We start from the raw sequence: 141,542 nt of genomic DNA on the forward strand, positions 1-141,542 counted from the left end.
TATCACCCCGCATACTTTATGTTAGTTATATTTAATATTGCAATTGACATCAGGCTCGCACTTGATTTTTGTACAATAAAATAAAAGTTAAAATTGAAATTAAAGGAAATAAAAAGGAACAAATAAAATAAAACCAACGCAGCCTGGTAAAAGGTAGCAAGCTTTAAGTCGTTACCCCGGGGCTGTACTGTTGCTTTAAGATGAGGTCATCTGAACCCGGAAATGAGTAAACTTTATTAGCAAAAACATCGAACACGCCTCCTCCTCGCACTGTCAGGCAAAATGTCATGTAGTCATGTTAAATTCACTGTTAAATTTAATCACAGCTCTTCACTCTGTTGTTGTTTTCTGACACCTTGAATCATTTCAACTTTAACCTGATCTATATCGCTGTTTTTTCTTTTTCCGGTAAGCTAACCGACGGCTAACCTTATCTGCTGCAAACACAGATCTGTAGATAACTGACAGACTACTACTGGATTTTACTCAGAAGTTAGAACCACGTTTGTGAGACAACTACTTTATTAGTGTGTATTATGTCACAGTTTGTTTGTTATGGATAGATAATAACCAGGCTGCTAGTGAGGATTTTGCCAGCTGCTGAAGTCAAGGTCAGTCCTGCTTGTTTTGGTCTTTATTTTTGTGTGTACTTTGTGTTAAAGATGTGTAAAATTAAATATGTGAAGTGAAAATCAACAGACAGTAATCACAGGTGGAAATAATATTATTACTGAGGGTTTTGTTAACTTTTTGTTAATATCCAGGTCTAGATCCAGGCTGGATTCTGTATTTTTTGCAGTGTTAAATTAGATAACACCATGATTTTCCTCCCTTTAGTTTTCTCCTTTTATTGCCTTTCTACTTTGAATCATGGCCAATCTAATTTCCTTTTTGTTTTGTTTTTTTCTGGCCAAGAATTTACAAAAACGTAAACTGATTGTTGTGTAAAGACACTAGTATCTGGAAAGTCCATTCCCTAGTGAATCACTACTTATGGCTGTAGATACACCAATAGTACCAAAATCAGCTTTTACGGCCAAGCACGTACACAACATACAAGGAATTTGGTTTCGGCTGTTGTTGTCACCCTAGGAATATGTAAGAGAATAATAAAATATAAAGAAAATATAGAAAGAGGAACAGGGAGGAAAAAAAAATAGTAGTAATAAAATTAAATATAACACAATATATACAGAAATTTACAGCTAGAAAGGAATATATAAACACAGTCGTATGTTGAAAAGCAATAACAGGAGAAAAACTTTTTATCAGTTCTGTATATATCTGGGATGCGATTAGCATGAATGCTGTCTCTAATAAAGCCACATGTACCTCAGCATCAGTCCAGTTAAATATTGACAAAATATTGCACAGAGGAACTTTTTTAATTTAAGGTTTTGTAAATGTTATACAATTTTATAAATTGACAAATGCACTGTATTTGCTCCTTATAAAAGCCCATCTGTAGCAGAGGCTTCCTTATTTCCGTCAGTGGCAACGTGAAGATCAAGCCAACCTATAATCAAACTAAGTTCTGCATCTGTTCAACTCTATTTTGTGTAAAAGTATGTGTAGAACAGCCACATTTTGCTAGGTTGTGGTTGAGCTTAGTGTCTGGGATAGTTAAAAAAAAGAATGCAGTCCAAAAGTTGCACAAAACCAAAAGAGATGAGCTGGTGACCTTCAGCAGAACAACATTTATCACATTGAGAGGCACTGATGGGGAAAATGAGGTCCAGTTGTGTTTTTGGAGTGAAACAACTTATGTATCACTTTGTACTAAATCAGTCTGTACCATATTGTAACAGCAGCAATGAACCCGAGACTCTGCTGATACCTTTGGATCATAAAAAAAGGCTGAAGGGACAAGAGTGCTAAAGCAGTTCACAAGTTTTATTACTAAGTGGAATCTGGAGCAAGCAAAAGATGAAGGCTGCTCGGTGGATCCAACATATCATTATTCAGCTTTTGAAGTTCACTAACTCCACTTTCCTGTGTTGCAGTTCACCTGTACGACTGTGGAAGATGCTTCTCCGGACGTTATTTTCCAGACTGGGAGTTCCACGGCCTGCAGAGACTAAACCAGTCTGCCTTTTAGCCTCAGCCAGTCTCTCCCAGTCTGTTCAGTCTCACAAGTATGAATCCAAACCTAGGACTCACTCTGCTTCATGGATCTTTTCAAGGACCTGCCATTCGAACTCTCTTCACCAACAGCACAAAAGACTGCCTGCTTCAGGTGGATTTAAAAGTCTAAGCAGCTCTTTCACTGAACCTGGGATTCTGACTGATTGTATAAGAGGACAGACTCGTTTTTATTCATCCAGCATTGTAAAAACGGTGTTAAAATCAAACTTAAAGCCAGCAACAGTGCCTGGAAAAAGAGCTCCTAAGGGACCAAGGACAAAACAACCGTCTCGAGCCAATCAGCCTTCACAGAGTGTGGACAAGGTGATTAACCTGTAGCGCTAGTTTATTTTTTATCCTTTAATACATGTCAGATTTCAGTTCAATGATTAACTTGGGCATGTTTGTTTTTATAGGACATGATGCAATGCATTGCCTTTGCAACAGCAGATCAGTATCATTTGCCAACACTGTGCCACGACTTGATAAATCAAGGCTTCCAGGAGATCGATTTACCAAGAGGTATCAGTTCAAACAGCACAAAAATTACAGCTTTACAGGGAATTTACTGATGCATGCTTTTATTACAGTCATGTTTTGATTTCAGATGCCTCAAATGTGCTGGTGATCAGCACAGACATGGCTGCAAAACCAGACGACGACGCTCAAATATTCTTCTTCAGGTAGACTCTGTTTTAGGCTTTATCTTGAGGTCTAATCTCAGTCTGTTATCAACAGATTTGAGTGTCAAAACTGAGTAATATCAGAAATATGTTGCTTAAAGTCAGCATTGATGGTGATTTGGCTTAAATGACTTGGTCTTCCTCAATAAATCTTATTTAATCAAATATTTCTGGATGTAAATCTGAGCTTTTCTACATTTAAAAGGTGTTGTATTCCTCCAGAGTGTTTGTTTGTCTACTTGATAGTTTGTTTTGCAACATAAATTGAAAGACTGGAAACATATGTGTGTATATTATCATGATAACCAGCCTTGGTTTTATTGTTTTCGTAATTCGTTAACTGACTTTCTCATTGTAAATTTCAGGGAAGGCTCTGTAGTTTTCTGGAATGTTGAGGAGAAAACGGTAAACTTCACTGTATATTCTAATATTCTTTCATTGAATTTGTAGTTTACTCCTCTATTGTGGCATTCTTCTTCAGTCTACCAGCGTTTTCTCTGTCTTTGCAGCTGAAAAGGGTTCTGAGAATATTGGAACATCATGAGATTCAGCCGTACGAAGTAGCTTTAGTCCACTGGGAAAACGAGGAGATCAACTACACCGTCGGAGAGTACGATGACGTCGACTCTTTATTTTGCTTATTTGTACTTCTGGACGCTGTGTACATTTTCTAAATCTTCTCTTCCTCAGGGGAAATACGAAGCTTGAACGTGGAAACTTTATGCTCAGTGACCAGATGGATCAGCACGAAGCTGTTCTGGAGAAATTTGCGTTTTCAAATGCTTTATGTTTGTCTGGTGAGAATCTGAATGGCAACTTTAAATCAAGAAAGATAAAGATTGTTTTGAGGTTAGCTTCTAACCTCTTGGTTTCTGCTCCAGTGAAGTTGGCGATCTGGGAGGTTGCATTAGACAACTTTGTGGACTCGATCCAGTCGATTCCAGAGGTACAGTGGACACTGAACAGAAAACAACAAGAATTATGAATAATTGAGTATGTGTAATGGTTATAATGGTGTGGCACATGGTGCAGAGTTATTATTCTAAAACTTTAATGCTCATGTCCTAATTTATTCTTTTTCCCAGACACTGAAGTCTGGCAAAAGAGTGAAGTTGTCCTCAGCCGAGGTTATGAAGAAGATAGGAGAGCTTTTCACGTTAAGGTAAATTCAATTTTCTTTAAATAGAAAGGAATTCAGGGGGAGCTGTTTCTGTTTCTGGTTCAAGATTTTACAGCACACCTAGATATTTTATGAGTGACAATGTCAGTTTCTTTGCCTGATTTACTACAGACGGGTGATGAATTAAAGGAAAAACCTGAACCCTTCACCTCTGCAGTGCTGGTGGCTCTGTTTTGCTGTGTTTGTTGTGCTTATATGCAGTTGAATGTGGGATGAACATAAGGTGACAAACATCCCATGTGGGTCTTTAACTGCACAAGCCATAAATGTAAAAAAAAACAAAAAAAGCATGTAATATACATCAGATCAAATAAAAGAAATGTTAAAATCATAAATTAATGCAAGTAAAATATATGTAACTGTTCAGATACACATTAAAAAAAATCAAAGTATATAAAACAGCTTTAACTGATAAAAAATGTTATAAAACAAAACAAAAAATCACACTGGACTGATTGGATTATAGACGCAAAAATATTAGAACCAACTTACAGCACCAGGACCAACATAAACAGCAAACTAATACACTAAAGCAGAGCTGGTTAAAAAATATACTGAAAGAAATACTGCTAGTAATTAAAAAATATTCAAGTTTTTTTTTTTAGGTATTTTAGGTAAGTCCAACAGGTTCACACTGAATGCTGACAATTGTTGATGGATAAAGTTCACTGTAAATCAGTACCAAGTTGTTCTGAGCGATTAACTTTATCCTCTGAGGAAACATTTCTATACCTTCTGGATACATTTTTCTTTTACTAGACAAATAAGTGTTGTCACCACCATCATTAAAGCACCAAAACAGGGATTATCTCTGGGAAGAATTGTGTTCATTTCTACTGTAGATTTCCAGAAGCATGGAGAATCGATGTCAAGGTGCATTAAAGCTGTTCTGGTGGCTCAGCACCATACTAGGACACTTAATGTTCAATTTTCCTTTAATCTGTCAGCCGTCTGTATGTTTAACAGCTCAGACTTGAAGTAATTCTGCATAGTATTTGTACTAGTATGTGAACTATATTGTAAATTCTCATGCTCTGGGATGACAGAGACTGTATTTTAATGTTTGTATTTGCTTCCCGCTCTAACAGACACTGTATAAACCTGCGGTCCGACCTGCTCCTCACACCTGATTTCTACTGGGACCGAGAAAACCTGGAAAAACTCTACGATAAGACGTGCCAGTTCCTCAGCATCAACCGCAGAGTCAATGTAAATAAAAGCCGTTCTAGTTTAGAGACTCGCTCCAGAAGAGGCACTTGCTTTGTTTCTGATTTCAGCTCCGAGTTTGTCTGATTTTTTTAGGTTGTGAACGAGAAGCTGGAACATTGTACACAGCTGACCGACCTGATGAGGAGCCACCTGAGTGAGAAGCACAGCTTGAGGCTGGAGTGGATGATCGTCATCCTCATTACGATCGAGGTAAACGAGCTCCATGGTGTCCATGATTGCAGCGTTTGCTTGCATTTATGTTAAATACATCTTGCTTTTCTTGCAGGTTTTGTTTGAACTCGCGAAAATGATCTTCTAAGCTGCTCCTACAAGATTGCACAAATCTAAAAATGGACGCTAGAAGCTCCAAGGGACAAATGCTGCAGCCTGCAAAGGTACTCAGTCGGTGAAATGTGATACTGAATCGTGAAGGGGACCGAAATAGTGTTGAATGTCTTATTCTTCAAGTTTTACAGTCTGTACATGCCAACAAATCACAAAACAAACTTTAAAATCAGTCATTTTCCTACATGTTGCTGTGGATCATTCAGGTCTTCCTGAATTTTGCTGTTTTAAAAAAGAATCAGTGGGACTTTGCCACTTTTGGGATCACATGCAAGTGATTGTTTTTCAACTTTTGATTGCTGGATTTATGTTAATTGCATTTTTACATCATGTGCAGTATGAAATATAACATTTTTTTAAAGGCCTCAACGTGTGACATTATTCTTGTGATGGATCTCAAGCAATATGATTTAAAAAAGTGGGATTATAGCAAAATTTGATTCTCAAACTCCAACTATAAGTGCTGTGTGACAGAAAATATAATAAAGTATTTATTCTAAATGTTTGCCAGTTATGTTTCAGTGTTTGCATGTAATTTATTGACCCATTGAGTGATTATTTGTTCAGTTCAAAGTGTGAATTAGAATTCTCACTATCAACACAAAAGGTATTTGAAATTTGCAGGTTTTATTTATTCAAATAAAATATTTCTTATTAATAAAACAGTGGTAAATATTATATAAATACAGGAAACTTGGCTTTGCATTTTGCATTAGTTGACATCACATGAATCAGATCAGCAGGAAGTTTCCATAAAATCAATGTATGTAGGAAAAAAAGTAGACAAACAGCTAAAATAACCACCTTATTTTCCACTCCTGCTACACAGTTCGATTACTGAACCTGTGGTGTCAAAGATACTTAAAAGTGCACAGCTGGGAGAAAAAACGAGTAAAGCTGTCGTGATTGTTTAAGGCTCTGCAGATTGTAAATATATTAATTATAAATATATTTTTGATTAAACTTCAACTCTAGTATATTGGATCAGTTTCCCAGACATGGTTAAGCTCAGTTCTGGACTAACAACTTTATTCAATGGAGATATTCATTGAATTTCTCTTTTGGCTTCATCCACATCTGGAAAACTGGCCAATAGTGTCAAATATAACATTTCTGTACCATGCTGTCTTCATGCACTTAGAGTAGAAATTCTCATAGGTTGAAAATGCACAGTTCAGCCTGTTTAAGCATTAAAACAGTTATTATGTACAAGATAAAATAGAACAACACTGCATATCCTCATTAGGTCCAGGTCTGCCTATTGCTTTTAGATGTCATGGAAACATGAAGTAAAATAATCAAACAAGTGAAACAATCTGTGAACATAAAGGATGCAAAGACATATATTATTATATACAAAATGTGCTGTACTTGGGTCGTATACATCATGAAGTAATGGTGCTTCTGAATAATGTTTTTTGATGCTTTTTAACCATAAACGATGAAAAAAGAACTGCTGAAAAAGATATGAGAGGCAGAGTATGATGTGAAATGTGATTGGAAAGACCTGGCATGATTAGTAATTAAAGCAAACAGCTCATTAAATTTACTTAAAGAGGCCACTCATTGTCACTGTCACACCTCAAACATGCTCCCTGAGAAGCAGTACTTCTCTCGCTACATCTCTCTCATACATATTTGTGATTTTAATAAAATAATCTAATAAATCTAGCTCATTTTTTGTTCAACAGAATGCGAAAGAAAAGGCTTTGATGGCTTTTTGAAACATTCTTCCTTTTCCTTTTTGATTGTCCAACCTACGGAAACAAAAAAGTAGCAGTATGTTAATTTATTTGAATATATCTGATCTTCATGAAACCAGAATAAAATAGGAATCTTACCAGTCGCTGAAACTTGAGTTGAATTAGTTCAAATCCATTGTCATGTCGCCTGTAGTTACAGTTTCCGGATGCTCGAGTGCAGCAACAAAATGTTCGCCTTCGCTCTCGATCTCACGTGTTCCTTCAGTTTCGTCCGTTTCTTGTTGGGCTTCTTGACCATGTTCTGCTTTTTCATCTTGCTCCCAAGGTTCCTTCACCTTCTCAGTTTGCTGTTGAGTGTAAACCTCTTCTTCGGCGTCCTGCCACACATCATCATTTTCCTCGACTGTTGGTTCCTTCGCTTTTGCTTCGTTGAGCGCCGGTTGACTCAGAAACACTTCTCTTGACTCTGTTTGCGTCTCTGGTTGGATTGTTTCTGCAGCCTGGATGCTCGGGGTTACTGTCTCCGTAGATGTGATTTCTTCTACTGGTGTTATGGTTTCCACTGCTAGGATACCAACGTCCAGTTGTGCTGCCTGACTTGTAGTCTTTGTCATTTTGTTTGAATCCAAGTTTACTGCCGGTTCTGTGATCTGTTTCTCGTCTCTTTCGGTTGCATTTATGGATGCTACTGTCTCCACTACCTGAACGCCAACTTCAGACACGTCCGTCTGCTTTACAGGTTTGCGTGTCTCTGTAGGAGATGTTGGAGATTCAGGTACTTTTGTTTTCTCAAACTGTATGTTAAATTTGACTTCAAAAGAAAAGCTAGTTGGGGACTCCATGTTACACATTGACGAGATGGTTCCAGTGTTTTGCTGAGCTACTTGTCCGGTATTACTGGTTGTAACGATCTGGGTTATCTGTTGTGCTTCTGTGGTCTTTTCGATGACTTTCTTCACAGCTAATTCTTCTGATGGGCGTATTTCATCTGCTTTAGTTTCCTCCAAATCCTCTTCTTGATCGTGCACCGAAACATCTAAATCTCCTGGAATAACAGATGTTTGCATGTGGGAATCATGGTGTCCAGTTGGGATTGCGCTACCATCACTGATGACAGCAGAACCTTCATCTTGTCCTTCTGAAAACTTCTCAGTGCCATCCTTTATCTCTTTTTGATTCTTCGCTTGACTCGATTCATTCTCGACCACTTCTGTCAAAGCATCTTTCAGAATTTCTTGTTCCAAACTGGCAACCAGAGATTCAGGTATCGTCTGTGGTAAGTTCTCCTTTACATTTGGAATATCTCCTTGAACAGCCGCCTTGGTTTCCTTGTTAAATACCTCATCTTCGATTCCTGAAGTTGCAGAGAGAACTTCTACTTTTTCAATAGTTTCATGACAAACATCTGTGACCTTTTTGTCTTCTGTAACCCCTACCTTTATTAGTGATTTAATATCCACATCTACTAACTGCACTTGGATTCTGTGATTGTCCTCAACTTCTACACTGTCTTCCACTAACGGTGCGGCACTCTCAACTCCCTCCTTGAGCTCGGTCTCACCTGCCATCGTGTTTATCAAGGGTTCATGAGTTTCTGATGTTGTCTCTACCAAAACACCGGGTATCTCATCTTTTAGATTACACGCGGTTACTTGCATCACAACAACATGTTGGACCTCAGCAGTCTTCATCTCAGCACTTGGAAGTCCATTTATTTTATCTCCTATTCCGTTGACTTGCACTTCATGTGTGGGTTCATCTGAAGCTTCAGCACTGTCTACACAAGGCTCTGGGGTTTCTTTAGAAAGGACAGTCTCCTCCAGGATCTGAACACAGCTTGCTTCTTCCATAACAGAGAGCACATTATCTGCTGCTGTTGTTTCTAAATCTTCTACAGCTTCAGTGGTGCTGACCTCAACCTCAACACCTTGGGCCAGACGCTCTGTTTTTTGATCGTTGTTTCTCTCCAAAGCCTGATCCACAACTTTGTTGTCAGTTTCCTCGGGAACTGAAGCAATGACATATTCCCCAGCTGGTTTTGTAACATCATCTAACAGTATTTGTTTTTCCTGGGCATTGCATTCCTCTACACGGAACGGAGCTGCACCAGTTTCTGTTTCAGTTACGACTTCTTTTACATCAGGTGCCAATACTTCTGGTTCCATTGGTGGTTTTTCTAGCTCAGTGCTGACTTCAGGTGCCTCTTTGGGTTCATCTGTAACTGTTTCCACATCCTCTGATATTTCTTTCTTTTCAAGTAATTGAGGGCCACCGGCTTCTGAATTTGATGTGGTTTCTTGCACAGTTTGTAGCACTTCTGGTTCTTTGGAGGCATCCACTGATTCAGCTTTAACCTTAGCTAGAGGTACTGTTTCCTTTTTAGGTTCATCTTTCACAGTTTCTTCTGGTGGAACATCCTTTGATATTACTTCTTTTTGAGGTAATTCAGGGCTTCCTGCTTCTGAATCTAATGTGGCAGCTTGTAACACTTCAGGTTCTTGAATGTGCTTGGTTTTGGAGGTATCTACTGGCTCAACATTAACTTCAGCAATAGGCACAGGTTTGTCTTTGACTTCTTCACTAACTGTTTCTTCTGGTGGAGCGTCCTCTGATATTACTTCCTTTTCAAGTAATTGTGAGCTGCCTGCTTCTGAATCTAATGTGGCAGTCTGTAACACTTCTGGTTCTTGCTTAATTTTGGAATCATCCACTGGCTCATCATTACCTTCTGCAATAGGCACTGTTTCCTGTTTGAGTTCATTTGTAACTGTTTCTTCTGGTGGAACATCCTCTGATATTACTGTTTTTTGAGGTAATTCAGGGCTACCTGCTTCTGAATCTAATGTGGCAGCCTGTAATGTTTCCAGCTCTTGGATATGTTCGGTTTTGGGAGCATCCACTGGCTCAACATTAACTTTAGCAATGGGCACTGTTTCCTGTTTGGGTTCATTTGTAACTGTTTCTTCTGGTGGAACATCGTCTGATATTACTTCTTTTTGAGGTAATTCAGGGCTGCCTGCTTCTGAATCTAATGTGGTTTCTTGCACAGTTTGTAGCACTTCTGGTTCTTTGGAAGCATCCACTGATTCAGCTTTAACCTTAGCTAGAGGTATTGTTTCCTTTTTAGGTTCATCTTTCACAGTTTCTTCTGGTGGAACATCCTCTGATATTACTTCTTTTTGAGGTAATTCAGGGCTGCCTGCTTCTGAATCTAATGTGGCAGCTTGTAATACTTCCGGTTCTTGCTCAATTTTGGAATCACCCACATGCTCATCATTACCTTCTGCCAGAAGTACTGCTTCCTCTTTGGATTCATCTTTGACCATTTCTTCTGGTGGAACATCCTCTGATATTACTTCTTTTTCAAGTGCTTCAGGACTGCCTGCTTCTGAATCTAATGTGGCAGCCTGTAATGTTTCCGGCTCTTGGATATGTTTGGTTTTGGAAGCATCCACTGGCTCAACATTAACTTCAGCAATAGGCACTGTTTCCTGTTTGGGTTCATTTGTAACTGTTTCTTCTGGTGGAACATCCTCTGATATTACTTCTTTTTGAGGTAATTCAGGGCTGCCTGCTTCTGAATCTAATGTGGCAGCCTGTAATGTTTCTCGCTCTTGAATATGTTCGGTTTTGGGAGCATCCACTGGCTCAACATTAATTTCAGCCAGAGGCACTGTTTCCTGTTTGGGTTCATTTGCAGCTGTTTCTTCTGGTGGAGCGTCCTCTGATATTACTTCCTTTTTAAGTAATTGTGAGCTGCCTGCTTCTGAATCTAATGTGGCAGTCTGTAACACTTCCGGTTCTTGCTTAATTTTGTAATCACTCACTGGCTCATCATTATCTTCTGTGAGAGGTACTGTTTCCTCTTTGGGTTCATCTTTGACCGTTTCTTCTGGTGGAACATCCGCTGATACTGCTTTTTTTTCAAGTGATTCAGGGCGTCCTGCTTCTGAATCTAATATGTCAGCCTGTAATGTTTCTGGCTCTTGGATATGTTTGGTTTTGGGAGCATCCACTGGCTCAACATTAACTTCAGCAATGGGCACAGGTTTGCCTTCGACTTCTTCGCTAACTGTTTCTTCTGGTGGAACATCCTCTGATATTACTTCTTTTTGAGGTAATTCAGGGCTGCCTGCTTCTGAATCTAATGTGATGGCCTGTAATGTTTCTGGCTCTTGAATATGTTCGGTTTTGGGAGCATCCATTGGCTCAACATTAACTTCAGCAAGAGTTACTGTGTCCTCTTTGGGTTCTTCTCCAACCATTTCTTCTGGTGGAACATCCTCTGATTTTACTTTCTTTTCAATTAATTGGGAGCCACCTGCTTCTGAATCTAATGTGGCTGCTTGTACGACTTGTAAAATTTCTGATTCCTTGCAGGAATCCTCTGCTTGTAACACTTCTGGTTCTTGAATATGTTCCATTTTGGAGACATCCACTGGCTCAACATTAACTCCAGCAAGAAGTACTGTGTCCTTTTTTGGTTCCTCTTTAACAGTTTCCTCTGATGGAACTTCCTCTGATATTACTTCTTTTTGAGGTAATTGAGGGCTGCTCACTTCTGAATCTAATGTGGCAGTCTGTAATGTTTCCGGCTCTTGAATATGTTCAGTTTTGGAAGCATCCACTGACTCAACATTACCTTCTGCAAGAGGTACTGGTTCCTCTTTAGTTTCATCTCTAGCCATTTCTTCTGGTGGAACATCCTCTGATATTACTTCTTTTTCAAGTACTTGTGCGCTGCATCCCTCTGAATCTAATGTGGCAGCTTGTACAGCTTGTGATGCTTCTGTTTTTTGAATATGTTTGGTTTTGGGAGTATCTACTAGAGCAACATTATCTTCAGCAAGAGGTGCTGTTTCCTCTTTGGGTTCATCTGTAACTGTTTCTTCTGGTGGAACATCCTCTGATATTACTTCTTTAGCAAGTGATTCAGGGCTGCTTACTTCTCGATCTAATACAACAGCTTGTAACACTTCTTGTTCTTGAATACGCTCAGTTTTGGAAGCTTTCACTAGCATAACACCAACTTCAGGAAAAGGCAGTGTTTCTTCTGGTGGAACATCTTCTGATGTTGCTTCTTTTTCAAGTGACTGAACACTACCATCTTCTGAATCCACTATGGCCTCTTGTACAACTACCATAACTTCATGTTGGTCAATTATCGGTTCATCAGATTGTGGTTCTTTGTTTTCTGGCTCATCGGTTACCCCAGTGAGATGTTCTGCTGTCTGTTTAAGTTCATCTGTAACTTTTTCTGCTGGTAAAATGTCCTCTGAGAACGGGATGTTCTTTTCAAGTGATTGAGCATTACTCTTCTCTGAAGCTAATTCGTTGGTTTCTACAGTTCCCAGTTCTTCCTGCTTGTCTGCCACTACAGCTGGTTGATCCTCAAATGGAACTTGGTCACGGACATTTTCCAGGATCTGATCTTCCTTTTCTACCAGAATTTGGATTTCCTGCTCCACAGCTCCATCCTTAGGTCCCTCTGCTACCGCAGCAACTGGTTCTGCGTCTTGGGAGTCCATTTTTGAGATTTCAGCTTCATCCGCCTCAACTACAGAATCTGGGACAACTTCTTCACCTTCAGGTAGTGTCTCAACAGACACTGCTTCATTTACCTCAGATACACATTCCACTTTATGTCGGTTTTCCTCAGAAACCTCTAATTCACTCATGGTGTCTTGTAACTGTGAAACATCTTCCTTATAAGCATCATCTGCGGTTATGTCAGCAGTGTCAAACTCCTCGGTAGGAACCTCCGATATGATATCCGTTGACGTAGGTTCATTGGTGTCAGATACACTCTCTGGTTGGGCTGTTGTTGCAAGGTCATGAGGTGCATCTGTTGCTTCAACATCTGGACGTTCTTTTTCAGAACTTGAATCCTCTGAACACACTGGAACTGCGTCTTGGCTCATTTGGATGTTTTCAACGACTTCCTGCAGTAACAACTCTGTATCCTTGACATCAAGTTCTGCTGGGACTGGAGTTGTGTTGCCAGATGTTTTTGAAGACTCTGATAACTGAGAAACTGCTGAGATCATCTCAGTTTCATCTGCCAGGGTAACGTCAACAGTCTCTGGAGCAGTTATGGCCTCAGATGTGATCTCTATCAGGTCCTCTGCTATAGTGTCATCTCTAGCTGCCTCTTCATTGGTTGACGCTGGAGTGGCCATTGTATCTGTAATTGCACCCTCCTCCGTGATATCACTGAGTTGTTGATGTTTACTGATCAGCTCCTCATCTGGTTCTTCATTTGTAACAGGGGCTGTAGATGCCTCATTCTTTAAAGCTTCCTCCTTCTTTCGGACTGTCGTTGCTTCAATTTGCTGATCATCACAAGGTAGGACTGGCTTAGTCATGTCATCTTGCTTGAGTTTATCCTCTAATACCTTTGGTGCATCACTTTCTATGTCTGCCTGTGTTTGTATTTGAATCCCTGTCTCAGCTGTATCAAACTCTGACAATGGAACCACAGCTGGTGTTTCAGAGTCTTCGTCACCTGAAGCTACTTCCTTCTCAGCCTCGTCTGAAGACACTTGGTCTTGTCTCTCACCGGACTTTCTCTTTTTTCGTCCTGGTAGGAGTTTCTTTATGGAAAAGGAGGAATCATCTTGAGTAATTTCGCTATCAGAGTGTATGTTGTCTTTGCCTTCATCTTCGTCCTTGGCTTTCCTTTTGGGGGTGACAAGTTTTTTAAATGATTGCCATGTCGATCCTCCATCACTCTCTGGAAGACTTCCAGCTTGTCTGGTTGATGAAGCTAGAGTCTCGTGGACCTCATTAGACCTCTCTAGTTGTGTTTCAGTACCCTGTTTGGCTCCACTGTCTTGTTTGTTATCAGCATTATCATTTTGAGGTGATTCATTCTCAGGGTCGGATGTTTTCCGGCTTCTTCTCCGTCCGGATCCGCACAAAACAGCTTCCCATGACACTGATGAATCTTTTCTCTTTCTTCCTTCTTCTGAGCTGTGATCTGATGTTTGTTCTCCCTGACTTGGTTTTGCTTCATGTACTGAAGCTGGGACTTGTGCCTCTTCGTGGCCTGAGGACGAGCCCTTCATTCGTTTTTTGGGAGTCATAAGTTTTTTGAAGGAAGCCCACGGACCCTCTTCCTCTCCTGTTGCCTCTGCAGAGGATTGAGGAGAACTGTCTTCTCTGGGATTATCAGCCGACTCTGTAGATGACATTAGATGATCAGAGCTGTGTTCTCCAGAGTCGGACAGCCTTCCATCACTTAATTTCCTGCCTCTCTGCTTTTTGGAGAGTTTCTTCAAACTAGAACCTGACAGCAGCCTTTTCATGGGACTGGCTTGAACTTTTTCTTGAGAGCTCAGAGTTTCACACTCAGTTACAATGATTGCTGATGGATCCGTGGAAGGTGATTTTGCTTCATCTGTTGTTTGAGCTGATGCTGCAGACACATCTTTAGGTTTAATTTCCTGAAGTTCCTTCCAAACTATATCGGCTTCATCCTCCACCTTGTCCTGTTGTTGGTCTTGTACAGTTTGTTCCGTTGCTTCCTCCTTTTTGCCCATATCTACCAGCTCTTTCCCAGCTGGTTCGTTTTTTTTCTTCCGTAGACCAGAAAAGAATCCAGTTTTGAATTGAAGTGACAAACGTTTGAATGGAGATATGACTACATCTTCAGGTGTGGCTTCCTGGTTTCCACCTTCACTTCCATGTGAACTTGTTGCTGCATCTGCTTTATTAGATTCAGCTTCCATTTTGGTTTCTGTGTCTAGCAAATCCTCTGATGTACCATCAGTCATTGTCGGACCTGTTGTTGAATCATTGTCGTAAGCCTCCTGTGCTGCGTTAAGTTCCTTGTTCTTCTCAGCATTCTCACTTTCCTTTGCTGTATCTTTGATGTCTTCTTGTTTGTTTGGTTCTTCCTCAGGCACTTGTATTTCACCCTTTTCGGTGGAGCCTTTCCTTACTGTCAACTTCAAACCAATGTTGTTAAAAAATCTCTTGAAATTCTCATTGATCTCATTCTGCTTCGCCTCCATTTCGATCATTTTCACGGGAACTTCCTCTTCTTCTTCATTGGGATTGTTTGCGTTAATTTCAACATTTGGAACATCTTTGTCTGGAGAAGGTATACCTAAACAAGTAGATTAATTATTAATACACTTTGATAGCATGAAGTGAAAAAGGCTCTTCAAACTCTTTCAGCTCAAATCCAACAAGTCATGCTTCTGTTGAAATTATGCCAATGCAGTCTGTCAATGAGCAGTAATATACAGAATATGAATACTTACCCTCTGCCGCATCCACAGTGTGACCACGAAATCCTGCTAATGTGCCGTCTGCTTTTCCATTGAGCTCTGAGATCGGCTCTTTATTTTCAAGAGGCTGAAACAAGACACAAAACTGAATGTACCTCTTCTCATGTGATAAACATTAGATTTTATCAAAGCTCAAGTAATAAGTTGCCAGCTGTAAACATTTCAAAGTGATAGCTGGTAATCATGCAAGCATTCGATGCAATTAAAAGAAAAATGCAGCAGCGGACAATAGTCTCATAGCAAGAGAACAATTAATTTCTATGAGGGGGAGCAAAGAATTTCCATCTGTGATTATCTGGGACTCCAAAGTCCTATTCAGTAAACAAATAATACAGTTCAGTTACTGTTGCTTTGATGTAATGGCAGCCTTACAGCTACCAAATCTAACTGTTCCAGTCTCAAATCCGTGAGGCGGATTAATCAGGAAAGTCTGAGTAGGTGTTAAGGAACAAGAAGCACGTCTGTCAGCTAATGTGTAGAATTCACAGAATAAAGAAGGAACAGAAATAGCACTTAGAACCATTTTTCACCCATAAACACTAAACATTTTTGCATGATTTGCACTTTAATTACACGCAAGGAGTGGTATTTAAAGCTAGACTTTCTATTTTTAAATGTGTAATAGTGTAGCAATCAACAACAGGCCTTCTCTAGAATATCTGTAAAGATAAAAACAACAACCTCTCTGAATTTAGACACGGTTGCAAGTGAAAAGTTCAAACGTCTTCATATGATTACAGGCTAAATGAATTCTCCAGTGAACTTGTTTTTGCATGCACACATGTGACCTGTGTTACAGGTTGTACACAGACATGTCTTTGTGATTTCTAGTTATCTGGAACCAAAATAGACCCGAGTGACACTGTACAGTTTATTTAAAAGAGAAAGTGGAACAGTTTGACTCAGTGAAAGTGAAGTTAACAAGGTGAAAACGGCAGCACTGGGATAAATATGGTTTCTTAAAGGTCAAATATATCATTAAAGCAACACACTACATCTGGAATAAAAGGCATTAACGGTTCTTCTGGCTCTTGTAGGACAATGCTGTCTAATTGACTTCCTGCTCAGTCTGGCCGGGTGATGATGTTGTACACAATTAATCAATGGAGCTTCTGCTGAGTGCAGCAGAGGGGAAATTCCATCCCTCCCCTGAGCTTTACTTGGGTTCCTCAAAGAGTGAAAGGTCATTATTATTCTCTCATACCGTTTTCTTTTTCATCTACAGTAAATGCAAACTATGGAAACATAAATGAAACGGTGAAATCAGGATCTTTAGAGGAGCAACACCCGCCTCACACTATTAAAGCAAAAGCCAGCAAACGCTTTTGGCTGCATCAGAAAAATGGCACAAATTTCCCACAACAGCCTTGTGTTGCTAGGAAGAAGTTGGTTTACTACATTGTAAAAATAAAAATTAAAAATACTAATTAAAACAAATCCAGAAAAAATACTGAAAATCTTGCAGCGAGTGCCAGAAAAAAAATACAGTGAGCATTAAAAAACTGTCAAAACAGTTAAAAAAAAAAAAAAAAAGTGAATAAATAAATGTAAATGTCAGTAAAGTAAAAAGATTTAAATCCAGTAAAACGAAAAAAATTGTCATTTTATAAGACACTGTCAGCACATTTACTCATATAGATTTTAGATGTGGACATTATCAACTTATTTCTAATGATTTTACTGAATATACATATTTTTCTTTTAAATTATGGTACATGTGTGATGTAATGATTTTTTAATCTTTAATATTCATCATTTTTCTTTCAAATAACAGCAAATATCTGTAAGATTCTTGATGTAGACATTATTTATAGGGGGTGAACATTAGAATAAATGCTTTTCTTTCAGTTACTTTAGTTATCATCTGTTATTTAACAAAACAGGGACACTCAGAAAAATACTAATAAAGCTATTTACCATCTCTGACTTCTTACATATGTCTCTTACAAATAAAGAAAGAAAGACACTTGAAATCAAGGGAAACAACTACATGTAACTGCAACAATAAATTAATGCACGAATATGACGCATGTACATAAGATGGGGTTTTTTTTTTGGTTTATTTTGTTCTCAACGGAATTACACACTGCATAGAAAGATCTTTCAGAAAAAGCTATAAAATCAATAAGCACTTTTTCCCTTTGAGTTTTGAGTAGAAAATAAAATAGGCCCAGAATTGCTAAAATAATTATATGTTTTGCTTCTTTTAATACAGCAAAAAATTATGCAATTTCATAGTTTTCACATAAAAGGAATATATATATGTATATATATATTTGAAGTGGACATTATTTGCAATTTTTGTATTTTTTTTAGGGCTTAATGCTTTTTCCAATGATTTTAGATATCTCTAATTTAATAAATCAGGAAACTGTCAAATAACAGATAAGAAAATATTTACCTTTTAATTTTCATACTTTTTCTTTCAGATAATGAAATAATAGCAAATACCTGTAAACTAATTATGTTTTTTGGCAGATTTTAATACTTTATTTACAGTTTTGGCCTGTTTCTCAGTCAAATAAAATAGGAATATTAACAGGTAAAAAATATTTACCTGTTAATATTCATACATTTCCTTTCAAATAATGAAATAATGGCAAATACCTGTAAAATAACTATATTTTTGCAGATTTCAATACTTTTATCAATAGTTTTGGCCTGTTTCTCAGTGTTAACATGTAAATTATTATTTTATTCAATTAGTTTTACTTAATATTTGCATCTGCCAAAGCAGGGGAAATTAGTAAATCAACAGTAAATTGGGGGGAAAAGTACAGTTAAAAAGTGACAGTGAATAAAGAAAAACGTGCGGTTTTTACAATGTTTCATTACATCCGGTTATAAGGAAGCTATAAAAGCAAGTATACATGCTTGTTTTCTGTTAAATAAATTTACACTGTCAATGCCACAGCATGGCTCTCTGTCCTTCAGAGACAAAGACTTGGACTTTATTCCTGCTTTAATGGATTTGTTGGCAGCATCTGCATGACAACAACAAAATCCAGCCTCAGCATTTTTACCCCAAACACCTCCTGCTTTTAGAAACCTGCACGTTTTTCACACAACCTGTCCCTGGAATCACACAGTGGTGCAAAGTTGAACTATGAGTGTCTGTCTGTCTGTCCGGTACCTTCTCCTCGGTGCTCTGCTCGGTTTGGACGTCCTCTCCGGGCTCCGCATCCTCCTGTGCGTCCCGCTGCGCAGACTGAGCGTCTCCCATGATCGGAGCTCCGGAGAGAAGCGCAAAACTGGTGCAAATATCCGCTCAGGGGGGAAAAGAAACCATAGATGTAGCTCCGAGGAGAGGAGAGAGAGCCGTCAGCTCCCAAATGCTGCAGCCTGGATGTTGGAGGACTCCTGTTTCCTCCCTGCAGGATCACACGAAGCTTTATTAACCGAGCCTGGTCCGGCCCAGCCCGGTCCGGCCCTCCTCTCCCTGCATCAACAAAAAAAAAAAAAAAAAAAAAAAACTGCAGAGAGAACACAGCACGTTCTCAGCTGACTGGAGAATATGTCTGAGCAACAAGCATGAACCCGCATTTAGATCCACATCTGAGGCTGAAAAGGAGGATTTTATTGGAAACTAATGCATCAGATGAGAGAAAATGGATTTCTGTAAAAATTCTGCAGCTGTGAAATGTTTTCAACATCTGTCATGTGGGTTTTATTACTACCTGAAATAAGAAGACTTTGTAGATGCTTAAACTATTAATACACATTAATATAAAATGGAAATGCATCCAGAACCAGAAGTTTGATATCATTTGTCCACCTAGAAGAATCACTGCACTGTATTTAAAATAGTAAGAATTTAAAAATCTGTCCTTTAACAGAATTTACAGAGAAATAAATTTTAAAAATGCATGAAAACATAGAAAAAAAGGTTACAAGTAAACTTGGCATGTTTATTGTAAAATAACAAAAAATCAGATGTATGAAGTTACATGTGAAAATTTATGCGATCTTGTAACATCTAAAATGAAAAGTTTAATTATTAGTTTTTTTTTTTAAAAAGATGCTGCATTAATTTAAAGCTAAATCTAACAAGTGGAAATCCTTCTTTTAAATGTTAAAGACTTGTCAGATATGCAAGATTTTCATCTTAAGCTACATGTAAAACTTACATTATACTTGATGTCATCTAAAATGAACAGTTTATTGAAGTATTTGTATTGGAACTGTATTTTTCACATCTTTCAAGGCTAAATCCATTCAGTTTATTGATTGGTCTACTTTTTTTAAGCCTTAAAAAACTATCAAATGTACAAGATTTTAATGCAAACTTACATGTAAAAGCTCACTGAACTTGATAAAATCTAAAATGAACCCCTTTTATTGTAAATGTAAATGTATTTGCTCATAAACTATATAGTTTTGGAATTTTTCAAAGATAAATCCATGAATTTTGCAGGTGCATATATATTTTTAACATTAACAATCTGTCAAATATACAAAATTTATGTGTACTCGCGTGTCATCTTACACTTGATATGCTGTAAAGTAAACAGTTTGTTTTGTAAATGTTGAAGTACTTTCTCAATAACTTGTTTTCAAAAGTAAATCCATCTATTTTGAAGCTGGACATAGTTGTTTAACATATAAAAAAACCTGTCAAATATACAAGAATTGTATCTAAAAACTAATATTATACTTGCTATGATCAAAAAGGAACAATTAATTATGCAAAAGCATAAATATTTGCTTAATAACTGTGCTTTTATATTTTTTCAGAGCTAAATCTGTTCATTTTATAAGCTGATTTACCTCTCTAATATTAATATTTTTTGTAAACGTATGTAAAAACTTTAAGTATATTTAATGTCATCTATAATTGATAGTTTATCATTTCAATGTGTAAGTATTTGCTTAATATCTGTGCTTTTTTTCAAAGATAAATCTATAAATTAATTATTGTATTTATTTATTCATTTTACATTTAAGATGTCAGATATCCAAAAATTTGGTTTGAATTTACATGCAAAAACATTTATATACTCTAAAACTGAGAGAAGATTCATGCAATTTGAATTACTTGTTTTACAACAGTATTGTGGAATTTCTTTAAGATTTTTTTATTTTTTAACTTAAAATTATACATCTAATAATGCCAAGTATTCCACCTGGTTGTTTGTATTATAGCATTGCTTGACTATTTTTTTTACATAATTCCATTTTAACACATAGAAACTGTACTTGAATTATAGAAAATAGCTGTATTTTTATGGTTCTGTGCCATTATTTTACAGTAATTTTCAGTGCCTTGGCTAATGCTATCTGTTGCTTAGCTAAATAGCTACACAGAAATAATGTTTGTTAGCATCAGCTAATCATAGTAGAACAGGAAGTCCAGGTCTGACCGTGTACTTCCTGTTCTGTTGTAGCCTATTGAAGATCTAAACTAGGATTAGCCAACAAGTTTTCGTTACACAAGATCTCATACTGAAGTATAAATGTTACTTTTACAGAGGTTAGTTTTTTTTGTTTGGTTTGTACTTAGTAAATGCCTCCTCCCCACAGTTAAACTACTGCTATCCCTTTTGTACCGCTCTTTTCAGGGAGAACTACATTTCTGTTGACGTTATCCAAGTGGCTCCTCTGTCTCAAACTTTTAATTTGTGATTTCAAACAAGCAGAAAGCATCTTGATCAAGAATTAAGTTAACCTCCTGCTCTCCTTGTCATTCATTTGTGTAATTATCTATATGTATAGATCTATATCATCATTTAGCTTGAATCCTCACATTTAATCTGTCAAATGAGCAACCAAATAAGTAAGTCGTTTCTTCTTGTACCGATGTGTTTGGAACTAAAAAAAAAAAAACAAAAAAACATACAGTCACCTTTGAACTATAATTTATTGACCTGTAGTCTGAATTGTTGTAGAAATAAAGGCACCTCTTCTCTATAATTAAATCTAATATAACATTTTTACTGGTCATGTGAACCTGTGATTCTGTTTAATGTTCCTGTAGTAACTCATGCTGAAATGACTGATGGCGCTGTCTATCACTCTGTCTAATTAGTCAATAAAACAGTGTAAAATCAGTCAAAAAATATTATGCAACAGCTTAAAAGTCTTGTAGACAGATTTTTTGGCCAAGCAAGAATTTTACTTGAAAATGAAAATCAACTGACTGGTCAAATTTAACTCTTGAGCAAAACAGATTTAATCGGATTTGGAGACTAAACTGAGACATGTGGGCAGAATATCATGATCGGGGCAGGCGAACACAAATCATGTTGGCAGTTTGTCTGGATTAAAAATGCTTCAATTTGAAGCAGGGGAGACTGTGGGAAAAGGTTGACCTTAAGACAAACGACAATCAGCCACAACGTTAAAGCTTCCATATGGTGAAAACTACCATTCATCAAGCTGAACCACATAGCCTCCCAGATTGACAAACCAGTGTAAATTTTATTCAATTTCCAGTTAGATCCTGAAGAACCAATAGTTGTAGAGCTAAAGCTTTCTGTAATCCTGCCCCCTCACTTTGTTTACTCTCTAAAGCTGCTTCTGAAACTCCAAAATGCTCAAGTTGTGAGCAAATATTCTGTTGTGGACTGCAAGAGTGAACACAGGAGTCTTCATGCAGTGCCAGCATCTATGACACTGCAGATCCAATGGATTTATGTTATTATTTTTAGAGCAGTTTTCCACCAACAACAGGAAAATCCTTAGTGTTAGCAAGCTATATGGCTAATGTTAGCATTAGCTTTGATCAAATGCCGCCAGGTCAGATGTCGATGGAAACTGTAACTCAGAGGAACATTCAGACATGATGGAAACTTTTAAGACCAATTTGAAACCGATAACTTAAAAACAATGGTTTTCCAGACAATTCGGCAACATTTTCATTTAAAATAATCACTGAGGGAAAGTTAGAAGAGACAGGAAGTCCTGGTTTCACACAATCAAGTCTCTATCTACTGCTATATGATCAGTCAGAGATGCAGAGAGAGTCTTCTTCCTGAAGGGGCCGTGGACTGCAGACACTGAAACAGCCAGTTAAGAACCACCTTTCCAATATTTTGAGATGCAGATTTGAATGACACCTTCAAGGGACATTTAAGACTTTAATTCAGACCCCAACAGTTCAAAACTATTTTGGCAGCACAAAGGGGCCTACTTAATATTTGGTAGGTGGTTTTAAAGTTCTGGTTTTACCTTTGGGAAGCCTCCAGAACAGCTTTAGTGCCTTTCAGTTGTCACCACCTGTACTATATGTCCTTGTACATTTCATTTCCCAAGTTAATTTATATGTTGTTAAGCTGCATTTTGTTAAAAGGCAGGTTGGTGACGTAAAAGTAAATATGCCTGCAACTCGTTCAAAATCCATTATTCCTGGCTAGAACTTTCTGTGTTATCCAGTGTACCTCCAGGAATGCAGCGTGAATTTGCTAATATTACTGCACCCATAGTAGCATCTTTTTAATCCTGTGTGAACCATTTTATCTAATCTACATCATGTGAGGTGAGTGATGGGTTTCTTTCGGTCTTTTATCATCTTCCAAGTGGTGACGTTAGTAGTAAGACCCAGAACTCTCCTCCTGTCACTGCTTTCATAAGTGATTGTAGCAGCCTGAATACCAGCTGATTCGTTTAGTATTATTCCATTATTCATGTGTTTATCGGTTTGATCAGACCAGATATTTTCAGTCTTAGAAGTAATGTCATTTTAGGCAGGAAATGCTTTGATTTTTATAGGTCAACAGCTCAATTGTACAGGGCGATAAAAAAGTATCGTGCCCCAATTGCAAGTTTCCTCCTTTTGTTGCTTTATAACATTGATTTGAGGTCAACTTGACTCTTGATCAAAATGACTCTCCTATGTTAAAGTGAAAACAGCCTTCACCCCCTTCAGGTCAGTATTTAGTAGGTGCACCTTCAATTACAGCATTAGGCCAATGTGGATAGGCCTCAATCAGCCTTATCCGTCCGGAAACTGCAATATTAACCGCTTTTTCTTTGCAAAACTCCTCAAACTCTGTCAGGTTACACGGGGATCATGAGTGAACAGCCCTTTACAAGTCCAGCCACAAATTCTCAATTGGACTGAGGTCTGGCCTCTGACTCGGCCACTCCAGGACATTCACCTTGTTGTCTTTAAACCACTTCTGTGCATCTTTGGCTGTTTGCTTCAGGTCATTGTATTGCTGGAAAACAAATCTTCCCCCAAATGGCAGTTCTCTTGCAGACTGCATCAGGCAATCCTCCAGACATGTTTCCAAGAAACATCCCCACACCATGATGATGCTGCCACCCCCATGCTCCACAATAGAAATGGTGTGATTGCGGTATGCAGCTGTGTTTAGTGTACATAGCATCTCGTCTGATGTTCCAAAAGCTCAGTTTTGGTCTCATCAGACCCTTCTAGTTGAGTTCAGAGTCTCCCACATGACCTCTGGTGAACTGTAGTCAAGATTTAATATAAGATTTTCCTCTTTTCCACTTTCCCATCAAGCTTTGACTCATGAAAAACAGGTAACAGCTGTTTTTTGAACAGTCTCTCCCCATCTCAGCGGCAGCAGTTTGTAACTCCTTCAGAAGAGTCATAGGTGTCTTGGTGGCCTCTTTCAGTTGTATCTCTATTGCACAGTCGCCCAGTATTTAAAGATGGCCTGCTCTCCTTCCGTTTCTTTGTGATGTATATAACTGTACCTCAAGACATATTCAATGACCTTTTCTTCTATCCATTTCCTGACTTTTTTTAATAGCCTTTTCACAGAGTTGCTTGTAGTGTTCTTTGTCCTCATTTATTTGTCCTTCACCAGTGACTGAACCTTCCAGATACAAATGTTTTTGTACTACAGTAACCTGAGACACATTTACTGCACTCAGATTATCTCCGTGTCACTAATTATGTGACTTCTAGCGCCGATTGGCTGCACTTGTTTTGATTTGGATAAGTCACTTTAAAATTTAAATGTTCATAAGGACTTTGTTTTGTAGACACTTGTTTTCATTTTGACATAAAAGAGACTTTTTTGTAGATTCTGCTCAAAAAGCCAAACTATTTTGATCATGATTCAATGCTGGAAAGCAATAAAGTGACTTTTTTAAGGCTTTGTATATATCTTGAATACATTTAGCTTAACTGATGTCTGTAAGAAAGCTTAATTTAACTAAACATCCGTCCAGTGAAGTACTGACAGAAGACTATACACTACACAGTTCTGTAAACCCCATACGAGTTTTGGAATCGGACATGCACTATACTTGCTATGTTTGAGGCCTGTCTGCAGCTGTGGGTCTCTTATTTACTTCAGGCTGAGGCCAAGAGCAGGTTAACCCAACACAAGACTGCTGTGTCACCTAAGCTGGACAAAGTGAGATGTTGGGAAATCTCAGAGCGGAGCAGCATCTCCAAACTCATGACCCATTCATGTTAATTCGATCAGATGCTCGGAGACACTGGCGCTGCTGTGTGAAGCCCTGTATGAAGTTAATAAGTTGAATTAATGAGAGTCACAACTTTGGGTAACTGGAAACAGCTGATGTTTTCTCCACTGATTACAGCAACCTAACTCCGGAGGCCTGGTCCGCTGTAATGTAATAAAACGCAGGGGGTCTCAGTGAGTCACTCTGCATGCGTGTCCTCATTTGTAACTGGACATGTCAAGGTTTTTAAATGAACAGAAGCAGAGTGGTCTCTAACCCACTTTCTGCAGTTTTTGAGAAAAATGGGTTCAAAGTGTTGTGTTTTGAAGAATGGTCTAACATTCATAGCATCACTGTAACGCTATATTTGGGTTGTGGGTTAGACCACTTCCTAGACCAGGGGTGTCAAACGTGCGGTCCGCGGGCCAAAACCAGCCCTCCAGAGGGTCTAATCCAAGCCTCAAAGTGTAAAAATTAAAGAGAAGACATTAACTGCCAATTGTAAATTTGTAAAACTCTAAATTTAAAATAATTTCATGACCATAAAGTTTTGATCATAAAGTAAAATACTAGATTGCTCATTGTTCTTCTGTCATTTTGTGTCTAATTTTTGTAATATTTTGTCATTTTTGTTGTTTGTTGTCAGAATTTTGCTGTTTGTCTTGTGTTTTTGTTGTTTTGTTGTTTCCTTTTAGTTTCGTTTGTTTTATTGGTCTTATTTTTGTTATTTTGTGTTTTGCTTTATCCATCGTTTTGTGTATCATGTTTGTCATTTTATTTCTCACTTTTGTCATTTTGTGTCTCATTTCTGTCATTTTGTGTCTCGGTTTTGTAATATTTTGCCTTATTTTTGTCTTATTTTTGTCTTTTTTAAAGTAAAATACTATATCATTCAGTTCCAGATACCTGTGACTAAATGGTTTATGCCTTTATAGACACTCTGTGATCTGTAAGTTGTAACGTGTAAAAGATAAACTGAGGCATAATGTTGCAAAAAAAAGAATGTATTTTTCTTAAGAAATTTCAGGTGGTTCATAATGTTTTGTAAAAAGATAATTTCTTAAATGTGAACATTTTCAGAATGTACTTTTTCGAACTAAAACAAAGGTAAAATTTGGAGTTGTGGTTATTTATAGGTTATTATGCTGTGATTTTACTGGTCCGGCCCACTTGAGATCACATTGGGCTGAATGAGGCCCCAGAACTAAAATGAGTTTGACCCCGCCCCCATCCTGGACCATAAAATATTACAGATATTATACAAAACCCAGCTTGGATTTTTTTTGTGGGTCTGACCACTCTGTGTCTAATCCACTCTAATATAAGTGTGTAGATGAAATTCAATCCCGATGACTGCGTCTTTTTTCATGCTAAACCAAAAAAATTCTTGTTTTGCACATGGGATTGGGTTAGAAACAGCAAAGGTCAGCAGAATCAGCAGACTGTCTTTCTTTCGTCTCTTCTCTCTTGTCTTTGCTGTTGTATTTTACAAGTCGGAGGTGAAAAACGGGAAATTTTATCAGTCGTACATCAACTATCCCTTTTTTACATCACACTGCTGGCTTTGTTGTAACTTGCTTCTGGAAAAAAAAAAACCACTAAAAGTTTAATAAATTAGATTAAACTGACCGTGTTAAAGAGGTAGGCATCTTAAAACTAGACATGACAGATTTGTCATCATTTTAAGTGAAGTAATTAAAGTGATTGGCTCTAAGAAACGACTTTTCGGTAACACTTGAAGACAGTAATATTTCCTGTGTTGTGCTGTTGTGTCCTATTTTTATGTGGCCATGATCTAATGTAATGAAATGCTTTGTAGATAAACAGGTAAATACGTTCATTAGAAATGGAAAAAAATGGCTTCTGTGTCAGCTGATGTCAAGGTTATTTATTCTGTAATATAAATAAAAGAAAACACGATTTTTTTTTTGAGCAACACTACATCTTCAGTGTGTGAAGAGAGCGCATGACCTCTTAAAATTGCAAATTTGGTCCAAATAATCTAAGTACACGGCAAAATTTCTTACACTCTTCGTCAGATTAGATAAGATAACATGCATGCACAGGTAAAGATGTAACACCAGATCAGCTGTGTTGGGACACTGCTTGCGTCAGAAATGCACTTGTAGTGAACTTTTTCTTTTTGCTTTCCATTTAAAATGATAAACTAAAGCAACGTGAGGGCTCCTGATAACGGTTCAGCTGGTTATTTATCACCACTGTTGAACAAAGGCGTCAAATGATGATTTTGCAGCATTAAAGTCCCTCTTCGGTGAGTTGTTAAACCCCTAAAAACTCACCTCTGTTTATCAAAGCGACATATTTTGAAGCCGTGAGAATAATCCGTCTCTGCCTGAAATCTTTACAAACACAATCTAAACCACATCACACACACCCACCACAACATTAAAACCTTTGACAGGAGAAGCGAATGGCATTAATTATCTTGTTATGGTGTGTTGCCGCTGGAAAACCTTCAGATCTGGCATTCATGAAAATGTTACTTTGACATTTAGTCAACCCACCGAAACATTGTTCCAGATTAAGCTCATCCTCCACAGCAACAGCACTTACCTGTGGGAGACCAAAGGTTGCCTCTGTTTTCATTCAGTTTATATTAAAGCGAAGCTTAATACACCATCACAAGTCAAAAGGACACCACTTTTTACTGTTCTGTCATGAGTTACAGTAAAATACTGCTTTTTATGCCTTCATTAAAATTCATATTTCATTTTAATTACCATAATTATGTCCATTAGTATTTAATGTGGCCATTTTTTAAAAAGTAGTTGCTCCAATGGTAGATAGACAGAGGAGGAAAATCCTAAACTTCTGGTGAAGAAAAATGTAGTTCTCGAGCCAATTTTATTAAGTTAGTTCAATTTGCATGCAGTTTGAAGTCAACTAATGCGGAAATTTTTGTTTGAATTACTGGCAATATTAAGTTAATTCATTTACTAACATTATTATGGCAACACAAGCCATCAAAATAATGTTTGCAACTTAAAAGGTTGATCTGAAGTGGTGGGAATATTCCTTTAAATTATTTTTAGAGTTCAGAGCAAACTTAATCCACGAGGGCCTCAACTAGCAACCTACTGGATAACACAATGGAAAGAAACCTGTTTAAAACACCTTTTTGAGGAAACTAAAAGCCAAAATAGATTAGAATGTAATCTGGCCACAAGAAGAGGTTAGAAATCAGAAAAATATCTCTCTGCTGTCAGTAACTGAGTGTTAGTGACCCCAAACTGGAAATCAAGAAAGAAAGACACACAAAAGATAATTCATTTTACAAAGTTTAGCTCTGTAATGCCAGATTTCAAAGAACTAAATGATCCCTCACTTAAAAATGTGACATGCAGCATCTGAGGGACATTAAATGACTTTGAAAAACACGGTGTGACCATGCAGGGGAAATACCGTACATATGTGATGTTTTCATGTTGTATTATTATTCAAATTGCTATTTTTGTGTACCTGCCAAATATTTGATGCTGTGACAACATCATTTCTGGAAACTTTGCTCTGAATTGAATTGAATCAAATAGAATCAAATTGAATTGATCTGCACATAAAACTGGATTGGTGGCACGGTGTTGGAGATGCCAAATGGAAAATGTCCTACTTTTCTGTGTCCATGTGTACAAAATGGACCGTTTGTCTTCAAGTTTTGCAGATTTACAGCCAGACATTCATAAAATAAATGTTTTGTAGAATCTCTTGGACTCAGCCCGGCGGTTCTGAACCCCTGCTGAACTTCTAGGAGGCTCGGTTAGTTCATATTTCTGTGAATCACATGTTGAGATCCTGACTGGTGAACAGAAGCGCCTGCATCTGAAGCTCATGCAGCAGAATTTATTAAATAAAAAAACTGAAAGGAGGAAGCTGCTCAAATGAGAACCAGCTGACAGAAAACTGATAATGTGATTCAAATTAAAACTTTAAACTTGTAATGTTTATTGAGCTTGAGTTTGGTGCTGGAAAATCAATAACAATGATGCTGTCCATCTATGAAAACATGGAATAACACTCACAAATGGACACTGTTACTGTTTGCTATGAAAAGTTGTTAAAGAAATCAAGTTTAATGTTGCTTTTCGTTGTTAAAAACTGTAGTTTTCTTGGTTTTACCATGCTGTACTTGGGCAAATATTGAGTCCTGTAACATTATTGTCTTTAAATTTCAAAATATAACAACAGGAATAATGGAAGCGAGTCATTTAGGCTAATATGTTTAAGCTTATAGCCCTTAATTGCTTCTAGTTTCTTTAATTAATAGGGTTTTTCTCCTCCTATCTAGCTGTTGTGCGTGTTAGTTTTATTAAAAAACAAGCAAATGAACCTTAAGATGCTGCTGTACCACTGACATCTGCTGGACAAAAGAAATACTCCACCAGAATGGACAAAACATGGAGAGGAGGAAAAAACTTGTAGCAATGCAGCTAATAAACAGTAAACATACTTTATCATACGTTCTGCATTCAAAATCTGGAAACTACTATTACTTCAAAGTACTCATTCTGCTGAAAATGGCACCTTTGCGTGTTTTATTTTTATAAATGACACTATCAGTCTCCTAATGTTGATAATATTAATATTGATTTCGCATTTTACAGCTGATTAGAGCCAGTTTAGATTATAAAACTTCCTAAACTGCATGTAGGTGTTGATTCAGGTCTGGTGGGTCAGAACCTTTAATATCTGATGTCGGGCCTGTTCGATAGATTTCCCTTTGTGAACACCACCTCTTATGTAAACTCATTTTAAATTGGATTTTACTACCATTTAAATATATAAACATATTCATTTTCATTCAGTTAAACTCTTAGTGTTTGGGTCAGTTAGTTTAGAACAATTTATTTGTCAATTCAGGTCGTATATTTCAACATTAGTCTATTACTTAACACAGCTTTTCAACTATTTCATCTGATATTTCATAGTTTTAGGTGGATATTTCAACCATTCATTCACTTTTTAAATTTTTTTTTAATCATGTATGCATTCTTTTTGTCTATTTCTACTGATTATCTATTACTTTTAGTAAACTTTTGTGCTCAAACCCAATCTGATCAATTAATTATTTAATTAAATTGTATTTTTTAATGATTTGAGCCCATTTTTCCATGGTTGGTTAATGCAAATGTAACCTTTGGGTCACTTGTACATGTTCGGGAATCAGTGGGTCATCAGATCTGTCTGATACTTCATTAGAAGGTTAACAGAAAAAGGTACAAAGGAATATATGAGAATTTTGCCATTTTATGGAGCTGCTGCTGCAGTTTTGCAAAGGAATAAAAGCAATAAAGGCTACTAAAGGTGATAACTTCCCTAAAGAGGTGAATGCTTTTTATACATCCATACACAAGCATCGCTCGTTTTTGACTTTTTATACACAGTATTTGTAGTTTTGTTTTTAAAGTAAAGTACCAGGCAGGCAAACTGTGAGAACTTGAAAACTGCTGCTTGCATTGTGGTTTAGTAGAAATCTTTAGCTGTAAATGGTTTCATTCATGCAGCGCTTCACCTCTTCAGAGTCAAGTTTCAGTTACACGGTGGAGGAGAGTGAAGCTACAGCAGAGTGACACATCATTTTTGCTAAAATAATTTTTTAAAAAAATCCCCTCTGAGCAACAATCCCAGTGTGAATCAGACTCAGGGAGGTCGGTGGAAATGACTAATTTATGCTGCCTGTGGAAATGACTCTATCACGGCCGCCTACACGTCGACTCAAGCATCAGTTTTCTCGTTCAAATATAGTTTGGCTTCTGTATTTTTGGCTGAATGACTGATGATCACGTGTCCATTGTGTGAGAAGGAGCCTTGATCAGATTTCTATAAGAAGACTTCTGCAAAACTTCATAATTCTTTATCACATATGAACATTTTAGTCACACCCCTCTGGAAGATAACATAACTGAAATACTTCCTCTTTGTTTTCAACACGCTGCTGTCAGTGACTTCTTTCCTTGATATTATCTTACAAACGTACTTTTTTGGTCACTAAACACAACCTTTTATCACCTTCTGTGTTAAAATACCAGAAAAATAACCTAGAAATCGACTTTTTTAATTTGAAAACTATATTTGGTGACAGCTACACCTGAGAATATAGAAAAATGGAAACATCTTTATGATGAATCCTCGATAAGTTCGGCTTCATTTTACTCTACGTCACCACGGTGCTTCCATGTGACCCTGAAGGAATGCAGAAAGTTTTGTTTTCTATGAACCTTTCCTCTTAAACAGGTGCATCAGGGAAGATGGTTAACACTTTTAAAACACCGTTCACCATTTCAGCAGCTGGTTATTGGATTGAACTCCCGTTTATTTGATTAACTACAGAAGAAAAATCTACAGAAAGTACAAGTAAGATATAAGAATTCTGTCTTTATAGATACAAATGTTTGATATTCTTGAAGTTTGGCAACAATCTGGGTTAGAATGATGCCTGTATTGACTTTTAAAGTGAGTAGAGGTGATAAAAACTCAAATCAGGCCCTTTTTCAGCTCAAAATTAAGAGGAAGCATCTCAAAAATAAAGAAAATGTGCATTATCTATTGTAAAAAGCAACTAGAACAAACCAGACTTCCTTGTGGTTCATGGCTTCTGTTCTTCGGGATGTTTAGGAACAGAGATTACACTTCTTTTCTAAGTATGACCACTTACTTTAAACCTAATTACTAGCTTGATTACTTATACACTACATGTTTCTGCTCAGGAAACTTGTCTGGTCGGTCTTTAGGGAGATTAAATGTCCCAGTGAATCAAGAGCTTTCATCTGAGATTACATGATACAGGAGATGGAGAAAATGTTCAGCATATTGATTACAAAAGCTTTGCATTTTCCAGTGTTTTTTCTTGTACACATCACGAAGCCTGTGGGCCTGTGTGACGCCTGCTTAGGAAACACTAAACATGTGAACAAGTAGAAGCCTGTTCCTTGCAGATATTGAGTCTTTGTCTTGTGGCGTCTGTTGTTTTTCTTCTCGTTTTGAATTTGATTTATCTGTTTCTATTTTTAACTGCACAGCTGAGTCCGACAGTCAGTCAGCTTCAGGATTTAATCTTTTTAAGCATCAGCAATGTGTGTCAGATGCAAGAGGTGCGTCATGTTGCTCCATCTGCTATTGTAGGTGTCTACATTGCGCCACTGTATGTGTCTCCAAGCTTTTTTCGCATTATGACATTATGATACTGTCAATAAAGCCTCAGTATGTTTGTTAGTTGTGAGGAATTCTACCATTTCTTGTTTTATTTTAATTGTTGCCACAGAAAAAGGAAAGATATCAAAATAAACTGCTTTTTGTACAACAGAATGTGTCATATGTATTCAGCCCTGTTAACCCTTCCCACCCTGCAACGCTTGATGAAACAGAACCTGTCTTCACTTTTGAAAAAGTTTGCAGATTGTGGCTCATTTAACAGAGTTCAGCTATTAGTCTTGTGTTTAAAATCAAAGTTTGCCTCATTTCTGCTGTGTGAAATTAGGTAGAGATGCATTTGAAGATTTCTAGAACAGGTTTAATCACATCAGTGTTTATTGATGTGGTATCTGCTGTTCAAGGTGGCCTTCTAAGTTAGGGGATGGGGATGTTAAAAGCCTCAGGACAAAGGTGAAAAGGTCTTAGGTCAGAAGTTTATAAATTCCTCAGTTAAGCATCAGATCTCTTAAAAATGAGTTTATTGTTTTATTTCTATTGCTTGTCCAGACAACGAGGCATCGGTAACCATACATTCCATCACCTGCTTGGTTTCATGTGAAGAACCCACCTATATAAGCCAGGAGAAACAGTTGTACTGCAGAGTGATTCTGTCGGGCCTTGAATCCTCTCACAGGCATGCCATGTGTCTGTGATGCTGTCTTTGTTTTAATAATTCTTTTATATACAAACAAGACGGTGTAGGGGGAGAATTTCTTCACCATCTTCACATCATTTCTACACAAGAAGATACAACACTGACTTTTACAATGAGACAGTTTTGATCAGTTCAAATGTCCAAATCTCACAAAAACTTATTGTGTTTTGAACTTGTCCTTAGTTGAGTTGTTAAGCTAATACTGACTGAATTTATGGATGCTTTTTTCAGGGATAAATAGAAAACATAACCTGGGGCTTAAGTGGTTAAAGCTGCACTTGATCAAACAACCGTGTGTGATGTGAAACATGTTGCCTGCAGTGATAAACTTACAGATATTTTACCATCAATGCTCGTATTCTCCTCATCTCTACAAGGCCTTGTGTGTTTGAGCTCAGCGTTTGAATGTTTTTATCGCCCTGCAGCTTTCATCTGTGTCACACATCATTCCCATCAGCTTCGTCTTCAGCCACAGCAGACATCAGTTTCGTAAAAAGACAAATATTCATTGTAAACGGCCCTTGTAAGAATGTATAGTAGAGATCATTTGTGACAACTTGGTGAAAATAGTGAAGCATTCAGCAGCTAAAGAGACACATATTTCCCTCGGCAGCTGGTGATTCATTAAGTTGCCTGAAACATGACTGCAAATGAAAGTTGTTCTTTGTGTCCTGGTTGTAGAAATATGTGACTATTTGACACCTTTTGCTGTTTTTGCATTTTCTTTTCTCATGATGGATGAATTCTTGCTCCCAGATGAGTAAATCTTTCCTTTTGTCGTTTCCTTTCAGGTATGAGGGACAGACTGAGGCACCTACATCAGGTTCAGACTGACTCTGAAGGTTTCAGTACAGTGGAGCTGGAGAACTTTGAGCAAGCAGCAGCAGCATCGGCATCAGATTCTGACCAGGACCTGGACGGCGTCCTGCAGGAGGCCCAGCAGATCCGTCTGGAGATCCAGCAGATCCAGAACGACATCAGCGAGTTAAAGGATGTGAACTACCAGGCTTTGAACAAGACCTCCTTCCCTGCTGCAACAAAACGGGACGCCAATGTGATCGGAGCGGACATAAAACACAGAGGAGAAGCTGTTCTGCATCGGCTGCACATGATGAATGATCTTCAGGGACGACTGGAGGCTCAGCGTGGAAGTTCTCATCCTACAGCAAGAGTCGCTCGGACGCAGTACCACTGCCTCAGCAACGCTCTGAGGGAGGTGATGTTCAGCTACAACGACACTGAGATGAACCACCGGGAGGCCTGTAAGCGGCAGATCCACAGGCAGATGGAGGTGGTGGGCAGGGAGGTGAGCGAGGAGGACCTGGAGGAGATGATGGAGGACGGAGAACTGACTGTGTTCAGCGTCCAGCTGCAGGGGAAAACCACCCACTCGGCCTTCCGGCAGATCGAGAGCCGCCACCAGGAGCTGCGGGAGCTGGAGAAGAGGATCGAGGGGATCCAGGAGCTGTTCCTGGACGTGGCCGTGCTGGTAGAGGAGCAGGGGGTGGCCGTGGAGAACATCCAGAAGAACGTCCAAAGTGCTGAAGTGAGCCTTCAGGAAGGCATCGGCAAACTGGAAAGAGCCGCTGCATCTGATAAAAACAACCCCTTCAAGAAGCTGTTCTGTGGCTGCTTTCCTTGTTATTACCAATAGATCTAATGATCCTATAATGATTGTAAAAATATTATAAGACTGTATTTAATGGCACTTTTTTTCACTGAATGAGGACAAACCCATAGATGTGCGACACCATGACCACATATCTGTTTATTGGAAGGTTTTATGTGAATAAAGAAAGAACAAACTTGCATGTCATGTGAGTTACTAACAAACAACAAAAATGAAGCTTAATGCAATAAATCATTTAAAATAACAGCACAGTAGCAAACTGTTGCATAGTTTTGTAGAAAATCAAGAACACCAGGCATGACATTGCATGTTGATTTCAGACTTCCAAAACAAACTGTGTCAACTGATTTTTCCAGCTTGAAAATTAATCTTTTGAATCTTTGAGTTGACATGTATGACAAATACTGAACATCCTGACCGTGACTCTGGTGGCATTACATAAAAAAAACATGATCGACTGCATTAACTAGCATTCAAAGAAATACAGACAATATTAAATCTTCCTAATGTTGCTTGTGGAGGTGCTGAAGGGTTTCAACACTCTGGAGTTTGAGTGAAGTCACTAGTAGGTGTGTTACAGTCTTTAAAACCAGTGAAAGGTGCTGCAGAGCTAGCATGAGCCTCACATGTTTAATGCTTCTTCAGTAAGCTTCCCACAGAACTGATGTCTAATTAAGCGAAGCATGTATGTTCTGCCTCCCCTTATTTCCACTGTCATTTACTAGACTTTGTTGCTGGGCTTGAAGAAGAGGCAGTTGTAGAAAAAAAAAACAGAGCAGCGAGCCTATTGGTGTTCCCCAAGTAAAAAGACACCACTCAAAGATATAAGTGGCCATCAACACCCATTCTGCATGTCAAGACTCTCCAAGCAAAGATGCAGAAAGTCTTCACATGGATGTACCACCCTTCCTCCCACTACCTTAGAAACTGTGAAAGTCTGAGAAGTTTAAGCACAGACGAAGTATCGTAAATGGTTAATGGAGCAGGACAGATCTTAGAAATGTGGCACAAAGCAGCAGAATGTACTTTAAGGAGACTTTTGTATGAAACAAACAGCATCCGGGATATTATATAGCTGGTTATACAGCAATCAGTCTGCTACTTAAAGTAGTGAATATGAAGCTTTGCAACAATGATAAGACATTTGATACGAGGATGCTTCATAAAGTTCTTGGCTTCTCCTGGAAACAAGGTGCGTAACTCCCATTTTGAGGCAGAACTATATATCTTATAGCCTTAAATTACTATCAATAAAAACTCAAATGTTTGTTGTGTATTTACAAGGAGAAGAAGCTGGAGTGCAGTTGTTTCAAGCCAATGCGACCATCTACACAGCATAGGTGACCTTCAGGTGGCCAAAGTAGATTTGTCTGCGTCTGCCACCTGAGCTGTGTGGACGGGAGTATTCAAAGTACTCAAAGCTTTCCTTGTTATTATTTTTTGCTTCAAACATTTGAGTTTTTGAAGCACAGTGATATAACTTTATGCCCCAAAATAGGTGTTCAGCCCTTTGTTTCTTGGGGAGGCCAAGAAAATTCTCAATTTACAACAAGCAAAAGCAACGCTATCTATATTTACATGGTGTCCCCACTGATCTCAACAAAGTACAACCCCAGATATTTATAAACCTGGACAATCCAACTCCTCATCACCCATATAGAAAGAGAAGCATATGTCCTAAAAGGAGCACCAGCTGCAATGAAGACGAGGGGATCATCTCTAAAGGGGAAATGTTTGCTTGAACAGTGACCTGAATAGTCATTCTTACCCAATTTGACTTTTGATAAATTTTGGCCAACTTCACCAGTCATCCTGTTAGACTCGCCCAGGAAGTGAAGTCACTCCACTTCCTTTAGGCCTCCAAAAGCTGAATTCCCTCCAAACAATTGCAGAGAGAACAAAGAAAGAAGTCCTGTGAGTTAAAGAATGAATTTTCTAACCTAAATCTGTTATTTTACTGGGTTAATAATTCACAGTTTCTCATTGTTGTTGTGGATGTGTTTTATTTGCATTGGAATCGATTTATGTGTTTAACACCTTGAAGGAAATGTAAATGACTTAAACAAGTTCAAGTACGATCAGTCGACTTCATGTTGTTCATTGAACAATTTACCAGGGAATCCTTGGATTTGTTCTGTTTTCCATGTGTATTTTTGTAGAGTCTTAACTTTAGTTTTAAATTATTCAGCTTAATATTCACATTTAATAATCCTTTTGAGTCTAAGCCCTAATATTCACCTTTAGTCTGGTAAATTTGCATTTTCTATATTTTGTAGGATTTTAACTGTATAATATGTAGATTGCTGAGGTGAATTCACATCATAAATAATATTGTAATCTTAATAGTGTTAGGTAAATTCTTAATGTCAAACTTATGCCTCTACTGAAAGGCACTTTGGTTTGTATAAATAATGGTGACTTGACTTTAATTATCTGAAGTAAAATGGAGAACCAGGCCAAACACAAAGTAACAGTCATGCACAATTACTCTCACACCTACAGCCAATTTAGAATCACCAGTTAACCGCTCATGCATGTGTTTGGACTGTGGGGGGAAGATGGAGTAAATGCATGTCGACACCCAATCAGCAGATTCGAATCCAGGATCACTATGTTGAAAAATATGCGTTTGAATTCATTTTAAACTGGATCTTTTTAAGCACTTTTGTAAGTAAAAGTGGATATTAAGATTTTTTTTTTTGAATCCAATTAAACTATCAATGTTTTGGTTTGTTATGGCTAAAGTATTCATGAGTTTGAACTATATATACTAACATTCAACCATTAATCCACAGTATTAGCAGCTATTTTAGAGGTTCACCCACTTTTAGCTGACAGTTCCGTACATCCATCCATTATTTCCAGCTTTCAGCTATTCAAACATGCATTTAAACAGAGTCCAGAAAGCCAATAGCAAAACTTCAAACATGCTTCATAAAATCATTGACTGGACTTGATGGTGACTAGTGCTGATTTGATCTTTTAGTGTATTTATTTAGCCTTTTTGTGCAGCAAAAATCATCCATTCATCCACCTAACCACCATCATCTGTAACAAATCAGCGGTTGGAGCAGCTTTCTGGATCCCGTGTTTAAATGTGTACATATCGTCATAGAAATAAGATGTTCTGTGACCAACCAGCATCACTTTTACTGCAATCTGTTCAGTATGAAACCATGGGTAGAAGTCTAAAACAGCTGGCTAAAACTGTGGAGTAATAGTCGGAAATGGACATCTGAAAACTGAAAGCAATGGATGGATGTTAAAGCATGCAGCTTAAACTAGGAAATAAACAGCCCAGACCTCAACACTGATGGTTTAACTGGGTGAACAAATAGCATAAATTTAAAAAAAGGAGAAGAAAAAAGATAAAAATGCAACCAACCTGAGGGGAAAAAAATGTTATGAATCAATGCAGCAAATGATTATAGTACTTCTTAATCCTGTATACCACATCTAAAGATTGTAAATTATACAACATAAAGATTGCTTTGAGAGATCATTGATTCATTTTGTTGCAAAATTTATATTTGAAATCAAAGGAATTATATTTCATTCTATTTTTAAAGGGATTAAAATGCTACACTTAGGAGTGTATAATGGTCATTTTTTTTGTTCTGAATGTTTTACTTTTGATACTGAAAGTCAAGTTTCTCTTATTTATAATGTATATTTAAAACAACAGCAGTTGAGCCAAAATTCTGCATTTAACATAGTTAAATATTAATTCAAGACCCTACAATATTATTTATTATGTAAATTTATCTGACTGACCTAAATATTACAATTAAAACTCTACTTTACTAAAGTTGCGTACATTTTTGATGATGCTACTTTTGGACTTTTACCTTCATGACACCATCATAATGGAGAAGTGTTTATATTTTACTATTTAAAGGGTCTCGGTACAGTTTTTCCACTATTTTCATAAGCTTGAAAGCTTCAGAAAAGCTACTAAATTGACTTTGAAGTGATTTTTTTGTTGGTTTATGTTTGCAAAGTTGATATTAAACTTGTATTTGTTGTAAATTCTAAAGTGTTTTGATGCTACATATCAGTTCAGAGGAAGGTTTTGTATGATGGCAGAGACCTTGCCTCGTGTGTTGTCTTGGCAAACCACTTGACGCCTCAGAAATGTTCAAAGAATTTACGACCCTTTTTGAGCGTTCGTGCGTAAAAGCCAAATGCGTAAAAGAGCCGCTGCGCTTTTACGCTCGAGTAAAGTGAAATAAAGCGACATGAGCTGGATGTTCTCCTTCCTGGACTCGAACCCGAGCAGCGGTGACTGTGAAGGCGTTGATCTTCCGCGTTAGAAGCTGCAGCTGCATCAGTGAGACACTCAGACGTCCTTCAAACGCTCAAGACTCTGGTTCATGTTGAAATTTAGTCTTATAACCGAGACTAAAAGAGGAAATGAGCCTTTTTCTGCTCGCCTCTTCTGCTTTATCGACTTTATTAGAGTAAAGCCGCCGGAGGATAACTCAGCAAGGTATGTGCTCACTGTCATGTGTTTGTGTTTCTTCGTAAATGTGCTCAAATGATCGATTAATTGATTTATGGAGTCAGGCAGGTGGGTTTCTGTAACGGTTTGATTTGTATTCTCGTGTCATGCCAAAGGAGCTCTGAGGTTTCCGGTGTGGGTTTTTTTTTTATTTTTTTTTTATCATTTTATAGAACGTTTTTAAACATCAGTAAATCTCCAACAGTTTCTTTCAATAGGAAATAACTGATGTTAAAGAGCTGTGGTGAATTTCTATTTTCGGACGATAAAGTTCACAGTTGGGGAAGTAACTCCTCTGTTTCACAGGTCTGACTATCTGTCTTCAGAGTTCAGATAAAACTGTGACGCGTCAGTTTCTAAAAATAAAAATCCAACCGTTTTATGAGAAAAAAAATCGCAATGACTTTATTCAGTTTTCAAGGTGATGTACAGATAAGTATCACAAAAAGAGCTCCACCCAGCCTATCCTTCCTTTCCAACAGAATATATCTACGAAATAAAACAATAAATGATAGAAATTACAAAATGGAAATAAAGAAATTCCTCCTGCATGTAAAAATAATGTGTAGGTTAGGGTTAGGGTTGGACACTAATTCTTTATTATTATTTTTTTGCCAGTGACTGTGGGGAAACAGGAGTGCCAATATGGAAATAGTTGAACCTTCTGTAAATACAGTCCTGCAGTTCAAAGTCAGGCTACAGATTAGAAAAATAATAAAGTTTAACAGTCTTTTACTTTCATTTTTAAAACTTTATTTCACAAATTTGTCTTGGTTTACTCAATTTAGATATATCTAAATATTAGATATTATCATATCTGGTAAAACCACAGAAAAAGTATTCAGAATTATTTAACATAAGTAATTAAATACAAAGTATTAATTTCCATATTGGCTGTTAAACTGTAAAAAATGTCCACAATATTATTGCAATATTTTTACTGTATTAAAATCAGGGGAAACAAATCATTATTTCATAGATATTTGCTGTTATTTGAATGAAAAAATATAGCCACTAAAATCATTAGAAAAAGTATTTATATACATGCTGACTGTGAAGCAAGCAGGCCAAAACTGTAAACAGTGTCCACATCAAAAATCAGTATTTTCATAAAGGATAATTCATTCCTTTATAATATTTAATTGTAAAATTACACATTTATTCTGTATTTAAAAGAAATACAAATAAAAAAATGTGATTATTTTTTAAGCTGTTTAACAGATTTTGCTTGTTTTATTAAATTACAAAAAAAAGTATTAATTTACATGTGACTGTTAAACAAACAGACCATAACCTCAAAAATCTGTATTTATATGAATATTAATTTGTTCCTTTCCATTTTTTGGCCATAACATTGCACTATTTTCTGTGTTCAAAAATACTGTTATATGGAAATTTACCATTATTTTAATATATATATGTATCATTGAAAAAAATGTCATTTTAAAAAAGCCATTACTTTACTTATTTTTCCTGTTTTGTTGCATTATAGAGAATATCTAGTAAAATAACAGGAAAAGAAACATGAATTTACATGTTGACTGTAAAACAAACAGGTTTAAACGTAATGTGACCATAAAATTATACTGTTTAAATGTATTTAAATCAGCAAAAAAATCATTATTTTAAAAATATTTGAATATTAATTCAAGACCCATCCATCCATCCATTATCTATACACCGCTTATTCCTCACTAGGGTCGCGGGGGGTGCTGGAGTCTATCCCAGCTGACTCGGGCGAAGGCAGGGGACACCCTGGACAGGTCGCCAGTCTGTCGCAGGGCTACATATATAGACAAACAATCACTCTCACATTCACACCTACGGGCAATTTAGAGTAATCAATTAACCTCAGCATATTTTTGGACTGTGGGAGGAAGCCGGAGTACCCGGAGAGAACCCACGCATGCACAGGGAGAACATGCAAACTCCATGCAGAAAGATCCCGGGAAAGCCGGGACGCGAACCAGGGATCTTCTCGCTGCAAGGCGAAAGTGCTAACCACTACGCCACTGTGCAGCCCTAATTCAAGACCCTACAATATTATTTATTATGTAAATTTATCTGACTGACCTAAATATTACAATTAAACCTCTACTTTACTAAAGTTGCGTACATTTTTGATGATGCTACTTTTGGACTTTTACCTTCATGACACCATCATAATGGAGAAGTGTTTATATTTTACTATTTAAAGGGTCTCAGTACAGTTTTTCCACTATTTTCATAAGCTTGAAAGCTTCAGAAAAGCTACTAAATTGACTTTGAAGTGATTTTTTGTTGGTTTATGTTTGCAAAGTTGATATTAAACTTGTATTTGTTGTAAATTCTAAAGTGTTTTGATGCTACATATCAGTTCAGAGGAAGGTTTTGTATGATGGCAGAGACCTTGCCTCGTGTGTTGTCTTGGCAAACCACTTGACGCCTCAGAAATGTTCAAAGAATTTACGACCCTTTTTGAGCGTTCGTGCGTAAAAGCCAAATGCGTAAAAGAGCCGCTGCGCTTTTACGCTCGAGTAAAGTGAAATAAAGCGACATGAGCTGGATGTTCTCCTTCCTGGACTCGAACCCGAGCAGCGGTGACTGTGAAGGCGTTGATCTTCCGCGTTAGAAGCTGCAGCTGCATCAGTGAGACACTCAGACGTCCTTCAAACTCTCAAGACTCTGGTTCATGTTGAAATTTAGTCTTATAACCGAGACTAAAAGAGGAAATGAGCCTTTTTCTGCTCGCCTCTTCTGCTTTATCGACTTTATTAGAGTAAAGCCGCCGGAGGATAACTCAGCAAGGTATGTGCTCACTGTCATGTGTTTGTGTTTCTTCGTAAATGTGCTCAAATGATCGATTAATTGATTTATGGAGTCAGGCAGGTGGGTTTCTGTAACGGTTTGATTTGTATTCTCGTGTCATGCCAAAGGAGCTCTGAGGTTTCCGGTGTGGGTTTTTTTTTTTTTTTTAATCATTTTATAGAACATTTTTAAACATCAGTAAATCTCCAACAGTTTCTTTCAGAGAGCTGTGGTGAATTTCTATTTTCGGACGATAAAGTTCACAGTTGGGGAAGTAACTCCTCTGTTTCACAGGTCTGACTATCTGTCTTCAGAGTTCAGATAAAACTGTGACGCGTCAGTTTCTAAAAATAAAAATCCAACCGTTTTATGAGAGAAAAAAATCGCAATGACTTTATTCAGTTTTCAAGGTGATGTACAGATAAGTATCACAAAAAGAGCTCCACCCAGCCCATCCTTCCTTTCCAACAGAATATATCTACGAAATAAAACAATAAATGATAGAAATTACAAAATGGAAATAAAGAAATTCCTCCTGCATGTAAAAATAATGTGTAGGTTAGGGTTGGACACTAATTCTTTATTATTATTTTTTTTGCCAGTGACTGTGGGGAAACAGGAGTGCCAATATGAAAATAGTTGAACCTTCTGTAAATACAGTCCTGCAGTTCAAAGTCAGGCTACAGATTAGAAAAATAATAAAGTTTAAAAGTCTTTTACTCTCATTTTTAAAACTTTATTTCACAAATTTGTCTTGGTTTACTCAATTTAGATATATCTAAATATTAGATATTATCATATCTGGTAAAACCACAGAAAAAGTATTCAGAATTATTTAACATAAGTAATTAAATACAAAGTATTAATTTCCATATTGGCTGTTAAACTGTAAAAAATGTCCACAATATTATTGCAATATTTTTACTGTATTAAAATCAGGGGAAACAAATCATTATTTCATAGATATTTGCTGTTATTTGTATGAAAAAATGTAGCCACTAGATCATTAGAAAAAGTATTTATATACATGCTGACTGTGAAGCAAGCAGGCCAAAACTGTAAACAGTGTCCACATCAAAAATCTGTATTTTCATAAAGGATAATTCATTCTTTTATAATATTTAATTGTAAAATTACACATTTATTCTGTATTTAAAAGAAATACAAATAAAAAAATGTGATTATTTTTTAAGCTGTTTAACAGATTTCGCTTGTTTTATTAAATTACAAAAAAAAAGTATCAATTTACATGTGACTGTTAAACAAACAGACCATAACCTCAAAAATCTGTATTTATATGAATATTAATTTGTTCCTTTCCATTTTTTGGCCATAACATTGCACTATTTTCTGTGTTCAAAAATACTGTTATATGGAAATTTACCATTATTTTAATATATATATGTATCATTGGAAAAAATGTAATTTTTAAAAAGCCATTACTTTACTTATTTTTCCTGTTTTGTTGCATTATAGAGAATATCTAGTAAAATAACAGGAAAAGAAACATGAATTTACATGTTGACTGTAAAACAAACAGGTTTAAACGTAATGTGACCATAAAATTATACTGTTTAAATGTATTTAAATCAGCAAAAAAAATCGTTATTTTAAAAATATTTGCCATTATTTTCATTGTTTACAGTTTTTTAATGTAGACCTTTTTTCTTTTACAATATTTATTCATTTATTTTACAGTGTATTGCAACAGGCCACAGGCTAGATTTGATGGCTAGTGAGATTTTTAATGGGATTAATTAAAGAGGAAAGAAGAAAAGTTTACATTTTTTGGGACTTTTTGGCAGTTTGATATTTTATTGGGGTTTACAACACACAACAGTTCTGTCAATCCAGTTCTCTGGCTCGCCACCAGAAAGGCAGTAAGTCTAATTCCCAATATGTGGAATTGTTTCTTTTAAGAGGGCGAAGGTTGGTTGATGGTTGGAGAACTGGTTGGAGCCCCAGTGATGCCAAACTGCCACTGAAAGTCCCCTTAACACTGTCTGCACTCTGACCACAACTTCCTAAAACACTTTGACATGTGAACAAAGAATTTCAGCATTTCTTCTCTTCCTGTTGCAGGCGAGATGAAGGACCGACTGCTCGAGCTGCAGGCCATCACTAGATCTTCAGAGGAGGAATCCAGGTCTGAGGGGGATCAGACCACTGAGCCTGGTGGACAGGAGGAGCAGCAGCAGGCCGTCGTTTTCGAGGGCGAAGACGTGACGGATGGCATCTACAGGGAGGCCAAAGAGATCAGGAGGGAGACGGAGCTGCTCAGGAGGGACGTGGAGCGTCTGAAAACGCAGAACACTCGTTTCCTCACGTCCATCAGGAGGATCAGCGCCATCAAACGGGACGCCAACGTGCTCGGACGGGACATTCAGGCCCGGGCGCAGGAAATTTACAGGAACCTGGAGCGTCTGGGGAGGCAGAGCAAGGACTTGGAGGAGAGGAAGGGCCCCACGTCAGCCGTGGCTCGCATCGCACGCTCGCAGTACTCCTCCCTGACCAGGGCCTTCCGCCAGGCCATGTCCGAGTACAACGAGGCCGAGCTGATGCAGAGGGAGTACTGCATGGGCCGCATCCAGAGGCAGGCCGAGATCATGGGCAAGGAGCTGAGCATGGGGCAGATAGACGAGATGATCGAGTCGGGCAGCTGCTCCGTCTTCACCGGCGTCGTGGCGGACACGAGGACTGCCAGGTCGGCCCTCAGCGAGATCGAGAACCGGCACAAGGAGCTGCTGGCGCTGGAGGGTCGCATCAAGGAGATCCAGGAGATCTTCCTCCAGATCGCCATGCTGGTCGAAGAACAGGGCTGCATGGTGGACAACATAGAGGCAACTGTAGCTGCGACGGTGGACATTATTCCTGAGGCCGAAACTCAGCTGAGGAGGGCCGTGAAATACCAGAGAAGCAATCCATGCAGGAAACTGTGCTGCTGCTGCTTCCCGTGCTGCAAATGAGACTTTATCACAACAATATGGAGTCAAATCGACTTTTTATGCAAAGATGCATTTAGGTGAAGCACTGATTTCATTTTTAAGTGACGTTTATTTATGTTTTTAAGACTCTAGTACAGGGGTGTCAAACACATTTTATTTCAGGGGCCACATTCAGCCCAATTTGATCTGAAGTGACCAGTAAAATCATAACATAGTAACTTATAAATAACCACAACTCAACAAATTTTTCCTTTGTTTTAGTGCAAAAAAGTACATTCTGAAAATGTTCACACTTAATGAAAAATCTTTTTACAAAACATTATGAACAAACTGAAACGAGAAACAAAATGACAAAAAATGAGAAAAACGACACGAAACAATAAAAGAAGAGAAAAATTTGACAAAAAAGTTACAAAACAGACAAATGCACACAAATGAGACAAAAAACGACAAAAGTGAGAAACAAAATGACAAAAATGATAACCAAAGCAATGAATAAAGCAAAACACAAAATGACAAAAATGAGACAAAAAACACAAGCTAGACAAAAAAGGAACACAAAATGACAAAAACATGAGACAAACGCTAAAAGTCAGACATGAGAAGACAAAAAACAATAAAAGCAAGACAAAATATTATAAAAAGTAGACACAAAATGACAAAAGCGAGAAACAAAATGACAAAAAAAGACACATGAAATAATAAAAAAAAGAGAAAAATCAGACTAAAAAGTTACAAAACGACCCAAAAAATTGGACACAAATGAGACAAAAAATGTCAAAAGTGAGAAACAAAACGATAAAAATGATAACCAAAACAATGAATAAAGCAAAACACAAAATGACAAAAATGAGACAAAAAACACAAGCTAGACAAAAAAAGGAACACAAGAAAAAAAACAAGACAAAATATTACAAAAATTAGACACAAAATGACAATAAAACAACGAGCAATGTAGTATTTTACTTCATGATCAAAACAACTTGTCATGGTCTAGAAATTATCTTAAATTAATAATTTTACAAATTGCAGTTTATGTCTTCATTTTACAAAGTTGTCCCACAGGCCGGATTGGACCCTCTGGAGGGCCGGTTTTGGCCCGCGGGCCGCATGTTGGACACCCCTGCACTAGCATCATTTTCTTCCACCGAAGAAGGACCTGAGTCATTTCAAATCACGCACACGTCTGCCAGAGATTAGCTTAGTTTAGCATAAAAGTGGAGAAAAATGGAAGCAGCTAGTCAGGCTACAAGCTAACAATGATTTTCACCGTTGATTTTCTTGAATTATCAAGAAATTAAGGTTCTTAATTGTTGCTGCCTCTGAATGACGTTTGATGCTACCTCTCAGCTTCAACTTTCAGCTTTGTAATGACAATTTAAGTCAGTAAAGTGTGTTTTTTTCTTCTTCTTCTCCTGAAGTACTGCCTCAGAGTGTGTCATTTGGAAAGCAGGCCTGGTGTTTACTGCAGTCGTTGCCTAACACGTCTTTAGAAACAGTGAACACGGCTATGCGTCTGATTGTGGTTAGCAGGGGAGGCCAGATAGATTTGTGTGAATTATGCAACCAGATGTTTGGCCGCCCCTGTGTCGACTTGTTGCTATCTTTGTTTAACTTCCATTGGTGTCAGCTTAACCCTTCTGTTGTCCTCATTTACGGGCACCAAAAAATATTGTTTCCTTGTCTGAAAAAAATCCCAAAATTCAGCAAAATGTCTGAAAATTTGCAAAACCTTCAGGAAGAAAATTTAAAAGTTTCCCTTAAAATTTTTATTTAAAAAAAATCCCCAAAATTTGGCAAGAAAATGCTTGTAAATATTTTCAAAAAATGAGTAAAAATCTTCCAAAAAAAATCCTAAAAATATCTACAGTGATCCCATATATATCAGTAAAACTTCTAATATTTTCTTTAAGAACATTCACATAAAAATCAACCAAAATCCACCGAAATTCGCTGGATTTTGGTTGATTTTTGTGTGAATGTTCTTAAAAAACAACATTTTTAACATTTATTTTTTTCCACCAAAAAATGTTCAAAGATTTCCCAAAAATGTTGAAAATGTGGACATCACAAGTTTCACCGAGAAAATAGAGTTTTTTTCCCCACATTTTCAAACTTTAAAACGGGTCAATTTTGACCCGCAGGACGACACGAGGGTTAAGGATGTGAAGCATTTAAACAACACTGAAAGTTTTCTTGCACAAAAATGCACCTGAATCAACGGGAAAACGGAGGATCTTCTCTTTACCTCGCTGTCTTGTGGGTGCAACGATGGTAAATTCAAAACGTGTGCATCCCCAGTCATCAGCTGCTAAAGTGAGCATTGGTGGGAGCTTCAGATTGCATGAGACACTAGTGGGTGTTTTCAGAATTCGTGTTGAAACCGCTGCAATGATTGCACTTCCTCAGCAGCTCTGTGTGGTTTGCTGGGGGCATTTACTCGAAGCGGGGGCTGGCTTTGTTTGAACTAAGGAGTCATGAGTTTGCTCAGGTAAATCTACCTGTACTCCTTGCGTGGCTGCACTAATCTTATCTCTTGTGTGCTGAGACTGATTGCATTCGCCAGGATGGCCGAGTGGTTAAGGCGTTGGACTTAAGATTCAATGGACAATAGTCCTCGTGGGTTCAAACCCCACTTCTGGTAGGAAGTTTTAACCTTAAAACATTAAATTTCTGGTTTAAAAATGAAATATGTTGGTGGTTTTGCGCATGAAAACAAAAGATTAATGTGTGTTAAATAGATTAAAAGCATGGACTTGTCACCACATTTCAGTCCACTCTTAACATTTAGGCTTATTTATGCTCCAAAAGATATAAAATAAGGACTAAATATAGCCTCTTTAAGTAAAATCACAACTGATTAACAAAATTATAGAGGTTCATAAATCACCAGTAGAAGCACCTCGACTCAGCTGATAAACTGTAACCAGGTTATGAGATTTTGTTGCTTTTCCAATAGAAATGTTTGGTTATATATGAACATTTTACTACATATTTCGGCATTAAAATCCTGATTTAAATACAGAATCTGGCCCAAATGTAGGAAATAATTTACTATTGAGTTGATTTATAAACACCACTACTATAATAAAGTGTGGTTGTTTCCTGATGCTGTAATTAACGTTTTTATATCAGGAATAGTATAACAAAAGATGATTACTGACCTGCAATGGCAGGTAAAAGAAAAGATGAGCTTTATTTTACACCCTGAACTGGAATAAGTACTCAGATCTTAAGTAAAAGCATCAACACAGCAGTGTAGAAGTACTGTTAGAAATGCATTTAAATTTATACTTAAGTACAAAAGTATTAGAATTTTAAAAAATACTTAAAGTAGCAAAAGTCCTCATGATTACTGATGCATTAATGTATTCACCACCTTATTGACTGAGCTGATAAAGATGGTTTTAACCACTTTATTTAGTTACTATGCTGCATAGCTTCTGATTTTTTTCCCCTTGGATCAGTAAAGTTTTTGTCTTAATCTCTAATTTTAAACCATCGTGTATTTGTTGGCTATATTTTGTGTTGTTTAAGTAGTTAAAGTTAACATTGTGGAGTAAAAACTACAGTATTTGCCTCTGAATTGTAGTACAGTGAAAGTATAAATATATACCCAAGTAAAATAGAAGTAATACAAAGTTGTGCTTACAACACTGTAGTTGCTTTTCACCAGTTTATTCCATCCTTCTATTCCATGTGAAGTTATCTGTAATTTAGATTATTTTAAATGATTATGGTGTTTTTTATCCTGTTTATTCTGCATTATATATATGTATTGATACAAAACTAAATCACATAATGACTCATCACAATAGAAGAATTGCAGTTAGTGTATTTTCTGTCCATTTTTCACTAGTAAATTGGATTTGTGTTAACTTACTGCCATCTAGCTGTAGGAAATCTGAATTTCTAAAACTTTTCCTCAAAGCTTTCCTTTCACATCTGCTTACAGCAACTGGACAAATAAAACCTATTGCTAATATTGGTCAGATTTAATATTACACATAAAAATAAGAAAGCACACACATTGACTTTACTGGCCTGAAACAAGACATTTTTGCATCTATTTTAATCTTTTATCTTGAGGGGTGTGTTGTGAGTGTTGCTGTCTTGGCAATTACATCAATATGACATAATTTTCTGCCTATATGTATCTTATTTTGTGTCATAATTAACAGATTTGTTGTATTTGTTTTTTTTCAGTCCACGATAGTTTTTAGAATAGAAATAGATTCCAATTTGCCTTAATTTACTCTGTTATTGCCTAAATGCAAGCTGCAGAATATGAGCCAATACTAACTGATGCTAAGACAAAGCTGTTGTTCAGGAACATAATGTAAAAATCCAGGCCTAAAAGTGCATCGTCAGGAATTGCTGCATTAAAAAGAAAACTCAAACATTTAAAAACCGAGAACCTCTTTATTAAAATGCTTCAAAAGTCAAACAAATGAAGCTGGCATATTGTGGTGAAAAAAAAACAACAAACACACTTCAGCAGGAGTGAAAATACAATACTGATGAAAATGTTGATACACTCCAGGTGCAAAGACTGAACAAAAGAGGCGATCTGCTGACGAAAACCTCATATTCGTCTTGCTCGATGTACGAACCCCGATGGAGCAAAAGACTGATTTAATGCTCAGTTTCATACATTTGACAGGATTAAACCTGAACAGTGAGCGTGTGATCAGGTCTATGTGACGTTCATTGTGGTACAAGATTAGAAAACCATGAAAGTTACATAAAAATGTACTAAATCGATGCACAGTGCCTGAGAATAAACTGTATAAATTAGCCTGCAACTGGACTTACCGATACATTTTCCAAAGACGTCAAACTCAGAACATGCAGAACACGAGGAAGCAAAAACAAGCCCTCAGCTTTAGGATTTAAATTTTACAGTACATGCCTTCATGTGCAAATCAATAATTCAAATCTAGACCTTAAAGAGGCAGATTTCTTTCCAAATACAAGTACCAGTACAAAAAATAAGAAAAAAAACATGGAGGGGGACTTGTTTAGACAAAAAGACAGCTTGGTTTCAACACAGTTTGGGCTTTACATCAAACTCAAAAATATTAAAAAAAAAGAAATTCATTTTTTTCTCAAAGGAATATCCACATTTTCATGACTGCTGTTACTTTTCTGACATTTTTTACCCAGTTTTTCATTCTTCATTTAAAAGAATTTGAAGCTTTTCACACATAAGGGAATAAAACCAATCAGGTTTACACCTAAAAAAACAACAAAAAAACGCATCACTCAGTGCTTAAAAAGAATGTTTGAAAAGCACTTTTGGCCAACAGCCTGTTTTAGTTCGAAACACATCGCTGATGGATGACAAACATGAAAACATTTGTTATTCCAGCACTGCAACACACACACGCCGTTATGTTATTTTAATACTGAGTCAGTTCTAAGACCCACAACCATCGAGTGGCGCATTGTCAATTTTCTCGACTACACACAACCTACTGCAAGACAAAGCTTCATGCTACAACCCTGAGACACCAACAACACTTGAATACAGTGGACATGTAGTGCCGAAAACATAGAAGCATGATAAATAATGACGATGAACGTAATTAGTGATGCTCACTAATGGAGGGAAGTGTGTGCCCGTCATGTTTCCTAAAACCTGGCCTGCAGGGTTTTATGAGGTCTGACACTGAGGGGAAGGAAACCAAGCTTCCTGCTTGCTAACCACTGATGTGTTCACCGAGTACATTCATTATTTCGCTTGCTACATTTAGATTTTTTTTGGGAGAAAAGAACCTACGAACAGTTGCTGGTTACTCGTCAGAGTAGCTGGTAGAAAAGCCCACAAGCCAACCACGGTTATAAAAAGTACTGCCATTTGGCTGGTGAATAGTGTTGCTTCGTGTCTCACCCTGACCAACACGCCAGCACATTAGTCAGTGAGAGAAGAAAAGAGGAGGATGGACCACCTTTGTTAACGCTATAACATGCCAAACCCGCTAAATTTCAACACCAGGCAGAATGATGTCAACATGCTTTTGCTGGTGAACAGAAATCAACATCCACGGTGATAAAGCTCATCACAGGATCCTGTAAAATGGCAAACATCATAACAAGCACAGGTGTTTGGTCAGTCTTAAAATGTAGTATTAAAGCCATGAAATCTGTCAGTTCTAAGCAGTACACAAATGGTCACTCTAGGTATCAGGAGAACATGTAAAACCGTGCAAGATACCAGTAAACTGTTCCAGCTAGAAGCAGTAGAGAAATCTCACTGAGATGTTCTGAACAACCTCACGGCTAGAAAATCAAGTGTATCTTCAGTTAAGGCTCTACTCTTACCACCAATGTGGCACAGTACTGACGTCTTGATATAAAAAATAAAAAAATCTACATCAAAACATCTGATTATTTACACAATGTCAGAGTAGATAAGGGTACAGCTTCAGTACACTGGTATTAGAAATCCATCAGAGTGGAGGATACAAGGCTAGAACTTCAATTTGCCTGTTTACAGTTCTCATCTGTGATTGCTGCATGTCAGCCTCAGCTGAAATAGAATTGGCTCACTACTGGCTTTGTCTTTTTTATGTGACTGACGGATTCTTTTCCACTGTGAAGCAAAAAACAACCAACAGTTTATAAATGTTCAATGTGGAGTTTTCTTTTTGAGGCCTGAAGAGAATATCGTCTGTAAACACTGGAGGAAAACACAAGTATTTGAGTTCTGATGGTCTCAGAAATGTCCAAAAGGTGGTGATGTTGTTTATGCTACTGGTTTGAGGACTGAACGTAGACACCTCCCCTCCTTCGTGAGCTCTCTGGTGAAACACATGCACGGCAGAGGGATCGCCTCCTCCCGGCGAGCGATTGTGTTGAACTTGCATTTCTTGAGGTGGTCGGCCATGCTGGCGATGTTTGCGAACTTCCACTCGTTCACTGTACCAAAGGCTGTGCTGAACCGCCACACCTGAGCAAAAACAGAAGGATGACAGATGTGATGTCACTGATCTCACGTGGCGAGAACAGCACAGAAGACAAGTGAGATTTGTGACCAGCTGGAGGACTAACCTTGTCTGTGATCTGCCATGAAGGAGACCCGTCATCACGCCGCTTCTTCTCCCACAGCAGGACGACCATTCCTCGCATCTGCAGCAGGCTGGCACAAACGTCCCTCATGGTGCGCGACACTCTGGACAGCTGGCACAAGCTAAAGCTGTCCAGGAAACTTGCTACGTGTTGCAACACCTCAAATGGAAGGTTGCTGAACTGATCGCACTGAGAGCCGTAGTAGCGGGTCTTTCTAGGAAGGTTGTCCCCAGTTTTCAAAGGCAAACCAGGCTGCACCCCGAAAGAACCAAGGTGCCTGTCATGGATGATTCTGAAGCCCTGTACAGACGGGCAGAATCGTCTTTGGGAATAGGTACAGCCGTAGTAGGCCAAGGGGCAGCGCTGCTCCATCCAGCCGTTCAGGCCAGCGTGGATGTCCCCGTGAACGTTTTTGAAATGAGACGAGAACTCGTCCCGTCGGAATAACTGCCCGCACACGAACGTGAACATGGAGCGCTGTTTGGTTTGGTATCGGGCCACACATTCGAGCACTAGATCCAGTCTGAGAGTATGGAAGGGGCTGGGGTTGGAAAGCTGTGGACTGGCGTGATCGCAGGCCGAGGCTGAAGCGATATCCCCCACCATGGTGTTGGTTGCGAGAATGGCGGAAGGGAAGGAGAATGTCTGCGTACCAAAGTCAATGTGGTAGCCGTCGACAAACCTGCTGTCTGAGATGCCTCTGCCTCCTGGAGAATCGCCAAGGCAAAAGAGCAAAGCAGCAGTGATGAGGTCGATGCCGTGGAGGCCCATGGGGTCGTCTGCTACCTCCAGGTCAGACGTGTCCACTGCCTTATCCTCCATCTTTGCTCGAAACAAGTACGGGTCTGACAGCAGGGCCCGACGGCCGTTAAATGTAAACATACTGATTCCTCTGAGCACCTCTACATTCTGTAGTTTGCGCTCCAAACACCTGTACCTGAGTTCAGTGGGTAAGTGTTGCAAGAAATTATTTCTCATGTGATCAGACAGCAGGAATGGCATTGGAGGTGCAAGTGGCGCTTGTTGAGGCACAGGGGGCTCCAGTGCTACAACAGGCATGTAATCCTGAGGCATCTCTGGCCAGACAAGGTTGGAATCATTTATTGGTTCTTCAATGATGTCTTCCTTCTCTTCAAAGAACAGCTCGACAAAATTACTGTCGTCTGCCCAGTTTATACCATCTTCATCTCCATCTGTTCCCACAGCGCAATCCACTCCACCGACTGCTCCGAGCTCACAATCTGAATCAGAGTCACTCTCTTGCATGTCTACATTCTTCTCCTCCTCAGCGACATAGACGCTATGACTATCCCCATTTTCTCCATTGTGGAGTGCACCATTCTTATCAGTCTTTTCACCATTTAAATTTCCAACAATTACATCTATATCCTTGGAATTAGTAAGAATGTCCAAGGCAGCAGCTAAACTTCTGCTTGTCTCCACTGAAGCCCTATACAGCTCATTATAGGGCTCCTCCTCCATTTCCACAGTTCCATTCCCTAACACTGTCTCTGGTAAACTTGACGCCGTGGCCATTTTGTCACTTTCATCTACTTCTTTGTCTCCGTTCTTCGACACAGTCGTCGTGACCTTCAGGGACTCCAACAACATCCTCTGATCCTGCAGGGCCAACGCCATGTCTAGCTGCTCCACCTCATCAAAGTCTTTGCTCAAGTTTTCATAGGACTTGCGATCAGCGTAGCTCACGGGCCAGCGGTTCCACTCCATAGTACAACACACTATACTTGCAGGGCACGTCTCAAGGTGTTGTGCCATCTTGATCCTTGCGATAGTGAAGGGACAGCCGAACCCGCTGTTTAGGCAAGGCAGCCGTTCATATGGGCACAGCAGACGATGTTCTTCAAGTTTGCACGAGTGAAAAACTGCCCCACAGACGAGAGGACAGCCGATGAGGTCGCAGGAAACACCCGTCTCTGGTCTTACCATGCATCTTCTGTTGATGCATTTAAGGCAGTGGGGGTGAAGGTTCTCCATTTTTACTGGATTGCTTCTTGGCCAATTGGCTGCAGCAGGAGAAAGGGGTGAAGAGTTCAACCCTGGAAAAAGAATAATCAGAAACATATTTATTGGGTTAAGAAACAACTCCGACATTGGTCTGAATGAAAATACAACAGCGATATGTCCCAGTGACAAACACTTCATTAACAGTAATAAAGAAATGTTTGAACAACCCCAACTCTCTGCTTTATAACAGCTTTGTTAATGGAGCCTACTACTCTCTGTTGTTCTACCTGTTCTTATTCATGCAGGTATCACAAGCTGAGTCACCTTGGCCTAGTGGTTACCGTAGCGAGACGGGCTTAATGGTCCATAAACACCCAAATCCTATTTCTCCCACCAACTCCCCCTAAGCAACTGAGGTGTGCATGGAGGTCACAGAGTTTCTTGCACTGAGCCTTAACCTATATTGCTGCAAGTACACCCTGGTTGTCCTTTGCGCACCTCTAGGCTTTACTTGCTTTCTTTATTTAATGTGTATCACGGTAAGATCATTCCTTTATTCGCATTTATGCATGTAAATATGTTTACTTGTGTGTGTTTTTCTGTATTAAAATTGATACCAATGTATCTTGATAACTAGGCTAAAGTGGTTCAATTCAGATTAAGTCTCTCTGCAGTTCTAGATTTCTCCTGATCTTTATTAAAAATAGGCCTCTCAAATGAAAACAAAAACTGTTATTGTGATCATTTTTTCCAGGCATTTTGCCCAGCTGGAGTAAAGCACATGGAGCATTCAGCTGTGATGGAGCATGCAGGCGTTTATGTTTTCCCATGGACATTGATGCAACCCTTCAACATAACACACGTGAGTTGCCATGCTTTTTAAGTATTCTGTAACTCAATCTCACCATTCATGTTCTCTGTCCATGCATGTTTACTAATTCTTTAGTTGTTCAGGCACATTTCACAACACTCTTTATAGGTTTCATGGTCACACAGGTTCTTCCAGGACTTTGAATACAAGCCTGAACATTCCCATTTACTTTGTAAGCCGTGTAACAAGCCTTTATTCATAGAGCTTCGCAACAGAAACAGCCTCAGCCTTTTATTCAACGTGTTTGCCCGCTGGGAACAACACAGCCACGGGGTAAATACTTCTGAATCATTAGGCTTGTTTGGCAGTGCTGCTTGTGTGGAGGGATTTGCAGAGTAATGCTAAGAGGACACCAAATAATAATTAAAGACCCGCAACAATGCTGCAAGTCCAAAACCGCAGTGCTAAACAGGAGAGCTATTGTTCAAGTTTCAAATGCTGCCTTAGCCAGCAACAGCTAGCTAAATTACGCAAGCATAGCTGGCAGGTTAGCAAACAGCTAAAAACACAAACAATAGCCGGTTATAACACATTTAACCAATAACAACCTGCACGCAAATGGAGTTTATGGAGTCTGTTTAGCTAATTTAAACTGTTTTCTTGGCTGCAGCGCAACAGAAGAGTGTGAACTGAGAAGTCACAAAACTTTTAAAGTTTAAACAAAAGAACATCAACAACATGGCCAGCCTGTTAGCATTAGCAGCTACACTTCGTTAGCATACTAAGTTAGCTCGTTAGTAGCTTCTAGAAACAGCTTACCCGAGTTTTGGGGCTCTCCGGTGGGGTTTTCTTTGTGTTTTCTCGCTTATTTCAGCTCCGTGGACATCAGTAGCGGGGGAGCTGCAACTCCACAAGCACCTGCTGGTATTAAATATGTGTAAATCTTCTTATGATATCAACTGGCTGCGGCTGGTTCCTCTGAGTCCTTCGCTGTTCTGATGGTCGCTGCTCTGTTGATCCTGGTTTGGGACGTCGCTCTGCTACGTCATCACGCACAGCGGCCGGTCATATTTAGGTCTGTGGACGCAGAGCTGAACTGAAATAGACAGACTGGGAATTACCCCGAGGGCTACTGCGCTTCTAACCACGCTTAAAACCTCTCTGCTGCTGTTTTTGGATTTTAATGGACTGTGACTATCTCCCAGGATTTCAAATTACACTCTCCAAAAAGTATTAAAAACTCTGTTGCACTGGACGACACGTGCCTTCTCTACAATGTGCTCAGTCATAGTCTCAGATCCCAGTTTTTATAAATATATATTTTATTATAACCAAGTTTTTTTTTTTGTTAGATAACGATCAAATCTCATAAAGTGCTCAATACAGAATTATTAAAAGTGTTTTTATATTACTATCTCCTGAAATAATATTAATAATAAATACAAATTTAATTCGGAGAAGTGAATTATTTGTTAGTACCAAAGTGGAAATGGAAGACAAGCAAGTTTATTTATGTACCACCTTATCACACAGAGAGGTTAATTAAAGTTCAGCAATGGTAAGAAAAAATAAATAAATAAATGATAAAACGAACAAAAATAAAACAACACATGTAAAACATAAGAACCAACATACAATAGGATACAATTTAATTTATCAAGTTAAAGAAATCAAAAACAATGCAGCCAAGTGGAATAAAGTTCATTTTGTAGTACCTTACCACACACACAGATGTTAATCAAAGTGTGACAAAAGTAAAACAAACAAATAAAAAAATATTATAATAATAATAATAATAATAATAATAATAATAATAATAATAATAATAATAATAATAATAATTAAACAAAGTACAGTCGAATAAAATGTAATTAAAGTAAACAAATTAAAAACAATACAGTCCTGTTGAATAAAGTACGCACACATTTTATAGGTAAAAATTAAAACTGACTAGACCAGAACAGCAGAAAAAGACAACAAGAAAGATAAAAACATGTACTTTACGAAATAAAAGTGATTAAGCGAATTCTTTTTATAAATAGCTGCACTTTGGGCAAAGTTCCAGGAGGAGCTGGTTCCAGCAGTGGGCAGCAGAATGAACATTTCATCATGTCTGATCTGAACTCGGGGCTTCACTGACTGACCACTGACTCCAGACATGAGAGACCTGGCAGGCTTCAGCAAACACATCTCTGGTTATGCTATGGATGGTGAAAAGGGGCTTAAATTCAATTTCATATTCAACTGGAAGCCAGTGTAAGGATTAAAGAATCGTGTTGTTTTTCTCCTATTTTTAAGGAGTTGTCTAATGGTGTCGATATGGAGGCCAGTAAGGAGTTCACTACAGATGTCTACAAGTAATAAAAGCATTCATGAGCTTTTTTTTTTTTTAAATAAATCTTGCTTGGGCGCAAAGTTTCTCATGTTTTTAAGATGCTAGATGAGGGTTCAGTTACAGCCTTGATGTGGCTGCTCATTAATGATTACACTGAGATTCTTGACCTGGGTGTTATTTTTAGTGGCCTGGTCTCAAGGTAAGCTTTGAGCACCAGTCTTTACCTATTTATTGCCAAAGAGAATCATTTCAGTCTTGTATTCAAGTGTGATTTTAGTGAAAATAAGCGATAAAATTAAAACCAGACGTGAAAAGGAGAGTAGTTAACACCAGAAAGAAAACTACAACAACGCCTGCACATAAAAGGAAGCTTTGAGACGAGACTTAAAGCTTCAGGGAAGTCATTTTGTGGAAAGAAATTTTGTCTTTCAGCAGCTTTGCTCCGATTATTACTAGTTCTGTGTTTGTAGCATGGTGTTGTGTGAACTTTTCCCCCTCACTATTGCCCAGGAGAAGGTTTTTCCTAGACTATTTAAAGTGTTGGTTTCTGACACTGCTATAAAAATGAAATCATCATTAAAAATTAAAATGAACATTAATAACCCATCACATAGACCAGGCCCACTCCAGCTGGTAGCTCTGGTCTAGCTCAGTGGTTCTCATGATTATAGCTGTAAATCTTTGCTTAAAACACTGTTTAACACTTAAACGTTTTTCCCAGCCCAAATTCTTTTAATTACTATAAAATATAACAAGAGTCTGATCCTCATATTAAGAAGAGGGAATTAGTTTCTTTTAATTGGAATTGATTTTGATTAAAACATGGCAGATCCATTTTTGTTCTATCCAACCAAAAAATCAACTTTTCTTGGAGAAACAGATGATTTATTTGACTATATTAAACCCTACATTGTGCGAGAACAGTGTTTTTTGTCCAAAGTAATGGCAGTCAATGTTATTTTGCAGGGTTTTTTTAAACATTTGTGAAGCTCCTCCCACTGTCCAGAAGACCTACCTACCTGAGACTGTGATTGGATGCCATGGGAGTGTCATCACCTCATGCAGCTCACCTGGCCTTCCAGGTGAAGCTAGTATAGTCACTCTCTTTCACTGACAGCATGCAGGAGAGTTTTTGAAACTTAGAAACCACTTTCATACGGACCTGTCTCATGATATAGTTGTGTGAGGAGTTCCTTTGTCTTAAATGTGGCTCATTCTTGGATTAATATTTTGATTAGGCCTCATTTTTGGAGGGTCAGAGGGTGAATCTCATCTTATCACTGCATTTCTGCATTAAAAATGGAGCTCCAAGTCGAGGTGGGTACTAATTTACACTTCTGGTTACTAAGAAGCTAAGAAATAAGTTTAGAAACCACGTCTTGCCCCAAACACCAGTTCTGTCTTTGCTATGTGAGCATACCTGCTAATTCATCTCCTATTTGTTTACTATTTTTTCGCCCCTAACTGCAAAACTTCTTGTTTTTTGTGTTTAGTTTTAAATAAATCTCCTGTGTGCACACTCTACTTTTCACTTTCTTTGAGTTAGTTTGTGACAAATGGAAGCTTGTCTGGGATATTTAAAGCCGTTTGGTGAAGTTAAAGGTTGTAACCTACAGCTAAATGTGGCTTTTATGTTTAGTATTCTAGTTTTTAGTACCGCTGTGTGTATTATTTTGGTGGATGTAGGACAAGAGCAGCATTATGACCCGTTTTGTTTGCAAACCCATTTGTTTTAGATACAATAAGCATGTCGTTTTGGTGACTGATCTTCAACCATCACCAAGTAAGTGTTGTTTTATCTGGTTAGAGGACAAAATGGTTGCAACTACAGCTACCCTATTTCTGATAAGATGTGCTACATTTTATTAAAAATCAAACTCTATATCTATGGTGCACATTTAAATATTAATATCTTATATGAGGATGGATGAGCTTGGGGCAAAACTGGTACAAATATGGTAAAATATAGGCTTGTTTTATGCTAGTACTATAAAAAAGAGACCTATTAAGGGTACATCTTGCCAAAAACGTAACTTAAATACAAAGATATTGGCAGCAAAATGTAGCTGAAGTATTCAGGGATCTGTCAAAGTGGGAAAATTATATTACTGGATTATTGTTACGTGCATATTGTTCAGTAGGTGGTTTTTCAATGCTGTTGCTTGTCTAGGTGGAGCTAATTTCATTTATTTTATATTGGTGGATCTAAAACAAATCCCTATATTCCATAAATGGATCACATTCTGTGCAGATTAATGGTAGAAAAGAAAATATTTCACTCTGAAATGTTGTGAAGCAGTAAAATAAATGGCAACAGTTGGGTAAAGTCCAAGTATTTCAAACACACCTTGTCATTATTCACCACTGGGAAGAATCAGAAAAACACAAGACAGAGAGCCAGAGAGACCTTTATTATGTTCTTACAAATCATGGAATTAATTTTATATCAAGGAACAATACACAAAACCTTCATTTTTATTATTATAAATCACACATGTGCTTTTCTTTTCTATGTCCATTTATCAGTTCTATGAGGATTCACGAGGCCACCTCTGAGATGTGGTGGATGTTGGACAGGGTGAGCTGAGCCTCCCGAGCCGGATAGAAATGTCTGGAGCGAAGCCACAACCTCCCAAAGACCCCCGTGATCAGCAGCAGGACCACCAGCAGCCCCCCGAGGACGAAGGTCTCCACGGCCGGGACTCCACCTGCATCTGACACAGGTAGAACCACATGTAGTTCAATATGTGGAGGACGTCTGTGGAGACTCTCAGTTATCCAGGTCATGGTAAACCTAGGAGCTTCAGCAGAAAGCAACTGGACTTTTCTTTTAGATTGTTGGAGGCATTTCACCTCTCAAAGGGTGAAATTTGAGAGCAAGAAATTCATTTTAACTGCATTTTTAAAGGCTTTTTCATTTATCAGAACTAAAGAAGCCTCTTGGATGAGAGTTTAAAGGTTTTCGAGAACCTCAAAGAGAAGTCCGGTTGCTTTCTGTGGAGTATTTAAGCTGTGAGGATGCAAACTCCAAGATTTATTAAGCCCCAGAGGTGATATAAATACATACTCAGATTGGGTTTTTCACTGTCGTTTAGCAGCCGCCTGATTGGTCCGTAAGACACAGTGTGGGATAGTGGGATGTCTCTCCTCGTCCTCACCAGTCCATCTTCACTGGAACAGTTCTGTTTGGCAAACGCATGAGTGAAACTATTAGCCTCAATTATGAGCAATGTATGTTTGGAATAACAGCAGCTCATGTGGCTGAAAAACAATTCTAGTCTATATTAAGGACATAAGCTCCCGCATACAGCAGGCTGCTTGTCTGAACTGGCCCTCCGACTGTGAATTTGAGTAATGGGAGTTGCTTGAGTTCACTCACAGGCTGGCACAATCCCGAGCCGCCGTGGCAGATCTGGACGTTGCAGTGCAGGAAGACGTTCGTGTAGGAACTGCCGACAAATTTGAACATTTGTATCCTGAACAAGGCCTCGGCGCCCTGGCCGTTCTTCAGCACACTCAGGGTTTGTTCGTTGGTCAACACCGGACAGCTGAGGAGACAATTAAAAAAAAGTCAGGGAGAATGAAATACTACACTTTAAAAGCAAGAAAAAGGAATAGTTTTCATTATTGGAGGCGATTCAGAGACAGATTGGTGTTTTCCTTCTGGCTGCCATTGTGAAATCACTTCATCGCCCCGCTGTTGCTAACAGAACCAAATACTGCCTGGTTGTCAAGGGCATGCACAGCTGTTGAACTGGCCTCTCAGACTGGAGTCACATGACCCCGGCTCTGAGAGTTGTTGTCTGGCCACCTCTCGAAGCAACAAATACTCTTATTTCACATTTCAACAGCTAAGAGCTCCAGTAAGAGGACTGAGAGCTGCTGGCAATCAGGGTGAAGTAATAAGCCTCACTTATTGCACTGCATTTGCTTGGATTACACAATAAAACGTAGTCTAGAGGCTGACCTGTCTCTGATGAAGGTGTACTGGATGTTGCTGTAGGGGTCGCTGGTCGGTGTGGCCCAGCATCGCTCCATACGCAGCATCAGGTGAGCCGGTATCTGCAGGACAGCCGAGTCATTATTTACACTTTTCTTTTTTTATCGCTGATTCATGCTAAGACATAAACAACAGGTGTGCCAAGAGGTTATAACAACATGAGAAAGAGAGCCGCACTAGATCTGGTCACGGGTGGAGTGTTAGATTTCCTTTTGGAACATCCGTCCACACAACATGTTGCTTAACACCGAGTAACGGCAGCAGGCTTAAACTAACCCAGAAATAGCTGTCAGTAGTAGGAATACTTAACATGCTTGCATCTGTTTTTCCTGTAAAAGTCAAAGCTCAACGTGCACGGTGTCCGTAAAGGTCCTTGCATGTCAGCCAAGTTACAAAATATTGCTTCACATACTGCAATGATGTGCAGCTAAATCTTAGGTAGTAAACATGTACCATAAAAACTTTAACAAAGATGTTATCGTCAAGGGTCAGAGACGGCACCGTCGTCCACCTGTCCTCAAAGGCTTTGTCTTTGTACAGCAGCATCGACACCGAGAAGTTTCCGTCCTCCGTGTTCAGAGTGATGGTTCTGTAGAGTTCATACAACCACGTCTTAACAACAGAATATTTTACTTAAAGTCAGAAAGAAGAAGAGAAAACTGACCTGACATCCACTCTGATCATGTTTCCACCATTGGGTTGTTGCACCATGTAGTTTATGGGGTAGCGGCACACGAATGTGATGTTGATGTAGTTTCTTGTGATGATGTCAGACAAGTTATTGTGGATGGTGTTGATGAACATGATGTATGTGTCGTCTGAGGCCTGAGGACAGGTCAGGAAAGAAAATGTACAGGTTAGTGAAGGATCGTTTAGTTTGTTTTTGTCAGTGCACAGCATCAGAAATTAGATTTTTGAGGTCAGAACCGCTGTAGTAGTCTGGTATGTTGCTCACCCAAAGTACTAATTGTTGGGTTTCTCTGTTTAATTTAATACCATAAGGTCTTCAGTTTCCTATGTGAGGTGTCCCTGTGAAATGGTACTACATGAATGAAACTAAATTTAATTGACTAGTTAAAGAGAGACTGAAAAAGTCTAGTTTCATTAGATTTTATGTATGGAAATATGTATGGAAATTTAAGGTGGTGCGAAAAGTTTGCTGTTCCTAATCTATGTTCACCTACTTTCACTTAAATTAAATCTAGATCACCTTATTACACACACACTATTGGCTTCCCATAATCTTAATTCTCATAATGGTATTGGCTCTACTAAATGAAAATAACTTCAGTTCAATTCAGTTTAATTTTTCCAGCCGTAATTCACATCATAAGTAATTTGAGGACACATTACTCATTTCACAACGTAAGTAATTTCTGGGCACTTTACAGGGTAAAGACAGGCCCTTAAGAGATATATATTATAGAAAGAAACCCATAAAATCCCTTTGAGCAGCACTTTGAAAAAGCTGGGAAGAAAAAAACTCCCTTTTAATAGGTAAAAAAACTTCAGCAGAACCAGGCACAGGTAAGGCAGCCATCTGCCTCACCCAGTTAGGGTGAGGCTGAAAGGGAGTTAGAAAGGTTAACTTGTTCAGTTGAGCAGGAAATTAATTTCCTTGCGTTTCAGGGCTGCAAACTTAATTATTTGATCTACAAAATGTCCAAAAATGATTTTTAAAAAAATGTCTCAGTACGCTGGAATCTTGAAATTCCATATTTTATCCAGTTATCAGTCCAAAAATCTGAAATGATTTATTTACTTTTACATAAGACAAAAAGCATTTCTAAAAAGCTGTCTGGAACTATGTAACATTTGGGAATTTTGATTGAAAAATGGCCAGAATAGTCAAATTAAATGCATTTCTGTAGCTATTTTAAAATGCCCTCAGTTGACCAAAGTGATGTTAATGTCATCAGACAAACATCAAGACAGGATCAAACTGTAAATCAAAATAAAATACAATGAAATATTATTACAGGATAGCAACTTGAAGATAAATTTTAAAAAAAATGTAAATGTGAAATACATATGAACTATTAAGACCACTAAGAGCAGCCAAAAGCCATTGAAAACATGTATGTCTTGAGGTTGATGTGTCACATTAGTGTAAATAATGATTAACCAGTTCAGTGAATCAGCATTTACAAAATAGAACGTCCCCCTGGTGGTTTGCAGCTATCATTGTGCTTTTCACACGATGACTAAATATGTGGTGTAAAAGTGGCTATTGTGAAGCTTTTACTACAAATCAAACTATACATTGTGGCCCAAAAAGCAGGATTGGACCTTGCACGATAAAAGCTATGTGTTCAGATGTGCAGGAAATGGATTTTGCCTGCATTTTGAGGGTGAAACATGAGATTCTTTTCATTCTAAATTCACCTGCAGATTATTTTCTTGTTAAAAAAATCTGGTAAAATTAATTTTATCTGCATTTCAGGGCTGTATATGTAATTGTTTAGTCTACAAAATTTAGATTCTTGATTTTATCTGCATTTTGAGGCTGAAAAATGAGATTTTTTTCATTATTAATAGGTAAAGCAGTTATCTGGTTACAGTGCTATTTGTGGCTTAAAAAGCGGCAGTAGATTGTGGTAACTTGAATAACCTGCTAAGTGTTGCAGGAAACACATTTTTCCTGTATTTTGAAGGTGAAACGGGTTTTTTTTTCATTCTAAATTAATCTGCAGAATATTTTCTTGTTAAAAAGTCTAGTTAAATTAATTTTGAGGGTGAAATGTGCATTTTGAGGGTGTAATGTGAGATTCTTGTCATTCTAAATCAATCTGCAAAATATTTTCTTGTCAACGAAATACATATTACCTGCATTTCAGGGTTGCAGATGTAATTTTTCGGTCTACAAAATAATTGATTGTAGATTTTATCTGCAGTTTGAGGCTGAAACATGAGATTTTTTTTCATTATAAATTAAGGTAATTAATTGTTTGGTCTATAAAATATCAGAAAATTGTTAAAATATACCTTATAATCTCCTGAAGTCTTGAAATTACTTATTTTGTCCAACCAGCAGTCCAAATAATTTTATTTTCTACTACATAAGACAAGTAGCCTCACATATGAGAATATGGAAATAGGATTATTTAGGAATTTTGAATAAAAAATGAGAGTTAAATGTTTTCTTTTCATCCAACTAACAAATAAAACTCCCTTGTCTTTCAAAGACCTGAGAAATGGCAAATTATTTTAATTAAACTGCTTCATGTTACAACTCTGACCCTACAATGTTTAAGGTCAGTCAGGATGAAAATGATTTAAAATATCCATCACAATATACTGGAGTCTTGAAATTTCTTATTTTTTCCAGCCAACAGTCCAAAATCCTTCATTTTCTATTACATAAGACAAGAATCCAATCCTCACTTACAGCATTTGAGAATATGATAATAGGTAGATTATTGCAGATCATTTATTTCTTCTGTCCAACTGATAAATTAACTTCTACTGTTTTTGAGAGGCTGATAAAACAGCTGATTTAATTAACTATATTAGGTGCAACATCAAGGCGCAGCATCAGTGATACTGCTATTTTATCTCATGTTTTGTATATTTTTATGTTTTGCAAAGCACTTTTAAAAGGTGTTATAGAAATAAAATGTATGATTATTACTAAAATAAATCAAAGAAAGTGGGAGACAGTCAGTGTGCAATATTGTAGGTTAAAAACAAGATTTTCCACCTATGAACGAGGCAGTAAATTTATGTGTGTCAGTGTAGTTAAAGGGCAGTGAGACTGGTCTCCTATAGGTACATGCTCAGGTTCAGGTTCATGCATATGTCACTGAGGTTAAGACGCCTCCTTTGCCTTTCTGTAAATGTTACCGATGCAGATTAATATTCTTCTCCAGTGACGCAGATGAAACCATAAAAAGTAAACCAGTGAAAAGCTGGTGTCCTGGTTCTCTGGGCCCCTGCTGGGCTCAGACGGATGAAGGCCTCTGTGGTCTCAGCTCAGGATGAATTGCACCGAGCTGTTACAGTCGAACCATCTTTTACTGCTTCTCGGTAAACACACGACTCCCTCCCCTCCACAACTACGCCGTCAGATCTCACAGCAGAAGCTCCGAGTCCATCACTGAAACATGAGCGCTGTCAGGTCTGAATGAACGTCTCTGACCTTTAAACCCGGCAACTCAGTCACGTCTGCTCCCCGACGGATGGGTTTTAAAAGGCTCTGCGGTCAAGGTGAAAGTGAGATTGACAGATATGGCATTCTTCTCCTTTAGCAACCTTAATCCAGAGCTGGCTACTACCTTCCCCAGCTGCTTTGCACAAAGCTTGTAAAATGCTGAGGTGGAGAACTGGGAGATTTTCTTAACCTTTTGCTCGCTTTACAAGAAAAAACCTTTCCAAGCGAGCGATTCAAGGACACTTATGTGCGGAAGCAGGGAATTAAAACTCATCCGAGGCTGAATCCATGAGAGGCCGATGATTTGTGGCCTTCCCATTCAGTGAACCTCAACAAATAATCATCATTTCCATGTAAATCCTGATAATTTAGAACTGCTCAGCCTCTCGGGGTCCCCTTCCCCTGCTTTGAATAATACTCTGGGCTGGTATAGGCTAAAAGGAACAACGCTGCCCTTCTTTCTTGACATAAATGCCACTTTCCCCCCTTCCTTTCTCTTCACTCCGTTCGGTCTGGGCTCAGAGTGTTCGCCTTTCTCTGTGCGTCTTATTATACTTGCTATGAGCTGATTCCATAGAGGACAGAGCCTCTCATTTACGTCACTGCAGGGAAAACTGAAAGGTTATTTCTACTCTCAAGTAGGTGCTTCTAGGAGCTGAAGAGATCCAGATTGGATGAGAAAAGTTCTCACAACAACCGCAGAAGTAGTAAAATAGATAATTTATTATTATGGGGATTTTATGTTGTCAATAAAAGCAGATACAAGAGTAGTTTGTCTTCATGTTGGTCCCCTCCTTTGTGCAGAGCTGTTAAAAATGTCCCAGCTCACGTGCAACATTTGATTAGTTGGACTCCCGCAGTTCTGATTGTAATTTTTAAAGACGTCAATGCAAATAATCAGGAAGAAGATCGAAGCTCGTACCATTATAGTGCCACAATCTGAGAGGTTCGTCTTTATGCTGAAAACATAGTCGTCCCCGACCTCAACACCGCGGCATTCAGGATCATTTAAATGCAAATCCCAAACCTAAACACAATAAGTAAAGACAAATATTAAACAGAATTAACACCACAACTATTTTATGGATGCTTTGCTTTGGGAATAGTGATGGTCAAGTTAGTTTAAGGGGAAAACAGTGTTGATCTTTGCTGACTTACATAAACTGGAGGCACTTTGTTGAGGAAAAAAGTGCTGGGAATGACGACCTCCATATGGTCGTTGGTGCAAATGACGGTTTCATTGAGTTCTGATGGAAACAAAATGGAAAATAGAGTAAAACTTAAGACAAAAATATTCTTTTCTAATAATGGGCTGGAGATTATTATTCAAAAAATCATTATCGATCTCACTGTAAGTCTCAATCATGACGTCTCTCTCAATATGAGTGGCAGAAATTAAATAATATTAGCTTTTTTGTATCTCACAATGCTAAAAATATATTTCTTTAAATCATTATCAATCTACACTTAAATATACATGTATTTTACCATTTTACTTTGTGTGTTATCAGACATTTAAGTCTTAAAAACCAACTAAATATGCAAAATCTAGCCACCAATAACTAAAGATTAGAGGTGGAATATAACTACACAACATCATTTGAACATTTTCTTTAAGTTTAAGCTTCTACTGCACCACATTTCAAAGGGAAATGCTGTAATTTATACTCTAAAATAGTTATTTTTATTGCATAAGTTAGTATTTTCTTTTCAAATCAAGATTTTGCATAGAAAATATAGTGATTAGAGAAAAAAAGTGAAAAATAATAGGATTTAACTGCTGATTGGATTTTTTATGCATCAATATTACTAGTTTTTTTACACTTGCACATAAACTTTTAGGATTTTCAGTGTGTAGAAAAAGAATGTGAATATAGCATCCACCACTGGTGAATGTTTAATGCTATATTACACTCCAACGACATTTGCATCACTAAAAATGAGTTATTTTATCCAATTTTTTTTAGAATTAAAGTGTCCTTTTTGGCAATAAAATGTCAAAGCAGTTGCAGCCAGAAAACACTCATATGCATGATATCAGTTTGACCCTTGACGTGATCCTGTGGAGGTTTGCTGGGATGTCAGGTTTGTGCTCACCCTCCTCCTGCGGCTGCAGATACACTGTTGAGCTGACCATCCTCACGGCGAACAGTAACCAGACGAAAACCAAACCGGCAAGTGTCATCTTCCAAAAAACGTCCAGAGAGGGATTCTCTCCGCTCAGCCACTCCGCTGCCTATTGGCCTTTTCCCTGCAACCCTGCGAATCTTCTGTTCAGCTCAGACTCGCTGTCAGCAGAAGACGAAGGGGCGATCTCTTACTCCAGCCCTCGAAACACAACCTCTGATGAACTGGGAGCCTCCCTCCGGCCTTAAAACACCAGCTTGAATGATGTCCCCACCGACAATGAGATTCCACACATGAATAGGGAGAACTGAGGGGAGTCCAAGGTAACACGTATGTCACCGCCTACTGCAGCCATGTCCTCTTAGTAAACATCTTACAACTGCTGCTTGCTACAGGGAGTCTGGTAACCATGTAAAGAGGAGCAGCAGCAGCAGCAACACGGGGCTGGACCTCTTTGTTGTCTACGGCTTTTGTGTGGACATTTTAAAATCTTTACTGGTGCGGGAATCCCAGTCAGTCAGGTGAAAAGAAACTCATTACGAGTCAAGGGCAATTCAGTGACAATGCCAAGGGCTGGGGAGTGCATGTGTGTGGTGGAGCAGGCCGTAAAACGGAGGAAAGATTATTTTCATTCCATTTTTTAAAAAGAAAGGGTTGAAATGAGGAACATCTAAAAACATGGCAACAGATAATTTGTGGGTGCTAATGAAAAGAAAAAAGATGTGACTGCTCCTGCAACGAGACAGAAAACTTCTCCACATTTCCCAACTTTTATGAGTTTCATTTACAAGATTTGAGTTTCCAAGACAGAGAATCTCCTGCTTATTTTTTTTTGTCTTGCAAATAAGAGGAGGATCGTTGTTCCACCCAACTGTCTGGCATTGATTTGACAGTAAAACAGTCTAAAAAGAAGATTGTCTGCTCGAAGAAAATCCTTGTACAATTTCTCTTCTTCACGTGTAAAGGAGTGAGTTCAGGTCAATGGCTTCCTTCCTGCTTCCATTTTTACTGCACAGAAATGAAGCACAATAAAAGCTCTGGACAAAAACGGGTGCCATCATTGACAGACTTTCATTTCCTGAATGTTTTGAGAATTACCTCAGCGTGATTCTTAGCATCAAAACTTCCTTTTCATGTCTATCCGTACAGAGAAACTGTATATAAATGCACATAATTACAACCGATTAACACAACAATACTGTACAGTCTAGTCAAATGTTACAAACACCTGAATTTGTTAAGATACGACAATGAAAACGAGAAACCCAAATACAACGGCTCCAAAAAGAGTTAAAATTCGAAGAAACGTTTCAGTGATTTGCTAAAGTCTGTTTCTTTTTTATTTTTGGGAATTAAATTCAGAGCTTATATAAAAAGGGGAATGTGCAAAATCAGAGTATTTTCATCGACCGCTGTGTGAAGAGTGAGCTCTCCTCGCATGTTTTATCTAGAGTTGCAGCCCAACATTCAGATTCACTCCAGATGTTCGGCGTCTTCGGTAAACAGATCAGCCAGGTCAGCTACCGTCAGGACGGCGGCCTCTGAGTGCTTCATGGTGGTGCTGGTGTGACTAGAATGAAGAGATTTCAGATTACAATCACCTACGACACTCTGAATTATCTTTAAATACAAAAATGTGGACAGTTAAGAGTTCACTCCACACCTTTTCTCTGCTGTCTTCAGCATTGCCTGCATTCGCTCTTCAATAGTGGATTTGATGAGGAATCTGTGGACAAACGTCGGCCTGGTGGGCAGAGAAAATGAAAGATGGTGAATCTGCAACTGATCACTAATTGTTTTAACTGTGGAGTAAAAATTCTGACATTTTTACCTCATAAATTATTCCTTTTTGTTGTTTACTTAGCAGGATATTTCAAATTTTGTTCAGGGATGAGAAATTCTCAACATTTTTTTCTGCTTTCTTGGGCACTACTGCTATTACATCAAATCAAACTGATTCATATAGAACCTTTAAAAACAACTAAAATTATGTAAATGTTCACAAACAGGCAGCAGAAAAAATTATATGCAAACAGAACCCAGAAAAATATAATGAACACTATAAAATATAAATGTGTAAACAATATAAAATGAGTAAAATCAGTTAGCAAAACAAACCAAAAAATGTATAAAATACTAAAACAGCCAGAAGAAGACCATCTCTGATTGGCTTGAAACTGATTAATCATAAACTCTGGATATTTAAAATGGTGTGAAATAAATTTTAGATTGATAAATCAGATACTTTATAAGATAGTTGTTTTTATTTTTTTTAAATTGCATCTTCACCCAAATTTTAGCACGTTTTTTCCTACTTTTACATCTGAGGCTATTTTTGGATGACAAAATGTCAGTAATTGTTCTAAATTAAGTTAAAGTTAAAAAACTGAATTCAAATTTTAACCACATGAAGTCGAGCCAAAGTCGTCCAAAAATGTGCAGCACTGAATGAAGTCTATGTTAAGTATCTTTTGCTCAAGCACTTCTTTTGCCAGAGTCCAAAAGTGAACTTCAAATTGCTTGTTTGGTTCAATCAAAAAGACATTAAATCTATCATACTGTATGCAATAAAGTAGGAATTTATGATAGAAAAATTACAAAGCTAATCTACTGCTTATAAAATACTGCAAATAATTGTCTTTTGATGGACAAATCTACCAAATTATTGAAGCTCAAATTACAACTTTTAAGATATTGTTAAGAATATGTCATCAAAAAAAAACAAGATCAATCATTTAGCTACTTGTTGTTGTAGTAAAAAAGACAAATGAAACTTAAAAAAACATGCAAAGAGTGTGTAAATACATAAAAAAAGAAGAAATTGCAGCTTAAAATTACCAACTCGCATGCTGAACAAAATCTAAAATGCAAAGCTTCTTCTTATTCTCCATTAAAGTTACACATCTAAACTGCTGTGAATGTTCTGCTGAAAAATGAGGAGTTTTACCGGCAGACTTTATTCTGAGCTTCTTACTTGGTTTGGCCGATCCGGTGCACTCTGCCGATCGCCTGCAGCTCATGAGCCGGATTGAGGATCGGCTCGACCAGCAACACGTGAGTCGCTTCGATGATGTTCAGCCCGTTAGAGCCGGTGTGGAGAGGAAGGAGGAGGATGTTGATCTTCTCCTCGTATTTGAAGGAACACAGATTCTCCTGGAGAATTGGTCAATAGTGCACAAATTACAGTCTAGAAAAACAGATTTGATGCATTTGTTTAAGTACAATACAAGTAAAGTTTCAGTTTCAACGAGGCAATATAGATTATGGTTCAGTTTTTGTATTTTACTTTCAAGTCAATACTGGATTTGCTGATTTTTACTCCAGTATTTAACATGCTAACATATTTTTTCATGCAAAAATGTTAAAAAAAAAAAAAAAAAAAAAAAGATTCACTGTTTTGTGTTTCATGGTGCCCAACTGTAACTCTGGACAAATTATTTATGATTTAACAGATTTTTTATCAATCAGTGGTCAGAGTGGAGCTTCCATTAGGAGGTCTCTCTTAGTACGAGTAGCAGAAATTAAATGTTATCAGCTTTAAGAGGGATATTTAACCATTGTTCTTCCGTTTGTCTGTTAGGACGGTGTCATTTTGTTAAAAACGGATTTCTGTGAATTTTTTAGAGAAGACTGATGACAAATGAAGACGATTTGATCCCACAGATGTGTTATCAGGCCGAAAATACATTTAATTTAGTAATAAAGTGATAGGAATGAGGTGTAGCTGCAGGTTGGACAACTGCTGTACTCTTGGAGAATTTATATATCGTTGTCAACTTAGTATGCAAGTAATTAAGAGTCTTTAGATCGGTTTTAAATAACAATGTGCTGGGAACTACTGAATCTTACATACTGTAGCAGTAAAAAACAAGCATCTGTGTAATTAAATGTTACAGTGAAGTCTAATATAGAAACAGTAAGATGCCAAATTCAAACCTGGAATTTGTGAATCCCGTTGATCTGAGAAAACTCCATGTTGTTGTCGAACAAGGCCTTAGCGATGATGTCCAGGACGCTCTGCCACTGTGCAGCGCAGACAAAAGAAGCAAACTAGGTCAGATCCAAACTGGATATCACCAAAATAAATCGCCTCCATAGCAGCGGTAGTTTACGGTTACCGTGGAGAAGACGAGACACTTGGCCCCGGGGTCGGTCACTTGGATCTTTTTCAGCGTTCTCACCACCGCCTCCACTTTGGTCGAGTGGCTTCCCTGATAAACGCAGGAGGAGGAAAGTTATCGAGGCTGTTCTAAATCCCTAATACAATCCTACAGTCCGGATCTGTATTCTGGTGCTGTTGCTGACCTTGACCGGTATGTCTTGGTCCTGGCTGGATGACTGGGTGGTGAACACGTAGGAGATTTCTGTGTGAGACGTAGTTTGTCTGCAAATGGCACATTTGATGGCCCGCCGCCTGGAGCCCACGCTGTACTGCTCCACTATTATAGCTATGCACTCGTTACAGAAGCAGTGGCCACAAGTCAGCACTGCCCACTGGAAAAGAGAGGATGAGAAATTATAGTTTCTATATTATTTCAAAGGAGAAAACTGCTGGGGATCCCTGTTAGGGAAAAGGCTTCTTTTGTCATCATTCTTTTATGCACTTTTGCAGGTTTGACAGACAGTGTTAGGCACTATGACGTACAATTCAGTTTTTAACAATCATCTATGATGAGAAAAACACACACAAATATAAAGACAAACCATAAAAAACGAAGGGGAAAAAGCAAATAAACAGTCGAAGTAAGAAAAAACGACAAAACTAAGTTGCGGAGTCACATATATAGTGTGGGACATAGAAGATCATAAAAATCAGTTAAAATCCAATTTAAAATGAGTTTTATTTGCTAACTTAATAAAAAGCACACAAGTAGTGGTGCTGATTGTCAACACTAATTCATTCCACGGTTTCACCCTCTGAACCTATGGCAGTTTCCAGGTGTTTTTACTCACTGTTGGCTCATTTTTCACTGCAATGTAAAGTCCTGAACAACTGTGGAAACAGCACAACCATGACTAGAAGTAGCAAGAACTCAAAAACGTCTTAGGTGCAGTATAGTATAGTTATAATAAATCCTAAATAATGAAATTAACTAGTGAACTTAACCATTTCACAAAAAATGAAGGAAAAAGAAATCAATATGCACAATTCTCCAAGTGTGCACAGGTGTTGTCAATACTAGAAAAAAATGGTGGCTCTGAATACAAAGGATATTTTACTAATTATGTTTTCTTTCACAGTACTCTGTACATCAACAATGATAGTCAGTGCTGATGAAGGAGAGGCTGAGGTGTTTTATTTTCTTCTACTCCGACACACTTTCAGGGTATCTCACAGGAATATACTCAAATTTTAATTCTAAAACTCACCCGGTGTTTCAAAGTAATAAAGTCAGATATGAGCAGAGATGTTCTGACACAAATACAACGAGTGAGATGTTTGAAATCCACCATAACTCACCTCCTGTCCCAGAGGTCGGGCACAGATGGGACATGGTTCTGGGTTCAGCCCTCCAGTAGACTTGTCCTGGGACTTCAACAAGAAATTAAAGTTATTTGGACAAAGATCATGCCACATAATTTGACATAATGTCTGTGAATAAGCTGGAGAAAGGTTGTGTAGGTTTAGTTTAGTTACTATCAAGTATGACCTTACTTTCTCCAGGTTTGTGAGATACAGAAACTGGCCGAGCTTCTTCTGGAGTTGAGACTTTGCCACGGCCTGGTCGTTCAGAAGCTTCACTCTGTTCTGTTCCACCTGGAGGCAAAACAACGGAGGGCAGAGGTCAGGAATGCAGTAAAAATAGTTAGAGCAGAAGATTACATCCTGGGAAACTTTCAGTAACACAAAACAATAGCAAAAATACAGGTTGAGAGGCTACATTAAGGCTTTTAATTCCATTCAGATCAGTGGTGCAGTCTGTGGAACACACTCAGCTGATTGTCAATCAAGACCAAACCAGTCATTTTCCACATGGTGGAAACCGTCTTTCAGTGGATAGCTTATTGACTGCTGAGTGTTAAAATGGTCTTTAAAGTAAAGCTGGCCTGCAAAAAAAGATTTATTAGTGGAAATTAAATAAGTGAAACAAATATTACTGATGATTGAATAGACATAACAGACTATTCCAGTTTTCAAGGCTTGTGTGAAGCATTCTTTATAAAACTGACATAACCAAGCTTTAATAACAAGTCCGTGTCTTGAACTCGCCTCATGCGGCTCTATGATGTGCAGCAGCTTGGGCTTCGGCTCATCAGGCAGACGAACTCGTAGCCTCTCGGTGGCCATTCCCAGCTCATCGATGGCCGACACATGGTTACGCAGCACCATCCAATACTCATGCAGCACCTGAGAAAAGAGAAACGCAGCTTTAACCTCAATCTATCTGAGCAACATGAAACATATTTAGCAAAAGACACTAAAAGTGGAAGCAATATGGTGATATTTTTATTGATTTTGAAGACGAAAACAGAGACAAATTCCTAAATATCAATAAAAAGTAAATAAAAGATTTTAAAAATAGTTAATAATATTCAAATTTGGCATATTGTCCCGCAATCCAAAGTTGAGAGATGCACAACTTTTTAAATCATAGAAGAATCTTCATCATGCCTCATCTGTGCATGTGAAAGGTACACGGTCTTATTATGTTTTTATTTTTAGCCTTATTGTACGTCTGAATTTCTTGTCCTTCTTCTTCCATGCTTCATTTGCATCTAGCTGCAGCAACACGTAAATTTCCTCGGTATTTTTTTTAATAGAATCTGGTGCAAATTTTTCAACGAGGTATGTGGAATAAAGTAGTTTTGCTGAATTAGCTTAATTTGAATTTAGGATTTGGTCTGTTTTCCCAATTTTTTTCCGATTTTACACTTTTTTGCTCTGATAAATGGTGTAATTTTGGCATTTAAAAGATTTTTTTAAAGATAAAATGCCTTTCAAGGCATTTTATCTTTGTGAGTTCTGGGGTTCCGAGCGTCAAGCACCATTATAGCAAATTCAGGCTAGGAGATACAAAACCAGCTGTTTCTGCTGACCAAAGTTGATCTAATCTCAATTTTCTAATAACTTTGGCTTTTCAAATGCTTTGTGGTTGCCTGAAAACTATCAATATGTCACAAGCCTACATACAAACCTTGTATTCTTTCTTCCAGTTCTCAAACAGCTCCATAAAAGTGTTTCCCTCCTCCACCAGCTCCGGGTCCATGCGTTTCGCTTTGGCAAAAGACAAAATAGCCTTGAGAGTGCGTTCGGTCTCGCTGGCTGCCCACAAACCTCGACTGGTGGTGGGGAGACGGTCGTCCACGAGCCCCTCTTCATCCTCGATCATTTCCTCAAAGATGGCCGTCTGACCTTTCACCCTGTTCAGACATTTCACAGATGAATCAATACTCTGTAGCTGTGGGATTTGTTCTAAAAATCTCAAAATGCTGCTGCTCGACTTACGTGTGAGCAAACAGCTTTGACTCGTAATCCGTGAAAAGTTCATCTGCTTTGCAAAAAACACAACTAAAATATGACAAGAGAGGAGAGATAGTTAAATACAAACAACAATTGCTGCAGGACAATAGAAGACTTCGAATTCCTGAAATGCAGCCACAAATTGCGGTTGGCTTACTTGTTTAGTGGCAGTCTCATGGGCCTGAGGTGACAAACTGTGGCCTCATCGATGACTTTTTTCGAAGCCGGACCCTCCAGACTCTTCACTGCGTCTTGCACAGTCTTCTGAGATTTCATCAGATCTTCCATGTGCGTGGTGAGAATAAACTGGAGTCCACAGGCATCTCTGAACCTGCAGGACAGGAGATTCGACTTGTTTTGTTCCATGTTTGTTTCAGGAGAACCAGTAAATATGCTCTTTCTCTGAAAAACCATTTTACTTGTCAGCCATGGAGAATTTGTAGGCTTGTTGTTTGTAGCTGCAAGTCAATTCGTTCGTCACCCGAGACACCAGATCGTCGTCGGTGGCGCAACGGATCGACCTCTGAATGACATCCAGCCACCAGGGAGAGTTGAGCTTCACCTGGAGAACAAAAGTTAAGCAAGTTTTTCTATTTAATCATTCAAATGTATGTATGAAGAAACATTTGCACTGAACTGAAGCATCAGAGAAGTTTTCTGTCTTGTTTATTAATCCAAACACAGATTATTGGACTTGGGTGAAGTTGTAATGACAATTCTTTAGTCTTTTCTAGCCTTTAATTTATTTAAAAATTAACTAAATAATTAATCAACATAATTTCAAAATAATTACCCATGAAAATAAAAAGTTTTTTGCAACTGTTGGCTTGCAGTGAGATAACTAGGAATATTTAATATAAACTGTAAAGAGAATCACGAAACACACATTTTCTCACTTGCTGAAGTATTAATGACAACACAGTACACATTAGGCTAATTTCTAAGCACAGGACAGTGCAGGAAAAGAAGCCTGTAAACAACTATCAAATTCATATTTAAATGTGATTCATTCCTAAAAATTTTGCATTTTCATATCAAATAATGAATACATCTATATAAATTCTATGTAAATTGGACTGTCTTATTTTAAATAGCTTAAAACTGTACTCTAAGGAAAATAATTTTAATTGCTTTTATATTGTTAGATATGATCAAATAATTAATTTAAATATGCTTTTTTTTAAGTAGTAAGGAAGTGTTCAACAGCGCTGATTCCTTGCTCCTATTTTATGTTATATTGTTTATTGTGGTCACCTTTTGTTTATTTTTTCCCCATTTTTACTCCGCCAAGGAGGTGGAGCTTTGGCAGAGCTATGTGACGACCAGCGTTTGTCCGTCTATGAGCAACGTTACTCAAAAACGGACTAACAGATTTGGATGAAAGTTTCAGGGAAGGTCAGAAATGACACAAGAACCAACTGATTAGATTTTGGCAGTGATGTGGCTTATAGTCTGGATCCATGGATTTGTTAAAGATTTCTGTCACTGGGAGACAGTAGCATGGCGTCACTGTAACCATGACAACAAGTGAATGCTACGTCTGCTGCCTGCTGATGATCACATGATTGTGATCCTACTAAAAATCCCCCGCTGCGGACTTATCAGGACTTATCCGTCCGAAATCATCCAAGGAACAACTGATTAAATTGTGGGGGTGTTTTGAAGTCCAATCAATTCCTGCCGCCTGCTACATATTTAGGTCACACGATTCAGTATCCATACATAACGTACACATGTATAACACACGCCTGTGCTCAGTGCAAGGTCATTTTGTTTGTGGGTACATCTATGCTAAATGGCTGCATTCTATGGTGCCATGATTTCTGCCACAAATTTTTTAAAGATTTCATCCGTCGGAAATGATACGTCTGAGCAACCTTGGTGGACTACTGCACTCTGAGTGCTTATCTTGTTTTTTAAATTGAATTATTTACAGACCTAAAACCAATCATAATTTCAATATATTTCTAATTCATTAATTATATGAACTGCAAAGGAAACCAAAATAACTCACTTATGTCAGCTTTAACTGCAGGTTTATGGCTGACTGTTAAAAGGTAATTATCACCAAGAGTTGGTCCATAAACACCAAGTTTTCACAACATATTTGATATGCTGTCGATGTCTTTGGGAGGTTATGTGTCACTAAAAATAGCACATTTTCCCAGAAGTTGAAGCCATTCTCACTTTTCGCTTCAGCTCTTTGATGTTCTGCAGCACCGGCTGCAAGGCCTGATGGGCGTCGGCAACCTCGGAGTTGTATTTGGTCATGTAGTGCTGTCGCAGCTGCTCGGCCTGCAGAGACAAGGATGAAAGCAAAGCTGCAGATGCAAAGCTTAAAAAATATAACCCAGGGGTTTTACTCCCAAAATAGAATATTGGAATAAATGTCTTAGGAAATATTTGCAAATTACTTCTTCAGTGAGTCGGTCATCTCTCAGGGTCGGGGGAATCCCAGGATGCTTGGCGCTCAGCAGCTCCATTAAGTTGTGGGTAGCATGAAGTCTCTGTTTTACCACAGTGGTAAGAAAAATAGAATTAATCAGAAAATGTTCAATGCCTACATGCAGGAACACAAAAAACAGATCCTGTCCTATGAAGCTTCTTCGTCTCATTTGTGCCTTTGTCGAGGTACAAACCCTTCATATGTTAATTGCGGCTGAATTAAAAGAGGACACATGAATAGGATGAGGCCATATACCTGTAATGAGTCTGTTTTCAATCGTCCTTTGTGCTCCTCTGATGAACGAAGCACTTCTCTATACATCTCCGCCGCTTCTACAAACTCATCTGCAGATGGCAAAACAAAAGGTCAGCGACACTCAGCATGTCCGTCGCATGCAGAGTTAATGAGGAAATCTATACAAACCGCCTCAGTATGGCGACAATATACGTATCGCCTTACAGAGAGAGGCTTTAACAAAACACCTCAAAGTGTTGGGAAACACAAAGACGAGACGGCGGCTTGTGTTTTGCCTCAATCGATTCCCATGGGAAACTGGGAGCAAAAGGAGCACAAGAGCAGAAGTAGTTTATTATACCTCTGATGATGTGGATTCCAGCCAGACCGTTGAGGGCGCAAACCAATTGTCTGTGGGCTTCTTCGCACTCCACTCGACATTTCTTCTGCAGGGACTTGAGGAGCTCCTCCATCGTCATGGTGCTGTGGACAGACGGAGCCACTTAGCAGATCCTCCAAATGACACAGAATGGGTCAGCTTTAAACAAACACGACTGTATAGCTGACAAAAAGGTTGCTGAGGTTTATCTCCATTAATAACGCTGTGATACTCTATTTAGTCCGGCTAGATGGTTAATTAGCTGCTGCAGCCGCTCGTCTCACACATGCTAGTCATGAGAAAAGTGTCATCTACCTTTTCTGAAGAGGCAGGAACTCTCCCCTGACGGCCTGAGGGTGGCAGCAGGCCTGGCGAAGCCTCAGCAGCGGACACAGGATGGTGTTGACGGTGCGACGGTCGAGGCTGCCGAGTTTCAGGCTCCAGTCGGAGATCTTCCTGAGTTTGACCAGAGCGTCCTGGGAGCAGACCTCGTGCTGCCGGTGGTAGAAGTGACCCTCGACGGGGGAGAAGTGCAGCCAGTGCACCTCCTCCATCTGAGGAGGGATCTGGATCTGGAAAAATAGAAGAAGACCATCAAACACTGTGGCTAAAATCTCTAATCTATGTTGTTATTAACTCTCTGAATCCCAAAACCCACTGGACAGTTTAAAAGGCATGTTGTTTTCAAAACTCCAAAATCACTGCATTTGTCAGTCATTTGTCCAATTCTGACCCTTGCTGATGATCCTTGAACTCATCATCTCTAACGAGCCCTTCGGTTAGGAAACTAAACTAAATTTAAGCTCATAAATTGTGATCAAAATCCCTTTTTTTTCTACCAGTTTCATTTAAAAATGCACCCCAAAAAAATCATTTGTTTTGGCCATATTCTGTAAAAAAAAATTAATAAATCTGTGCTCCGAACTAGAAGCCACGAGTGATTCAGCTGCGAGCAACAACCACATGACAAATATTTAGGGATTCAGGTGTATTTCAACGGAGCAAATAGGAGGCAATTAATTAAGTAGTATGTACGTAATATGCTGAGTCACCTTTTCCTCCAGTACTCAGAACACTTCTGGGCACATAGAGAGTCCAGGTTTTTTCAGTTTTTGTAAAATTGGTATTAAATAAAATTAAATATTTGTTTTTTCTTTATGGTTTATGGCATTTTAGCTTTGCTGTGCTACAAAAAACACATTTGTGAATGTTCTTCTAGCCATGGCTATGCTGTTTTCATAGTGCATCCAGTGAAAAATGAGCCCAAAGTGAGTAGAAATGTGACAGGAGCAAAAACTGGAGCCCAGAAATTGCTTAGGGTTCAGAGGGCTAAGAAACTCACAGAAATGGACTTAATTATTAGGTATACTTTCATTAAATGCAATTGTGGTAAAAGAGAAAGGAAAATTGAAGCAGAAACTTAAACAAATAAAACATATCATAGAATGCTTTTCACAACATAAACAAGAATAAATGGTCAAAAAAAATAAAATATTCTTGAGGCACTCTTATGCAGAGCCAGAAGAAATGCTAATTAACATTTTTTTAGGGCTTCTTCAGGGCAGAAATTGTACAAAAAAGAAAGGGGGGAAAAAAAGAGAAAAATCCTACCTGATCAATGACATCTTTTTTAGCCGATCGCCATAGTAACTGAGCGACGACGTTGTACAGAGGTTCTGTGTTTCCACGGCGATATGGGCGATAAAGCAGCTGGTCCCACCAGTGTTTGACCCAGTAAGGGTCAACTCCCAGGAAAAGTACGAGGCCATACAGATCTGTACAGTCAACAAAATCAGCTCAGGGTGGAAGTGTTTTAATATTATCAGAACTGTAGAGAACCAAAGCACCATTTTCACTTTTGTTCCGTACAAATATTTACTTGAGGTTACCTTCTAAGCCTCTCTGGACTGGAGTTCCGCTGACACACCAGCGGTTGACTGATGCAAGACGCAGAGCCATTTCTGCAGCCTGGTTGGGAAAAAACACCAGGCAAAAGCATGAGCAAACTTTAAATTAACAAAATTATGTACGACACTGCAAAAAAGGCACGTCAGATTCCCTCTACTCACCTTCGCAGTGGGACATTCAACCATCTGAGCCTCGTCCAGACAGATGCGCCACCACTCCACGGCCACCAGAGGACTCGGAACGGCCATGTAGCGCTTCTGGTTGCGGAAGCGGCGCCCGTCTTTGCTGTTGCTATGAGGAATGTCGACGTAGTTGAGCTCAGATCGCAGCACGTCGTAGGTGGTGATGACAACATCCTGCTCAGCGAGCACATGCGGCTGGATGAATCCATGCTTCTTCACACCCTGATAAACCTGAGAGGAAACCAGACAAAGCGTTAAGTGCAACAAACCGAGGGGAAACCAGATGTGTGGAGATAAATGTGTACATACAGTACACACTAACAAATAATAAGAGGGCAGGAATGACAAGAAAGGGGAACACATTTAAGCAGCACATTTAAACTGCAAAATAACATCTGATTTAACTTAAATATAAAGAATTTTATGTGTGTGAATGGGCAGCAAGAAAATTGAACATAAATATCACACCTGCAACATCTGATAACAGCTCAAACTTATCTGTCTTAATTATGTAACAACTGAGATAAGTGGGTAGTGTTATCTCATAATGTGGTTATTGTGGTTAGCAACGTAAGCACATTAGTCATGACTGTTGCTGGGCTAACTTAGTGCATTTAAAATTTCTTCAGATGCTTTACATCAGTTATTTGCACCAGTTGACCCACCGCACACTGCAGAGATGTGCAATGTTATAAAACAGCAGGAATTTTTAAAGAGCCCATAATGTGCATATTTACAGATTAATTTTTATTTTGGGTCTACTAGAACATGTTCATTGTTGGTTTGTTTGTCTCATCCTGTACATTGCTATAGCATCTTATGTCACCATCTGTCTTTTAGATCCAGTCGATTTCAGGGCTGTAGTGAGGAAATAATGGCGAACTGTGAGGAAGCTGCTAATTCTTTGATTGAGGGCATCCCAAACTATGCTACGTGGTGGTGTGGATAAGAAACAAAAGAAAAGTCTGGACTTTAAATGAGGTGTCTCTGGCAGATAAGGAGCTGTGTTTACATTTTATGAGCATCTTAAATGATCACATTAGAAAAGGGTAATGGAAATAGCAAAAAAAAGACAGATAAAATTCACCAATTTTGCCAAAAAGCTTTATTTTTCAAATGAGCTAGTTTGCTTCATTTGAGATTAAAACTTGTGACGTAACGAACATTTAACTGACTGATCACCTGTTTCTTTTTTTTTTTTATCTCGCCTTCAACAGCATGAAACCAGTCTAACACCAGCTGACATGAAAGAATAAATACAGCTTGCCTGACAAAACTTTTCCTGAAACTTCTCTGCTTTTTTTCTCCCATAAAAGGACAAGAATCTATTTGTTTCTTCTTTCTCAAGTTTTTTTTAATCAACTGGCAAACAACTGATTTTGTTTCCAGATTTTTCTACTGTTTATTATAGCCACATCTAATGTTGCTTACATCGCCACCTTCTAATGATAGGAAACAAACTACCTTACAGAAACAAGGTTAATTTGCATCTCCTTTGTTTGTGATTTTTAGCTAAATTTCAGAAGTTCACTTAAAATTTGCTTCACACGGCTAATAACTCAATTTGTAGTCTGCACTTAGGCTTTTTAAGTTTTCAGGCCATTTATATGTACAAAAAAGCTTTAACACAATAAAGGAAAGGATAAACTCTAAAATGCTAAATATGGGCTCTTTAAAAACTTCTTTAACTTAAAATTTGGTAGATAGGCAGAATTGTTACATGGCATAACTGGGTCCAAACATCCCAAAATTTTGCAAAAGTGCATGTGTGTTTGGGGTATTTAGATTTCTGAGATCTTAATATGTCACACTCCTAAACTGTTTGTCTATAATAGTTTAAAAATGAGCATTTGTATAACTTTTTATTCCTTCTCTGATGCTCTGCTATTGGTCTCTTTAAGGTGGTGCTGTATTTTTTTTTTTTTATTGCTTTATCAAATGCATCATTTATTTTATTGTTTTAAAAAACACTTTGTAATTCCAGTTTTGGAATGTGCTGTAGAAATCAAGTTTATTATTATCGTTATTATATGTATGAAGTCTCTCACCAGGACTCGTAGGGACGAGGACCTGATGTGCCGGTTGATCTCCTCCACCCACTGGTGGCAGATGGAGCTCGGGGAGATGATGAGGGTGGCTCCGGTGGAGACGGGTTTCATGGCTACCAGACAGTGAGGGCAGTAGAAAGGTGTCGTTTCAAGACTCTCCTCTTTATAGTTCACACAGTCCGCATGCTGCCACAGCTGACAGTTCATACACTGGACGCGGGCCTTGTAGTCAACGATGCCCAGTTCACCGCAGATGCACTCGAAGCGATAGTCGGGGGTGTTGAAGGGGACGACTGACGCTCTGGTCGGGGTTTCGGTCTCCTCCAGCTGTGAGGCATCTCTTTTTTCTTCAGGTAGGTCGTCCACTCGGCCTGTTTCCTGTGAAACCGACTCACTTTTATCCTGTAAGGACGCCGTGGAAGTATCCAGCGTGTCGTCTTTCTCGCTCAGACTTTCATCCCATTCCTTCTTTGTTTCCTCGGTTACAGGACAGTCGGATGTCGGCGAGTTCTGATCTCTCTGATCTTCAGAAAGGGAGTTTTGCAGAGCTGCTTCCGCCTTCTCCTTTGCTCGTCTCTGAAACATTTTCCTGGGCGTGCTCTCTGTGTTTTTGGAGTTCTGACAAAGAGAAAAACAGACCAAACTTAGATAAGACAACAAAGTGGCACTTGTTGCATTAAACATTCATATTAGAAGCTCTTTCTTCTTACAGACTTGGAAGCTGCTGCTAACATCTTCTTTGTCTCTTTGTAGTTCTTTCCCAGCTTGAAGGAGCCGGCCAGGCCGCGACCTTTGACCCGGTCCACCGTGCCCTCATCTATGAGCTTCATCAACGTCTTCTTGATGTGGTTTCGGTTCTTTAGGAGGTCGTAGCCGTAAGTGGCTCGGATGTAGGTGAAGACGGCGTTGACTGAGGCTCCTTTGCCGGATCTCATCTCCTTTATTGCAGTGAGTAGCATGATGCGGACGGCTGCAGAGAAACAAATACGATATTAAAATATAAATTAAGCTTTAATAAATAATGAGGATTGTCTAAGAGGCTTGTGAGCGACATACTTGGGTGGGATATTTTCATTTTAGGCTGAGCTTCAGACTTGCAGCGGATAACCTTCTTCCTTTCTAGCGGAGGAGGAGGAACAAAGTAGTTCACAGATTTTCCCTGCAAGAGATTAACCATGTTAGAATTCACAATTTAGCTGAACCATAGTGTACAGAGCGCTTTAAAATACAATAATCATCCCTGATACTAAGAGAGGAATGTTAAGGAGAGAGAACAAGAAGCAAAGGAAAACACTGATCCTCACCACAGGCAGTGTGAGAGCCTCCTGCTCGAGGTTCTGCCGGGTATGAAACAGGATCAGAGCCAGAACTTCTACCGTTTTTCCGAGCCCCATCTCATCAGCCAGGATCCCACCAGGCCACTCCACGCCAGCCAGTGGAAATTCACGAATTAAGCTGCAAAAAAACCCAAACAATGTTCTATACGTGATATCTGCAGAAAAAATATTCAATATACATCTAATAAATGATGTGGTTGATGGGTTCAGTTATCCAAATTCCAATATCTCACTAATGGTATCTACAGTTCTGGTTTTGTGGTTGTCAGATAGATTTCTGCCACAACCCAAAACAATGATGAACATCTTGGAATATCCCAAATGCAGAGAACTGCTTTTAATAAAACTGCTGAAGTAGCAGTTACCACAAAAACTGCTGACAGTGAGGGCTGTGGACGATTCTGAGTAAAAGGAACATTATTTCTGTAAAGATACATTCCTCGATGAGTTTTTCAAAATGTTTTGAATGTTATGAGTAGCACTAAATTCCATTCACCTTTCTGAATGCTGCTGGGGTGGCAGCAAAAGTCTCTGAATAAACTGAGTTAATTTGATTTTAAGCCCTTTTAAAGACCGTTTATGAATTCAATTTGAGAGCTATTTCACATCCAAACTGGCAAAAAAAAAACCCCAGCCTTACTGTTTGGTATCTAACAATCTAAAATTCAGAGCATCTCTGTTTTTAATGTTTGTGTTATTCCAAATGCTGTTCTAAGGTTACTTGCTGCAGCTACAGGAGTAAATGTTGTTCATGTAGAGTGGGTTGATGCTCCCAATGTGAAGAAAGAAGAACAATATTGGGTGAGGGCAGGTGTTTGCTGGTTGTTTTTCAATGTGAATTAATCATTTTGCTGACTTCTCATGCAACTATAAAACCTTCATACCCAAAGATCCTAATTTTCTTGCACAATTTCTCATTTTTAACAGGCTAACCCATGAAAGACAGTTTGTTCTTACCAGCCAGTAAAAGGGTTGTAAAACAACTTCTTGCCACACAAAGTGACCAACTCCCTCCAGAGGAAATGCAGCGATTGTTCTGCAAATAAACAGAAAATATTGAATTATTATTACAATATCAACCTTTATTTATTATTAATAAAGTCTCAATGTATGTATAGTATAAGTCCTGTGGAAAACTTGATGCATTTAAAAGTATTCTTTCGTAATGGAAAATGTAGTGTTAGTCAGCCAAAAGAGGCAAAACCACAAACCTTTCCAACCTCAAAAGATGATAATTACAACCATTGGTAGAAATTCTCATTAAAGGAGGGTTTACGTGAGCAGAAGAGGAATGAACACATCCTGAACATGATGAATCTACCTTTAGGTGAGGTGTTCCTGTATTTCTCTCTCCTCAGCATCCAGTTGACCGCCTGGCTCTGATAGCGTCTGAGAACTGGAATCAGAGCTTTGTGCTGAACGTTGTACGTCGCCTCCTGACTCTCCTCCTGGTGCAGATGTCTCACAAAATCATAAAGCTCCTCCACGTTCTGTCTCTCCAGGTCGGTGTCACACTCCTCCTCCTCGTTCTCTACAACCTCTGCATGGAAAATTCAGCAGTTAGTGTTAGAGCTGTACTTGATTTAAGCCACTTACTAAAATAACCATGGAGTTGTTTTGTTGTTTAGAGAACCCGGATTCGACATTAAAACCAGACGTTTACCTGGAATAATAAAGTCGTAATAATGCTCCATTAGCTTCTGCATCAGTTGATTTGCTTTCTTGAGCCGAGCATTTCCTTCGCTGAGGAACTCCGGCTTCCCGAGACCAGTTTCTAGCAAGTAAATCCCCACCTGTCAAACAGAGCCAAACAACAGCTTAAATAATAGTTTACACTGCGAGCCACAGAGCCAAAAACCATGACAGTTGACTTTAACACAGGATTAACTCTGGGAATCAATGGATCTGGTGGGTTTTCCTGTTTATTTTTGTAGAGTCAAAACTTTATCTCTAAATTAGTCAGATTAATGTTGATATTTAATAATGCTGTAGGGTCTGAGCTGTAATATTTATATTAGGTTAATTTATTATACTACACGGTCTTAGTTATACTATTACATTGCTCAGGTTATTCTCTATAATTAATAACACTGTAGGGTCTCAGTCTTAATATGTGCTGCAGATGGATAAAGTCGTATTTTATGTAGCTTTAGAACAATTTTAACCTCTAATATGTAAATTTATTCACAAAAATTTGTCATAAATACCACTATAGTGTCTTAACTCCAATATTTAAACTTTTACATTACTTTCGTTGCACCAATTCTAATATTTTTCACTGGAAAGCACTGTGACGCAACAGCTACTCTCTTAAATATAAACAATGTTCAAATGATTTAATTATTTAAATTGGTGGTACTGCATGTTTGGGATCACATTTATTGGTTTTAATTTGTTTCCATTGTTCATCTAATTTGCTGATTGTTTTATTGAAAAGCACTTTGTAACTTTGTTTTTTTGAAAGGTAGATGTAAAGTGTTTACTAGATAATTCAGATGTTGCTTTATTTAAATGTTTGGTCTTAAAGAAAGCATGCAGGGTTTTGGGGAGCCCTGTCCATGTATTTAAAATTAAATCAAATCTGGCTGCCTTTTATCCATCATCTTTGTCCACTCTGTGTCTGTTAGTTAATTCTTTACTGTAAACTCTGCATAACATGCCCAAAAAAATGCTTTAGCTTGATGTCTGAGCAGAAGAAAGTTGTATGGACCTTGTTTTTATTGTCTCCTACTGAGTAATCTTGCAGGAAAACATGCTCGGTGTTAACTGAGTTATATACAGGGTGTCCCAAAAAATCTGACATCATTTTGCAGGCCAATAATTTTGGCAATTCCTTTTGAAATAACCACAAATTTTCATAGAATGTACAGAAACAGAGCAAGATTTTATATTTAATGTTTTATTTTTGTTCTGTTTTCAGGTTGAGTATGCCGTTCACTCCCAAAGAGAAGTCATATTGTGTCTTGGAATATGCTCACACACAGTGTGTCTCAGGCAGTGCACATATCGAACACTTACAAAGTCAGTCCCATGATGAACTTATGATGTTCAACACCTAAACTGTTCAATTTCATTGAGCTAGACTTAGTAGTTTTCAAGATAATTGCTTTTAAAATTATGTCAAATTTTTTGGGACACCCTGTATATTCATTTTACAACTTCATCCCACCAGAAACACTTTCACACCTTGACTGACTCCTCTTTCTCCTGGTGGCAGAGCTGCACCACCCTCCTCTTCTGCAGCCAGTCCAGGTCCTCCAGTGGGATCCTCCTGAGGCTACACTCCGCCGTACAAGTGTCCTCATCAGGCCTCCACTGCTGCCCCGAGTTCTCATCACAGCTGCTGTAGCTGAGGCAGAGCTGGTCACCCATCCTGTGCAGAGTGAACGCTCTCTGCTCACAGTCAGCTGGGAGCCAAGCCGGACGGACGCTGAACTCCCCGATCAGAGCCTTCCAGATGTGGCCCAGCTTCAAAACCGGCAACACGGTGAGTGCCAAAGACGTGGAGGCGAAGATGCTCTCCGACGACGTGCCGGGAAGTTCCTCCGAAAACCGGACAGAGCGAGTGCTGGCGGCCTCCGTGATGTCCTCTGTGGCGGTACGAAAGGTGCTGCTGGGAGTGGAGTCGACTGAAAACACGGAGCAGGTCGGCATCTGGTCGTCCTCCTGAGTCGCTTCATTCTGACGATCCTCTAACATGTTCCAGTTCAACCTCTTCTTGGCCTCTTCGTCCACCCTCACAGGAGGGGCCCTCTTTCGTCGGCTACTCATGGTGAAATCTGCACAGAGAACAAATTATGAGAAATGTTCCAAAAAATTCCTCTACTTTATATGTATTTATTACTACATCAGTAACAGACATAAAATATTTATTATATATTTATTAGAGTTCAAATGTCCTTTCTGGTGTTCATGCTGCTAATAATCATGACAAATGATTTCAATAATAATGTTTTAACATCAACAACATCATTTCTTTCATGCAGATGGACAAAATTAGACAGTTAATACTAATCTTCCACCTTTTGTACTCAATATATACTAGGCTTCCTTTTGTTGGTTTGCAGCTTTTAACATTTTTTATATGCTCTTAAAGACACAGACATGAAGTATATGCAGTTCAGCCCACAAATTTTCCATCCATTCTCTATACACCGCTTAATCCTCATTAGGGTCGTGGGGGGGCTGGAGTCTATCCCAGCTGACTTAGGGTGAAGGAAGGGGACACCCTGGACACGTCACCAGTCTATTGCAGGGCTACATAGAGACAAACAAGCACTTTCACATTCACACCTACAGGCAATTTAGAATGACCATTTAACGTTTACATGTTTTTGGACTGTGGGAGGAAGCTGGAGTACCCAGAAAAAAACCATGGATGCACAGTGAGAATATGCAAACTCCTCACAGAAAGATCCAGGTCGGGATGCGAACCAGGTATCTTCTAGCTGTGAGGCGACAGTGCCAGGCACTGAGCCACTGTGCAGCCCCAAACAAACTATGCTTCTCCAATTACATGATGTGATTTTTTGGAAGAAGAAAAAGTATTCAGTAAATCTAAAAAAAACAAGGAATCATTAGGACAGAAATGTTCCATCACCTTTATACTATATAAAGGTGATCACTCAGAATATTTTTGTATTGCTTGGCAGTACAGTTTCTCTCTAATGGGGCAAACAGACCCAAACAATGGCAGCTAAATGTCCCTCACAGCATAACAGAGCCACCAGATCCCCTCACTGTGGGGGTCAAAGGACCAGGAGTTTCCTTTAATTTGTTAGTTACTAGTTAATATCACTGCTGGGTAAATTTAACCATCAGAACTAAACATTTAAATTGCAGCAGCACATTAGCAGCTAACTTCTGTCACAGTTAATAGTTTACATACATTCATGTGTATACAGACTACATTTATCACAGTTAACAAGGCTAATTATTAAATTATCTGCTAGCTAGCCACATACAGTACTCATCTACGTTTTGGTTTCAGAAGTAATGTTTTAAAACTCGCTCCCTTGTTTCGGGGAAAGTTTTAGTTGCACAGAAACAGGCAGCAGAGCTGCTCTGTATGAACAGTGTTACACAATGGAAGCACTTCCATACAGCGCTGCGCATTTCACGGTCCGACTGTAAACAAACGCGTTAAAAAACGAATATTTACTGCGTGAGCCTCCCGCTGACAGCTCCGGATGTTACTGCTGCACCTCAGGAGGTTTCATGTAGCTACACCTCCTGAAGACGAGGCTGAAATGCACCAAAACACGTTTCATTTACCGACACCAGTGTTGACGTCCGCCATTTTTAAATACAGGACGTGACGCAGCAGAGGAACGGTTTACAAAATAAAAGACAGACTTTAACTGCTGACACTGTTAATGCTTTTATTAAATATTCATATGGAATAATAATCATGTTAATAGTAACTAATTGTAGTAATAAATTTACTTAGGTAAATGTGCATAATGAACAATAGTCTAGGGTTTCATTATAATATTTAATTTAAGTAAGGAAAGTTGTATTTTTAAAAACATTGTTGGGTCTTAACCATAACATTTATTTTAGTCGGGTTAATATTGAAATTGTTTACGTAATTTTGTGTTTTGTGTCATACTGTATGGGTCTCAAAATGAACTTTGACAGTGGTCTTGTAAATTTGCATTATTAATACCATTAAATTGCCAATATGGTCTGATTTCATTTGGAAGGCAAATTTGTATTTTATATAATGTTGTAGGATCTTATCCTTAATAATTAACTTATTTAGGTAAATGTGCATCATTAATAACATTGTAAGATAATCGTAATATTTAAATGAGTCAGGCACATTTACATAGTAAATTATATTTTGGCGTCTTAACCTTAATATTTCAGTTTGTTTGCACTTCGTATAATATCGTAGTCTTGTTTTTTTGAACTTTGTAATGTAAATAAACATAAAATAAAAACATCACGGGATCTTAACCATCACATTTCAGCTAGTCCGGTTAATTTGCATAATTATTAAGAATATTGTAACCTATTAATATTAACGTAGTTATCTGAGCTTTTATTTTTGTACATTAATGTAGGTTCCGATGTGTAATTTTTACATTATAAAGGTGCATTATTACACATAATAGATACTGCTGTAGGGTCTTAATCTTAAAATTTTAACTTGATGAGTAACCAGCGTTCTTTATTTATGTATTTTTCTGGATGTATTTTATTTAGTTATTGGAGTTTTGTTGTCTCCACAGAGTTTATCAGTAGATCTAAGAAGTTTCATTTACGGTGCAGCTGCAGTAGCAGATTTTATCCGCACGGTGGCAGCAGAGTCTGATCTCCGTTCAACGGCTGCAGCAGTGAATTGCAAAGTGCATCACATCTGTCAGTGCCATACACGACGCAGGAGGGATCATTCAGGTGAAGTTTGACGGGTCCATTCACACTTTTCACTGTGGACACCAGCAGCCTCCCACTTTGCATTAATCTCCTGCAGTCGTCTTGCTTTCCAAGTTGCCATATCCCTTTAATTATTTACATTTCCCCCACATATTCACCTCAGTGTTTCCCTCCCAGAATGTCATTAACTGGCTGCATCATTTCAGTCTTCTGACGTGTGTGAACTGTGGCTCCAAATCAGGGACACTGCAGTGAGTGTGACCCGCTTTCAAAATGCAGTGAGGAGGAGAAGGAGAAAAAGAAGAAGAAGGGGGCATCTCATGATCAGTGCAGAGAGAGAGAGAGAGAGGTTCAGAATGACTGATCTGGAGAAAGAGAGAGAGTCAGTCCCTCCGTGTTGTCTCGGCAGAAGAGTCCAGTCTGGCTGCTTCTCAGAACCACTATGTCCTGCTGCAGGTACGTAAAGTCACGTCTGTCACACTCTTAGATCAGATGCTTTGCGGACACAAACACACTTTGCTGCTTTAATATGCGACCGTTTGCCGAATACGGCTCGAATATTCAGTCAATTAAACCTCAGCCTGTAATTAGGATGCATGTGCATGCGAGTGACGCTGATTTGTCCTGTAAATGACACCGGTTTAGAGCTGCCACGGAGGATTAGGACTCAGCAGTGAAAGGATGATTCAGGAGGAGGCTGTTTTTTAAAAAAAAAATTTATTTAGTCTTCTATGTGACGATTTTCTGTGGAGGTTAAAAGTTGAAAAGGCATTCGCAGGTTGAAATGAAGAACCAACCAGAGCCGAGGCAGCTGTCCGTGGTGCTGAATGCTGAAACTTGAAGGAGGAATAACTTCATATCATTCAGATCAGCATATTTCTAGATTAAAAGCATCATTATATGTGCTTTTAGCTCCAACCTGTAGACATTTAGTACATTTATAGCTCTTTTTTTCATTTTTGCATGTTTTTGAACATGAAAATCTGCAAAAACAATCTTTTTCTTTTTAATGATCTGTCATCCTACCTGTCTCAAACTGCTGCTTAACGTGATTTTAAAAAATGGGAGAAAAACTCTATATTTTAGAGTTATGATGTGACTGAGTCACTAAAACAACAGATAACTGAGTGTTACATGCAGGACTGCAGATAAGCAGCATTTTTATTATTAGAGCTGAGGATGACCTATCCTGATGACTAATTTTGTCCACATCAGACATAAACTGGACATCAATATAAATACAGCATGCAAATTGTGTTATTTTCTGACTTGGAGAGAAAGCTAAAAATCTAACTTTGTTGTAAAAATGGGTTCAATGTAAATAATTGTGCAGAATAATTTTAACAGGTGAAAGTTCTTGACTACCGAGTTAATCCAAACCCTAATCAGGCACTACTTTGACCCAGACACCTTGAGATGCAGCTCTATTCAAATGACAAGAGAAAGATGAGAATGAGATGTTAGAAAGGACTGGCATGTCAGTCAAGACTGTAGCTAAGGAAAAGAGGGACTCAGTCTATTTTTTACATGCAGGACTGCAGTTAAACATCATTTTTCACTATGAGAACTGAAGATGGCATATCCAGAGCTTTTATTTTGTCAAAGCAAGAACATAAACTGGGCAAAAGTATAAATGCAGCATGCAAATTGCTTTATTTTCTGACTTAGAAAAAAGTTAAATTAAATTAATAAAATCGGATTTTGGTGGCAAAAAGGGTTAAATGTTGCCAATTGTGCAAAAATGTTTTTGAGTTGTTCAATTGGTGATGAATTCTTAGCCCTAATCAGACATTCCTTCAACTGGTGGTTGTAAAAGGACACCTTAAAATGTAGCTTTATTAAAATGACAAGAGAAACATGAGAATGAGATGTTGAAATGGACTCTGGTATCTCAGTCAGGGTCATAGAAAGGCACAAATCTGCCATTTGTCACCTAAGAAATTGATTCAGGCAGCTTCCAATGTTTGACAAAGTGATCCTGACCCCTAAAAATGTGTCAACTTCACCATGTCCTAAAAATGTCTGTTAGCTTTACGTAGTCCTAAAAATGTCTTTCAACTTGGCTGCATCCTAAAAATGTCTGTCAACTTCACCAAGTCCTAGAAATATCTGTCAACCTCGCTGACTCCTAAAAATGCCTATCTACTTCACCAAGTCCTAAAAATATCTGTCTACTTGACTGAGTCCTAAAAATATCTGCCAATTTTGCAAAGTCCTAAAAATGCCTGTCAACTTCACTGACTCCTAAAAATGTCTGTCAGTTTCAAAGTCCTAAAAATGTCTGTCAACTTTGGCAAGTCCTAAAATGTTTATTTACTTCGCTGACTCCTAAAAATGCCTCTCAACTTTAGACTCCTAAAAATGTCTGTCAACTTTATGGAGTCCTAAAAATGTCTGTCAACTTTGCCGAGTCCTCAAAATGTCTGTCAACTTCTCCGAGTCTCAAAATTTTTTTATCAACTTCGCTGATTCCTAAAAATGTCTATCAACTTCCCTGAGTCCTAAAAATGTCATATCATTTCCAATATAGTTTCATGTCGTCCATTCTGTCGAGATATTGGGTCCTGCAACAACAACAACATATTTGGATAGAAATGAATAAATTATACATGCTGCATTTATGTTTTTATTCAGTATATTAAACAGGACAAAGGAAGGTGAGGTGTTTGAGGTGTTTATCCTCTGCTTGGAATTAATGCTCCATGTCTGTCATGCAGGCTGACACCACTGAAGAAGCAGCAGCTGAGTTAATTACCCGTTTCACCCTCAGAGGATTGATGGACCTCCATTATGACCAACTGGACATGATTCTGCACTCAACACTTGTGGCACAATGTCGAATATGATTCTCCTGACTGCGATAAGCATTTTGTATTTGCCCGTGTTGTTGTTCGAGGCATTTGTTTTGTCCAAAGGGAAGTATGAGAGGTCTGCGGTGCCGACCTCCGCCACCCGTCTGGTGGCCAGGATGGATGGGGATATTATAATCGGTGCCCTCTTCTCCGTCCACCACCAACCGTCTGCCGAGAAGGTGGCGGACAGGAAATGTGGGGAGGTCCGAGAGCAGTATGGCATCCAGAGAGTGGAGGCCATGTTCCACGCCTTGGATCGGATTAACTCGGACCCCAACCTGCTGCCCAACATCACCCTGGGCTGCGAGATCAGGGACTCCTGCTGGCACTCGTCGGTGGCTCTGGAGCAGAGCATTGAGTTCATCCGAGACTCCCTCATCTCCATCCGGGACGACAGGGAAGGGTCCAGGTGGTGCATCGAGGGGGTTCCTTCCAGCCAGCCGCCGCCCACCAAGAAGCCCATCGCAGGGGTCATCGGGCCCGGATCCAGCTCAGTGGCGATTCAAGTCCAGAACCTCCTGCAGCTGTTCAACATCCCGCAGATCGCCTACTCTGCAACCAGCATCGACCTCAGCGACAAGACGCTGTTCAAGTACTTCCTCAGGGTTGTTCCCTCAGACACTCTGCAAGCCAGAGCCCTGCTGGACATCGTCAAACGTTACAACTGGACCTACGTGTCTGCAGTTCACACGGAGGGTAAGAAACCTTTTAAATTAAAAATATTACTCTTGAGAGGCTCTCAAAAGACTTAAAAGAATCCTGACTTTTACATTCGCCATAATGCAGCTCAGCTTTTATGAGGCCCTTCATGCTTCCTTAAATCTGAAGATCCACAGACTTTCTGGTATGAATTTTTTAGCTTCAAACATACACTGAGGTAACCTAGATGACATTACTATGACATCATTGGGGCTGTTTTTGCAAACTTTGGCTCTATACTCATAAATAACAGCAACTTTGCACCTTTTTTGCAGATAAAGGTATTTTTGGCACCTTTTATCTGTTTCTTTGTTCGTCAAGCACAATTTGCGCATTAATTGCACATTCTTTTACACATTGCTTTCCTTAAATATCTTGAAATATCCAGTAGCTCACACACGTCACACATGTGTGAGCTACTGGATACCTTGAATTTCTGCATCTATTTATTTAACTCAGACCTGAATGTCTAAAACTGCTGCAATCCCCGTTAAATGACTGAACAGCTCTGTGTTTGTAGAGTTTTTTTCTTTCTCGAGGAAGTGAAGTCAAACAGACAAAAGGAACAGATCCACCTTACAGATAGGAGTTGTCAAACACAACAAGCGGAGCAGCCATTTAATCAGTGTTGTTTTGTGTCGCAGTTGTTGTTTTATACGACAGATGCACACTGCTGCTCAAACAGCAGGTGGCTGCAGACAGAAGTGGAGGCTCTTTTGTGAAACTCATCCATGCGATATTAGGTGAAGTAGTGGGCAATTTCACAATAGAAAAGATTAAATGGAGCTCTCCTTTGTGAGGTCTCTTTTTTCTGGAAAATATACCATAAGGCTTCTTTTTATGCTTCAAGTAGCAGAAAGAGGAGCTGCACATATCAAAGACACAAAATGACTTTCCTGCAGAAATGTTTCTCTTTTCTTTTCTTTTCTTTTCTTTTCAGTATTTGCAGGCAGTAGCTTTTATCATCTGCCTCTGCTATTGCTGAAAACCAGTTCATGAATCGATTAGCCAAGCAAAAGAATATTAAATAGACAAAAATGCAAAACATGGTAAGTTTTTGTCCATGTTAATGTGAGGGCTTGCTGTTTTCCTTTATTGTTTTTGTCAAGAATCTTTGAATTCCAACCAAAATCAAAAGCAATTCTGAGCTGTTGCGTTTTGGGAACATCTTTGTAGACATTTTTGGCTATTTTATGACATTCTGTGGACAATACATTAAAGAATGACAGCAATTTATGTAAATCAGCAATGAAAATATGTATTAGTTACAACTGAAATTTAATCTGCATTAAAAAGATGCAATTTTTTTGGTACTTTTTCAATTAACAGTTCAGGTTGTGCAGCATCAGCATGTAAAAACAAAGTGTTTGCATGACTTTCCCACATGAAATAACAGATAATATAACTGTAAACTGTATTACACGAGCATGTGAGACCATAGAGAGATGACAATAATTAAAATTCCTCCCACGGTGTTGAGTCGGAGGTGATACCTGAAACACCCATGAAGCATCTGCTGCTAATCTCTTTATTTTACTGATGGAATATGAAGACAAGTTTAAGATGAGCTGATAAAAATCCAATCAAAGAACTGGCAGGTTGTCTTTGTTTACAGTGATGCAGATTTGTTTATCGTGTTTGCTATAAAAAAAAAAACAAAAAAACCCACAGGTATCACAGGAGCAGCTGGATTCCAGCCAAGCCAGTTTGTCGCATTTGTGAGTGCAGCTGTAGGTGAGACTGGTTGTTAAACATCTGGACAGGTGACCTAAAAGTGACAAAACTTGCTGCTGCTGAGGTCACCGTCACCCCGTGTGCTCTAGTTTTGCTGCTCTTGATTCCACATAAAGAAGTCTGGGGACAGAATGAGCCACTTTAATGCTAAAAGAAGCTAAGAGACATTTAAGCAAAATGAATTTCTGCTTGGTGGAGTGAACTTGTGAATGAGAACCAATTAAAGTTCACCTGACAGCTGCTCTTGTCTCTAACAGGTAACTATGGCGAGAGCGGGATGGAGGTGTTCAAAGAGCTCGCCTCGCAGGACGGCCTCTGCATCGCCCATTCTGACAAGATCTACAGCAACGCCGGCGAGAAGCACTTCGACAGGCTGCTGAGGAAGCTGCGGGAGCGTCTGCCCAAAGCCAGAGTTGTTGTCTGCTTCTGCGAAGGCATGACGGTCCGAGGGCTGCTCATGGCCATGAGGCGGCTCGGAGTAGCCGGAGAGTTCCTCCTAATTGGCAGGTTTGTTCCAGAATGTTTTTCCCATGAGGCCTTTGGCTTTGTCAGCCCTGCTGTGGTTTTTATGGGGGGGAAAGTTTTCAAACAAGCCTGATTAAAAGTGTTTCTTTCGGTCTGTCGTGCGGCTGCTGGTTTCCAGTAGGAACACAGATGATTTAATGGGCATAGAAGTCAGTCTGCACAGTAAAAATAGGCAAAGTGAAAGTTCAAATAAAAAGAACAGAATAGAAAAGTCATCAGCTTGTGGCAAATGTGCCTTTGCAGTGACTGTAGTTGACCACCACGATGTCAGTGTCAGCAGGTAGACTGATTTAGTCCAGTTCTTAAGCTGCTATAGATGCTTCTGTCAATGCATTGCAACAAATGATCTGTCTGTTGCCTCGACTCACTTTGTCCTGTAGAAGGTAGCAGGTTTGCTGGAGCTGAACTAAGCTGATACTGGGTGAGAGTGTGCACCAATCAACACAAAAAGACAGACAGCTCACATCTGTTGCCAATTTAGAATAACAAACGAATCTGCGATGCATGTTTTTGGGTTGTGGGAGGAGGCATGCAGAGAAAACCCAGGCAGGAAAACCTGCAAAGTTTGAATCCAGAAGCTTCTTGCTGCGTTGCCACAAATAAAATTTCATCCATGTTAAGCACTAAAATGATTTTTGACCTGCTGCTCCAGAGGGTTATTTTTTTTCATTTTTGTATATTCAATTCCGTTTTAATAATGCAGCGCCGGTTTACAACATAAGTCATCTCAGGGCACTGAACAAGATAAGGTGAAGACCTTACAATGCTATGTTATAGAAAGGAAACCCAATAAATCCCATTGTTAAAATCTGAGCAGAACTTTGGTGACAATTGGAAGAGAAAGTCCCCCTTTAAGAAGAAGAAACCTCCAGCAGAACCAGACTCAGGGAAGGTGGCCATCTGACTCGCCCTGTTAGGGTGAGGCTAAAGATGGGGAGGAAAAACACTGATGCATAAGAGAATGAAAACACTGGCAAGGTTGCTGTAGCTCTGGAGCCAGACTTTAATAATTGTATCACTCAAAACTGTCCCATTTTTCTTATAATTTCAGCCATTTGTGGCAGTAATGACTATGAAGGTAGCAGGCCACATAATCTCACTGCAAGCTCCATTTCCTGGCTCTTTGGTAGCTTTTAGTCATGTTACGTATTCGTCTGTAGATTAATTTATACCCTTTCAAGCACTTTACGAACTGTTCATCCAAAATGGCTTCAAATCTTTGACTGGAAGTAAATTTTTGATCTTTTTGAAGACGAAGAAATCTCCAGCAGAACCAGGCTCAGGGAAGGTGGCCGTCTGCCTCGCCCTGTTAGGGTGAGGTTAAAACTGAGAAATAAACATGCAGACATATGAAAGAACAATAAGTGCTGGTGAGGTTTCTGCATATCAGGAACATGCAGCTCTGGAGCCAGACTTTAATAACTGCATACCTCAAAATTGTCCCATTTTTCTCATAACTTTTGTCATTTATGCCACATTTATTAACGGCACGGTGGCAGTAATGACTATGAAGTTAGCAGATCAAATAATCTCACTTCAAGCTCCGTTTAGTGGCTTTTGGATAGCTTTCAATCATGTTACGACACCTTTTGGAGCATGTTAAGGATTGTGCATCTGTAATGGCTTCAAAGCTTTGACTGAAAGCTATTTTTTGATCTTGAAAACCAAAGTTAGCTGCAGAGAAATTCCACCATATAATTTTGACATTCAGTTCCTCATTATAACATTCAGTCACACTCAAGAAGGATTGTATGCAAAAAAAAAAAAAAAAGTTTGTGTGGAACCGAAATATTCTTCTTTTCCTAACGGGAGCTGAGTTGCTCCTCTGAAAGCAGAAGATGCTTTGAGTCAGGCTCAGTAATGAATAATGCATCCACGCAGCGAGCTCTCCCGCTCCCTGTCAGATCACAGGCAGGATGGGTTAATATGGGACAGCACCTCCAGCATAAGCTGGGGAATGTGGAGTAGCCAACATCAAAGCTCATATCAGCACATACAGCAGACACACTCCCTCTTTGTGGAGTCTCGCTTCACCTCCAGTCCTGTTAGGAGCCATTTCAGCACCTTAAAAAAAAAAAAAACAATAAAAAGCCGGCCATGGTTAATTCACTGCTTCATTAATGTGAGGCTCTTTTATTCACAAAGGCTGATGAGAAGCAGCAGAGCCAACCTTCATGGAGCCCGAATGATGAAATATATATCTAAGAATGGGGCGTTTTAAAGCCTAAACTCGCTCTCACCCCTTCCACTTGAATTTGCACTGCTGCTCAAGTCTCCACGGAAGATAAGGAGGGTGTAGAGCAGCATGCGAGTGTGTTTTCTGGGTCAAGGAGACGACTGAAAAAGGAAAATGTTTTTTAGAGCAATGCAGTAAAGTGAACACATGCAGGCCTGTGCAGCGGGCCAATCGGAACGCCCGAGGTGCTGGTCGCCGGCCATCCGTCTTCTTCTGCTGTGTGGAGGATGAAAGCGATGGCTGTTCTCACACCGCTGATCCCACACAGCTCCGACAACAAACAACTCATTTGATCAACTCTCAAGTGAGGCTTTGGAGGTGATGAAAGAAACTTCACGCTCCTCCGTCACTTGCAATCAACTCCTAGTTGTTTTTTTTGTAAAGATAATTCAGCTTCAGTGATGCTCTCCTGCCCTAAATTAAAACCAGTGCTATAAATCCGTGCAGTACATACGCGAGTTGACGTCAGAGCTGTAGGTTTTTGGCAGTAGCCGTGTTGGACTGGGTGGAGTGTGATGCTGAGAAGCAGATGGTCAGGTACTGTTGATTCTGTCACGCCGGACAGCCATTGTCGGTTCATTGTTGAAGTGCCAGCCAAACCAAACGTGCTGCTGGCTTCGGCTTCTAAAGCGAACCAAATGTGGGGTTTTGAAGTCTGGTATTTTTATCCTGTGGACGCACAACAGTTTGTGCCATATTCAGCATCTTTAAATTCTGTTTTGAGTGTGGAAAATGGAATGTTTTGCCCCAGATTTATTTGTCTGTTCACGGGATGAAGCAGCATTTCAACACCGAAGCCCTAAACCTACTGTTTTAGTGATATTTTAGGTAGTGATAGACATGTATGTAGGTCTTTAAGCACCACGTGCTTCATTTTGTGCAGCCTAATGTATTTTTTGCGCCCATTTTGTATCATTTCTGCATCAGTTTATGGTAGAAATGTCTTTATTTATGTAAAGGAAATCACAGAATTCTAAATATAATGGAAAATATATTGATTTAACTACATTTTCACAATGGATTTAGCACTTGAATGAGCTCATAATTTATATTTTCATATTTTTTGCAGTAAAAAGACCATCATTGGAGAATGCATGTGTAAATATTAAGGATAGAACAGGATAGACCAATTCACTGGTTGGCTGATTATTTTGCTCGATTAATGCCATTTTGAGATGTAACCCAGCTTGTTAGAAGAAGATAACAACATGAAACCAGATATTTTTGGTAGGAAAAAGTTCTATATTAGCAAAAGAGCTCAAGTGTATGAGAATAGAAAATGAATGAGGCAAACTACAAGGGAAAATGGCATGAGAGTGCTGTTAAATTAGAGGAATTAATATCAAGGTCAAAGCGAACCTTATCCTCAATATCTCTACATGTGCAGTAAATACAGAAGAATGTAAATACAGTTTCTATGCAAAATATAAACACATTGCATAATAGCACAAATATATCCAACCTTTAAGAGTTTCAGCACCATTTCAACAGAAAAAATTCAAATTAAACCCTGCTTGACCTTATTCAAAACCCAAATCCCAGTCAAACAGAACCCCTGCTGCAACCGATGCCACTAAATGAATAAATTACCATTAAAATAAGCACTAAAAGAATCCTGAGTGTTTATATCGATCAGTTTTAGCATCTAAATGTGGTCCAGTCCCCCGGTATTTAAACAAGCACCTCATTCCTCATGCACAAAGTTATTACAGGAAAAGCAGGTACAACCTAACACACTCTGGTTTTGGCTAAATATTTTATGAAATATTTGAGTTAGAAGAATCTTGTGCTCATAAAAGCAACAACAACTCAGGTACAAATGAACACTCAAAGTTTGAGGATCCTACTGTTGTGAAAGCGGTGGAAAAGAAATGTCATAACTTGGGTGAGGTCAACAAATGGTTTGTTGTAAGAAAAGTCCATTTGAACTCAGTTAATTCAACACAATTCTACCTATATACTATACATAGATACTGTATGTGATGGACAGATATATATACACAAGTGGAAATCCCAATTCATAGATCTATAGCTATGGATATTAGCCGTCTACCTTTTCCATCCATGATACACTGTTAAAAAAAACATTTTTAACAGTTTTAATTCATTTAATTCTATTATTTTAACAATTAAACCTTATTTTACAGATTTTCACTGTTTTTTTAAAGTTACACATTAAAATCAGACACAGAAACAGACTAGAGCAGTAAACAATGTCCACATCGAAAATTTGTATTGTTGCAAACGGTAATGTTTTTCTTTATAACGCGTGACTGTAAAATTACACTGTTTAACTGTATTTAAATCAGTCAAAATTGTAATAATTTTTACAGATATTTGCCACAATTTTAGCTATTTTTACAGTTTTTGAATGCTACTTTATTCTATCTTTTCTAGCATTTTTTCTGGCACCTTTGCTACCAGATTTTTACAGTTTTCTACAGCTTTTTTTTCTACAGTGTAGATGATGGATTGTTAGCTAGATTTATTTATCTATGATCTGCTGGTCAATCATCAGTAAATACATAGTTAATGAAGCTGCTTTTGGAATGTTGTTCCACGCTTCTTGAAGGACTCGGTGAAGTTGATGGACATTTTTGAGGGAACAGAATCACATAATGGCACGTCCATCCCGAGCATCACATTCAAGTGCCTTATTACAGCTTTAATCAATGTGTAGCAACCATCATGTTGACAACAACCCATTATTATTATGGTCTGGTTGTGTTATCTGATCATTGTCTTTTAAATCCAGTAAAATGTAGATTCATTCAACGGGTGAGAATTTGTCAACAGTGGAACAGCACAGTTGACTAAATCCCACCGTTTTCATACCAAAACCATATAGATTACATTTTCTCCAAAACAGAAAAGAATACTGTTTGCCTGCTGCATTTCTATGTTTATTCAGTGTTACTCACCACAGCCATTCAGCAGAAAATAATATGCAGATATTTCTTACATTCTGTCATTCATGCGCACTGCTTCAAGCGAACATGCTCACAATAACGATGCTAACATGCTAATGAGGTAATTTCCCAGTGCAAATGAACATTTATTACAGTTTGTTCAAAGATCATTCATAGCTTAATTTATCGAACATTATATTCTTAAAAAAACATGGCAAAAATTGATTGATTTATTTGCTTTTTGTGGCTGTTGACGTATTTTATGGATTATGGAGAAATAAAAAGAGACATCTAGAATAGAATAGAATAGAAATCTTTTATTTCCCCTTGGGAGTCAATGAAAGTCCCTCATTATAAACCTTTGACTGTAATAAATCAACAAAATGATGCAAGAATTTTGAACCTGACTTTAGTAAATGTTCAGATTTATGACAATATGCACAAATCTGCATTTTCATTGATAGGTTTCCCTCATTTGCATAATTAGAAATAAAAATAATTGAAAATGAACTTTCAGTACAAAAATCAGTGGTTCTAATAAAACAAATGAGCTGGGGACGTTTCACAGATAAATCTCTCAGTTGAAAAATTTACCCTATTTACCCTAGAATATTGGAATTCAGCACTTTAAAATTGGAATTTTATGACCATAAAGTAGACTGTCTTGAGTTTTATTTCATTCATTGTGTCATTGCATTGTAAGGGGCTGTTACTATGCTAAATTATTATTGGAATTGGTCATTTAAGGCACCTCATATCCACTATTTTCCTCTTTCATTTCATGCACATGCAGTATTACTTTGTATAAATCACGCAGCAGATTCCAGACATTGTTTTCTTGTCTCGCGATCTGTTGCTGCAGGATCAAATGCAGGACAGAATCACAAATAGCGGAAGCTGTAAACTATAAATACGAATTCTGACTAGCGCAGACACAAAAATCCCACTTCAGAGTCTGTGTGTGGGGTGAGAGCAGCTTGCACCACCACAGTACTAATCTGTGAATTCTCACCGGAGTTGCGATTGTGTCTGAGGACTTTTTTTTTTTCTTCCTCCTCTTTCGGCAAGTACAGTGAGCTCTGCCCGCCCCTCAGCAGGGAGGCTGAAAGGGAAACAAAGTCAAGGAAACAAAAGGCTCCAGTGTGTTTTGCGTGGCTGTATGCAGATTCAAACATGACACTGAGCGCTGACTTTTGGAGCTCAGCAGGATAAAACAGCGGGTTATTTTCCTTCCGTCAGATGCTGATTGATGTTTCGTCCCTGCTTATAAAAGGAGGAAAATGTGTTTGACTTCAGTTGGCTGTTAGACTTTTACAGGTTAGTATATATTGACATTGCATTCAAGTCAAATAAGCATCATTTTGGTCAAAAATCAACACCTTGCAATAGTTAAAAGGCTTGTTTAACAGCACCTACTGCTGCTCTGAAGGTTTTTCTAGCATCCTCAGAGACTTTTCCAACCATCTGGATGATAAAATTATTGTGCTGGTTACACTAGAAGATTTTTAATACAATTTGCTACATTTGTTTTGTGTCCATGCAGCCAGAAATGATGCATACTTGGTTGTTTTATACACCGCAAGACAGGGAGAAAGCAATGCATATATCATTTCTGGCCATTTTTGTCTAGATTTGGAGTTATATTTTTCTTTCTGTGCAGCAAAAATCATGTTTTTTTTCATCTAAATGGCCAAAAAAGTCATATAGGACTGTGGGAAAACCTTAAGAAAATGGGTACATGTTTCTTTTTGATGTTTTAGGAGTATTTTAGTGCTTTTGTATTGCTTTTCTTTTGTGTTTTGTTTTGCAAATTAATGTAATTTTCATATAGTCTTTATATATAGTAGGTTTGTCATTTTAATTGCAGTTTTGTGTTCAGGTTTCAACTGTGCACATGCATGTTTTATATCAGCTGGATGCCAGATGTTGGGTTAAGAGGGGAAAATGGAACTTTTGTAAGATGTTTACTTGCACATCTGCACCTTAAACTCCAGAAATGAATGCATTTCAAGTAGAAAATGCAATTTAAGTACAAAAAAACTGTTGCTTAGACTTATTATGATGTAAACAAATGTGTAGGGCAAGTGGTATCTAGCTGGTTTGTCATTTAAGTTGAGGTTTTGTGTTCACGTTTAAATTGTACACATGCATATTTTATGTCAGCTGGATGACAGATGTTGGGTTAACAAGAAAAATGTCACTTTTGCAGAATGGTTTATTGCACTTTTTCACCTTTATAATCCAGAAATTAACACATTTGAATTAGAAAAGTGCAATTTTAGTACAAAATTCAGTTGCTTTAATGCAATCAGGCTTTAATGTAACGTCTTGGTTTGTCATTTAAGTAGAGGTTTTGTGTTGAACCTCTACACATTTATACTCCAGAAATAAATGCATTTGAATTAGGAAAGTGCAATTTTAGTACAAAATTCAGTTGCTTTAATGCAATCAGGCTTTAATGTAACGTCTTGGTTTGTCATTTAAGTAGAGGTTTTGTGTTGAACCTCTGCACATTTATACTCCAGAAATAAATGCATTTGAATTAGGAAAGTGCAATTCAAGTGCAAACAGCTGCTTAGACCTATTATGATGCCAGCAAATGTGTAGGACAAGTAATTTATAGTCTGTTTGTCGTTGAATTTGAGGTTTTGTGCTCAGGTTTAAATTGTACACATGCATATTTTGTCAGCTGGATGCCAGATTTTGGATAATGCATTTTTGCACTGCTGCACTCCAGAAATTAATACATTTGAATTAGAAAAGTGCAATTTTGGTACAAAAATCAGTTGCTTTAATATAATGTCTTGGTTTGTCATTTAAATTGAGGTTTTGTGTTACGCCTCTGCACATTTATACTCCAGAAATTAATAAATTTCAATTAGAAAGGTGTTTTTTTTTAATTATGATGTAAACAAATGTGTAGGACAAGTAGTATCTAGCTGGTTTGTCATTTAAGTTGATGTTTTGTGTTCAGGTTTAAATTGTACACATGCATATTTTATGCTAACTGGATGCCAGATGTTGGATAAACAAGGAAAATGTCACTTTTGTAAAATGTTCCTTTGCATAGCCTCACTTTCATAGTTAGAAAAGTGTATTTTTAGTACAAAAACAGTAGCTTAGGCTGCAATATGATATTATTACATATAGTATATACATGGAGTGTATAGTAGTCTTGATTTGCCATTCAGCTGGGTGCCAGATGTTGAGTCTGTCAGTGTTTCTTTGCACTTCTGCGCCTTTATACTCCATAAATTCTGCATTTGAATTAGAAAGATGCAACTTAAGTACACAAAACTGTTGCTCGGGCTTTCATATAATGCTGTTAATGTGCAGCACCAACTGTGGTTCTGGTTCTGGTGCTCCTTCCTGCAGTGACGGCTGGGCCGACCGGGTGGAGGTGGTGGAGGGATACGAGCAGGAGGCGGTGGGCGGCCTCACCGTGAAGCTGCAGTCCGAAGAGGTCTCCTCCTTCGACGACTACTTCCTGAAGCTCAGGCTCAGCAGCAACACCCGCAACCCCTGGTTCCCCGAGTTCTGGCAGTACCGCTTCCAGTGCCGCCTTCCCGGCCACCCGCAAGAGAACCTGAATTATGCACGAAACTGCTCAGGTATGAACAGCTCGTCAAGCAATTACGATGTTGTTGTGTTTTTTTTTTTTGTTCCTGGTTGACATTTTCTCTTACGCCAGCGCGCACATCCGCTTGTCTTTTTGAACTGTTCTGATGTGTTCAATGCCCAGAGGACGATGCCAAAAGGCCCCTCGTAAACTGGAACACACGCTTTTAATTATGAATTAGACTGCCAGAGGGTAGAATTCTCTCCAAGTCAATCCAGTAACGCATATTTTTTTCATATTGTTCATTTCCGTGAAACTTGGCTTTACAGAGGATGATGAACTAGGTAAATTAAATCCTTCTTTTTATTAGCAAAGGAGCAAAGTTAATGCATTTAGCTTAAGTTCTTGTTGGTTTTTCCTCGAAACAATGCTCAACAAGCATGTTTCCAAAAATTTTTTTTTAAATTGCTCATACATTTTTTCTTTTCAAAATAAAAGCCTGTATATTTACGTTTACAATCTTAATTTATGTGGATTCTCAAGCAAATTTATTTTTAAATCAATCATTTTCAAACATATTGATAAACGTAAATATAAAACGATGCATGCAGCTCAACAAACAAACCCATTCTTTTACTCTTTTAGCAATCAAGATACTTCTGTACATTTGTTTTTGCCATTGCATCTTTTTTTCTACTTAATTTCCTTTGCAGTGTTTGCACAGAATCTCTTTTTTCTAGCTTTTATTCATTTCTAAGGAGCATCATATTCAGATATTAGCTATTAGAGTGGAGATAGAGTTGTTCTTTGCTGTCCTTTTTACTGTTTTTATTCGTTTATTTTGGCGTAGAACTCCAAGACGGTGAGTGAATCCCTCAAAATGAAACCCATAATGCTCCTCACTTTGGAAATATACATAGAGGTTGACTGATATTAAGGGTTTTATGACATGTTGGGATGATTTAAATCTTTTTTCTGCTTACATTTCCAATTAATCTCAGTTGACCTCTAATATATGAAGCTATTGGGATGTTTTTTTGTTGTTTTTTCTTGCCACACTGCAGTGAGAGCCCAATAATTGGACTCTTTTACCCTTTCTAGCCTCGTATAAAACAGCCCAATAACATTTGAGTGAGATGGCTGATCCGGCTTAAGTTGCATGCAGCCACAAGAAAGTGACACATGTTCGGATCCATTCTTAAAAAAAATTCCTTTTGGAGAAGGTTGAGTTGTCTTGCAGCCGACTAATCCCGACGTGCAGCAGTAGGTCCTTCTGCTTGCATGCTGACTTCATGGCATCATTGCATCATGACTGAAGCTCTCGCAGCTCAGCCAGCAAGAAAGGAGTCTGTTAAAGTAGGTCATCACCAGCAGCTCCCATCGGATGCTCACCCAGCTGCTACCCAACTCAATTTACTGTTTATGTGTTTGTTTGCAGCAGGCAGCCAGTTTCCCAGCAGTTTTTTTTTTTATTCTTTTCACCGATCATTACTTGGTTTGACACAAGTGGCAACAAACACAGCTTCAGAGGATGGATGCTATAAAGCCACCGTGCCGTTCGACGCTGCAGGGAGCAGCAGGAGAAGAATCGTATTTAAAGAGAGTGTAGAACAAAAGGAGTGACGATGTCGCTGAGAAATGATGCAGCAAGGAAACATTTAGAGAGCAAACCTCTGCCAAGACTGCATCACATAAAACACTGTGACAGGAAACCACTGCAACAGAGCTGCGCTGACGGTATGAGGCGTATTTTATTGCTTGAAAATATAGCACAAAATGACAAAATATTCAAGGAAAATGCCCCAAAATTAGCAACATCAATGTGAAAAAATCAATAAATCATGAGAAAATACAAATTAGATTTAAAAAAAATAAAAACTTGCCTCTCTACCTTAAATCCATTACATTCTGTAAGCAAATCCAGCCGTTGACAATAGATTATTTCATACAAATTCAAAAATACAATTCATACTGCACTGACAATAATAATTCTATTACTTGACACAAAATGCCAAATTATTTAAGGAAAATATTGCAACGTCAGTGTGAAAAATCAATAAATTGTGAAAAAAGAATAAAAAATATTGTAAAATTTTGCCTTTCTACCTGAAATTTCTTACATTCTGTAAACAAACCCACCAATTGAGAATTTATTGTTTTATATTATTTCAAAAATGCATTTAGTCCTGCGCTGATAGTATGAATTATATTTTATTACTTGAAAATGAAATGAAACACAAAATGACAAATGAGTTAAGAAAAAAGCCAAAAATTTGCATCATCGGTGTGAAAAATATCAAATAATTGTTAGGAAATAATAAAAATGTTGTAATATTATGTTGAATTTTTCAAAAAAAACTAACTTTCCTCTACCTATAAACAAACCAAACAATTGACAAGTGATTGTTTCACATTATTTTTTAAAAATACAGTTTATGCTGCGCTGACGGTAAGAAATTTATTTTATCACTTGAAAATGAAACCCAAAATGTCAATTTTTTTTTTGGGAAATACCAAAAATTAGCAACAAAAATGGGATTTTACTCAATTCACAAGAAAGAAGAATAAATAAATCATGAGAAACTAATACAAATCTTCTAAAATTAGCTGGATTTCACATAATATTGCAGCTTATTGGATTAGATATTATTCAAACAACCAAACCTAACAACCTGAAAGTTGGTTATTTTATGTAATTTCAAATTACTGTTCTCTGTTATCTTGTAGAAGTATTGACTAAGAGTAATTTTATCTAATTTGAGTAGCTGAATACCACAGACAGATGTCTTACTAACTTTTAACTAATATTTGTAATGGATAGCAGCTATAAATAACATAGAATTACACTGTATCAATAATTGTTCTTAATATTGAAATAAATTGCATTATCAAAAAAAAAAAAACACATTAAAGTGTAGTCAAAATGGACAACTGATGCTAAATATATTCTCCTCTGGGGAAAAATTCAGTCATATTTTAACACTGTCATTTTAAATTCAGTTGCTCCATCTTACTGCACTTCCTTAGCATCAAATATTAAACGAGAGGTTTTGGAAGAGATTAAGGTAACGGAGTGAAGGGAAGAACTGCAGTGCATCACATAACTTTTACTTTGTCGAATACAGTCTAAGAAATTACTAGAATAAGATGCAAATATAAAATGCGGCTTTAGTAGTTAAAGCTTTTGTAAAAATGAATGAAAATTGATGATTATAATAGACAACCAGCATTTTGAGACAATTATTTATTAGAAAAAATGCTTTTCTTTGATTAAAAAACATAGATATTATATATAGTATCAGCTCAGACTGAATGCATGATGTAGATCTCTGTAATTAAACACAATGCAACTAAAACCTGCTTCCTCTGCTTCTAGCTTGCATTACACTGAACTGATAGGGTGTGTTAGAACATCACACATTCATCAGTTTTGTCTCATCCTGTTTGTCTGAGGAACAAAACCTATAAGAAGACGGCAGATCTGAAAAACAGGAGACTAGCTGTTTTATTCTTCTGCTCGAGGAGGCAGAATTTCAGTGGCTTTGTAGAGCTTTCCACTAATTGAATCCTGAATCTTGAATGCGTTGACGGGGAAGTCTTACCATGAGGTTTCTTTGAAGCTATTTTCTGAGGTTTCCAGTCCCTTTAAAGCCCACATAGGCAAAGATGCATGTAGCTTGCTGCCTGAATTCGGAGAATACATTACAAGAATGCATCCTGCGAGCACCCTATCACTCCTTTGTAATAAGTTACATCCTGCTGAAATGGTAGAAATGACCTGAAACACATGACATGCTACTGCTTGCAGCAACGACAACCTTTCCTGTGAGGCTCATTCCGCCTCAGTTCACCAGATTTTTAAAGAAGTTCACATCTGACCATCTTCAGTTTGACTGCTTTTTGTTTAAAGTGGTGAAGACTGATTTAGTTAAACATATGTAAAATCTAGGCTCATAGGAAACTTTAGTTTATAAGTTAAAAATTCTTAAAGATCATTGATTTTTTGCATCTTTTTTGGCGCAAATCTGTACATCAATGTTTGAAGGGCCAAAATTTGAGAAATAATGTAGGTACAGGCCTGGAATTTGGTAGGTTCGTTGATATGTACATCTGGTTTTTAATGGCACAACCCTGCTGTGATAGAATAATACAAACCAGTTATATGATGGTGCAAATTTGGTCAAAAATTGTAAATTTTTCTGTCTACTCTGATACTCCACCAGGGTTATGGCTCTTATGGTACCACTTTTTATGAAATTATTCGAAGCAATATGTTGGAAAAAAGATATGTGACTTCCATCAATGAACCTGCAACATTTCAGACATATGATGATGTAAATTTGGTCAAAAACTTGTAATGTTTCTGTCTACTCCGTTATACCACCAACCATAAAACCATGTCTACTTATGGTACCATTTTTCATGAAATAATTTGAAGCACTATGAGCTGAAAAACATGATTTTTCTTTTAGCCCAGTAACAGTATTATAGAACTCTTCCAGTTGGGTCCATCAGTAGAGTGGTTTGACCATCATACCTGCTCAATGCCCTAATATTGGTCATAAATGTAAAAAATGTCTTTATTTTTCTCATTAAGTGAGCTTTGACTGGCACCATATCATATTTATGTGAAGCTCTATTGGTGTCAATCACTGCTTTGATAGAATAATACAAGCCAGTTATATGATGGTGCAAATTTGGTCAAAAAATATCAATGTTTCTGTCGACTCCAGCATTTCACAAAACATTTTTCACCCTAAAAGGCTGATTTTGTTTGCTATGATTGGCACCAATAGAAGCTTTAAAAATATAGTCACTGACATACTTTATGAGAAAATGAATAATATATTTTACCATAATCAGCTATAAGTAAAACTAAAGGTTTTATGATTGGTGGAATATCAGGGTAGACAGAAGCATTGACATTTTTTGACTAAATTTGCACCATCGTATAACTGGTTTGCTTTATTCTATCAAAGAAGGGTCTTACCATTGAAGACCAGATGTACATATCTATGAACCTACCAAACTTCAGTTATCTGATGGTGCAAATTTGGTCAAAAAATGTCCACATCTGTCGAATCCAACGTTCCACCAACCATAAAACCTTTATTTTTCACCCTAAGAGGCTGATTTTATTCCCTGTGATTGGCACCAATATGAGCTTTCAAAATGTAGAGTATGGTGCCAGCCAGAGGCAAATTTTATGAGAAAAACATTATTGAAATTTTTGCATTTATGACCAATATCAGGACAAATATTGAGCAGGTATGATGGTGAGACCACTCCATCAGCATCCTATCTGAAGGATTTACATATTATTGTTAGAATCAAATACAATAGCTTTATGAAAAGTGGTACCATAAGCAACCATAAGGAAAACTAAAGATTTTATGGTTGGTGGAATATTGGAGTAGATAGAAACATTGACAATTTTTGACCGAATTTGCACCATCATATAACTAGTTTGTATTTATCTATCAAAGCAGGGTTGTAGCATTGAAGACCACATGTACATGTCAACGAACCTACCAAATTTCAGGACTCTAGCTGTATTATTTATTAAGTTACGGCCCTTCAAAGATTAATCCACAGAGTGGCACCAAGGAAAGATGCTAAAATCAACCTATGACCAAAGATTATACACATGTTTTACTTAATAACACACAAATGCACAGGAAAAGAAATCAGACAAACATGAGATGCTCAGACATGAGATTTTTTAAACAAAAAATCTAGTGAATTGAGGTGGAATGACCTGTAAGGCTTCTACTCTGTAGATGAATCCTCACTGTTTTCTCATGTGTGGGCAGGTTATGAGAGTCTGGAGGACAACTATGTTCAGGACAGCAAGATGGGTTTTGTGATCAACGCCATCTACGCCATGGCTCACGGGCTGCACGACATGCACACCCACCTCTGTCCTGGACATGTGGGGCTCTGCGACGCCATGAAGCCCGTCGATGGAAGCCACCTGCTGGACTTTCTGCTGAAAACTACCTTCACAGGAGTGTCTGGGGAGGATATTTGGTTCGACGAGAACGGAGACTCACCTGGAAGGTAAGTGTTCCACGGGACAATGTTTCAAGGATCTCAGAATACCGTTGCTGACTTGGTTTCAAAAATATAAGACTACAATCTCGTCTTTGAATAAATGTTCCTAATCCATAAAAAATATAACTCGCCTTATCCTTTATCATTTTTAGTTTTAGGTGTTTTAATGGTTTGTGCATTTTTAAATGTTGTACAAAGCTGGTAGATTTCAATTCTAAATCATAAATATCAAAGATAAATCCCAGCCAATTCCCTGAAGGCTCCTGGTCTTAATGTTTTTATGTATTATATTGTTATTTATGCTACATGTCTGCAAATCAAAGTAATCTTTATGCATTTTAAAAAAGCAAACAATATAATTTACAGGAACTACACTGGAAAAATATGTTTTTTTTTAAAAAGCATTTTAACTGTATTTTTTTCAGTTTGCTTTTATTTTACCAATTTTACCCGTTTTGTTAAATTACAGAAAATATCTAGTAGAACTGAAGAAAAAATTTGATCCATAGACACATTAACCTTAAAAAAAATTACCAAACATGAATGTGTTTATACATTTTATACATTTTCAAATAAGGAAATGTTATAATTTACAGTTAGCTACACTGCAACAACTGTAAAGGTAGATTTAGCTTATGGTTGAATTCACCTAATGGCTGAAATTAAACCTGCTTTAAGAGCTGCGTGAAGTAGGGATCTAACAAAAAAAAGCCCTTTTTGAAGAGTTTATTTAAAACGGCTGAACAACAAATCAATTTTCACATTGTATGACCAGTTCTCTGATAACATTTTGAGGAAATGCAGTTTTTTTTCTCAGCTTTTTTCACAAGACACTGAGTTTATTGACATCAAACAGCAAAACGAACACAAACCAGGAGGGAAACACTGAAAGGGAAGATTTGTTTGCAAAAATAGTCATTCAAATTAGCACCACCGAGCTCTGTTTGACGAGTGCAAAGCCAGATCTGAGCACCATCCAAAGCAAAAACAAACTATTTTAGTCTGTTCTGCCAGAGTTCCACTCCGACTTTGAGTGGTTGAGTTTGTCACTAGGCTGCAGCAGTGAAGAAATGTGTCGCTGCTGCATCAGCGTTTGGTTCAGTTACAGGTGCAGCACATTACTGATTACATTTAATTACACACCTCAGTGGTTTCAGAGGTCAGTCAGAGTTGAAACAGGCTTCAACCAGAGAGAGCAGTGAAATATTATTGTTCAGACTGGTGGTAAAAGGGAAAAAATCACCTGTGTTCATTCAGAATAATAGAGAACTAAAACTACCAAGCTGTCCTAAAAACTATTAAAAGGTGTAAATTAAGGTGTTATATGTCCAGTTTTTTAAGTTGGCTCATCTGTGCTCTAAAACACTCCAGAAAAAAAAAATAATGCAACAGTTTGCATCAATCTTTTGGAGTTACGATAAATTGTAATGAAATTATGTTCAACCAGCAAACTACACTGATTTAAGAAAATTCGCTTTTCCTCTTAAATCAAAGGCATTTTGCATTAACACTTAATGACTGATAAAATAAAGACATGTCTTAAAGCTGATCACTCATAAATGTTAACCTGTTAATAAGTAGTGTTTTCATGTTGTTTGACATAAATGAATGAAGTTTTATGGAACACAAGTTTCTAAGTTGGCAAATTTGAAATTTTAGGGTAAATTTAAGGGTCTCTAGTGTTGAACTTACAACTTATAGATCACAGTGTGTCTGCAAAAATGCAAAACATTTAGTCACAGGTATCTGGAACAGAATAATATAATATTTTACTTTATGATCAAAATGACAAAAGTCAGACAAAAAAAGACAAAATACAACAAAAACAAGACAAAATAGTACAAAATGAGACATAAAATCACAAAAACAAGACAAATGACATGAAACAAAGCAAAAAAGAAAAGCAAATATTTTGACTAAAAAGTTACAAAGTGGCAAAAAAACGGACAAAAAACACAAGCAAGACAAAAAGGAAACACAAAATGACAAAAACAGCACACAACGAATAAAGCAAAACACAAAATGACAAAAATAAGACAAAAAACACAAGCGAGACAAAAAAGGAAACACAAAATGACAAAAACATGAGACAAACAACAAAAGTCAGACAAAAGTCAGACAAAACAACAAAAATAAGACAAAATATTGCAAAAATGAGACACAAAATGACAAAAGAACAATGAACAACACAGTATTGTACTTTATGATCAAAATACAACTTGTCATGGTCTAGAAATTATTTTAAATTCTGAATTTTGCAAATTTTAAAACTACAAATTTTACAATCGACACAAACTCATCCTGCAGGCCACATGTTTGACTCCCCTGGTGTAAAGGATTTAATTTACAGGCTTAGAAAGGATACATTCATTTGCATGTGCAAAGCATAAAGGTCATGTCAAACTAGCTTTTTAGATGAAGTTATTTATACTTCAAGTTTAACACAGGAAACGTTTCAGTGACCTGCTTCCTTCTGAACAAAATGAAAGCTACAAATCTCAGTACCTGGACACTTAATTCCTGATTCACTATATAGATATTGTTGCTCAAGAACCTGTCAACCCATAAATTCTTCAGTTTTTTTGTTCTCCGCTGCAGTAAAGCTGTTATTTCCCCGCTGAGCCCTTGTGTTCCTCTAACTCATGTCACTGTTTCCTCCTTCAGATATGAGATTATGAACTTCCAGCGAGTAGAACCTGGAGTGTACGACTACATCAACATCGGCTCGTGGCACGAAGGCGTCCTCAGTCTGGACGACGACATGATCCAGATGAACCGCAGCGACATGGTTCGGTCGGTGTGCAGCGAGCCCTGCTCTAAAGGAGAGATCAAGGTCAAGGACGTATCTTTTATATGTTCTGACAAAACATGTTATCGCTGCACAATTCAGTCTCTGCATTACATTTACTTTAGTATTCACAAAAACTTCTAAATGTGAGTTATAAGCCAGGATTAAAAGTATAGTTTGGGTTGCCAGGTTGTACAAAAAAAGCATATTTTCTGGTGTTTCTATTCTATAATAAAATAATATACATGTTGGAAACCTACTATGCATGTAGATTTCTTTCAAAACATCTAGTCTTTCACAATAAATTGTTAATTAAAAGTTTTTCATTGTCTAATCTGTACTATTTTTAAGATGTAAAATCATGGATTTTAATCCAGATTTCAGATATATTATATATTATATTATATTATATTATATTACATTACATTACATTACATTACATTACATTACATTACATTACATTACATTATATTATTAGCATGAATAGCATTTAACTAATATAGCTGCAACAACAAATTAATTAATTGATAACTTATCAATTATTAAATTATTCAACTATTTTGATAAACAATAAGTTTGAGACATTTTTTAAGAGAAAAAAAGTCAAAATTCTCAGACTTCTGTTTCCTAAATGTGACTATTTTCATTTTTTTCCCCTCCTTTATGACAGTGAATTGAATATCTTTGGACAAAACAATAGATATGAGGTTTTCATTTTGGTTTCTGGGAAACACTGATGGATATTTTATACCATTTTCTGAAATTTTACAGACCAAACATAATTAACAGATAAATCAAGAATAAAAATAACCATTAGTTGCAGCCCTTATAGCTAAGTACTTGTAAATAGCTGTTAATAAAGGCATTACTTACGTCCCTTGGCTATTTATAGATTAAAGTTGTTTTTGTTCAGTTGATGATTCTGTTAATAGAATTTGTTTATATAACTGGTGCTACTCATGCTTTTTTTTGTTGTTTTTTTTTTTACCTAAAGACACAGATGAAAGGAAACATATTTTTAAAAGGCCATATATTGAGACTTGGTGCCATATTTCCACGGCTTTGTCCGCGTGATGCTCCTTTCTATCTTTAGTTTTACTGTGTAAAAACAAACACTTAAATATTTATACATTGCAGGCTTCCCTCTGACATGGAAACACATCCACAGTGGATGCAGGTACTTGTAGGGAAAGTATTTTTACATTTTTCCACACGTTTTATCCACCAGGTGATAAGGAAGGGGGAGGTGAGCTGCTGCTGGATCTGCACGGCCTGCAAAGACAACGAGTACGTCCAGGACGAGTTCACATGTAAAGCCTGTGAGCTGGGCTGGTGGCCGGACAAAGAACTGGAAGGTACGTCTGGACTCTTTACTCACCACTTATAGTTTCTGTATCTGCTTAGAAAAAAAATTAAGAGCTGGAAGACGACTTTTTTCTGAGAAGAATTAAATTTTTTGGGAAATACGCTGTCCTTGGTAAGAATGTCATCATCCAACTGGTTAGTTCAGCACGATAGAGAGTGGAAATAGTGGAAAACAGTTTGGTGATATATTTTTTAACAGTTCTCAGCTTTAATTTATGATCAATTTACTGCTATGGTACAGCTTTCCCCCATTTTGTGAAATTACAGAGAATACCTAGTAAAAATCACAGAACAAAAGGTTAATTTAGATGTTAACCATAAAAAAAATATCCAGGTCTAAACTATAAATGACATCCACATCAAAAAATCTTTATTTTTACAAATAGTAATTTGTTCTTTTACATTGCATAACCATAAAATCACTCTTTTTTACTGTATTTGAATCTGCTAAAAAAAAATACAAAAAAAAATAAGTATTTTCTGGATATTTTCTAATATTTGGGGAAAAAACTTACATATTATGAATTGAAAAATGGTAAATAATTTATTTGCTGTTATTTTAGTATTTTGCCTGTTTTATTAAATTGCAGATATCTATTAAAATCACAGAATTTTTTTAAATTTGTCTGCTAACTGTGAAAAAATAAGCCAAAATTACAGCTTTACTGTATATAAATCCACTAAAAATTGTAATTATTTTCTGGATATTTGCCATTATTTTCACTTTTTTTATACAGTTTTGAACATTGCACCATACCACCATTTTTTTAATGTATTTTTGTTAATTTTTTTGACACAATCCAAATTTTCACCATTGTTTTTTTTTTTTTTAAATACGCGGCTCTGTCCAAAGGAAATTAAATCCATCTATCATCACCTCCAAAGCTCACTAATTATCATTCTATACTTGTTTGTTTAATTTACCAAAAAAAGGAATTGTGAAGAAACCAATATGTGCTTAATGAGTGTGTAAATTGATCAAGTATATCATCGTCTATTCCTGATGCACTGACTGCCAATAAAGATGCACAAGCCAATTCAAACTTTACCCTTTAGTTTCATGTTTGGTGGCTTTCAAGCTCAGGCGATGCAAATATCTGTTTTCCATGGACTGTACTATGATTGTACTAAAAGCAGCCACAACCTTAACAAGAAAAGCACTCAGAGAGCGCAGTACCCAGGCTGCTCAGTCGTTGTATCATTTCTGATGGATAAGTCCTGATAAGTCCACAGCGGTGGATTTGTAGTAGGATTGCAATCATGTGATCATCAGCAGGCAGCTGATGTAGTGTTCACTTGTTGTCATGGTTACAGTGACACCGTGCCGCATCTTGCAAAGATATAGAAATCTTTAACAAATTCGTGGATCCAGACTATAAGCCGCATCACTGTCAAAATCTAATCAGTTGGTCCTTGTGTCATTTCTGACCTTCTCTGAAAATTTCATCCAAATCCGTTAGTCCATTCTTGGAGAAATATTGTGCACAGACAGACATACACCGTCACATAACTCCGCCGCGTTCCTTGGTGGAGTAATAATGCACAACTTTAAGCATTAATAGATTTTAAAAAGCGGAGTGATGCAAAAATTCATCCTCTGCACAGTTGTCAAGAACAGGAAATTTAGGCATAGAGACCAAAACAGTTTTTGTACCAGGCTTTAAACATGTTTATTTCTGCTGTAAAGTTGAACATTTTAACATGGAGGTCTATGGGACGTGACTCACTTTTGGAGTTAGCCTCTAGTGGCCAGTCGGGGAACTGCAGTTTTTGGCATATCTGTGTCAAACACTAAACGACGACATACCTTTTTGTACTTTCTTCAACCTTCTGTTTCTTCAGGTAATTGAACTAAATGTGTGTTGAGGACTATATGGTGCTTGTAGAAAAGCTACAAAGCAAAGCTGGAGGCAAAACTGCTGCTAGCTGTAGTTTTATATCACAGACAAAAATGAAAATCATCAACTCTCAGTGAGAAAGTCAATAAATGCTCTTCCCAAAATGTCTAACTGCTGCTTTAAATAACCAAAGCACCAGTCAGTATGCAAAATTCATCTGAGACTAAATGCCTCGTCCGATGACAACACAGGATTTTGCTGTTCTGCAGTTATTTTTTTCATTTAAATCGAGATGAATTCCGGCTGCTTCTGTGGCCGCAGGCTTCCTGTTGCATGATTGATGCATCCAGAGATAACAGCACATTCTTCTGGCTTATTAGAGGCTGTGTAAAAAACAAAAAGAAAAAAGTTTAGTTTCTCCAAAGCTTCTCCTCCTTTCTACCTGTTCTCCGTACAGCTTGTCCTGCTCGGCTTTTTCATTTTTTCCAGCACCATTTCACAAACCTGTTCTGTCCTATTTTCACTGCTTTCCCATGACACCTGAGAGCCATTCATCATCTTCACCATTTCATCCGACAGCAGCCCTACTTCACTTAACCGCTCTTCTGGCCCACTTTCAAAGGCCTTCTACGCTGTTCAAAGACAAGACACTTTCCTAATAGGATCATCTCCTCTCCATACGCTTCATTTTTCCCCCCTTTTTTTTTTTTTTTTAACCACATGATGTTATGATTCACACAGAAATTATATCATTTAGAGCCCAAGGATGACATAAAGACTCCACTTGTGCGCCTTTCTAACTGGAACTATCCTGCTGTTAGATGATAAATAAATCAAACAAGACGATATTAGATATTCAGAGTGTGTCCTCGACGTGAAGCAGAGAGCTGATCTTATTTGGATCCATGAAAAACGCAGTTATTTACTTTGTCCTGCTGCACTGGCCCCCTCCTCCGCTGGCTGCAGCCCAGCCTGGCCACGGCTGAGTAGAAAGGAAGTTTATTTATAGTTGAGCTCAAAACCTACTTTGAGACTTACTGTATTTTCTCAGGCTAAGATATATTTGATTAATTTTACATGCACCCATACAAAAACCACCTGAAGATCTGGCGCTTTTTTCATTTAAAAAGACCTTTTATTTAATTACTTTTCTCCAGATAATCAGGAATCCAACCACCGAGCCGATGCTGGAATGATGAAATCTTTCTGAGAAGCTTTCAGTGTATGTTTTTTATCCTCGTGTTTTTCAGTCTGTGAGCCGATCCCACTGCGCTACCTGGAGTGGAGCAATCCGGAGTCCATTATCCAGGTGGTTTTCTCCTGTTTGGGCATCCTGGTGACGTCGTTCGTCGCCTTCGTCTTTGTCTTGTACCGGGACACTCCTGTGGTCAAATCCTCCAGCCGGGAGCTCTGCTACATCATCCTCGCTGGGATCTTCCTGGGCTACTTGTGTCCCTTCACCCTCATCGCCCGACCAACAGTGGCCTCCTGCTACCTCCAGAGACTCCTAGTTGGACTCTCGGCCGCCATGTGCTACTCGGCGCTCGTGACCAAAACCAACCGCATCGCTCGGATCCTGGCAGGCAGCAAGAAGAAGATCTGCACCAGGAAGCCCAGGTTCATGAGCGCCTGGGCTCAGGTGGTGATCGCCTCCATCCTCATCAGCGTCCAGCTCACCTTGGAGGTCACCCTCATCATCATGGAGCCTCCTGAACCCATCAAATCCTACCCCAGCATCAGAGAAGTCTTCCTCATCTGCAACACCAGCAACCTGGGCGTTGTTGCTCCTCTGGGCTACAACGGTTTGCTCATCATGAGCTGCACCTACTACGCCTTCAAGACCCGCAACGTCCCCGCCAACTTCAACGAGGCCAAATACATCGCCTTCACCATGTACACCACCTGTATCATCTGGCTGGCGTTTGTGCCCATCTACTTCGGCAGCAACTACAAGATCATCACCACGTCCTTCTCCGTGAGCCTCAGTGTGACTGTAGCTTTGGGTTGCATGTTCACCCCCAAGATGTACATCATCATCGCCAAACCGGAGAGAAACGTGCGCAGCGCCTTCACCACCTCCGACGCTGTGCGCATGCACGTCGGCGACGGCAAAATCGCCTGCAGAAGCAACAGTCTGCTGAACATGTTCAAGAGGAAGAAGAACACTGGGAACGGCAGGTAGGTTCGTTAATTGAGTCTGTGATTCCTACTCCTGAGGCACCTCAGGGATGCTGGTTTTACTGTAATTCCCTCTCAGAGGGAGCTGATGTCTTACTGTATTCACTTTCATAGGGACACCTGTTGTAAAGTGACGGATGTAGGTCAGTACGCAATTCATTTTAACCTTTGAACTCTTGGTAAAATTAAAACAAGCATCTCTGTGTGCTAAGGGAGGGCAAGTGAGATCACAAATACAGAATACAGGGTCTCTTCAGGATTTGTCAAATTAAGTACCCAACATTCCTGTCTACTGCAAAATGTTGAATCAGTTTTTATTCAAACCTCTGAACCCCAAAACCAGTCAGGAGGATTTAAAGGCATGTTATCGTTAAAAAACAACAACACAATGTTACCGTTTGTCAGCCACAAACTGTAAAATCAGACTCACATTGTTGGATTTTCAACTTTGTGATGGTTTCTAAGCTTCACATTGTGATATTTAATTAAAATCACTTTAATCTACATTTCTCATTTAAAATTTCACCAAAAATAATATGTTTGCTCTAACTGGATTCTGAAAAACAAAAAATTCTACGCTTTTTGGCAAACGTTTAAGTTATACATGACTCTGCTCTGATCAACAGTCACATGCCAAAAATTCAGGGACTTTTCGGATGAGCTGGCCTGAACTGCAGGCTATGTAAAGAACATGTATGATACAAGGAAGATTAGATTAGATTAGATAGATAGATAGATAGATAGATAGATAGATAGATAGATAGATAGATAGATAGATAGATGATGATAGATAGATAGATAGATAGATAGATAGATAGATAGATAGATAGATAGATAGATAGATAGATAGATAGATAGATAGATAGATAGATAGATAGATATTTTATTCCTCCCTGAGGAAATTCACAAGTTCCAGCAGTATCCACTCATGATAGATAAAAGGCATGCAAAAATACAGTAAACAGAAATGAAGTTAAAAGAAAAGAGACAAATTAAAAATCAAGGTACCATGTTCTAGTTTTCCATTATTGGTAACACTTGTGGACACCTGGAATAGAATGTTGTACATGTTGATTCCAGGTTTCTTCCATTATTGTAATATAAATATAGAAAGACATGTTTTTTCTTTTTAAAAATGATTTATGGTTTTATAATTGTCCTGCACAAAAGACAATTTTGAGTTCTGTATAAGTCTAGTGATACTTTTGCTGTCTCCATAGAGGTGCATGTTTTTATGTTGCATTAAATGAGCCACAGTGAGGAAAAAAGTGACAGAAACAAAGAAACGCCCAGAAACTGCTTGGTGGTTCAGAGGGTTAATGCATTCTCATGTATTTTCAATGCGTTCTATAACCTGCAGATACCCTGGAAAACAACTTAAACTATGAAATATATTTCAAATAATCTCAGTGTCAATTTTTTTTTTTTTTTTTTTTTTTTTTTTTTTTTTTAAACATGAACCAGAAATGCTGTTTTTTGTCTCCACCTTTCTGGGTTCCTATGAAGTAACAGCCGTCTTTATTTTGTTCATAGTTCTAATGGAAAGTCTGTGTCATGGTCTGAACCAGGTGCAAGACATCCTCCAAAAGGGGATCACATGTGGCACAGACTGTCAGTGCATGTGAAGAGACAGGAAGCAGGTTCCAATCAGATGGCTGTCATCAAACCCTTAACTAATACCTACCAAAACACAGCCCTGGAGTTCTCCGACCTCAGCACTAAGACTCTGTACAATGTGGCTGAGGAGGAGGACGAAGGTGACCCTGTCAGCTACGACTCCCCCGCCACTCCCCCCATGGTGGCCCACGGGCAGATGCCGGCCTGTGGGCTGATAAAGGGCGAGGAGGTGGAGCTCTATTCCCCCGAGCCCCTGCAGCCAAATAGCATAATCCCCCAACACGTCATGAAGGAGGAGGTGAAAATGGTGGTGGGCAAGTTCAAAAGTGACGTCCCGAAGCTCGGCATGCCGGAGGCCCTGAGCGGCGGCATGCCGGTGTACCACCAGGCCCACCTCATCCAGCAGGAGCCCGTCCTGCCCCTGCACCTCGACCCGTTCGACGAGGAGCCCACCTCCCCTCTGGAGGAGGAGGAAATGGAGAACGAGCAGTTCGGCCTTCTCAAAGGCTACATGTACAACAACGCCCAGATTCACGACGAGGAGGATTTGGTCGAGGTCAAACTGGCGATGGAGGAGTCTCTGGCTCTGATGCCTCCGTCCCCTTTCCGCGATTGCTCCGGCACCCCGGTGAGCCCCTTCCCCAACTCGCCGGTGTCCGAGTCGATTTTGTGCACGCCTCCGAACGTGACGTACGCCTCGGTCATCCTCAGAGACTACAAGCAAAGCTCCTCCACTCTGTGAGGGCTGCACTCTAAATGTTCCCACTTGTGCTATGTATATTTCCAGGTTTTTAAGGACTCTTGCTGTATAAGGTGAGAGGAAAAGTCATCCTGTGGTCATTTTTCACATAGTAGCTTTTACATGATAAGGTTGAGCATCGAGGCGCCACATTTTAAACTCCTTTTAGATGTTGTATACAGTAGTGAAGCAACTTCCTAATTACAAATATACTGTATATTTCTATAAGCTTTTAGGATAAAACTAGATTTTGTTCTTATGAGGCAGATAACTAAGATTGTGTATGTATGTACATTTAGCGCCCTATAAATAGATCTGTTTGACAAATAATAGGTGAGGTAACAATCAGACGAATTTAAACAGGGCAACTTAATATAGTTTCTATGTGATGCAAAACGAGTCACTCTGACAATGTGTTAAGAAAATGTGTTTTGTGTTACACCTTGTGTGTTCTGTCCTTTTATCAGGCAAAGGAGGAGATTTAAAGCACGAGTTTGATTTTTTTTTTTGGGAGGAAATATTGCGGCAAGATGAGAGGATCAATCTCCCACCTGTATTTGTAAATTAAATGTAGCAATATCAGTGTGAATTAGTGAACCTTCAGGTGCTGGTTGGTGGGTTTTGTTAGATTTAGACAGAGCCAGAGGGCTGAACTATGAAGCGAGTTTAACAAATCCAGGCTTTCTTTGTGATAAAACCTAAAACAAATCAGCTCTGTTTGTTATCCAGGTTTTATTCATTATGCTACCATAAAAGAAGCCATTTAACTCCTTTTCCACACAGAATAAACCAAATACATGTCAAATACTTCAGTCAAGAGGAACAGGTTGCTCTAATGGAGAGCTATGAAGAAAATAGCAATTTATTATGATGAAAAGTGAGAAATGCTGGTAAAGTCTGCTAATAATGTAAGTAAATATATTTATTTTACCACTCAGTGACACTCAGTGCAGTTGATTTTTATTCTAAAATGACAGCCGCACATTTGAGCTCTTCAATTCTGAGCTGCAATCATATAAAAATGACTATCAACAAGTGATTTTAGATCTTACACGCTTCCATAATGAAAGATATGTGGAAATCACTTTAGTTTGAGGCCAAATCACAGTGAAATTAATGTTATTTATTGAAGATTCTTGTCTCAGTCTGGGTTTTATTACCAATATGAGAGGTGTAAAACAGATTGGACATCATGATAAAAACATATTTCTGCAACACCAGTGAATGCATGCAGTTTCCCGTAGCAACACCACCTGTGTAGTTTATGCTACTGTAACTGCACAGCTTCATTCAGTGACATCTCCACCATAAAACTCCACATGCTTAAAACTGAAAAATAATAATTAAAAATAAATGGTGAAAACTGAATCCAAAAACTGAACAGAACCTCCGTTGGATGTGCAGCATCAGTTACCATGGCGATCCAACCAGGTTATGTTGTTCTTAAGCTCAGCATACCTCGCTAACCCATTAATCCTGCTTCATAGTTCATCTTTCTGCTCAGTGTAGCTTCATATTTAGCGTCTAGACATGAGAAGGTGTCTACAGGTGGTTTTCCACTGCAGGAATGAGTTGTAACTGACGCTTTCGGCATTTCTATTTCCACTAGTGGGTAGTTTTAACTGAAATTTTGACTCTGAAACAGTGACAAATAGCTAGTATAGCTAGTTCAATTAGTGTGCAGTAAATAGAGCAGTGGAGGGTTTGTGATATTAGACTGTGTGGTGAATTTTACAAGTGCAGAAAGTGCTTCAAAAAAAAAAAGGTGCTCCAAATTGAACCAACCAGCTCTGTCTTCTTGGAGTTTAACCAATCAGCATCGAACATTTTTTCTGAAGCATCTGGGACTTCATCCCTGAAGAAGTTTCTGCAGGGGCAGTTTCTGCAGTTGCACAAGGATTTGGGTTCCTGCAGTGAAAACCGGCTTCATCTTCTCATCTAAATCTAACCCCAAAATGTCAAACTGTTCCTTTAAACGTAGTGTTTCGGAGAAAAGTTGCAAAATGATGGGAAAAAAACCAACAACTCTAATCTGTGAATCTATCTTAGATCGATACAGTGCTGCCAGGCAAGAGACTGTATCACGAATGTAGCAGAGGACAAAGCTAAAGTGCCACGTTTTCATTCCGATTTTTTTTCTTTTATACATTTATTTCTATGGTCTGGAAAATGCAAGTTAAACTAGTTTAACGTTTGTATCTTTTATAACTTAGACATCTGATTTCCTAACTGTATAGATTATTGTTTAAGATAGATGACATACACATGTTGTGTGAATGTATGTTGTGTATCATATTTTGGTATTCAGATGTTATCTATATGCATTACAGTATTACAGAGGATTTGTCAGCTGTACATGCTTCTATCGTGCGTGACTGGTTGTGCACACCAATCCATTTGGTAAATATTAAGACTTTAACAGCCTATCGAGATCTTTAAATGTGATGAAGTGCTACCATTAGTGATATTATGAATAAGCTATTTGCAGCCAGAGATATACAGTGCAGTATAAATTAGGTTTGCGGGTTTAAGCAACTTACTGTAGACGAGGACACCCGTTTGAGTGGAGTAAATTAAATATTTTTTATGCTTTGGTCTCCTGTTTTTCATGGTGAAACATCTTGGCCTCCTTTTTACAATAACTGCTTTGGATCAAAGTACAAAGATTTATGGCTTCGCTTTGAGAAATACTGCAGGAAGTGATAGTACAGGTAAGAAAACAGAACTGAGACGCTCCTCTTTCAGTTTTGCTATTAGTCTTTGTGTTGCCGTTTGTAAAGTTAGGCGTTAATGTGACCTTTTTGTGCATAGTATTAGGAAAAAAAAGCATTTCACCTGCAGCTCAGTGATCACAACATGGAAAGGAGTTCAGTGTCAGAGAAGCTGTTTAAAGTTTTAGTCATCGGGGATATAGAGGTCGGAAAAACCAGCATTGTTATGCGTTATGTTAAGAAATGCTTTGATCAAGCATACAAAGCAACTATTGGAGTTGACTTTTTCATGAAGACAGTGGAATGGGATGCAAAGACTGTGGTGAGAATGCAACTTTGGGATTTATCAGGTGAGTGGAGAAATGATTAAAACTAAAATCTGTTCCTGGAAAGTTATAACGCAGTGAGAGAGACGGAAATCTGACTTTATAGCATCTGTTATGAATCACCGAAATGTGAAATTCCTCTGAAAACTATGAAAAATCTGCAGTGACAACAAAACAAAGCAAACACTAAAAGCTAAAACATGTACATAACCTATAAAAAGTTCCTCTCTTGCTACTATCTTTAAAAATATCTTCTTTTTTTGCACTGACATGCCAGTAAATTTATTTATTCTACATAATTAAATAAACCTTTCTCATAGAATCAGTCTAAACTAGTGTTTCTCAAATAGTGGGCAGGTGGGCGCGAGCGACAGGGAGGAAAAGGTCCGTCTGCACGGAACTAATTAGCTGAACTATTGTTTTAACGTCGGCCTGTTTTTCGCGGCGTACAACAATGGTGAAATTCCGCTGGCCCATAGACTGCACGTGTGCTGGCCGTTCGGACTCGGAAGTACAGACTCCCGAGAACGGGAGAACGCATCGTGAATGTGTAGTCGGAACACTGACGTACTTGATCACGTCATGTACTCGGCTCATTTACTCCAGTTATTTTTTACCAGCGATGTCAAACATACGGCTCACGGGCCAAAACCGGCCCGCCAGACGGTCCAGAACCGGCCCGCCAGACGGTCCATTTCGGCCCGCGGGACGACTTTACAAAGGGTAAAAATTACAACGACATTAACTGTAAATTGTACATTTGTAAAACTGTAAATTTAAAGTAATTCCTAGACCTTGACAAGTTGTTTTGATCATGAAGTAAAATACTAGATTGTTCAGTTCCAGATACATGTGACTGAATGTTATGTGTGTGTGTGTGTGTGTGTGTGTGTGTGTGTTAAGCAACAAAACAAAGCAAAAACTAAAAGCTAAGACGTACAAAATGTTTAAATAGTTTCTCTCATGCTGTTATCTTTAAAAATATTTGTATTTTTTTGCACTGACATGGGTAAATTAGTTTCTTGTTCATTCTACGTATTTAAAAAAGGCTTGATGCTCATAGACTACAGTCAATCTGCAGGAACAACAAAACAAAAAGCAAAGCTGAAACATGTACATAATGTATAAAAAGGTTTCTCCCTTGGTGTTTTCTCCAAAAATATCTATTCCTTTGCACTGACATGTGGGTAAAATTGTTTGTTGTTTTTCTACATATTTAAATAAGGAAGTAAACCCTATTAATGCTCATAGACTACAGTCTAAACTAAGCAGAGTAGCAGCAACTTCTATCACTCTGTTTAAATCTTGTGATTTTTGTAGTTAATTTACACATATTTAAATGTACAATAGTTTGAATTAATGTCTTATGTGTATATCAATTTAAATATTATTACTTAGGTTGACAGATATCAAGCAAAAATAGATTTAATCCCTATAAACTGGAAAAATACAGTTTTTCACATAAAACACATTTATTGTGCTAAAAAACTAAAGAAAAAAGTATTTTAGCAAGTTTATTCAGAGGCAGGGAGCTGCATTTTCTGGTGGTGTGGTTTCTTTTGCAATTTATTTATATATAATAACCTTTCTGTGTGCTGCATTGCAAACCAGTCTGTCCACCTAAAGCCCTTCTTCTCAAATTCTTATGCGGTGCAGCTTTCAGTAGTCTGGTGGGAGACGGTCCAAACTGCAAAAATGACCTTCCAACGCTAATAAATCCTGCTAAATATAACTGCAGAATAAGTTTTCAGTGTGTTTTTGGAGCCTGGGACCTGTAGGAAGTGAAACTGCAGCCTGTTTGAAGTCATTGTTTTCTCAGGTCTAATTTTAATCCCCACCAGTGTCCATGGAGACATACAGAAATTTACTGTTGGAGTTTCATGCTTCTTATGTAATGTTTGGTTTGATTTCTTATGATAATTCAAATCATGCATTACAATAAACTTCCAGAGTGTTTGGAGCCATTTAAATTCAAATTAATTTTGCAGAAAAGCAGCCAATCTGTGCAAGTTGAATTCAGATTTCAGCTGCTGGAAAGCATTAAACACATGAATGGTTTTCTCTTCCCTCAAGGCCAGGACAGGATTAAAAACTTGTCCAGAGTTTACTACAAAGCTGCAATGGGGGCACTGGTGGTGTTTGACATCACGAATAGCTTAACCTTGAAGTCTGCCACTGAGTGGAAGCAGGACTTGGACAGTAAATTGTGTCTGGACAATGGACGTCCGGTTCCCGCTGTCCTGCTAGCCAACAAATGTGACCTGATGAAGACGAAGGGCGAAGACTTGGTGTCCTCGCTGGACAGATTTTGTAAAGACAACAATTTCCTGGGCTGGTTTGAGACGTCTGCAAAGGTGCGTGTTGTATCATTATTATTATTATTATTATTATTATTATTATTGTTGTTATTATTACAGTATGGGGAAACTACTAGAAAATTTCTTCAGACATTGTCAATATGCCAATGCAGCTTCTGTTATTTGATATATCCTGCAATAATTATGCATAAAATCTCTCTCTCTCTCTCTCTCTCTCTCTCTCTCTCTCTATATATATATATATATATATATATATATATATATATATATATATATATATATATATATATCAAGACTTTGTTAATATCATTATTAACATCTGTGTTGATTTTCACATAAGAACATTCTACATTTCTGATGGAGGCGGCCATGTTTGGAGTCCTTGGTTGCTAGGGTGATTCCCGCCTTTTCTGACAGACTAAAGCTTAGCCCCTCGATCAAACAATCGCAGTTCAATAATTTTTGGTCATATTGAATAATTTCTTTCACCATGTGAAGTACAATCATGTTTTGAACAAGCTGATATAGTTTCATGTACGTACTGTGTATTATTCAGATTTGGCGACACGTTAAAAAGACTGAATCTTTCAGATTTTCTCACATTTTGGGGCTCAAATATAATGGGATTCAGTGAAAGCTTTGGTCAGCATACTCACTGCTCTGAGATGATTTGTTTAAAAAAAAAAAAAAAAAAATGTAATTCCTACAGCAATGAGGCCAAAACTGAATGAAAGAGGACAAAAAAAACATTATATTTTTATGTATAAATTGTTCCTGTAGAGTGAAAATTGTGAGAAGGAGACAAGATTAATTACACAGTTTTGCCTATCAATTTGAAGTCAAAATTCGGACTGGGTGACATGAAATTCAGAGTTTTGCAAAAATACATAAATGTTAAACTGCGACTGCGTAAAAACCATAAAAGATATCAAAACACAGAATTGGATGAGCAACAATAAAAGCCTTGTGACCTGTTTAAACGTTCAATGGTGTTTCTGCTGTAAAGTATGCCAGAGTTAGATGGTTCCAAAGAGGGCTGCATTTTGGCAGTTGAACAGCTGACCTTCCATTCATTTCTATTAGGATTTTTCAAGCAGTTTTGTTTTGTTTTTTTTTTTTTTTTTTAAACAAATTTTGTAAAAATAACATATGATGTCCAACAGTGGTGGTAAGTTAATTAAGAAAAAGGTGCAATATTAGCATGAAACTATTAATAAACTATTAAATTGCGTCATTTGCTCATCAAAATTACACATTTTTTAAGTTGATGAGTGACATTATCCACGTCTATCTTTTATACGGACTGTTTAGTTTACTTTGAACCCAAAGAAAACACAGTTTTTCTAACCTTCCCGGCTACATACTTAGCCCTGTAAGTTCAGTTTAACTTTGAGAAAAAGGTGTGAGGGGTCTCCTTCAGTGTCAGTTTATACATTTTGATCATTTCCATTAAGAAGTTGTTATATTTCTGCTTTAATTCCCAATGGAGCCACACATTTTGATATATAATATGTATGGGTCTTCTGAAAGCTGCGGGATGAGTTAGGTAGCAAAAATAAAGTCTTAAGAATGTAAAATAAGAATAAACCCAAGGAACAACACAAGTGAGCTTCAGTGCTTATACATTGGCACACTTAATTAGGGCTTTGCAAACATTTCTCAGAGCCTGTTCTGGCTGTTTAATTTCATTAAAATCAAGCTTTCCTTCTTTTTTGTTTGGTTTGAATTAGCCAGTGAATAACTGATTGTCAGACTGGATTTATTTGTTGGCTTATTTGATGGATTTTGCATTTTAAAGCTCCATTCTGCCATTAGTGCATCATGTGATGATACCATCCTGCATGTGTGAACTTTAACACTGCAGTAAAAACGTGTTGAAACATTAACAGGAGGTCAGAAGTTTTTCTAACCTGACAACATGCACGCACAGTGTTCTAAATCCTATTCCCTCCTCACCATTTACAGGAAAATATCAATATTGATGAGGCAGGTTCCTTCCTTGTCAAACAAATGATGCTGTGCGACGGCAGCCTGTCCGATGAAGAGCACCAGCGGGACGGGATCAAAAGTCTGACCCAGACTCCCATGAAGATCTCTGGGACTTCGTGCTGCTGAAAACCAGTAAACTGAAGCAAAAGAGACAAAGGAAAGCTGCTGCTGCTGCTAAAACGCTCCAACAAGACCTGATTTAAAGCCACAACAGAGGAGCTGTGAAAGTTACATCCTCCCTTCCAGCTCCTCTCAATAATGGGTGGGTTGATTCATAAACACCTCTGTGGACACAATTGAGCTCATTCCTCTGATTCACGGCTGATAATAAACAGATCAGCGTGACACACATCCTGCTGGGAAAAGTCTGCGACACTCCCCGTGTAGCCGCTGATCGACCGGCTTTAAGGAGAGGCCAGAAACTGTGAAAGTGATGGTGTCTTAAGCCACAAGAACATCAAGAGAAAGAGGGGGAAAATTCAGTCCACACTGTAAAATATTCCTCAGTAAGCCACGACCTACTCAGCTCGGAGTTTCTCTGTTATGCAACCAGTGCATCTAATTATCTGTTAATCACTTTGCAGCTCGGATTGATACAACAGAGGAAAGATCTGAGCGTGACCTGATTTCAGTGCAGGGAAGAAATTTGTGAAAATGCCCAGAGAGGACTGAGTGTTCTATACTGGGAGAAGAGCAGCGATTCTGTGTCGAGATAGAAAACAAATATGCAACACGACTGTATGTGATTGTGACTGTAAAATGATTTAAGTTTTTAAAAAAAGGCACAATATTAGCCTTAAAACTTGTTGTATAAATAAAGGTATTAATTTGCATCATTTGGCAACAAAATTAAACTTAATTACACATTTTTTTCAGTCGTTGAGTAACATTATGCAGCCCTACATCCCTATTGTGCTGTTTCATCTACGTTGAACTCCTTTCTCGACACATAATTAGTTCTGTTGTTTAGTTTACCCCTGAGAAAAAAAGTGAAGGAGTTTCTTCTTAGTCAGATTGTTCATATTAATCATGTTTTCATGTTAAAAGCTTTTATTCTTTTGTGCTTTAATGAATCAGACACATCTGACTGAAAGATTTCCCTTCGAAGAATTCCCACATTTTTCTGATAACAATGCAATAAATGTGAAATTAAAGCTATTGATGCACTAACTAACTAACTAGTTATACCATTTTGAATGTTATTTGATGTTAATTAATCAATTTGATGTTTTACTTGTAGAAAATAGGAACACAAGTTGTATGAATACATTTTCCATTTTGATTTTTTTTCTTTAACTCTACATTGCAAGCAAAAAGCAGTAATCAAAGTAACTTAGCTGCCTTAAAAGGATAAATTGATTCAAGAAAATGCTTTTATTCTGACTTTTGTACAACTTCAGATATCAATCAATAGTCATTTTATGTAGTCTCAACTACTAGTGGATCTCAAAAGATTAGAACATCATAGAAAATGTAGCATTTTGCTTCAGTTATTTAAGAAAGTGACTTTATTTTGTCCATTTAGCCTTGACTATACAGGACAGTAGAGAGAGACAGGAAAACAGGGAGAAGAGTGGAAGGAGCAAAGGGTCTGGACTCAAACCAATGACTACTGCGTCATGGGGACTATAGTCCCTGTTTATAGTCGCTATAAACAGGGACTATAAACAGTAGCTCAACCATTTGAGCTACCGGGATGCCAGAAAGTGAAAATTTGATAGATTCTAAACTCATTACATGTAAAGTGAATTTTGCCATGCCTTTTTTTTGCGTTACTATTGAGAATTATGGCTTATAGCTCATTTAAATCAAAAATCTTGCATCTTAAAATGTCAGAATATTTCCTAAGATCAATCAAAAACACAATTTTCAATACTGAAATGTCCACCTTCTGAAAATTATGTTAATTTGTACTCTTGGTTATGCCTCCTTTGAATTACTACAAGGCTTGAAATATTCCAATTTAGTTGTAATTAATATGGAGTGTTTTTTTTGTTTTGTTTTTTTTAAGTTTAAAGTAAAGTTTTTTGTGATATTCTAATTTTTTGGGATGCTCAAATGGGATGTAGGATTGTTAAAAAAAAAAAAAAAGTGTTTGTTCAATCTTAGCTTAAAGTTCTTAACTTTTTGTCATAGATTTAATGCATTCAGTTATAGGTGCAAATAAATGAAGGTTCTCAGCTGCTGGAGTCAAGATTATAAGCCAGCCAGGTGAAATTATTTTCAATTGTACCTGTGTTTTTTAATTTCTATGACACATTGTGTTACAGATATTCGGGGAGACGGAAACCTTGTCCTTTATGTTCGCTGATATATTGTGTGTTGCGCCGGTTATTTTTGCACACCAATCTGTTCTTTGCTGTCCTGTAGTTTTACTTTTCAGTGCCCTTGCTGTGCAACAAGGGAACTGTTCTACATCGGCCCGCTGGGTACCTACACACTCGCTTTTTGTCCAAATTCAGGCTCTTCTCTCTAGGTGTGTCACGCAGATGGTTTTATTTAACCTTGGAATAATCTTCATTTAGACTCCTGCACTGCTCTGTTGCATCAGAATTTATCCACTTGGGAGATTTTCCAGTATTTATTCATCTGCAGATTGGTTTATATTCTGTAAATGACCACAAAAAAGAGAAAAAACCCACAATTTTCCGACTATTAACATACTAAAATCAACACAGATCTACATGCTGATCAAGTGAGTTGCAGTTTAAAAGCCAGGACGGTAGTTTACCTCATGTGTCAATGGTTCCTGAGGGGAAAGCGATGGAAGAAGTTAACACACAACTGCTAATTATGGATTTATGTCCCAGATACTAGAAGACCTAAATTCAGGAGTCAAGCAGGGATGCTGGCCCCAATACTCCTCCACATCGGACACAAAAGCTCGGCTTCCTAGCTTGTTGTTTATAAATATGACACTGTGAATAGGAGTGACACTCTCTGCAACAGATCCCATCACTGGTGCATTATTGATAACGGCCTATTTTATCTGCCCTCCAGTGTGCATTTTCTCTGGCAGCTTCGTTCATGTATTCATGACTGCATGAAAATTTCAATTTAGTCAAACTTGTGATAAAGAGTAAAGCTGTGTACATCCCCCTGCTGGGCCTCTTTCCTGTCTTATTGTGACCCATTTTAAAGTGGCCAGTGTTAATTAAGTATTCCCAGACAGCTGGTTTTTCACTGAGCAGACATTATGGATGTTAAACCGTCTTTGATGAGTCTGCGCTGCATGAAAATAGTGAATGAACCGAAATCATTGAAAACAGACATTATTTAAAGACAGATCACATCCTGGATCATTCATAAGGAACAGAGATCCATGTGTTGCTGTCCTTGGTGCTGAATTTTGGTTTTAAGGAGACTCAGATGCAAAAAAAAATCCGGCAGTCAGATTGCAGGCGGACTGAATGTTGGTAGACTGCACCACCTAGTGCACAAAACACGCAAGTGCAACAACAGTTGACGTAAATATGGAGTTTATGACAAGGATAACATCTTGTTTTCTCATGCATGTGGATAATGGAGCTCAGGGGCAAGTCTTAATTTAACTGCATCACTCTGGTACAGCCGATTAGGAGTTTTTCTCCACCATGTATGTGTGTGTTTGCAGCTGCATGGTGAGTGAGTCTTAAAGGGTAGTGCAGAGGTTGAAATCAGTGCGTTTTTAATGCAAAATCTCACAAAAACATCAAGGATTTTGTCTTTAGCTTCCTTCAAATAGCTGTAAATTGAGAACACACATCTCTGTGGGAGTCATTGTATGGATATAGTTGTCTTTTGGATTGCTATCAGACCTAAACAAGACTTTTGGCACTAAGAAAAAACAACTAAAAAGTCCTTTATTGATGACATTTAACAGCACCTGGATGTATATCTTGACGGTGATACTACAACCAAAGGCTGCATCTAAGCTTCATATCATTGTCCAGTTGCTGACTGGTAGGAACCGACAAACAAACCTAGAAGAATCATCACAACATGTATCCACAAAAAATCCAAGAAAAAACATGTGAAAGCACTGGATGGACTGTTTGATTCAAGAGTGAACTCTGGGAAATGTAGTGCAAAAACACAACAGCAGAAAAATGAATACAAAACCCAAAACAAAGGGATTTTTAAATACAAATGCCTTCAAATTACAGTACAATCCAAATACCGCAAAACAAAACTGCCAACATGACCTCATCTTGGACCATTTTAGTTTTATTTTTTTGTGATTTTAACTACATGTAGTCCATTTAATTATTAGATAACTCAAAGTACTGTACATATAGATATAGAGTAGACATTATACAATATGTTCTCTGTGTAATACTTAACAAAAAGGAGGATGGGTGTGATTTTGTGATTCATACTAATAAATAAATATATAGTTCTTATGTTATTCCAAAGCATTTTACAGAATCCAGAAAACAAAGTGCATCTAAGCAAAAACAGTTGATCACTCTTTCCTTAAAGATTCCTTAAATCTATGTGGCACAACAGCTTCCACAAAGTAAATAATGTGCATTGATTAAATTAGTCATGTGCCTTGCTTCCCTATAAAGCACTGTGGGATCCACTACTTTCATCTTTTGCATATGACTGTTTCAGATGTATTATTTAAGAGGCGCTGCTTAATTCCCAAATCAGTATAGAAATGTCATCCACTAGAAATGTGGGCTACTGACAAAAAAAAGAAGCAAAAGACAGATGACAAAAGTGGTCATTTAACCAGCTTTTACTGCTTTTATTTAACCAGGTGTTCTGGTTTTATGTGTAATTCTCAGTGGAGGTAAAATAACCTAATTTTTCCTCCTGTGGGAACACGAGCAAGGAGGAAATACGGCCTATTTTCCAGGTTGCACAATAGATTAGAAGGACTACACACCCTGGTGTCACGTTTTCTGTGACCTTTAATGAGTCCTGCATGTGATTTCATGATTACTGCAATACTTGTTGGCATTTTTTAATAGTTTAATACTTTAATTAACAGGTGCCACGTTGGCAGGTCTTACTTCTTGCCCAACCTTGAAGCATTACAGCTGCTTAGGATGCTTCGGCCAGCAGGGGGCCACAGAATAATCTGAAAAGGTGAATTTCAGGTTCCTCTGTTTCGTTTTTGACACAGTGTTTTAGGCAGATTCTCTGATAGTTCTCAACAGGTGCTGTGATTATAACAGTATATTTAAGGATTTAGAGCTGCTCTAACAAAACAAACATATGTTAAAGTTATTATATGACATGCGTTTTGTCATTTATTTATATCTGCACTTTAAGTAAGGATCACAATGTGAAAAATTCTTTATTTTTTAGTGTCAGATTTTTTGTTCTTGTAAGATATTCGTGGTGAGTAGGAGGGATTATTCAATAAAGCAGTAAAACAGTCATAAAAATGTGCTTAAAATTACAAGCACTGGTATATTTTTCACATGGTTCTATCAGTTGCATTTTTCTCACTTGACATAACGACCTGCATTATTTTCTCATTATTTTATAGTCCATTTTGATGTATAATATTTCCCACCTGATGAATATCTCACTGGTGTTAAATGTAAAAACAATACAAACAAAAAAAGAAAACAGCTTCAATTATGTAAGATGGATTACTCAGAACATCATAAAGAGGTGTACACTTTTTTTTCCTTTTTGTTGTTGTTTTTGTTGTTAATGAAGCTTATTTTTGAGCATGGTTCTATCTGATATATTTTTTTGACCAGATATGATGAACTGCTTATATATTTTAACATATTTGTCAGTCCATTTTGATATCTGCTAATGCTGATAGAAAGGGGTACAATATTTAAACATGATCATACTCAAAGCTAATAACAAACAGGTCAAACTGCCAGATATTTGCAGTGACAGTTATCAAAACATAATGCCTGTCAGGTCACTTTTTGTTGACAGCTAACAAAATACATAATTAAAAATAAAATTGTGGTTTTAAATAATATTGATGATTTTTATTTATTCATTTATTTTTAAATATTCTGACTTAATATTAGAATGATGATCTGAAGTTCAGCTAACTTATTATTTAAAATGGAACATTTTTTTGTCATCTTTGCTGTCACAGTCATAAAAGGTTCCTAAAAATGGGGCACTTGTTCTGCAATAATTTGAAATAAATTTTATTTAAATAAATATTCATTTTTGAATATGAAGTTTGATGTATTTTTTCCACTAATCACTCGCCTTATTCACTTTATTCTAGGCTGTGACTGTTATTTTAAAAATGAAAAAGGTGCTTAAAAATAGGGGCACTCGTTTAATTTAATTGAAGTTTTTGATTAAAAAATAATTTAAAAAAATATTTTTGGAATGTGATCCTGTTTCGTGTTTTTTCTGCTCCAAAGTTGCATGGGAAAATCGTTTTTTTCTTTTTGTCACAGTGATTAAAACGGTCAATAACAGCACAGTAGCGGCTTTAAAACGTTTCTTCGATCACGTTCCGGTCGAGGTCACAGAATGTGACGGTTACAGAATCCGCCGTAACACCGGCCCTTCATCCGGGTGACCGCAGAGCGCAGACTCAATCCCCGCTGCAGCTCACTGCGTTTCCGTAGCCAGTTTGCTACCCGCTGAGCCCTGGCTGGGGAAGCAGCTCACGGAAACGATTGATCCCGATCGAATAACGCCAAAGCTGGCCACATAAATGGCGGATTAACTCCGATATCGGCAAGGACTCGCTAAATCAATGTTCGTGACTCGGGTGCTTTTGGGGAGTGCGCTGGCAACACCCTCCGTAACATGTGAGATGTACACAGAAAGATATTAACTGTGCGTTATTTCGGCTAACTAGCTAGCAAATACCCCCCCTCCGTCCAATTTATGGTAGCTCGCCTGAGCTGTTTTCTCAACCGTCGCGTCCGTACCGGAGGAAAATGAAGAAGTTTAACATTCGGAAGGTGCTCGACGGCTTGACAGCGGTTTCTTCGTCCTCCTCCGCCACTGCCCAGCCGGGTACTCCCCGGGAAAACGACGTTGTCCAGGAGACTCTCCAGTCGGAGCATTTCCAGCTTTGCAAGGTGGGTGTCCGTTAATAAGAGGCTAACGTTAACGGACTGTTGGTGCTCTCTGACAGTCAGATGACAGCGGCGTGACCAAACACTGGCGTTGTTTTCATCTCCATCAGCTCAGCTCAGCTCGGTGGGATGGAAATGCCTTCATATTTGCCCATACAGACTCCAAAAACAGCAGATTTAAAGTCAGGTATTAAAGTAGTTGTTAGAGCTACAGTGACATTAACGGGGGATCAGTGTTAACCATTGACTGTCTCGCTATCCAGCTCCAATCCTCGCTTCAGGCCACTGTTTCTTCTTGATCACTGGGAGTTAGCCAGCTAACATAATCAGCTCATAGTCTTATAATACAACACTCACATGTCCTGTGCTTTAATAACTACTCCTGTCCATCCTGGCTGTGAAGTGATCCCCTCCTGACACGGTTTCAGTGTAAAAATCCAACTAATTTGAACCTTTAGCTATAGGGTTAGACTAAATTCGAAATAATTTCAAAATTCCCTTCTTGTCTCTCTAGGACAGAAAGAATCTGAATTCAAGTGGAGCTGCAATGATTAATCTATTAGTTGTCGACTCTTAAAATGATTGCCATCTATTTTGATAATTAATTGATCTGTTTGAGTCATTTTTTTAAAGGAAAGGAGTAAAAATTTTTGAATATTTACTGATTTCTTTGCTCCTCTGTGTTGTTTCATCTCTGAATGAAAGAAAGAATGTTGAACTCAAATGAGGCTTCACCGATTGACTATTAACGTGATCATCGGCTATTTTGACATTCAATCAATCAATCAATCAATTAATTAATTAATTAATTAATTAATTAATTAATTAATTAATTAAATATTTTTAAAGGAAAGGAGTGAAAAATCTTGAATATTTACTGATTACTTTGCTTCTCTATGTTGAGAAGAATGTGGAACTCAAGCGAAGCAGCAAACGATTAATTGATTAGTTGTGGGCTATTAAAGTAATCGCCAACTATTTTGATAATTGATTAATCAACTTGAATAATTTTTATACTGTAAAAGAGTCCACATTCTTGAATATTTGCTGGTTCCTTTTCTCCTTTATGACAGTAATGGAATAATTTTGAGTTGTGGATGTCATCTTGTGCTTTTGGACATTTTTTTTCTACCATTTTCTGACTCTTTTATACGCTTGATTAGTCAAGATAGTAATCCACAGTGAGAATGATCATCACTTGCAACCTTAAACTCATTCACTATATCCCTGTAGAGGCTTCAGCTTAACCTTTGTTTGCATTTTTACACTGAATTGCACCATGGATTTTGTCCAAATCTTTGATTGTACAATACATACGAGCATGTGAGTGTTGCTTAGATACAACTTTGAAATACAAAAATCAAATCAGACCCAGAGGTCACCAGGAGATATTTCCCCCAAACTGACACATGCATGGTTTTCTAATTCACAATGTACGGTCTAGCTGGAAAAAGGTTTTGCATGAAAAGTGTGGACCACCTCGGAGAGCCGGCCCACCAGCTCCTGCCCCAGCTGGGAGCAGAACAGGTCAGGTCCCTAGGTTACAGGGCTACGGCTTTACCTGTTACATAATCCTGCTGCAAGCCCTACAGAGCTCACGGTTGGCTGGGCGAGGGTTTCCAACCTGAAATAATTGAGTTATAGATGCCTGATGATGATAATATTTTGCTGGCCGGACTACTGTACAGATCCTGACAGTGAGCTGCAGTCAGAGAGCCCAAGGATTTATTTTATTGCTGCTGTTTTACAGGACCGAGCCTGCACACATGTCACGCCAGTTATCAGAAAAAAAAACATCCCAGTCCCCATTTGCACTAATGTTTATGCTTTATCTAATTTATTTTGATAATGAGACTAATTTTCCGCACTGATGGATTACATTTCTAGGAGATTATGATAATGTTTTTTTCTCCACTAATGCCAGCTTGACTGTGTAGGAGATGATTGATTAGCTGACTGGAGGTCTGATATAAATTCTGCTCTTTCCTGCAGACTGTGCGTCATGGCTTCCCATATCAACCGTCCTCAATGGCTTTTGACCCCGTACAGAAAATCTTGGCCATTGGGACTCAGACCGGAGCTTTGAGGCTGTATCCTTCTGTTTTTGTGTTTTGTTTTTCTAAACCACGTGAAAATGAAAATGAAGAGAGCCACACAAGGAGAGGTAAGCTCTGATGGGTCAAGTGTTAGAATTTTAAAATTTTTTTCTAACATGCACACAAACACACACCGGACCCACAGTTTTTAAGCTTCTGGAATAATTCCTCACGTGGCCCAAGTTGTCATTCAACGTTCCTCAAAGTCAGGGGAATTTACCCAGTAAGTGATGTTTTCTGCCTCCTGTCATTTAGCACGAGAAAAGGGGGGGAAAAACAAAATAACAGAAACCATGCTGAGAGAAGTGGAGGGAGCTTGGAGGTAGCTAGGATGTGCTTCTGTGCAGCCGGCAGCCTCCTTCTCCTGGAGAACCCGGGCTCATTAGTGGTATCTCTGCAGCAGCGTGAACAGCTCCTCCGCCATATGCCAAGGAGCCAACCTCATCAACTGTGCTGCCCAGTCAGTGCCGGCATGCCACTTCGTATGTGCTGTAAACATAACTGGACTTGCACAACGTGCACACACACACAATCAAGCTGCCACAGAGCTGAGCGGCCCCCTCAGGCAGTTGGGAGTCAGTTTTGTGTTTGTTTGTGTTCAAGGATAAAAAAAAATGTTCCTGCTTTTACAGCTGACTTCTCATGAGTCACAGCGGCACAAGCGCCCCTGGATTCCAGACTGCCGCCGCATGTGCCAGCCGAGTCACGTCCAGGTTACGCCGCGACGTCCGCAAGGGGCCACCCATTTGCAGTTTAAGTCAGGGTTTCCCTTTGTGCTGATATCCTGCTCGGGGGGCCCATCTGCTTTGTTTAGCTTTTCATTACGAGCAGCTCCGTCCTCGTCTCCATCCACTCTGCAGATTAAGAGAGTGCCGTGTTTTCGCAGGGCGACTCCCGCAGAACACGCTCGCTTCCATGTTGTCTTAATGTGCAAGGTGGAGCTGATGGGATTACTGTCATTCAGGCAATTGGTCCATTTATCAAAAGACGGCCCGTATCGATCCAGCTCATTGCCCCTGGAGTTTGGAAACGCTGCCACAGCTCAGTAGACATAAGCTCAATGAGGTGTCTACAAGCAATAAATGTCTGCTTTTACAAGATCTGTCTCTACTACAGTGTTTTAATCAGTGTGTTACTGTAGACAGCCCGCCGCTCGTTCCAGCGCTCGTTCTGGCCGCCGCACAGACTCGCCTCCTGTTTGGCAATTAGAAACACTCGAATCTGTGGCGAAAGTGAACATTTTGGACTTTTTCAAACTGGACCTAATGTTTTCTCCCTGCATGTTTTAGTTTATACGCTGAATGCTTTATTGTTGCGTTTTATGGGAATCTCCAGGGTGTGTGACCATTCGCTCTCGCAGCTGACTGGTCACGCTGGTGAAACTAGAAGTCAGAAGTTTGTTTGGATGAGCTGCAAGTGATCAGCTGCTGCCTTGTAGCTTCCTCTTCTGTTATCTCCAACCTTAGACTTTTAGAAAGGCTGTACAGGACGTTTTGTGTCTTTCATTTATAAGCTAGCACGATAGAGATCCGTCCCGCCCTGGTGATCATCAGTTGACTTCACAAGAAGAGCCTGCGAATGTTGAAATGCTGTGGTGAACCACACTGGTTTACCGACTGGGGAAGTGTCGAATGTTCAGGGAGGATGACTTGAGCGTGTGATGTCTTAAGACTCTTGGAAAGAAAGAGGAAATAATCGTAAAGGTTGAGAAGGCAAAACATTTGGTGTTGCTCTATTTATTTTTATTAGTTTTACCCCTGTATGAATACATACATGACTAATAAATATTGCATCTGACACTTGGAAAGTAGGGCTGCTGATGATAATAATTTCATGATTGATTATCAGCCAAACTTATCCAGCAAATCTTCCCATTTGAGAAGCTCCAGCAATTGACTAATTAATTACTTGGCCTATTTTTTCAGCTCTAAAGGAACAAGATCATTTGAAAATATGGCAAATGATTTGGTCACATGACCAACAGATGGTGACAGGAACTATTATTTTGCCTTTTCGTTTCCCTCACAGCGAGAAATTTTGCTACGTGTGAATCATCAGTTTCGTAGTGACTCAGCTTCCTGTGCTCACACTATCCCAGAAGCGTGTATTGTGCTAATGAAACGAAGAATTGTGCTCTAAAATAGTCTCATTTAACAACTGACTGTGTAGTTTGTAACCGTGTTTGATCTCAGGAAAGGTTCTGATGTGTGAAAAGGAAGTTTTAAAAGCATGATCGCCACGGTGATAAAATCTTGTTGAGGTTTGTCGGTGTGATTTCCTGCTAGCTTGTGAAGTAGCTTCGCTCAGCAGCACCTTTAACTCGAGCGTTTCAGACACCTTCTTTGCAATATATTGAGTTAATACTCACAGAAAACTGTTGAAGTGATGCTACTGCATTATAGCAACACACAACAGTGTTCCATATTATCATTCTTGCTCTTTAGACTACCTCTGTTCTTATTTATGCATGACCAGAGGCTATGAAACGGACTTAATGACTCTTCCTCCTCCATTGTGGACCTGTGGAGACATGATATCCATTAATAATTCTGACAAATGTTGTACAGAACTTGCGCGGCCGGGAGCTAAAACTGGACCGAAAAGGTCACGGGTGAATGCGAGTTCAGCTGCCAGCAGCCGCTCGTCTGGCGCCAGGTTCACGTCTAAAAGTCTGTGTTTGCCTCTGTCTTTCTGCAGAAGTGATGCCCACTGTTGAGTCTGTCCTGAAAAAAAAACCCCACCTTAGTTTGTTTAAGGAGCTGAGGGATTGTTTGATCACGGCTTGGTTAATCCTGGTCCCACTTCTGGTGCTGTTTCAGCTCAAAATACACAGCTGCCTGTCTGTGGAGCTTTTCTTTGAGTGTGAGAAACAGTGCACCTTTTTTTGTCTTTGTGGTGAATCTGTCTGTTAGAGAGCCTCTGTGTGATTAGATCTGCTTCCTTATTCTTTTGTGCTGGAGTGCATGACTCTGTGCACATACTGTCTGTGAGAAAGTGACTACAGGCCGGGTGAAATGGAGAAGCACTGTCCCCCTTTTTTTTTCGCCATGCATGCAATTTTCTCGTCCTTCTTTTCACAAAATCAAAACCTCCCCCTTACCGTTAGCTGAATGGGTGGCCGGACTGGTTTTCAAGGGATTCTACAACCTGAAATTCCAGTCCAAAAAGGAGAGATGAGAGTTAAAGTTAATCATGCTGCCGTCACACCGGCTGACGCATGTGAATAAATAAGGCTGACAGGGCCCACTGATTTTATTTATAACTCGCCAGTTTGGTTTGTTTCAGTGCCTTTTTAGGAGTGCAAGCTGAAAGTGTCAACTTACATTTAAAAAAGACAAGCTTGGGAATCATTTGTGTTTGTTTTTAATATAAAGACACCCACAGTTGGCTGGAAATGGCAGTTTCAATTGACATTATTACTGCGTCAGATAAGCCACAGCATGTCTGAGGGGGTTTTCCTCCATTTCTGCTTGAACTTTTAATGGCAATTCTCCAGTTTTTCCTTAACTGAGGCGACTCCCAGCTTCGGCCGTGCAGGTGTGGAGTGCTACTGTCAGCATGAGAGCGGCGCTGCTGTCATCCAGCTCCAGTTCCTGATCAACGAGGTTTGTTGTCATCACCCGTTTCCTGTTGTCCTCGTTTGGCTTCCTCTTCCTCCTCCTCCTCACCCAGTCTGTCCACTCCTCCCCTGCATCTGTCTGTCCTCGATATCTTGCCACGAATCATTACTGATGAATGAACTGCGCTTTTACACATTGATTAAACAGTAATGGTGCGACCCCCAATTCTCTGCAGTGCCCTTGTATTTGTGTGCTGCTGATTTATTGTAAAACTGTAAACCACAAGCTGTTTTCTGACTAAATTCTGTTTGTTACCTTCCCTGCAGGGGGCGCTGGTGAGTGCCTTAGCTGATGACAGCATCCACCTGTGGAACCTGAGGCAAAAAATCCCCGCTATCCTGCATTCTCTCAAGTTTAACAGGGAGAGGTACGTTGTCGGGTTCCTGTTTTCGGCTTCTGTGTTTGCGGTGACGCCGCATCTGTCTCTCTGTGATGTGTGAACAAAATCCTGGAAACGGCCCCTCACAGCTGGCCACATGTTTTGCACTGAATAATTAGGTGTTTTGTTGCCATCAGAGCTCGAAAAGATTACGCATCGGGCGTCCCCTTGCGACGTCGCAGCAGCTCAGGTGTTTTCCTTTAACGCAATTAGGAGATTTTGTGGTGCAGACGGAGTAATGTTTTCAGAATATTTCATTCTTTAAAGCTCCGCAGATCAATACTTTTGCAGGCATCAAATGCATAAGGTGGAATTTTATCACCCAACTCTGCAGCTTCTCTCAGCTCTGTGTAGTTTATTTTTTTAGACACTTTGGCTTATTGTTTTGATTTTCAGCCAGCAAACTGTGCTCATATCAGCCTGTAGGTAATTGAGATCAGCTAAAAAACTAAAATAGATGATATGAATACTTAGCAACAAAAGCGAACACAATCTAATAAAACAATCGTCAATTTAACAGT

General features: G+C 38.3%; 10 protein-coding genes, 1 long non-coding RNA gene and 1 other non-coding gene across 24 annotated transcripts in view; 8 read left to right on the forward strand and 4 right to left on the reverse strand.

The window, feature by feature from the left end:
• Positions 1 to 232: 232 nt before the first annotated feature.
• rmnd1 (required for meiotic nuclear division 1 homolog) lies at positions 233 to 6,046 on the forward strand. Of its 3 annotated transcripts, none has more exons than XM_023285440.3 (12): positions 233 to 611; positions 2,004 to 2,448; positions 2,541 to 2,646; positions 2,732 to 2,807; positions 3,173 to 3,212; positions 3,317 to 3,417; positions 3,498 to 3,604; positions 3,689 to 3,753; positions 3,893 to 3,969; positions 5,076 to 5,196; positions 5,290 to 5,406; positions 5,483 to 6,046. In XM_023285440.3, exons 2-12 carry the CDS (start codon positions 2,026 to 2,028, stop codon positions 5,513 to 5,515), a joined length of 1,266 nt encoding a protein of 421 aa, XP_023141208.2. In that variant the 5' UTR covers positions 233 to 611; positions 2,004 to 2,025; the 3' UTR covers positions 5,516 to 6,046. The 3 variants fall into 3 exon arrangements, with proteins under 3 accessions (XP_023141208.2, XP_023141211.2, XP_023141209.2); XM_023285443.3 differs by having other exon boundaries at positions 233 to 503; XM_023285441.3 differs by having other exon boundaries at positions 233 to 408.
• A 105-nt stretch (positions 6,047 to 6,151) lies between these two features.
• On the reverse strand, positions 6,152 to 18,952 carry akap12a (A kinase (PRKA) anchor protein 12a). Its single transcript, XM_035955175.2, has 4 exons — positions 18,672 to 18,952; positions 15,512 to 15,605; positions 7,383 to 15,354; positions 6,152 to 7,298 (listed from the first exon to the last, which is right to left on the reverse strand). The coding sequence occupies exons 1-3, from the start codon at positions 18,759 to 18,761 to the stop codon at positions 7,406 to 7,408; spliced, it is 8,133 nt and encodes a 2,710-aa protein (XP_035811068.2). The 5' UTR covers positions 18,762 to 18,952; the 3' UTR covers positions 6,152 to 7,298; positions 7,383 to 7,405.
• A 12,207-nt stretch (positions 18,953 to 31,159) lies between these two features.
• Positions 31,160 to 34,919, forward strand: LOC111578574 (syntaxin-11-like). The gene is made up of 2 exons (XM_023285457.3): positions 31,160 to 31,288; positions 33,572 to 34,919. The coding sequence occupies exon 2, from the start codon at positions 33,574 to 33,576 to the stop codon at positions 34,432 to 34,434; it is 861 nt and encodes a 286-aa protein (XP_023141225.2). The 5' UTR covers positions 31,160 to 31,288; positions 33,572 to 33,573; the 3' UTR covers positions 34,435 to 34,919.
• A 1,289-nt stretch (positions 34,920 to 36,208) lies between these two features.
• Positions 36,209 to 46,063, forward strand: stx11a (syntaxin 11a). Of its 2 annotated transcripts, none has more exons than XM_023285450.2 (2): positions 36,209 to 36,324; positions 43,781 to 46,063. In XM_023285450.2, the coding sequence occupies exon 2, from the start codon at positions 43,786 to 43,788 to the stop codon at positions 44,662 to 44,664; it is 879 nt and encodes a 292-aa protein (XP_023141218.1). In that variant the 5' UTR covers positions 36,209 to 36,324; positions 43,781 to 43,785; the 3' UTR covers positions 44,665 to 46,063. The 2 variants fall into 2 exon arrangements, with proteins under 2 accessions (XP_023141218.1, XP_023141219.1); XM_023285451.3 differs by lacking the exon at positions 36,209 to 36,324 and adding an exon at positions 41,490 to 41,698.
• A 1,141-nt stretch (positions 46,064 to 47,204) lies between these two features.
• Positions 47,205 to 47,287, forward strand: trnal-uaa (transfer RNA leucine (anticodon UAA)). Its single transcript has one exon. It is a non-coding gene; the product is annotated as a tRNA-Leu (tRNA).
• A 1,758-nt stretch (positions 47,288 to 49,045) lies between these two features.
• fbxo30a (F-box protein 30a) lies at positions 49,046 to 55,504 on the reverse strand. Its single transcript, XM_023285458.3, has 3 exons — positions 55,310 to 55,504; positions 51,697 to 53,771; positions 49,046 to 51,595 (listed from the first exon to the last, which is right to left on the reverse strand). The coding sequence occupies exons 2-3, from the start codon at positions 53,707 to 53,709 to the stop codon at positions 51,392 to 51,394; spliced, it is 2,217 nt and encodes a 738-aa protein (XP_023141226.2). The 5' UTR covers positions 53,710 to 53,771; positions 55,310 to 55,504; the 3' UTR covers positions 49,046 to 51,391.
• Positions 55,505 to 57,929: 2,425 nt separating this feature from the next.
• LOC118471304 (uncharacterized) lies at positions 57,930 to 59,489 on the forward strand. Its single transcript, XR_008600065.1, has 3 exons — positions 57,930 to 58,142; positions 58,562 to 58,608; positions 59,352 to 59,489. It is a non-coding gene; the product is annotated as an uncharacterized LOC118471304 (long non-coding RNA).
• si:dkeyp-110a12.4 (alpha-tectorin) lies at positions 59,215 to 67,708 on the reverse strand. Its single transcript, XM_023285414.3, has 9 exons — positions 67,073 to 67,708; positions 66,134 to 66,222; positions 65,898 to 66,002; positions 61,490 to 61,650; positions 61,279 to 61,414; positions 60,793 to 60,887; positions 60,205 to 60,373; positions 59,893 to 60,007; positions 59,215 to 59,539 (listed from the first exon to the last, which is right to left on the reverse strand). The coding sequence occupies exons 1-9, from the start codon at positions 67,158 to 67,160 to the stop codon at positions 59,364 to 59,366; spliced, it is 1,134 nt and encodes a 377-aa protein (XP_023141182.2). The 5' UTR covers positions 67,161 to 67,708; the 3' UTR covers positions 59,215 to 59,363.
• A 446-nt stretch (positions 67,709 to 68,154) lies between these two features.
• Positions 68,155 to 88,417, reverse strand: shprh (SNF2 histone linker PHD RING helicase). 2 transcript variants are annotated; one of them, XM_023285444.3, is made up of 30 exons: positions 88,260 to 88,417; positions 86,285 to 86,877; positions 84,762 to 84,891; positions 84,420 to 84,638; positions 84,056 to 84,134; positions 83,066 to 83,216; positions 82,818 to 82,920; positions 82,472 to 82,731; positions 81,762 to 82,379; positions 79,693 to 79,944; positions 79,513 to 79,591; positions 79,235 to 79,398; positions 77,939 to 78,195; positions 77,606 to 77,727; positions 77,266 to 77,354; positions 76,979 to 77,071; positions 76,752 to 76,859; positions 74,984 to 75,126; positions 74,722 to 74,895; positions 74,550 to 74,612; positions 74,239 to 74,464; positions 73,314 to 73,451; positions 72,759 to 72,860; positions 72,564 to 72,635; positions 71,408 to 71,596; positions 71,221 to 71,313; positions 71,039 to 71,125; positions 70,077 to 70,255; positions 68,766 to 68,846; positions 68,155 to 68,672 (listed from the first exon to the last, which is right to left on the reverse strand). In XM_023285444.3, exons 2-30 carry the CDS (start codon positions 86,867 to 86,869, stop codon positions 68,576 to 68,578), a joined length of 4,953 nt encoding a protein of 1,650 aa, XP_023141212.2. In that variant the 5' UTR covers positions 86,870 to 86,877; positions 88,260 to 88,417; the 3' UTR covers positions 68,155 to 68,575. The 2 variants fall into 2 exon arrangements, with proteins under 2 accessions (XP_023141212.2, XP_035811055.2); XM_035955162.2 differs by lacking the exons at positions 82,818 to 82,920; positions 83,066 to 83,216; positions 84,056 to 84,134; ... (2 more) ...; positions 86,285 to 86,877; positions 88,260 to 88,417 and having other exon boundaries at positions 82,476 to 82,615.
• Positions 88,418 to 89,513: 1,096 nt separating this feature from the next.
• Positions 89,514 to 123,162, forward strand: grm1b (glutamate receptor, metabotropic 1b). Of its 4 annotated transcripts, none has more exons than XM_023285447.3 (11): positions 89,514 to 89,935; positions 92,197 to 93,027; positions 95,022 to 95,271; positions 103,810 to 104,045; positions 104,323 to 104,337; positions 104,844 to 104,855; positions 109,807 to 110,053; positions 112,712 to 112,880; positions 114,064 to 114,190; positions 117,289 to 118,216; positions 119,785 to 120,045. In XM_023285447.3, the coding sequence occupies exons 2-11, from the start codon at positions 92,313 to 92,315 to the stop codon at positions 119,891 to 119,893; spliced, it is 2,808 nt and encodes a 935-aa protein (XP_023141215.1). In that variant the 5' UTR covers positions 89,514 to 89,935; positions 92,197 to 92,312; the 3' UTR covers positions 119,894 to 120,045. The 4 variants fall into 4 exon arrangements, with proteins under 4 accessions (XP_023141215.1, XP_023141213.1, XP_035811057.1 ...); XM_023285445.3 differs by having other exon boundaries at positions 89,519 to 89,935; positions 119,750 to 123,162; XM_035955164.2 differs by lacking the exon at positions 104,844 to 104,855 and having other exon boundaries at positions 89,520 to 89,935; positions 119,750 to 123,162.
• Positions 123,163 to 123,273: 111 nt separating this feature from the next.
• rab32b (RAB32b, member RAS oncogene family) lies at positions 123,274 to 130,143 on the forward strand. Its single transcript, XM_023285449.3, has 3 exons — positions 123,274 to 123,633; positions 125,683 to 125,963; positions 127,893 to 130,143. The coding sequence occupies exons 1-3, from the start codon at positions 123,429 to 123,431 to the stop codon at positions 128,040 to 128,042; spliced, it is 636 nt and encodes a 211-aa protein (XP_023141217.1). The 5' UTR covers positions 123,274 to 123,428; the 3' UTR covers positions 128,043 to 130,143.
• A 4,304-nt stretch (positions 130,144 to 134,447) lies between these two features.
• Positions 134,448 to 141,542, forward strand: part of stxbp5b (syntaxin binding protein 5b (tomosyn)) — a 33,230-nt gene continuing 26,135 nt past the window's right edge. For 3 of the 6 annotated variants that reach the window (XM_023285411.3, XM_023285412.3, XM_055006147.1), the window contains exons 1-4: positions 134,449 to 134,929; positions 136,919 to 137,016; positions 140,546 to 140,627; positions 140,909 to 141,009. In XM_023285411.3, the coding sequence (XP_023141179.1) occupies positions 134,786 to 134,929; positions 136,919 to 137,016; positions 140,546 to 140,627; positions 140,909 to 141,009 (425 nt within the window). In that variant the 5' untranslated portion in view covers positions 134,449 to 134,785. Of the gene's footprint in view, positions 134,930 to 136,918; positions 137,017 to 140,545; positions 140,628 to 140,908; positions 141,010 to 141,542 lie in introns of all 6 variants that reach the window. The other 3 variants (XM_023285413.3, XM_035955161.2, XM_055006148.1) reach the window with 2 other exon arrangements.

This window comes from Amphiprion ocellaris, chromosome 20 (genome assembly GCF_022539595.1).
Source record: "Amphiprion ocellaris isolate individual 3 ecotype Okinawa chromosome 20, ASM2253959v1, whole genome shotgun sequence".
NCBI lineage: Eukaryota > Metazoa > Chordata > Actinopteri > Pomacentridae > Amphiprion > Amphiprion ocellaris.

What these genes read in the sequence shown, in the direction of transcription:
- rmnd1 (XM_023285440.3), top strand. Translation starts at nt 2,026, where the DNA reads ATGCTTCTCCGGACGTTATTTTCCAGACTGGGAGTTCCACGGCCTGCA. An exon ending in CGATCCAGTCGATTCCAGAG is followed by an intron (nt 3,754 to 3,892) that starts GTACAGTGGACA and finishes TCTTTTTCCCAG; the next exon opens with ACACTGAAGTCTGGCAAAAG. An exon ending in TCATCCTCATTACGATCGAG is followed by an intron (nt 5,407 to 5,482) that starts GTAAACGAGCTC and finishes CTTTTCTTGCAG; the next exon opens with GTTTTGTTTGAACTCGCGAA.
- akap12a (XM_035955175.2), bottom strand. Translation starts at nt 18,761, where the DNA reads ATGGGAGACGCTCAGTCTGCGCAGCGGGACGCACAGGAGGATGCGGAG. An exon ending in AGCAGAGCACCGAGGAGAAG is followed by an intron (nt 15,606 to 18,671) that starts GTACCGGACAGA and finishes GTCTTGTTTCAG; the next exon opens with CCTCTTGAAAATAAAGAGCC. An exon ending in CACTGTGGATGCGGCAGAGG is followed by an intron (nt 15,355 to 15,511) that starts GTAAGTATTCAT and finishes CTACTTGTTTAG; the next exon opens with GTATACCTTCTCCAGACAAA.
- LOC111578574 (XM_023285457.3), top strand. Translation starts at nt 33,574, where the DNA reads ATGAGGGACAGACTGAGGCACCTACATCAGGTTCAGACTGACTCTGAA.
- stx11a (XM_023285450.2), top strand. Translation starts at nt 43,786, where the DNA reads ATGAAGGACCGACTGCTCGAGCTGCAGGCCATCACTAGATCTTCAGAG.
- fbxo30a (XM_023285458.3), bottom strand. Translation starts at nt 53,709, where the DNA reads ATGGAGAACCTTCACCCCCACTGCCTTAAATGCATCAACAGAAGATGC. An exon ending in CATGGCAGATCACAGACAAG is followed by an intron (nt 51,596 to 51,696) that starts GTTAGTCCTCCA and finishes GTTTTTGCTCAG; the next exon opens with GTGTGGCGGTTCAGCACAGC.
- si:dkeyp-110a12.4 (XM_023285414.3), bottom strand. Translation starts at nt 67,160, where the DNA reads ATGACACTTGCCGGTTTGGTTTTCGTCTGGTTACTGTTCGCCGTGAGG. An exon ending in TACACCTTCATCAGAGACAG is followed by an intron (nt 60,374 to 60,792) that starts GTCAGCCTCTAG and finishes TTGTCTCCTCAG; the next exon opens with CTGTCCGGTGTTGACCAACG. An exon ending in CAGTGAAAAACCCAATCTGA is followed by an intron (nt 59,540 to 59,892) that starts GTATGTATTTAT and finishes TACCTGTGTCAG; the next exon opens with ATGCAGGTGGAGTCCCGGCC.
- shprh (XM_023285444.3), bottom strand. Translation starts at nt 86,869, where the DNA reads ATGAGTAGCCGACGAAAGAGGGCCCCTCCTGTGAGGGTGGACGAAGAG. An exon ending in TGGAATCCACATCATCAGAG is followed by an intron (nt 77,355 to 77,605) that starts GTATAATAAACT and finishes TGCCATCTGCAG; the next exon opens with ATGAGTTTGTAGAAGCGGCG. An exon ending in TGAAAACAGACTCATTACAG is followed by an intron (nt 77,072 to 77,265) that starts GTATATGGCCTC and finishes GTGGTAAAACAG; the next exon opens with AGACTTCATGCTACCCACAA.
- grm1b (XM_023285445.3), top strand. Translation starts at nt 92,313, where the DNA reads ATGTCGAATATGATTCTCCTGACTGCGATAAGCATTTTGTATTTGCCC. An exon ending in GTCTGCAGTTCACACGGAGG is followed by an intron (nt 93,028 to 95,021) that starts GTAAGAAACCTT and finishes TGTCTCTAACAG; the next exon opens with GTAACTATGGCGAGAGCGGG. An exon ending in GCCGGACAAAGAACTGGAAG is followed by an intron (nt 114,191 to 117,288) that starts GTACGTCTGGAC and finishes CGTGTTTTTCAG; the next exon opens with TCTGTGAGCCGATCCCACTG.
- rab32b (XM_023285449.3), top strand. Translation starts at nt 123,429, where the DNA reads ATGGAAAGGAGTTCAGTGTCAGAGAAGCTGTTTAAAGTTTTAGTCATC. An exon ending in GCAACTTTGGGATTTATCAG is followed by an intron (nt 123,634 to 125,682) that starts GTGAGTGGAGAA and finishes TCTTCCCTCAAG; the next exon opens with GCCAGGACAGGATTAAAAAC. An exon ending in GGTTTGAGACGTCTGCAAAG is followed by an intron (nt 125,964 to 127,892) that starts GTGCGTGTTGTA and finishes CACCATTTACAG; the next exon opens with GAAAATATCAATATTGATGA.